This window comes from Platalea leucorodia (genome assembly GCF_965183815.1).
Source record: "Platalea leucorodia genome assembly, chromosome: 9".
Lineage (NCBI taxonomy): Eukaryota > Metazoa > Chordata > Aves > Pelecaniformes > Threskiornithidae > Platalea > Platalea leucorodia.
Window position 1 is genome coordinate 42,880,908 of NC_138831.1, and position 123,667 is coordinate 43,004,574.

The window sequence follows — 123,667 nt, forward strand, 5'->3', positions numbered from 1 at the left end:
TGTGCGGAGCCTGTGACTGGGAATGACAGGGGCAGATTAGGCAGCTCCTTGGGACACAAGCCTGGCAGCAAGAAACCCACAGCCCATGCAAAAAAAAGTGAGAAGGGGACAATTAGAGTCCTTGGGGAAGGGGCAGAGCCCAGGGGCCAGGAGAAAGATAAACGCGAGAGACCGGGCACCAAGCTGAGACCAGGCATCGTGTTGCTGCAGCAGCAGAAATTGGGTGGATCCGAAAGACCAGCCATTAGCAGGGCCTGGTGGAGAGCAAAATCATTTAGGGTTTAGACCGCAAGCTCTCTGGGGCAGGACCTGTCATCTCCTGCAGGCTCACACCACGGAGGCCCGTCCTGCTTGGTCTCTGGGCATCACCAGAGGATCCGCTTTAAATACTAATTGCTCCGTGACCAAGACCTGCGAGCTGCTGGGGGCCTCCCTACAGCATTACCTGTGGGAAGAGGGGACAGATCTCTGACCTCACGTCCCCAGGGTAATTTGACCCCGTGCACTGGTGCCACAAGCGACTATTGCTACCCGGTGATGAAGACGAGAAACTCCCGATCGACTTCATGGGCCCCATCCCCAAGCTTTCAGATCCTGCTACAGTATCGTGCTTATTCTTTGCTGGGAGGAACCACAAGAGAATGAGGGTGCAGGTGGCAATTACCCAGGGGAAAAGGGCACAAAAAGGGAATGAGGAGATGCAGAAAGCGATTGGTAGGGAAAAAATAAAGAGAGAAGCCTCTTCGCCATGGGATGTGCGCGGAGAACAAGGAACGTGCTGGAAACAAAGGGATGCAAGGAGAGAGGAGAGGCTGGGATGGGCATCTCGGCAGACATGTAGGTAAAAGTTGAAAAGGAAGCACTAATTAGCACCCAGACCATCACTTTCCATTAATAGCTTGTCACCGTTTCCTTGATGTTGCTGAGAGCAGGAAAGTTGGTATGTGTGATGCTTACCTGTCTCTATCTCATTAACAGAAGTCAGGGTGAGAACAGACGTTTATTGCCTGCATCCAGATAGACAGGCCCTTTGCTGAACTGAGATGCAGGAGAGAGGGGGAAAGTTATGAAAGAGATGCTCAGGAAACACAAGCCCATACCCACACGGTGGAAACCCAAACGCAGGACACTTAGATACCTGTGCCAATGCAGGAAGGGCCCCAGGCAGGTATCGGGCTCCAGGAGTCCACAAGGCAAAAACGCTAGGTCAAATAATCATAACCCAGGGCAAATACACTGCTGGCCGGGGGAAATGCTCCGCTATCAGCACAAGGTACGTGCAAGGGGCCATGACTGCATTACACCCGGGAAAGTAAAACAAAAGACTGCTTACTTCCCCAGACAAATTTGCTCAACCAGAGTCCACCCCGCTGAAAACAGACAGCCAAATGTCTTGTCGCAAGCCAGAATGGAGAAAGACCCCAGTAAACAAAGAAAAAAGAAAACGGAAAAAGCGCCATTTCAAGCAAAGATAAATCTGCATTGCATGTAATCACCTCCAAAGTAATTCTTCCAGCAGTTAAAAAAAGAGATTAGATCTCCTGTGTAATACACAAAGGCCTCTCCTTTCCCTCCAACATGTGCAACGGCTCCCGTTAGCGACACTGGAAAGAGGGAGTGTGCAACGCAAGGCAAGGCAAGGCCGCCAAGCAGCAAGCATCTGCGAGCTGGTAGCACACGTCTGCTGGTGCGACGATGGGAGCGTGCGCGCGTGTGCGCGCTCCTAGGGACACCCTCGCTTTCACAAGCACACAAATTTCACTACACAAGCCGAAGGTTCCTCAAGAGCAGGAGCCCAAACCTCCCTAGGAGTGAACGAGGCAAAACCAAAGGCAAAGAAAACATCAAGCCTGGGGCTGGAGGAACAAAGGCTTCCCCCTCTCAGCTTGGAGGCATCTTCTTGGCCATTTAGCTCAGATCAAGTGTAGGATCTGTTGACTCCCCCATCTATTCAAACAAGCACTTTCAATAGTCTGCTAGGTCTTTTCTGCTCTACGGCTTCTCTACCCCTGTATTTGCCGTCCCCGACCGATGCAGTTAATGCCACATGCAGAAATACTGCCCTGAAGAGCCCTCGTTTAGATTGCGTGGTCAAGCACTTCAAAGTTAGGAAGTGTCCAATTTATGGCTGTCCGTGCAATCTTAATTCCACCTCGCTGTGCAGCCACCCTGGCCAGGGAAAGAGGGAGCGAGCTAAAAATAGGCTGTGACCGTGTCATTACAGCCGCGTAAGGGCACGGGCAGGGAGAGGCTGAATTAACGTCTCATGGTCAAACCGAAATCGGGTACCCCCCGACTTGCCAGTGCTTGCTTTGGTGCCTTCAACCATGTACATTTTTAATATACAGAAATCACATGCATTCTAAACATACAGAAAAATGCATTATTTATAGCTAATAAATAATAGATTGTTTATATAAGCAAAAAGAAAAACAATTGTAGGCAAGTGTAACGAATTCCCCTCCTTCCACCCCTCACCCATCCCTGCCTTCGTCCTGCACGGGCAGAGCGATTTCGAGCCCCGAGCCTCAGCACGGATTTCTGCCACTATGAAACACAGGACTAATGTTATCTGGCAGCGGCAGAAGGCTGCTCTCCCGGGGCCGGCGGGGAAGGGGGACCGCTGGGGCTGGCAGTGCCCAGGCCAAGGCACCCACGCCCCACTACACTTTTTCCTCCTGGAGCCAGGACCCGGAGGAGTTTTCTCCCAGGAGATGGAGCCGTGCTGGAAGAATATGAGCTAGAGGTAGAAGGGGCTCGTGGAGTTGGCCGCAACTGTCCTCCCACCTTCCCCAGCTGGTCCAGAGCTCTGCAATACAGTGGTGGGAGTCCAGGGCTTCACCCTGCTCGTGGTCTGTTATTATTATTCCAGGGAAACAATAAATTTTAATTTTTTTTTCCCCCCAAGAGGCAACCGAAGGGAAATGGTGATTCCGAACAATTCATAATTCAGCTAAACCTGAAAGGAATTTAAGGGACAAAGAATAGGCATTTCTCAAGCCGAAGAGCTTCCCCCGGCCGAATTTCAAGGGCCCGCAGCGAACAATGGGAGTGTCAGAGGTGCTCAAAAAGAAAAAAAAGTTCAAGAATCTTTACAATAAAAAGTGTTAGGCAACACAGAGGTCAGAGCCAGCTCCTCCTATAATAAATAGCACGACTATCCTACATTAACTATAGGAGACATTTTAATGCAGTGCCTCAGCTTCGTGCTAATTATACTTTTTCACCATATTTTGAACCTAAGAAAAAATGTCATCAGTTAATTATAACAGATGAGGGAGTGTGAAGACTTCCTCAATAAATAATGCCTTGATATCTCATATCCAACAAGCTGCACGCACTGCTCTGAAGGTGCCCAGAAATATGTCCTGTCAGGAAATATATCAAGAAATGATGGTCCCATAAGCTGGCTTTGTTTCCAAGCCTTGATTTTCGGCCCAATAATTAAGTGATTTTTATGGATCAGGGAGAGTAAAGGTCGTGGGACTGCTGGAACTGTGCCAGAGAGAGTCAATGTTTAAAAATAAATAAATTCCCAAATCAAAATGAGATACAAAAGACCTCAGCAAATTCCCCCCACAGCCGCACACGCAAACACAGAGAAGCGATTTGGTTTCTGGACCCAGGTCCCATCCTTCCTTCGCTCCCGGCATTTCCACGAGAGTCTGGTGTGTAGAGAAAAAGCCTGGTTTTAATGAAACCAGGCCACCGCCGCCAGCGTGCCACCGGGAGCCAGCCACCGCCATCCACCTGCCCCGAGGAGGAGGGACCCCGTCCCGGCCGCCGTGCCACCCTGGGCGCAGCCTCCCGCTGCACCCAGCCCCGCCGAGGCCGGTGGGCGTCCGGGTCGTTACGAAGGTTCCTCAACTAAACCATCTTTCTTTCAGCTCCCTTCCCCACCCGGCACCCCTCACTTCCCCATCTGAAGAGCCGGGATTTGGCGTGGGAAAGATGTCTTTGGGCTTTTCACAAATCCAGTATCCCCTTGAACCAAAACCAATTAGCCTGGCCCAAGGTCCTGCCATTGAAGGACTGTCCCTTCTTTTCAAACCCCCGCGGGCTCAATTGCTCTAAGGAGCCTGGATGTGAATGAGCAAAGCCCACTTAAAGTGGTACTTAAGGCCAGACCAGGGTGAAGGAAAAGAGAAAGCCTCTATAGGAACAGCAAGCCGAGTTTCCAAGAGACAGCTAACTGCCGGAGATTGTGTTCTTTTGCTCCCCCCCATTTGCTTTTTTGTACCCCTACTCCTGAGCTTTCAAGGCAAACGCTCCTAACCAAACCTGAGCCCCTGAATAAATATTAGACGGCACCTGAAAACGCGAAAGCCAGAGCCCCGTCCCGACTCTTTGAGGATGCCGGGAGCCTGGCCGCGGGCAGCGTGACGGCTCAGCCTTGTACCAGCAAGAGCTCTGGTCCCAAACACGTGTGCCCGGAGGGATGGAGGATGAGCAGCCCGAGACGATGCTTTTGCAGCTGGGCTCTTGGTAAACACCTTCCCCAGGTGACCGGATTCGTGGGCACGAAACGCCGAAATCCCCGACCTGGAAAAGGCGACTCCCGGCATCACGTGGTGGGGAGCCAGCGCGGGCAGCCACGCAGCCATCTTACGCTCGCTGCCCCTGAGGACTTCTGGAGGCTCAGGACGACTGAGGGGCCGCGACGCAGTACTCACGCCACGAACGGTGCTCGCAGCTGGGAGAAACTCCCATCACCTGCACAGATGCCACATTAGCACCTTCCCTCCACCGAGACATGAGAAAGCATGTTTCTGGCGCGCAGCCGCGATCCCTCCCCAGTGCACGAGCAGCACCCATCCACAGCCACAGGCGGGATGGACCCTCCAAGCCCCTGAGCTCTGCCCCTTCTCCGGTGGCACAAAGCCAGGGCAGAGCAGCAGGTAAAAGGAGGCACCATCCGCCTGCGTCAAGGGTACGGGGAGCGGGTGAGGGCTGAGACAAAAGAAATGGCCGAGCCCGGCCTCAAGCGTCGAACCCGCCATTGCCAGGCGATTCCGCAAAAATGTCCATTGATGGGATTTCATCCATAACCGAGCGGGAGGGCTCGCACGGCCCGGCTCCTGAGGTGGCTCCTTCGAACGGCAGGGACCAAACAGCCCCTTCTCCACCTACCCCTGAGCCCGGGCGGGTTTGGCTTCCCCAGGTATCTGGTACAAACCCCCTTCACCTCCTGCCTGGAGCCGAACCTGCTGCACGGCAGCCAAGTTTTAGGAAAAGATGGGAAATAATGAGTTGGAGCATGCGATGTCCTAGGGCATCGTTTCCCCAGGGTGAAACCCATGAGCAGTATTTTCCATTTATCCCCCAACGGCACACGCCGATTCTTCCGTTCCTGGCTCCCTCTGCCCATCCCCAGCTCTGCCTGAAGAACAAAGACATCACGGCCCAGCTCCAGAAACCTCACCCACGCCTGGCCTATGCTGCATCCTATCGCTCTGCCGGGAGAGTCCTATCGAGAAGAGAAACCCACCGGCAAGGACCACAGACACCAGGACTTGGGCTCTTCTCCCTGCACAGCCGAAAAAGATGCCTTCCCTTCTGGGTTTGGGCTGTGCAGGGGAAAAGATCCAGCCGAAGTCAACAGCTACGCAAACAGGGGAAAGGGCTAAGCCACAAAGGGACCCGTGTGTAGCCAAAATCCACCCCTGGCCCAAAGATGGACCTTGAGGACCCTCCTTCCACCGCAGCACTTAAAAAAAAAAAACCAGACAGAAAGCAGAGACCCGACAGTGGGCTGCCAGGGACTCTCTAAATGCAGCGGGTATTTCACAAGCAGGGATTTACCGGGGGGCTTTATCCGCCCCCTCGCCCCCCACCCACGCGCGCACGAGCTGGGGACGCTCGTTCCACTGTCCCCCGTCACTCGCTGCCGCCTCCCTCCTTCATGGGGGGGCTGCCTCCGCGCCTCCCCCAAACACCCACGGGCGCACGCCGACAACGGGGGCGAAAATGAAGAATTTAAGCGCCAGTAAAAATTCAACCGCGGTTTCTCTCTCCCGGAAACTAAAGGCCAAATTGCTCAGTCCCTGTCTCAGTCCCCTTCGGGGGGAACCGCTCTGGGATAAGCGAACCAAGCCCACAGCCTGAAAAATTTACCTGAAAAATCAGCTCAGAACAGGCGATTTTGGGGAGAAAAAAAATTGAGGAGTCAAGGGTGGTTTCTGACCAGCTGATCGAATAGCAAGGTGAAAAAGCTTGCATCGATCCTTTGTAAGAGTTCACATGTAGACACGGATTTCCACACTTCCATTTTATTTCATAAAATTATCTATTTATGTATTTATACACACACACACAAAGACATTTATTATATGTGTGTGTATATATTTTTTTTCCCTCAGTTCCTCTTTTTATATTTTCACCTTTTGCAATTACAAAAGCCAGGGACAGAAATACCTCCTGGCTTCTGCCAGTGCAGAAACACTCCCACCAAACAGATTTCCTCTAACACGCTGGTCGAACGATTCCTCCTGAATTATATTCATTAGGAATTTGAATGTTTCTTTCCTCCATCCCCCATCAAATCAGTACTCCGGAATAAATGCATTCATCAACCACCTTGCTCAGTTCCCTCCTGCTTTGTTCAGTCTAGTTTTAAAGCATCTCCACTGAAATCGTTTGCACCTGACTCGATGCTAGCGTACGGAAGGGGGAAAAAAAAAAATAAATAGGAGAAGAATTGAGTGCCACTCACAATATTGTGGAAATAATTGGAAAATTATTTCTTAAAAATAGCCAACATAATAAAGGAGGGAAAGGACTACATTCCCTCCTCCCCACCTCCGATCTCTTCCGCAATTTCTGGGATTGCATCGAGCATACATATTCCAGATGGGCTGGAGAGAAGGAGGTTGGATCTTAATGACACGTCTTTCGCTGCCTTTGGAATGAATGATTCATTCGGATCTCGCCGAGACTCGGTGCCACAGTTGAGTTACATTTCTAGAAAATCCGTATCTTTAATTCTGGCGCTGCGTGTGGGACCCAGCAAATCATGGAATTACTGCTGTAACTTCAGATTAGTAACGCTTTCTAAATGATAGTCTAATTCCAGGCCTTCATGCTTTTCAGCGTTCACACTCACACAGCCTTTTCCCTGGGAGGCTTCCTGCGGAATTAGTGCTGGCGTCTTCGTCTTTCTCTGCCCTTTTTAATTTCTCCAATGACTTCTCATTAGAATATATAATAACAACAGCTCCTCAGAACTTTTCTTTCTCCCGGTATAGCCAAATTCAGGCTGAGATCCTTTTTCCTTACTGTGGTTATGGCGGTGCTTTGCTGGCCCTGGAAGGGTGCACAGGCATATTTAGCTTTGCGGGCCTACGTGGCGTCTGACGCCATTACCCCGTGCAAGGGAAGGTGGAAAACCTGCCTCCGAGGTGCGCGGGGCTCCCGCCTCTTGCCGTCCCCGCACGCCGGTGGGCGCGGGCGGCTCGGCCCTGCGGTGCTACCCTCTCCCCTCGGCCGGGGATGCCCAGCCGCAGAGAAAAGGATGGAGCCGGGTACCACCTCTCCGAGCAGTGGGAGCGCGGCAGCATCTTTCCCCCCCTCTCCCCATCTCCCCCAGCATCTCCCGGGGGGACGGAGAGCCAGCAAACAGCCCACTCGCAACCCCAGCCACGGGAAGCTTTTTCTCTGCAGCCTCCCCGGAGCTGTCACGGCCCGCGTGGGATCGCGGCAGCGTGGGGATCATCCCTGCGGGATGCGAACGGCCAGCGCCGGGCGAGGGGCCGGCTGGCGGCGATGCCCCGCGCCCTGTCCCGGGGTGCCGGGGGGCCCGGGGGACCCCGGCCCCGGGCACTCGCCCCACGCCAGCTGGGAAAACGTGCCGGGGAGGCTCGGCGGAGAGCGCGGTGCTTTGCGTCGCCATGGGAACGGAATGCAGATTTGCCAATTGCTTTTTTTTTTCTTTCTTTCTTTCTTTCTTTCCTTTTTTTTTTTTTTATTATTTGCCAGACATTGTAATACATATTATGGTTCAACTTCTGGGGCTTGCAGCGGAGGTGAGGGAGGGTTTGTGCTTCCAAAGAAGCCCCAGGGCCGGCGGCTGCACGCCGGAGGGGTGCACCCAGCAGCAGGACCCCTTCCCCGGGCATCCCCCTCCCCGGAGACCCCCCCCAGCTACGGACAAAAGCAACAGCCACCGCACAAGAAAAGTGATCGCATTATCACCAACTTGACCTTCCAAAGGGAGGCCGGGATCAAACCCAAAGCCGAAAAAAATAGAGAGAGAGGAAGAGAGGAGAAAAAGGAAAACATCCAAAAGCCGGGGTTTTTCGAGGTCTGACCCGCAGGCTGGGGCGGGGGAGGATTTCTTCGGGGAGGGCGCTCGCCCCCTCCGTCCTCCCAGAGCCGCGACACCCCGCAGCCTGGGGGTGAATTTCCAGGTGCCTTTAAACCGAGTGTTAAACCCCGGGTTTCTTTGGCAATGAAAGCACCCGCGCCGGGCTCGCCTCCCCTTCCCCGGCCCTCCCGCCTGCTGCCGCGGAGCCCCGGCGCTGCCGCCGCCCGGCGCGGCCCGACGGGGAGGGCGCGGAGCCGCAGCCCTTACCTGGAGCCCCGAGGGCGGCGGGTCCGGTCGCCTCTGCGCCGCCGGTCCGGCTGCGGCCGCTTCCCCCGGGCGAGCAGGTCTGGAAGTCATTTCTACTTTCGGTTATCTAGCTTTATGATGGCTCCACAACACTCATACAGCTAGATAACCAAAGACAGAAACATCCCTCCGTCGGGGATGCCGGCCATCCGTCCGTCCGTCCGTCCGCTCCAGGTGCGGGCACGGCCGGGGCAGGGCGGCCGGGAGCTGCCACCGGGAACCACACACACACACACATAAAAAAAAAAAAAAGAAAAAAAAAAAAGGGAAATAGAGAAAAAGATAAATACGAGGCGGAGAGGACGAGCCGGGGCTGAGCCCTCCGGGCGGCACCGCCGGCTGCGGGGCTGGCGCGGGGGCTCGGGGCGGGCTGCGGGGAGCCGGGCCGGGCCGGGGCGAGCGGGGCTGCGCCCACCCGCGCCCACCCGCGCCCACCCGCCGCGGCTCCGGCCCGGGCGCGCGGCGCCGCCGCTCCCGCCCCGCTGCCCAACTTCTACTCCCCTCGCCCGGTGATCGCCCCCTTTGGGAAGTGACGTCACGCCGCGCACAGCCAATCCCCGGCCCCGCATTTAAATCAGCGCCCCTTTTCCCGCGCTTTCCAACCCCGGCCCGAGCGGGAGAGGAGCGAGCGGCGGGACGGGGCGGGCGGGACGGGGCGGGCACGGCACGGCGGGGCACGGCACCGGGCGGGACCGGCCCCCCCGCACCCGCCTCCCTCCGCCCGCCGCGCCTCGCCTCCCGGCCGGGGCTGGAGGGGCTGCGCCGCCGGTCGCTCGCCTCCTCCCGCCCCGCCGGGCCCCCGCGGCAGCGCCTCCGCTGGGCCGGCAGCCCGCACCCCTGCGCGGCACGGCAGCTAACTGCCCTCTCCCTGCCCTCCGCACCGCCTGCTCTCCCCTTCCCCTCTCCCTTTCGATTCACCCCTTCCCCGGCCTTTCCTTTTCCCCCTCCTTTTCCCTTTCCCTCCATTTTCCTTCCCTTTTCCCGACCCCTTTCCTTCTGCCTTTCCCCGGTCCGCACCACGCCATGGCCCCCTCCTCCCACCTTCTCCCCCCCTCCCCAGCAGCGCCCGCCCCGTCCGGGCTTCTGCAGCCGGGGCCGCCCGAAGGGCCCCGTCCCCGCAGCCCGGCGCGGGGCCCGCCCGTCCCGGCACCCAGCCGGGGCTGGGGACGCACCCGCCGTCCCGCACCGATCCCCTCTGCTCCCCTTTCCCCCTTATTTTAATTATTTCCCCTCCAGGTTTTGCTATTTCCCGCACAGGTTCTTAACGCCATATGCCTGTAGCGACGAATCCGGCACGTACAAATAATAATATCAACAAGAATAATAATAATAAAATGCCAGGAGGAAAATATGATTATCTGGGGTGCTTATCTGACCTACTCCGCATAAAAAAAAAAAAAAAAAAAGAAATAAAAATTGTATTTCCTCGCCGCTTCTAAACATCGCCTTCCTTTAAATCCGAGGCGAGGATAAGATGTGACCTGCTGCAAAACGAGGGATCCGCGGAACGAAGCGATCGCGGCGGGAGCAGCCGCGGCTGAGCGCTGCCTGCCGGTCCTGCCGGCCCCGGCTCCCGGCCAGCTCCGCTCGGGTTATTTATTCCTTCCTCTCCTCGCCTCCCCCCTCCCCTTAAAAAAAAAAAAAATAAATAAAAATGAAATAAATAATATCTACGAGCTCAATTAGGCTAAAAGCTAAAGGATCGGCGCTGCCAGCCCCACTGCGAGCCGGCGCTGCTCCCGGCGCGCCCGGCCGCCCTGCCCGGCTCCCGGTGACCGCCGGTTCCCTTCTGCCTCCCGCCTAACGAGGAAGGAGCCCGGGGGGGCCCCGGCCGCCCCGACGGGGCTGCGGAGGGTGGGGAGGAATCTTTGCTCCCTCCCCAGCCCCTCGGTGCCTTCCCCGCGGCCCGGAGCCGCTCGGGAGGGGGCTTGGCCGGGGTTTATTTTAATCTGCCCCGGAGAGAGAAGGGGGGAAAAAATTGCGACGAACCGCATCTCCTTAATTTTCCGGCCCTGAATTTTCTCTTAATTTATCGCTGCCGCTGTTAGGGCGATCGCTGCCGGTGCGCTCCCCGGCTGGGGCGGGGGAAGGCTCCCGCCCGCCCCGCCGCCTCCCCGGGGCAGCCCGGGGCCGCGGGGCCGAGCGGACACGGGGGGCTCGCCTGGGCCGCGGCCCGGCCTCAGTTTCCCCCCCACGGGAGGAGGCCCCGTTACTCACCCGGCGGCGGGGCTCCGCCGGCAGCCTCCCCCCGCTCCCGGGGCCGGTCCGGCGGCGATGCGGCCCCGCTCCGGCCCCGCCGCAGCGGCGAAGGGGCCCGGGCGGGCAGAGCCAGCCCCGCCAAGCCGCAGCCCTGCCCGGCCGCCGCCGTGCGAGGTCTCCCGCCCGCCCTGCCGAGCCCCCGGGCCGCCGTGCCGAGCCCCCGGGCCGCCGTGCCGCTCGGGCGAGGGTGCTGCGGGCGAGGCACCGCACCCCGCCGGGCTGCTCGGGGCTGGGGACGGCGTCCCCCCTCTCCGCCGGGCAAAGGAGGCGATTTTCTTAGCAGAAATTTATATAATATTATTTTTTTTGTGCCCTGCTGCTTTTCGGCAATGCCTTGCTCTGCTCGGAGCCCTCGCCTCGATCCGCTCCGTGCAGGCAGAGCCCCAGCACCGGGGAGAAAATTGCGCCTTGCGCTTGGGGCATTTTGGTTTGTTTTTTGTTTGGTTTTTTTTTTTTTTTAGGCTTTGGGGTTTTTTTTTGTTATTTTGGTTTTTTGGGGGGTTAGGGTTGGGGGTTTTTTGGTGCAATTTTAGCAAGATTCGTACAAAATGGCTCCTTGGCACAGCGCGAAGGACCAGCGAGCAGCCTGGGAGGGATCGGCGGGGGCTGCCCGGGCTCCGGGGCTCCGGCGGCAGCTCCCGGAGGCAGCCCCCGTCCTGCCACGGGGGACCGTGGGCCCGTCCTTCCCCTGCAGGCACCCACGGGAGAAAACACCCGGCGGCTGCGGGCGGCCCGACGGGACGGGGAGGGGCGGCGGGGCCGGCGCGGCTCTGGCCATGGTGCTGCACCGCCCGCCGGCCCCGCCGCGCCCGCGGACCTTCCGCGCCCACCCGCGGGCGGCAGCGCCGCGCCGCCCGCTCCCCCTCGGGCGACCCCGGCCCCGGGCAGGGCGGGAGAGCCCCGCTGCCCGCCGCCCGCCCGGTACCGGGCCGCCCCTCAATTATTTAACGTGATCGCCCTGTAACGAGTCCGCTGCCTTCCCCTCTTCTACGTCCTGCACGTCTGACGTCACTTTTCTTTAATTAGGAGAAGTTATTTTTAGCCAACCTGGAGTAACCCCCCGCGCCTCTCCGCCTTGAGCTGCATCTTCTCTTAATTGTTTTTTTAAATTTGCTTTTTTGCCCCCCCCCCTTTTTTTTTTTTTTTTTTTGCTTTTCCTCCCACAATCGGGGCTTCGCCGGTTTCGCCCAGAAGCGGCAGCTCCCGACGGGCGTGAAGGAAGCGCGTTGCTTTGTTTAGCAATTAAAAGCCGCCTCTGAGCAAACCCCGGCGCTGAAAAGGCAAAAAGCGGCGGCGTCCCAGCCCCCGGCTGCTCTTTTTTTCTCTCCGGCCGTCGGGGGCCGGGACCCAGGCGGGGACGGTCCGGGACCCTCCTCGCTCGGCGGGGCGAGGTGCTGCCCGGCCGCGGCCGGGGGTGGAGGCACGTCGAGGGGATCCGGCCAGGTGCGGGCTCTCAGGCCACCTGCACTGCTATGATTCGGGTTTCCTTAAGGCTGAGGCCTAAAATGCGTTTCACTTCCAGGGAGATACGAGAAAAAAAAAGAAAACAAAACAAAAACCAAAGCCCAAGGAAATCAGCGTTCGCGGGAAGGGAAGGAGCAAGAGGGAAGAATGAATGGGAGAAAAAAATGGAAAAAGCAAAAAATAAAAGAAAACAAAAAAAAGAAAGAAAGAAAAATAGAAAAAATGGATGAAATAAAATAAAATATTATTTTTTAAAAGGAAAGCAAAGAAATAGAGCAAATGAAAAATAAAATAAATCCTCCAGCACCAGAAGCTGGTGGCGGATCGGGGCAGGGGCAGCGGCGGCCCCGCTGCTGCTCTCGGCGGTAAATCCGAGCAGGGGAGGGGGCTCCCCGCTGCCCCCCCCCCCCCCGCGCCGGGCGAGGCCCCGCAGCAGCCCCCACTGCACCGGGAGGAAGAACTTCCCCGGGAGCCCGGCATTTCTCCCGCGGCCTAAAGCCTGGGTGCCCCCGGGAGGCTCGGCCTCGTCCAGGCATTTTGCCCGGTGCCGCCTCTCCGGCCGGCGAGCGGGGGACGTTTAGGGGCAACCCGGCAGCCCCCCCCGGCAGCGCTCGGCCCCGGCTCCCCGCCGCCCCGTCGGGGCTCAGCCCGCCCCCGGTCCCGCTGCCGAGCGGCCACGTCCCGGGCAGCCGGGGAGCGGCTGCCGGAGCAAACGCGGCCCCGGCAGCAAAAGGTCCCCCGTGTCTCCCGCTCGTCCCCCGCCACGGGAAGGCCGGGGCCGGGGAGCGGCGTGGGGCGGTCCCGGTCCCCGTCCCGCGCGGTGCCGGCACCTGGAGGCGCCCAACTTCCCGGCGGGGACCGGCCCAACTTCGTCCCCCCTTTCCTCCCCTCCCTGCCTCCCTCCTCCCCCCCACAGCCCATCTGTGTGTCCCCCCCAAGGGCAAAGTCCCCCCGCGCCCTCCCGCCTCCCCGGGGCCGCCCCGCCGAGGCGGCGATGCCCGGCCGCGACACTCACTCTTGCAGCCGTGCCGAGGGCAGGACGGCGGTCCCCGGGAGAAGCGGGCGGCGGGGGGCTGACCCCCCCCGGCCCCGGCAGGCGGGCAGAGGGGCGGGCAGGGCTGCCCCCGGCCCAGCAGCGGCCCCCGCGGCCCCCAGCCCCGGGTGCGGGCCGGCGGGGGCGGCGGGGGCGGCTCTGCCCGGGCTCCTTGCGTCTTCCCGGCTGCTGCCGGTGCCGGCTCTGGTCGCTGGCCAGGAGCTGCCGCCGCCGGCAGGCTCTGCCCGCACTGACGTCAGCCCGGCAGCTCCTATTCACTCCAACCATGGCGGAGAGGAGGAGGAGAAGGGAGAGGGGGAGGGGAGGAGGCGGGGGGAGGGAGGGGGAGAGGAGGAGGACGGGAGGAAGGCGGCGGTGGCGGCGGGGGTTGGTGGCTGGCAGGCTCCGCCGAGCAGAAAGCGCAGCCCCTCCGCCTCACCCCTTAATTACCCCCCGGGGACGGGGCTGCGCGGGGGAGGGGGGCCGTGTCCCGTGTCCGTGTGTCCCCCCCCACGGCGGGACCCTCTCCCGCCCGCTCCCGCGGGGCCGCCGCCGCTCACCCGGGCGCCCCGTCGCATGGCCGGGCACCCCGCTCTGCCTGCCGGCCCCGGGGAGCGCTTCTCGGGCGGGGGGGAGAGCCGGGGCCGGCCCCCCCCGCAGCCCGGGGACCCCCTCGGCGGGGTCCCCGTTCCCTCGGGGAAACCCCCCACCCCGAAAGGGCTGCAGCCCTCCCCTGCCCTCAGCTGCCCCGGGCAGCTCCTTGCCACCGCCCCCCGGCCACCGCCCCCGGCTCCCCCGCCCCGGCCCGGCACGGCCCGGCCCGGCCCCGCACCACTGTCCAAATGCTGAACGGCCCCGCGGCTCCCGGGCCCGGCACGGCACGGCCCGGCCCGGCCCGGCTCGGCCCCGCACCACTGCCCAAATGCTGAACGGCCCCGCGGCTCCCGGGCCCGGCACGGCACGGCCCGGCCTGGCCCGGCTCGGCCCCGCACCACTGCCCAAATGCTGAACGGCCCCGCGGCTCCCGGGCCCGGCCCGGCACGGCCCGGCCCGGCCCGGCCCGGCCCCGCACCACTGCCCAAATGCTGAACGGCCCCGCGGCTCCCGGGCCCGGCACGGCCCGGCCCGGCCCCACACCACTGCCCAAATGCTGAACGTCCACGAGGCTCCTGGGCCCGGCCCGGCCCGGCCCGGCCCGGCCCGGCCCGGCCCGGCACGGCTCGGCCCGGCACGGCTCGGCCCGGCACGGCACGGCACGGCACGGCACGGCACGGCACGGCTCGGCACGGCACGGCTCGGCTCGGCACGGCTCGGCACGGCACGGCACGGCACGGCTCGGCTCGGCACGGCTCGGCACGGCACGGCACGGCACGGCTCGGCACGGCACGGCTCGGCACGGCACGGCTCGGCTCGGCACGGCTCGGCACGGCACGGCTCGGCACGGCACGGCTCGGCACGGCTCGGCACGGCACGGCTCGGCACGGCACGGCACGGCTCGGCACGGCTCGGCACGGCTCGGCACGGCACGGCTCGGCACGGCACGGCACGGCTCGGCACGGCTCGGCACGGCTCGGCACGGCACGGCTCGGCACGGCACGGCTCGGCACGGCACGGCTCGGCTCGGCACGGCACGGCACGGCACGGCTCGGCACGGCACGGCTCGGCACGGCTCGGCACGGCTCGGCACGGCACGGCTCGGCACGGCACGGCACGGCTCGGCACGGCTCGGCACGGCACGGCACGGCACGGCACGGCACGGCCCGGCTCGGCCCGGCTCGGCCCGGCCCGGCCCGGCCCGCCTCGGCCCGGCCCGGCCCGGCCGCAGCCGTCGAGCAGAGCCGGGCCAGCGGCTGCCCCCGAGCTGCGGCCCCGGCCCCGGCGGTGGGGGTCCCTCCTGGGGCCGGGCCGGGCCGGGCCGGGCCGGGCCACCCCCGCCCCGACGGCCGGGCCGAGCCCCGGAGCCCGCTGCGCCCCGGCGGCCGCAGCCCCGCTCCCGCGGCCGTGCCGGGCTGGAAGCGGGGCGCGGGCACGGCAGGTACCGCCGGCGCTCCCCTCCTCCGCTCCCCTCCATTTCTCTCTTCCTTATCCTCTTCCAGAATCACAGACGCGTTGCACCGCCCGCAGCCTTTGCAGCAAGGCACAAAAAAGCGCCCCCAAACCCCCCAGCACCAAGCCCCTCCCGGCACACCTTCGCTCCGCTCCCCACCTCTCCTCCTCTTCCTTCCTGCGTGTAACCTGGCTCCTATTTTTTTATCTCCGATTCACTCCACCGATGCCCCGGAGCGGCTCTGGGGAACCTCTCGCCGCCCCGATGAATACACAGGGATCCCCAGACAGGTTTTCTATGTAGGAAAAAATAAACCGATCGAGCCCGAGAGGTCTGCAACAGCCGAACACGCCGCCTCGCCTTTACATTCGGGTTTTTAAATTCCCCCGTTATTTTCCTTTTTGCATCTGCGAGTTGCCACGAAAGGAAATATAACCCCAAATGCCACCGCCAGCAGAAACCGGAGCTCGTTGCCAAATTCCGTAGTGTTTTATTTTAAAAGCAATTAAGTAACACCATTAAAAAAAAAAAAAAAAAAAGCGTCTTCTCCTCTTCCCGGGGAGTGTAAGAAATCCTTTTGCTCACCCAGAGTCGAAAACCTAATGGCATTGTCGTTAAACACGAAAAGGAGAATATTAAGAAATTGCAACACTCCCTCCCGAGCGCTCCCCCCCCAGTTTATTTGCCCTAATAATTAATTCACAAGAGCTTAACTTCGGTGTAACCCTGGCGGTCTTTTCATTAAAAAATCCCCGCGTTTCCTATTGAATTAGCTCTGCTCCATTGTCGCTGAAATGAAGACGCCAAACCAACTTTTACCCTGAGCATTTTCTCACCAGCCCAAAGAAAAGTCTCTCTCCTTTTTCTTTTCTCCGATTTTTTCTTTTTCTTTTTTTTTTTCCTTTTTTTTTTTTTTTTTTAATTCAAGCACCCAGGCGATGGACGTGTCCTGCAATTTAACTACTTTCAAATTCTTTGTTCGGGTCCCACCGGGGCTCTATTGTCACCCTATTGAGAGAGCTTATTGCCAAGTCAAGCCTGAGCGAATTGAGACACACACGGGAGGAGCCCCGGGGGCTGGGAGAGGGCTCCGCGGGCTGCTCCGCCCGGGGGGACCCCGGCCCAGCCCCGAGGGAGCGGGCAGGGGCCGCCTGCAGCCCCCGGGCCGGGAGAACCGGCACCGATTTCCCCGGGAGCCGCAGCCGCCGAAGCGGCCCCGGCCCCGCAGCGCCCGGGGATGGAGATGGGGCAGCCGCGGGCCTGGGTCCCCCCCAGGATCGGGCTCCTTTGCACCCCCAAAGCATTCCCCCCCCCCCCCCCCAGCAACACCGGCAGCTCCCGGGCTCCGGTCCCGGGGCTGCGGGCAGGAGGGGGACTTACCTCGGATGCCCGCCGTGCCGCCAGCCTCCCTCCCTCGCCGGTTCTCCCTTAATCCCGAAAAGGAGGGTCCTTCCCCCCTCCACCCCCCCAATCCATCCCACCCCCGACCCCTCCACCTCGGAGCCGGCTCCCGCCCGCCTCCCCTCGCCCTCTCCATCGCTCACTTTCGGAGCTCCGGGGCTCGTCTCCCGAGCAGCAAAATAGCGGGATGTGGGGGGATGCTTTCCCCCCCCGGCCTTTTCCTCCCCCCCCGCCCCCTCCCCAGCTTGGAAAAGAGGGTGCGAGCTGGAAAAGGGGGGTACGAGCTGCAGGGAAGGGTTATTTCAGGAGGGGAAAAAAAGAAAAAAGCTGAAAGAGCGGTGCTGGGCACGGATTCCCACGTCACCCCGTACCTATAAAAATTGCCCATTTCTCCCGTTTCTTGGCTCCCGGGGTGGGGTCGGCTGAGATACCTCTGCCTGCGGAGCGGGGGGGTAAAACCCCGTTAAAACCAGCACCCCGTTAAGAGAGGCTTCCTCCAGCCGGGAGGGGAAGGCAGAGCCGGAGGGATGCTGGAGGGTAGGGGCGGTTTCTCTGCATCCCCCCCCGGGGTGCTGTTTGGCTGCTCCTTGCTCCCCCAAAACACCCACCCGGAGCCATCCCCAGCCTCTCGATGCCGGGGGGCGATGGGGGTTTACGGGGGTCCCACGCCGGTGGCAACGGGAGGAACGCGGCGGGGCGGGGGGGGGCGGCGGCCGCCGCCCCCCCCCGCCCCGCCGCGTTCCTCCCGTTGCCACCGGCGGCCTCTCCGTCGTGCCCCGGGGGAAGAGGAAGCCCTTGACCCCTGGCCCCGGGGGCAACGGGGTTAAACAAAGTCCCACCGCCCCATTATCCCACCGACAGCATCGAGCCCCGGCAGGGAGTGGGGTCTCCAAGGAGGCTGGGGGGGGGGGGGGAGAAAGTCGCCGGGCCCCGACGGGGCGCACCGGGATGGGGATGCTTCCCCGACAGACAGACAGACAGACAAAGAGCCTAGGGTAAAAAAAAAACCAAACAACAAACTACACACCCCATCCCGATTTATGCATACCAGCCCTGCTGAAACAGCGGATTTGGGGGTTTATTTCGTGTTTGTTTGTTTGTTTTTTTATGGTGGTGATTTTTTTTTGGCCGCGCCTTGCCGAACCTCCCTGCCCGCACCCGCTGAGGTGCAGGCAGCCCCGGCCCGGTCCTGCCTGCGGGCAGAGCAGCGGGGCTTGTGGCGTCCACCCTCCCCATCGCGCTGCCGCCCGCGAGGGCTTCAGAAAAAATAAAATATATATAAAAAAAAATAAAGCGGGGAGAATAATTTCAGGGAAAATTTATTTTTTTCCGCTTGCGGGAGGAGGGAATTTTTTGGTGGGGCGGGTTTGGATTTTTTTTAAATTTATTTTTTTTGCGACCACGATAAAAATAGGTATATCAAAGACCCCAAATAAGAGGAGATCGGCGTTAACATAATGCAGCGGAGCGGAGAATAGGTCCCCTGCACCCGGCTCCTTCCCCAGAGCCACCCCGCAGCCGGGGGGTCCCCAAACACTTCCCTGCTTCGCCCCAGCGCAGCTCACGGCTCTTCCCTCCCGCCCAGAGCACCCGCAGCCCCGGAGCATCCCTCCCCGCCGGCCACGCACCCCCAGATCCCCGCCGGGCCCGCGGAGGGACCGCGAAACCTCAAGCCCCCGGTATGGGGGGGCTGAGCACAGGCATCCCCCGCGGGGCCGGTGCAGGGCTGGGGGGGTTGCACCCCGGTTTTGGAGCTCCGCCGGGGCCGGGAGAGGCGGCGGGGGGGTCACAGTGCCCGGTGCCCCCCGCCCGGTGCCCCCGCGGGGGCGCAGAGCGGGACGGGCCCGCAGCGGCCCCCGCGCCCCGACGGCCCCGGCCCCGTGGGAACCGGCCCGGCGCCACCGGCAGCGGCGGGGCCGCAGCGCCACCTGGCGGCTCGGTGGGGCACGGCACGGCTGGGCCCGGCCGCGCTCCGCGCCCTGCGGCGCCAAGGTCAGGTTGCCCGCGGCCAGGAGCCACCTTCCTGGCCAGAAGAGCCCTTACGGGGGGCGGGGAGCCTGCACCCCCCTGCCCTGAGCCCGGCACCTCCTGATCCCCGCACCCTGCACCCTGCAGCCCCTTCCCTGCACCCTACGGCCTGTCACCCTGCACCCTGCGGCTTGTTACCCTGCACCCTACAGCCTGTCACCCTGCACCCTACAGCCTGTCACCCTGCACCCTATGGCCTGTCACCCTGCACCCTGCGGCTTGTCACCCTGCACCCTACAGCCTGTCACCCTGCACCCTATGGCCTGTCACCCTGCACCCTGCGGCTTGTTACCCTGCACCCTACAGCCTGTCACCCTGCACCCTATGGCCTGTCACCCTGCACCCTATGGCCTGTCACCCTGTACCCTACAGCCTGTCACCCTGCACCCTACAGCCTGTCACCCTGTACCCTACGGCCTGTCACCCTGCACCCTACAGCCTGTCACCCTGTACCCTACAGCCTGTCACCCTGCACCCTATGGCCTGTCACCCTGCACCCTACGGCCTGTCACCCTGCACCCTATGCTCGTCTGTGGCTCTCTGGCCACTGCTCTGTCCCCGCTTGCCAGGCTGTCCCCACCCGTGCCACACACCCCAGCAGTGGGGGCTCCCGGTGGCCCCCACAGGCGTCCCATGCCCAACCCGTGCGCCCCACACGCCACCCACCCCGGCCGGGCGAGGGGACCCCGCACCCCGCTGGCTCCAAACCATCCCTCGGAGCTGGGAGGCGCGGGGCCGTGGGGGGCTCTGTGTGGAGCCCCGTAACGGCCTGACGTGAACCGAGGGGTGGCTGTGGGGAGCGGGATGGTGGCTACCGGCCCTGCCACCCCCCAGCTGGCAGCCCGGGAGCAGGATGCAGCGTGGGTCCCCGCAGGGCCAGGGTGACACCATGCCGGCCCCCGCGCTGCTGCGGGGCCGCTCCCCCCTACCGCACGCGTGTTTACAAACGTCGACCGGGCTCCGGCTCTGGTTAAAAACACGAGTAAAACGCGGGTGACCGTGGTCGACGGCAGCACCCACGGGCCGCCGCCGGTTCCCGGTGTGGGAGCAAAAAATAAACACGGCCACCAGCGGCCCCCACATCGACCGCGGCAGGACTCGAACCTGCAATCTTCTGATCCGAAGTCAGACGCCTTATCCATTAGGCCACGCGGCCGCCGTTACTGCCGCCCTCCCGCGCGCCCTACTGAACCCGCCACGGCGGACCGTACCACGTCCGCGGCGGGGGTGGCGCTGGGGGGGAGAGGCACGGGACGGGACGTCAGCGCGGCCGGAAGCTCCCCCGGGCGCCCCGGTTTGGATCCGCCCTCCGGCCCAGGCCCGGGCGGCGCGCGGCAGCGGCAGGGAGGTGCGGCGGTGCACGGCCGCGGGGGTGCACGGCCGCGGGGGTGCACGGCCGCAGAGGGGCTTCCCCGGCCGTGCGGTGCCCTGGGCAGCCCCGGCTGTGCGAGCCCGTGGCGGCGGTCAGGGCTGAGCGGGCGGTGCCGAGCTCCCCCCTTCGCCGTCGCCCTCTCCCCGCAGCTCCGGCCGCCCGTGGGGAGCCGCCCGTGCTGGAGGTGCATCCCCAGAGCGGGGGGAGATGAGGCCTTTGCTCTGGAGGAGGACGGTGAGGGGCTGCTGCGCTGCAGGCCGGGGTGCCGAGCCCCGGCGATGCACCTCCAGCTCCTCCACCAGCCACCCGCTGCCGGAGGACCCGGGCCAGGAGCCCGCCGAGGGCCAGCGGCGCATGAACCCCCTCAACATCCAGATGCTGTCCAGGACCCTCCACGAGCAGATCTTCCGGGGGGCCCAGGTACGCTACTCGGCGACGGAGATCCAGAGGAGCGTGCAGCACCTGCAACGCCACGACCTGTGGGGCAAGGAGACCTCCACGCTGCCCGACGTGGACCTGCAGCTGCCCCGCATGTACGGGGACAACATCGACGAGCATTTTCGCCTCCTGGCCCAGAAGCAGAGCTTGCCCTACCTGGAGGCGGCCAACGAGCTGCTGCGGTGCGAGCTGCCCCCCGTGCCCGCGCAGTGGGCATGGCAGCTCGGCTGGACCCGCTACGGCCCTGAGGGGCAAGTGGAAGCCGTTGACTTCCCCGAGGAGCGGGCGGTGGTGTTGGACGTGGAGGTGTGCGTGGCTGACGGCCACTGCCCAACGCTGGCCGTGGCGGTCTCACCGCACGCCTGGTGAGATGCGGTGCCGGTGGTGATGCTTGGGGTGGCGGTGGCGGGGCTACAGCTTTGGGAAGGATGGGGATGCTCCCGAGTGGAGCCTCTTCCTGCAAACCACCGCCGGCTTGCAGGGAAAACACAGCGAAACCGTGGAGCACAGCTCTGGGATGTGGGATGCTCCCCAGGGTCAGTCACCTCCCTCCCACGGGTGGGATCCTGCTCAGCACCCCACAGCACAGCAGGTCCTTTCGGTCCTGGGAGCCCCTACTTTATTTTTTACGGCTTTTATGGGGTGCTGTGTGTCACCCACAGGTACTCGTGGTGCAGTAAGCGGCTGCTGGAGCAGCGGTACTCCTGGTCCAGCCACCTCACCCTGGCCGACCTCATTCCCCTGGAGAGCCCGGCGGGCGCCGGCTGTGCTGGCAAGCAGGACTGGCCAGAGAGAGTGGTGGTGGGGCACAACGTGGCCTTCGACCGGGCATTCATCAAGGAGCAGTACCTCATCCAGGTAATCCGCAGTGCCGTCACTTCATGCTGGCAGCTGCAGTTTGTTACCCGGGCAGTCGTTGGCACTGGCTTTTCAGGGTTATTTTGGCAGATGCCATTCTGCACAGATACCCCAGGGTTGTGCTTGCTTTGTCCTGCAGAACGGGTCGAGGTTGGATCCCTTTAGAGGGAGACATTCTTGCACCCTATAAGGTTGCTGGAGGCAGCAGGGTTGCAGCTGGGGAGGTGGCAGGAGCCTTTGAGCAGCCGGCAGCCTGTGCTGGGGTTGTTCTCGGCTCTCGGAAGAGGGGTGCTGGGAAGCAAAGCTTTGCCTTGACAAAAGCAGCCCGAGCAGAGGCCTTGCAGCTCTGTAACGCAGAGCGATGCTTGCTGGCAGCTACAGGACACTTGGCAGCACATTTCTCCTCTAGCACATCCCAAACCACCTCTTTCCCGGTGTGTCCCAGGGCTCCCGGGTGCGTTTCCTGGACACCATGAGCATGCACATGGCCATCTCGGGGCTGACGGGCTTCCAGCGCAGCCTCTGGATGGCCGCCAAGCACGGCAAGAGGAAGGGACTGCAGCAGGTCAAGCAGCACATAAAGAAAACGCGCAGCAAAACGGAGGGGCCAGCGGTGAGTAAGGGCGCTGAGCCGCTGGCAGTGGCGTGGGTGGCGGGGGACCGTTTGATTCTGTAATGGGACTGTTTGCTCCCATAGCGGGACAATCTGCTCCTGCACTGGCAGAGCAGGAGCTGTTGGAGCAGCTCGGCTGGGTGAAGCTCTCCCAGTGCCTTGCAGAAGAGGTGGCCTTGGTTCAAAACGGAGCAGCGACATCCTTCACCCCTCCTGATCCTGGCCGTGGCCGGTCCTTGCCCTGCACCGTCTGACCCCGCCGTTGTTCGCAGGTGACTTCGTGGGACTGGGTGCACGTCAGCAGCATCAACAACCTGGCGGACGTGCATGCGCTGTACGTCGGGGGGGAGCCGCTGGAGAAGGAGGCGCGGGAGCTCTTTGTGAAGGGGACCATGGCTGACATCAGGAATCACTTCCAGGTGCGGGCGGCGATCCCAACATCCCGACGGGCAGCGGGAGCTGAAGATGGGAGCGGGGTGGGAGCAGCTGCTGGGGTAGTTTCCATTTTGCTGCGCTTTCTTGGGAGGGCTTTGGGTGTGCGTGGGGCTGCGATGTCCCCCATCCTCCTGCAGCCCCAGTGCCTTGCCCCGTGCTGGCAGAGGGGTGGCTGCTTTGCCTGCTCTCACCTGGCTCTGCCCCCAGGACCTGATGTCGTACTGTGCCCGCGACGTCCAGGCCACCCACGAGGTGTTTCAGGAGCAGCTGCCGCTCCTCATGGAGAGGTGAGAGCCGCCGAGCTCTGGCCAGCGGTGGCCGAGGGCCTGTGATCTTGGCTGGTGGTGGGGAGGATTGCAGTCCCTCTGGGGAGGTGGCTTCTCTTCTCCTTGGGGTGGCAGCAGGAGGTTGGGGGGACCTGAACCCCATTTCAGGAGGGACCTCAGACCGCTCCTCTGTACGCAAGAAGGAATAAACGGCAGCACAGTGTGGCTGGTGGAGGCAAGCAGACTTAATGAGGCAGATCGGAGTGATACAGTTTTGGGGTTAGTGCACAGGATTGCTTTTAGAGCAGTGATTTATGTGCAGGGTAGGCAGAAGATATAGGAGTCCTTATAGGTTGAGAGAAGGAGCATCGAGTGCTGTGCGAGCCTGGGAAACTCTAGGTGAAGACACGATACTCAAGGCATGTTCGTGTCTGGCATAGTCTGGTGCTTCCAGGGCAAATCCCCTCCAGCAGACATCTAATTCCTTGCTGCTTCGGGCTCTAGGTGCCCCCACCCCGTGACGTTTGCAGGGATGCTGGAGATGGGGGTGTCCTACCTGCCGGTCAACGGGAACTGGAAGAGGTACCTGGATGATGCTCAGGGCATCTATGAGGAGCTGCAGAAGGAGATGAAGAAGTCCCTGATGAACCTGGCCAACGATGCCTGCCAGCTGCTGCACGAGGACAGGTACCTGTGGGCTGGGGGTGCAGGGTCCTGCAGGACTGTCCTGGTTTCAGCTGGGATAGAGTTGATTTTTCCTTCATAGTAGCTGCTATGGTGCTGTGTTTTGGATTTAGTGTGAGAATAATGTTGATAACACATTGATGTTTTAGTTGTTGCTAAGCAGCGCTTGCACCAGTCAAGGACTTTTCAGCTTCCCGTGCTCTGCCCGGTGCACAAGGAGCTGGGAGGGGGCACAGCCAGGACGGCTGGCCCAGACTGGCCACAGGGCTATGCCATACCGTATGGCATCATGCTCAGTATATAAACTGGGGGGAGCTGGCTGGGGGGCAGCGATCACTGCTCGGGGACAGGCTGGGCATCGATTGGCGGGTGGTGAGCAATTGTGTCGTGTACCACTTACTTTGTATATTATTATTGTATTATTTTTATTTTTATTACTGCTACTACTACTACTACTATTCTATTTCATTTTACTTCAATTATTAAACTGTTCTTATCTCAACCCACAAGTTTTCTGAGTTTCACCCTTGCAATTCTCTCCCCCATCCCACTGGGGTGGGGGGAGTGAGCGAGCGCTTGGGTGGTGCTTAGTTGCCAGCTGGGGTTAAACCACGGCCAGATACCGGGTGGTCTGTGGGGGGCTGCGGGCAGGAGCTGGGGATGGGAGCAAGGCTGCGGTGTGACAGTGGTGTGTCGGCAGGTACAAGGATGACCCCTGGCTCTGGGATCTCGAGTGGGACACGCAGGAGTTTAAACAGAAGAAGAATCCGGGGAAGAAGAAGAAGGATCAGAACGGGAACAGCAGAGCCCCTGCGGAGGTGGTGGGCTCCGACGGCTCCGCGCGGGAGTGGCAGGAAGGTGAGTGCGGGTGGTCCCTGGGGACGAGGGGTGCTCGAGGGACGCCTTCCCATGGGTGCCTGGACGAAGGGACGCGGTTCGTTGGCGCCGGCAGGGTGAAACATTGCTGGCCTGCGTCCCTGTGCTGGGGCACCTGGTGGGAGGCTGGCTCGAGGTTCGAGGTCCTCGTATGGTGGCACAGAGGGCTCTTGGCCAGCCAGTCCTCCTTGCCCCACCAGACCCCGGCCCCCCCAGTGAGGACGAGGAGCTGAAGGCCCCCGCGAGCCGAGTCCGCCTGGAGCATCTGAAGGAGACGGTTGCACTGCAACCCAAGAGACTCCAGCACCTGCCAGGCCACCCGGGGTGAGCTGGGGACCCTGGGTGTCCCCACGGGTTGCCCTGCACTCTCTGACCCGTCCCCGCTGCTCCCCAGCTGGTACCGCAAGCTGTGCCCACGCCTGGAGGAGGCGGGGTGGGTGCCAGGACCCAGCCTCATCAGCCTGCAGATGAGGGTGACCCCGAAGCTGATGCGCCTGGCCTGGGACGGCTTCCCCCTCCATTACTCGGAGAAGCACGGCTGGGGCTACCTGGTGCCGGGGCGGCAGGACAATTTGCCAGCAGCCCCCTTGGAGGCGGAGGGCCCTCCCTGCCCGCACAGGTGAGGGGGACGCAGCGGGGTGCCGAGCTGGGGGCTGCCCGAAGGAGGGATTCGGGAGCTCCCCGGGACCCTGCCCAGGGGCTGCCCTGGAGCCTCGGTCCCCATCATGCATGCGTGAACCCTGCTCTCTGCCCTGCCAGGGTGATCGAGTACCTGTACAGGCAGCACTGCCTGGAGAAAGGTAAGGAGCAGCCGCCGGGGCCGGAGGCCGCTGTGGAGGACGAGCTGCTGGTGATGGATGGCAGCACGATGTGGCAGAAGGTGAAGGAAGGGATGGAGGTGCCCTCGGTGGGAGGGAGATGTGGGGCTGGACTTACTCCTGTGTGCATGTGAAACCAGCCCCGTGTGCAGCTCTAGGGGCTGGAAGTAAGAATTTTCCTCTAATAAGTGCTAAAACACTGGAGAAGTGCTGTTTGACCTGGCTCCTTCCGTGGTCCCTCTGTGCCGCAGGTGGAGGAGCTGAGCCAGCTGGAGGGGGACGTGGAGGAGAAAATGGGCAGAGCAGACGAGAGTCTGATGCAGGTAAAGGGGGTTTCCCGCAGGTTGGGGTGGCGGATTGGTCCCTCTTTCCTCTATTTCCCCCTCCTGCCATGCCCAGGAGTGTTCCCAGCATCACCTCACATCGCTGGTCACAGGAGGAGATGGATGAGCTGTGTGACCCGGCGGAGGCGAGGAGCCAGCCCGCGTACCACCACGGCAATGGTCCCTACAATGATGTCAACATCCCCGGGTGCTGGTTCTTCAAGCTGCCTCACAAGGCAAGTTGGGTGCTCCTGGGGCTCTTTCCCGGGGCTGTGTCACCCTGCCTGGCCACCCCGTGTCCCAGCTCCCCTGGTCCTGTGTCTCCTTCCCCATCACCCCTGTGCTGCACCAATCCTGGGACCCCCGTGATCTTGTCCCATGGGATGGGGGTGGGAATGCACCTCTCTGGCTGGGGCAGGAGGGTGGGCAGAGCTTTACTGATATCGAGCAGTGGCACGCTGAGCCCTGGCACCTCTTTTGCTGCTAAAGGACGGGAACGATAACAACGTGGGAAGCCCTTTTGCCAAGGATTTCCTGCCCCGGATGGAGGATGGCACCCTGCGGGCCGCCGTGGGCCGCACCCATGGGACCAGAGCCCTCGAGATTAACAAAATGATCTCGTTTTGGAGGAACGCTCACAAGCGGATCAGGTGAGCAGCTGCCTTCAGCTGAATCGCGACATCTCTGCGGAGGGGCGGGGGCTGTGTCGCAGCCGGGGGAGGTCGTGTGGATGCGGGGGGCTCAGCATTTCCCCTGCCGCGTGTCCCCCCAGTTCCCAGATGGTGGTGTGGCTGAAGAAAGGGGAGCTGCCTCGCGTGGTCACCAGGTACGGGAGGAATGGCCCCAGGTGGGACCACGATCCCATGAGCCTCTCTGGGAGGGCTCTCGCAGGATGATGCTCACCCTCACCTTTGTCCCAGGCACCCCGACTATAACGAGGAGGATGATTACGGAGCCATCCTGCCGCAGGTGGTGACCGCGGGCACCATCACCCGCCGGGCAGTGGAGCCCACGTGGCTGACGGCCAGCAATGCCCGGGTATGGCTGCGCTCGGGTCCTCACGGGGGTGTTTTGGGGCACCCTCTGCGTGTTTTGGACTGGTGGGAGCAGCCTGGGTTGGAAACAGGAGTTGGGGCTGGATGCTGGGGTTTGGGGTGGCAGGGCTGGTGCTGGGGCCCTTCCCTTGCTGATGTGCTTTGACTCTGGGAGAAGGGAAGGAGTCATCAGAGGCTCCTGAGCTTCAAAATTTGGTGAAAGGAGAAGAAAACGTTGAATCACTCGTTTCTTTCCTTCCCCAAGCTCCTCTTCTTCCATGCTGGAAGAGCCTGGGGGGAGTAACCAAATGAACAATGCCCCACATGTGTGTTAAACCTGGTTTTGACTTTCAGAGCAAAATTTAGGGGTATGGGGAGCGGCGTGCTGCAGCTGCGGGAGGAAGGCTGCTCCTGTGCTGCTGAGGTTGCAGGAGGTGCAGGGCTTGCACTGAGCTGGCCATCGTGTCCCACAGGCCGACCGAGTGGGCAGCGAGCTGAAAGCCATGGTCCAGGTGCCGCCCGGCTACTCCCTGGTGGGCGCGGACGTGGATTCCCAGGAGCTCTGGATAGCCGCTGTCCTCGGCGAGGCGCACTTCGCCGGCATGCACGGTGAGCCGGGGCTGCGCCGCGGGGGCTGGATTTGCTGGGTAGCGGGGTGACCCCCTGAGCCCGGTCCCGTTTGGTGTCCAACCCCTGCTCCCCACCCGGCAGGCTGCACGGCCTTTGGCTGGATGACTCTGCAGGGGAAGAAGAGCAACGCGACAGACCTGCACAGCAAGACAGCCGCCACGGTGGGCATCAGCCGGGAGCACGCCAAAGTCTTCAACTACGGGCGCATCTACGGGGCCGGGCAGCCCTTCGCCGAGCGGCTGCTGATGCAGTTCAACCATCGGCTGACGCAGCAGCAGGCGCGCGAGAAGGCTCAGCAGATGTACGCCGTCACCAAGGGCGTCCGCAGGTGGGTGCTGCCTGGGGAGGCAGGGGGTGAGCAGGGATGGGGATGGCGGCTGTGTCCCACGGGACCCGGGCGTGGATCACTCTCCCCTCCAGGTTTCATCTCACTGAGGAGGGCGAGTGGCTGGTGAGGGAGCTGGACCTGGCTGTGGACAGGGCAGAGGACGGATCGGTGTCAGCCCAGGACGTCCAGCGGCTCCAGAGAGAAGCCATGAAAAGGTGAGATGCTCCGACCCTGCATGGCTCTGGTGGCATCGGGGTGTGAGGTGGAAGGAGCCGCAGCCCTGTGGGCAGGTAAGAGAGATGGGGCTGGATGGTCCTGATCCTCCCTCCCTGCTCCCCCAGGGCTGAGTCCATTTGATCTGGGGGCTCCCAGTCTCTCCCAGTGAGCAGTTAGCAGTAGGAGGCTGCAGGGGCTCGTCCACCTGCCCCAAACCATTTGAGGCTCTCAAACGGGACTCGCAGCCTTGTCCCATGCTTCCAGCAAACCTGCCCTCTGCCCTGCCAGGTCCCGGAGAAAGAAGAAGTGGGATGTGGTGGAGAACCGAGTGTGGGCTGGAGGCACTGAGTCCGAAATGTTCAACAAGCTGGAGAGCATCGCCTTATCCCCGTCCCCGCAGACCCCGGTGCTGGGCTGTCACATCAGCAGGGCCCTGGAGCCCGCCGTGGCCAAGGGGGAGGTAAGGACGGGGCTCTGTGCTGCTGGGCTCTCGGCTTTGCTTGTGTTCTCTGAAATGGCAACCCCAAGTTCAGCCCTTCTTAGATGGTGGAGACCCAGCTGGAGCCATGAAGAAACCCTTTGCCCCTGTTCCTTATCTGCATGCTGTCAAGAAAACCCAACAACCCTGAATTGCACGGGCTTCTCCCAGGAGCTGTCCTGTATCGGGACCAGGCCCGGGACCCCAGTGCTCCCCTAGCATCCGTCTGTGTTTCCTTCCACCAGTTTCTGACCAGCAGAGTGAACTGGGTGGTGCAGAGCTCTGCCGTCGACTACCTGCACCTCATGCTGGTTGCCATGAAGTGGCTCTTTGAGGAGTTCGACATCAACGGGCGCTTCTGCATCAGCATCCATGACGAGGTGCGCTACCTGGTCCAGGAGCAGGATCGCTACCGGGCAGCCCTGGCCCTGCAGATCACCAACCTCCTCACGCGGTGAGATGTGATGGCTGTGGTGCCTCCTGCGAACGAGCTTCAGCGTCTCTGGGGTGGGATGGGGCAAGCCCAAGGGGCTGGGGTCATCGCAAAGGGGTTAGCTTTGCCCGCAGCAGGCTGGCGCAGAGCAGTTTTCCTCTGCTCAAGGGCAGCGCTGGGGGGTTGTACTTCTTCACGCGTGGCTCAGGTGGCTATGAACGGAGCTGGGCTTCAATTTCCAGGGATAATCTGCTGGCGGGAGGGGGATATCGTCAGCTTTGGCTCCTGCAGAGACGGGGCCAATTGTTCTGCTCTGCTGGGATGCGAGCGCATTGCCTCCTGCTCCCTTCAGGTCTGTGGCTGTCGTGTGGCAGCAGCCCTTGGGCTTGATTGAGCAGCCGGGAGCGTGAAGCTGTCCCCGTCCCTCGTCCCCGTCCCTCGTCCCCCGCTGCCTTCAGAGGACAGCAAGGGGCAGGGCTTCTTGTCTCTGCTGCGAGCAGCAGCGCTGTCTCCCCTTCCGCAGCGTGGGGCGTTCCTGCTGCCCCCCTGCCCCATGCAAGGTTAAGCTCAGCTTGGAAAACTCCTGGACACCTCAAAGGGCTCTCTTCAGTCCGGCTCCGGCACAGCCAGCTTTGCCAAATCCCCTTCCTAGCGCTGTGGGGTACTTAGTGATGCAGGAGCCGGCCAAATCCGAGCTGTTTTCTCCTGCGCTGAGGTAGGGATACAGCCAACAGCCTCTCCGTGCCGGTGCGGCAGGCGCAGCGGGGGAGACGCCCTGATGGTTGTGCCTTTGTGCCGGCTCCTGCGAGCGCGGAGCTTCCTGCTGGGAAAATCCAGCATCTGCGCTGCCTGGGAGGATTAGCCAGCAGCGAAGGGCTGGGTTCCTCCTTTCTCCCGAGGAGGCTCAATGTACCGTTCCTCCGTTCCTCCCACGTCCACTTGAGCGATACTTGACCCTCCTGCTACCCAGTACTTAAAAAGCACCTTGTACTTCTAGCCGCTGAGTGACGTGGGTGCAAAGTAACCCGTTGGCAGCGGCCGGCCAATGTTTTGTGATGCTGCCGCTGGTGGAAGCCAGCTGTGACGAGGCTAAGGGGGATGCGTAGCAGCGCCTGACCCGGTTTGTTCTTCCAGGTGCATGTTTGCCTACAAACTGGGCCTCCAGGATCTGCCGCAGTCAGTGGCTTTCTTCAGCGCAGTGGACGTTGACCAGTGCTTAAGGAAAGAGGTGACCATGAACTGCGCGACGCCATCAAATCCAACCGGGATGGAGAAGAAATACGGCATCCCTCAAGGTGAGCGGCGTCGGTGCAAGCTGACCCCCCTGTAACTCCCTCCGCACAAGGCTCCCCAGCTTGGGCAGAGCACTCGGCCCAAGCAGCCGTTCCCCGAGGGCTCCTCGGTACAGCAGCGGCACCTCAGCCCCATCGGCTGCCCCACAGGGCACCGGTCACCCCGGCGCCAGCCCCTCTCTCCTGTCTCAATCCCCAAGTCGTTTGTGCTGCTGCTTCCAAATATTTCTGATAGCGATGAGCTGGGCTTGGCTCTGTTATCCCACACCCACATTTGCTCTGTGCCCCTCAGAGAGGAGCCCTCCTGTGCACATTTAACGCAGCCCAGGATTGAATTGATGGAACCTTGGACATTTTGCCTTCCAGACCCAAACTTTTCAGCCTTTGGTGCTTTCTCTCCTTCCCTACTCCGCCTTAGCCCAGCACAGCTCTGTTCAGAGAACAGCCTTGGCATTGCTGTGTTCTTCCCCAGCAATCCCAAGGCCTGCGGTCATCCCTGGCTGCGCTCAGCGTAACCCTGTTACTGCTGCAAGCAAACATTTAACTCTTGGGTTGGAGCTGCTTTAAACAGCTCCTCCTCCATGTGCAGCAGCATTTTCCCAGATAAGGAGAAGAACCTGCCCTCAGATTTGTTCTCTCGGTTGTTGAATACGCCAGACGCATCACCCGTAGGTAGCCTTTATTAGGAGTCTTACAGGCAAAGGGTGCTTTTAGGAACAGGATTTGCGGTCTGTGGGCAAAAAGGGCACTTCTGTTCTTACCACGAACAAGGCAAATTAAACAAGTGGATCGCATCAGGGTCAGCACAAACATAACAGCAAAACCAGCCTCGCCAGCAGAAGCCGCCACCTCTCTGCTGCTCAGGAGCTGCACACAGCAGCAAGCTTCAACTCCGAGGCAGAAGAGCTCGTGATTCCAGCTCCCTGCTGGTGCTGGTTCCTGCATTCACACCACCACACGAAACAGAAGTTTGAATAAATTGAGGGCTTTTTGTGCTACACGTGCTGAACTAAAGCAAATCATGACCGTCACTCTCTTATGTTACACAGTCACGAGCGTACTGCAGGGAACTGATTGTCCCACTCTCTTCCAGGAGAAGCACTGGATATCTATCAGCTAATTGAAATAACCAAAGGTTCGCTGGAGAAGAAATGATGACGCTAGAGTGCCTGACTGACAACTGTCCAGAGAGTGTGCCAGAGCCTGGCTGTCCTTTCGGAAGGCGATCTTTTGGCAGGGACTGATCCTGGTCGCTCTGTTTCCTTTTTGCTGGAAGAAGGGATGTTCCTGGGGAAGAAGATTTTGATAGCAGCACATTCAAATAGCAGAGGTGCTTCCAAGGGCAGCAGCCAGCTGTAAACCCTGAGACAGTGGCTTGAGTTGCTGCTTGCACGCCCATGGGCACGAAGGAAGAAGTCAGAAGTATTTGGCAAGAGAAACAACACACCATCGTTGCCATACACGCAGTTCTCCAAGACCAAGGCGAGTCTGCCACAGAACAGGCACTGTGGGAGGAGGCAGCAGCGGCAACCCCAGCTTTATTTTTTTCGCTGTCTCTTCTTTTTGGGTTCCTGGTTCTCATCTGTCTGCTCTGCTGTGCTGCTCTGGAGAGGGGAGGGAGACAGTAGCAGTACAGGGTGTGATTGTTTTTGTGTGCTTAGTCTAAAGAATGTTTACCTAAAGCAAGAAACCAGATGTGCAGAACAGGATTTAGCTCTTTTTCCTCCCTAACAAAGTGACCTGAATATGGGACTCCTCTCCCGCACTGAGCCTTTCCCTGTGGACCCCCCCAGTTCATGCTGGAACTTAGGCTGCAGGTTCTCAATGGCACAGGACAGGGACTGTTTGTGCTGGGTTTTGGCTTGTTGAAACACTCAGGAAAATATGGACAGAAGCACCAATAAAAACCTGGACAATCAGCAAAGTAAGTTGTTTATTTTTTTTATCCAGCACAGGTTGCACTACCTTCACCAGCACTATCTAGTAGAGGAGCTGGGTCTGAGGAGAATGATGCCTTGCAGAGTTTGCCCTGCCAGCTGTTTATCTACAAAAGTTAATCTGGATGCAAAACCACTTTGCATCCTGTTGCAAAGGTCTGATCCTGGCCAGCCAGGAGGTCCTGGGAGGTAACGCTGATAGACCGCGCTGCTTGCTGAGGCAAACAAGGCCTTAAGAGCAGCCTCACTTCCCTAAGACCGGAGAGAGAGAATTGGTGCAAGGACATAAAGGTCACTCACTCAAGGCAGAGGGCTGGAGTGTAGGGGATGTTAGCCAGACTAACTGCTCACTCCTTCGTATCAGCTTAGTATTAAAGCGAGAGCTAACCCAGAGAAGACAAACTGTCCTAATTTCACATATACCTGCACAGCTCACAATACAGTTGGCCTCAAAAGAGGGGGAAGCCTGTTGGCAAAAGCAGATGAATGAGTTCTGACCTGGTCGTTGTCTGGCTCATTTTCAGCGTTCTCTGTGTTATGATCCTGCAACGCGCTGTCTAGCATGGACGCGTTGATGCGGAAGTCTCGGGAGGTGCTTAGCTTCATATATTGCATCAAGTTCACCTGCAGCAACCAAGGTGAAACCAGGGGGAGAGGACATTATGCATTAGCATCTTAGTTTAGTTTTTTACCCTGCCTCGTCCTTTGCACAGCACTGGGACTGAGTCCATCACAGTAATGCAGGACTGAAGCAAAAGGTAGGTGAAAAAGCATCTGCCCCATGCAATCCAGTGTTTTCCTAAAAGCCAAGCGATTACCAGTTACTCGCACTCTCATGTAGTACCTCATCATGGTACATTTCTCTCCTGGTTATGAAACGGACTGGGGGAGAAGGGTGAGGGAAGCTGGCATTAGGTGTGTAGGTTTCTGCTCAACCAGAAACCATGGGACGTTAGGTGACAGGCAGTGCTGCCGTTGACAGCTGCTGTATCAGTGTGACAGCAAGTCAGTAGCATTGGGCCAGGAGCTTGGGCAAACGCTGAAAGAGGTGCAAGGTCCTTCCACCTCCCTAATTTGAGCATTAATAGAGACTTCCAGAGGCGGACCAGCAATAGCCCTCCACCCTGCCATTGACCCCAGTGTTCCAGCGCAGGTCACAGAAGAGCTCTGCTTTACATTACCTTTGATTTCTTGGAGAGGTGGATAAGGAACTTCTCATATTGCTCTATTGCAAAAATCAGGTTTGGGATTGGCTTGGTCTCCCGAAGCACCTTAGCCTGAAATGCAGAAAGGAGCGCGATCGTTCAGATTTGGAAGCGAACAATGATGCTGTAGCACGACATGAAGACCGCAACACTCCCAGTTCAGAAAAGTGTCTCCAGTAGCCTTGCTCCATACCAGTCCTGCCCCAGCAAGCCTTGCCAGGTTTGTTAACGGGTTTTAAATTGACTCCCATGACGGTTCTGCAGTGAGGCTCTCCCGTGTGTTGTTTAGTACTCCACCTGCAGTCCACAGCCCTGATATGCCTGACAGCCATCAGAGCAAAACTTCCTCCGCTCCCGCTCTGCAAAGGCATCACAAGCATACGCCTTTGTTGTGGTTTGACCCCAGTTGGGAACTAAGCACCACACAGCCGCTTGCTCACCCTCCCCTCCGCAGTGGGATGGGGGAGAGAATTGGGGAAAAAAAAAAAAAGTAAAACCCATGGGCTGAGATAAAGACAGTTTAATAGGACAGCAGAGGAAGAGGAAATAATAATAATAATGATGATGATAAAAGAATATACAAAACAAGTGATGTACAGTGCAATTGCTCACCACCCACTGACTGATGCCCAGCCCTTCCCCGAGCAGCGATCGCTGCCCCACAGCCAGCTCCCCCAGTTTATATACTGAGCATGATGCCATACGGTATGGCACAGCCCCGTGGCCAGTCTGGGCCAGCCGTCCTGGCTGTGCCCGCTCCTTGTGCACCGGGCAGAGCACGGGAAGCTGAAAAGTCCTTGACTGGTGTAAGCACTACTTGGCAACAACTAAAACATCAGTGTGTTATCAACATTATTCTCACACTAAATCCAAAACACAGCACTATGCCAGCTACTAGGAAGAAAATTAACTCTATCCCAGCCGAAACCAGGACAGCCTTCCAGGCAATGAGCACATTGCTGTTTCACCACATTTTTGCCCTGTTTATTTACCACCACTGATATTTGTTCCCCGTGGTGACAAAGTGCTAAAAGGACACGGAGCATTTCAGCCCATTTCCATACACTCAGGGAACAGCTAGGAAGATCATGCTTGTGGCTTTTAAACCCTTAACATCACAGGAGTTTCTGGGACAACTGACCAGACAGAGGAAACGGTGGTTTGGAGCACAAACAAAGGACATAAAAGGCCAGGAACCTACCTTCCCCCCAACCAAATCATCCAGTCATTCTCAACTGCCTTACTTTAGTGGAATCCACTACTTTATCTTTAAATGTACTGACAAAATTAAGAAACACTTAAACAGAATTCAGTATTGGTTCCAATAAATTACCCTATTTCTGTAATTTAATAGCTCACCCCAAATGATAAAATATCAGACAAGACAGATTATCCAGACTTAACCTTTGTTTCATGTCTGTGAGCTTTTAGACTGCATTTTGTGAAGGTGGCTTTTTTGTTGTTGTTTTATGGCTGTTTTTTATTTGTTTGTTTGGGTTTTTTTAGACTTTTCTCTGGAGTTAGGGTAGACTAAATTTGATTTTTACTTAAAGGCCCAAATAACAATTTGTCATTGGTGATCTATAAGAAGCCACCAGGTAACACAAGCCTTGAGGCGTGATCCCAAGTTCAAATACAGCCCATGTCCTAATAGACAGTGAGTCAACCTTACCATGACTGTGGAGATTGCAGCAGCGTCATCCTCTTTCTTCTTCTTTTTCTTCTCTTCTGCAAAGCTTAAGCTCTCATTGTGGATATTCTGAAGGAGGATGGCAAAAGATGTGGCATTATAGGGTAAGCAGGGAAGAAAGGCCAGCCAAGTAGGGCCAGAGCAGTCTTTGCTCTGGCCAGCTAACACACTACCAGCTAGATGACAGAAAGGTAGTGATACAGGAGGGATGGAATTGGGGTAATCTCAAAAAAAGAAGGAAAGAAAAATTAATTTCATAATTTATACATTCAGAAATACATATGCATGAGAAGTCCCCAGGAGTGATAGCTTTGCATACCGCTACACCTTCCCCAACATGCCACGTCTGTTGTACAGTTCCCGTGGTCCTCACTCCAGCACCCAATTCCTCTCCAAGCAGCTAAATCCCATCTTCGGCACTGCAGTCTTTGGCACGCACATTACTTTACACTGTGATGACTGCAGTGTTGTTGACCTTTATTTGCCATTGTGGTTAACAGCAGTATTAATCTCATCCAAAAAACCCCACATGAACAGAGGGAAAAAAAAAAAACCACAACTGAAAACCAGCTCCCCAAACACTCTTCCTTCCCTGCTCAAGCAGAAATCAGCGTGCTCGGTCCCAATGGTGCTGAAATGTCTTATACTATTATTTGACATAGTAAAGCTTGAACTATGAGAAACTCAAGTCATTAAGAAGATTAATAATCCCCAAAGGTGTCCATGTACTGCAGCTGATACACCACTCAGCATCAGAGAGATTGACTGTGATTTTGGCAGTTAATTTAGGCCTTACCTGTACATAAGTAATGAATGAGTAACACTGTGGGGTCAAATGGGAACCTGAGAGCTTCACCTGCAAAGAAGCAAAGAGGTCGGTGTTACTCCTAACTCAAGGCAATGAGCCATTTCCTCCAGCAATTCGCTCACACTCACCAGCTTTTCCAGCCTTCCTGGAATCGTATTTGAGGTGCTGCGGCAAGCTTGGATATACTGCAAGGAAAACGAGAGAGAGTTTCTTCTAGGTACGCTGTTCCCATCCTGCAACCTGTACTTCCAGGCAGGGCTCAAAGCAGCTCATCCAATGGCACGGTGGGGAGGGCAGGATTTGCAAGAACTACCCTCCCCAGTGGCTTGCTATATCCCAAACGCCACGTCTGCATTCCAGACCTGTGAGAGAGCTCAGGGGTATTCATCACCTTGTCTCAAACTAGCTCCCCAGGCCTGTTTTCATGGCCCAGTTCCCCCAGCTCTGATGCTTCAAGCCTTAGATGGGAATGAGTGGCAAGGGCAGGATTGCCGAGCACTGCGAGAACACTGCTGATGCCGTTCCTTGTGGCACACAGCTGCGTACAGAGGAACCTACAAGATACGCTGGAAAAAGCCACTCCAAGCCACGCACAGGCAAATTCAGCTGGAGAGAGGCTTTCCTTTACCTCCACTGGTACAACTATCACTGCTCAGAAAGGTCAAGAAATTGAGGGCATGAAAGCCAACAGAATAAGGACTCAGCTCCTGCAAGAGATCAACAGCCCAGTCCTGAGGGTAGCTGCTGTCAGGGGTCACTGTGAGCTTGCTGTAGCAGATGGGGAAAAAGTTTTCAGATCCTAGCCAGCCCACTGTCAGCAGAGCAGCACTCACATGTTTGATGAGGGAGGTGAGAATTGCGTATGTCTTGCTGAGGCTTCTCAGCAGCGTGTCCACACAGCTCCCTGCAGGGAGTGCTGTCTGTACCAGCTCATGATAAACTGTCAGCAGAGTTCCCAGCTGCAGAATTACACCTTTCTCCAGAGCCTGGGTTTGGTTTGATGCCTGAGAGGAGTCTTCTAGAATAAAGAGATGAATGTGTGTCTAATGAATCCAATTATGCAGGTGGGAGGCACAAAAGACCACCTTTGTGTCTGGTGCACAAGGCACCTGCGTGGCACAGGGAAAACAATCACTGGAGGGATTTTGTGACAACACTCTCTATCTTACATTGTTCATGTGGAACCAGCTCGAGGGAGAGTTTAACCTGCCCTCAGATGATGCTACCTCAAAATCCCAAAGTATCTTTTTGCTCTCTATCTTCACCTGTTTTTGGCAAAGGTGTAACAGTAAGAAGTGGACCACTTTTATTACCTGATGTGTCCGATCCCAGACTGGTGAGTTTCTTGATAAGCCAATCCACCTCTTCAAGGACCTTATCCGCCTGACCCAGAACCAGCAGCTAAGACAGAAACACCAATAACAAACCATGTTTTTGGAGGAGTTTGAGACACCAGGAATCTACAAGCCACTTGTAGCAGAGTAGCCCTGGACACTACAGGTTGTTCCATACACGCTATTTGGACTCACACAGACAGTAGGGGCTGCAGTCTTGGCATTCACTATGGCGAAATGGGACCGACTCTCCACTTCTACGTCCTGGTTGGAGGACAGAAAACAAATTCTAGTGAGTAAAACTTTAGCTGCTGTCACATGAGTGCATCTCTGGTGCAAACTAATTCTGCACTGACAGCACTAAGTGATGAAGAGTTAGGCTGCTTCTGCATCATACCTGATCTATGTCTCCCAGGCAAGCGTGGATGTCTTGTGCGAGTTCACGCAGCAGACTGACAGGGCTCTTGTACAGAACATGGAGACTGAAGAGCAGAGACAGCAAACCCTTGCAGCAAGCGATATCCTCTGTGGGGAAGGGAAAAGAAAACAACACATTACCAGGTGCAGAGCTCCCCTAGCTCTTTAGGCATATCAGACATCCAGTGAGGGAAAGTCTCAGATTCAGTATGGATTTAACAGTCTGCATTCCCAGAAACGATACACAGTAGGTGAAAATCCTATCAAAACACCGCAGTTACAAAAGCGGAGTTTACAACATTAGGCATCACATATAATACTGCAAGAAGCAGTATGGCACACTGGAGCCATCAGCTCATAGAAAAATGATGACCAGAAGCACTGAGGAAGTGCAATACAAACTCTGGCAAGAGTAATACCTTTCCAGAGTATAAATCCAGATTTGAGCAACAGATGTGCTAAATAACAAGGAAGAAAAGTCAAGTAAGTGGCTTATCTTTCTTCGGCAATGCTAATATTTAGAGATGGAGTTTCTTCCCTAATTACCACAATGTCATGGCAATCTGCCACAGAATGGGACCTGAATATAATCTGTAACAAAGAGGTAAAAACAGGACAGACAACAGCAGAGCATCTAAGGGTCTAATATCAGACGAGACACATCGCATCTAAACATGCTCCCCAAAGCTTACTTACCGAGAGCATTTTCTTTGCAAATTTTGACTGTCCAAGTCAGGAATTGAAGGAACTGCATAAAGAGAGAAAAGATATTATGGCTTTGAAACAGAATTCAAAGCACAAAACTAATAATAAAAAAAAAGCCAACCCAAAAAAAACAGCAAAGGGAGACCAGCAGAGTCCCCTTCTGGCAGAAAGGCACCTAGCCATGCTGTGTGAAGTTCCACAAGAGACACATAACCTACTAAGAAGTGAAAAGCTGAGATCCAGAATGAGGGAATGGCTATACATTCTCTTGGACAGAGTAACAGCTCCATTTAATTTAAGGTAAATGATGACTCCAGACTTCTGGCACACTTCGAGTGCAGTCCCTAGCTTGTAAAAATGGGACACCTCTAGTCCACTTTAGAAAATGCCCCTGCACGGAAGGAATTAGGCACTCAGCCAGTTTGGACTGGTCATAAGTCTGCTGGCCTTTTTTGGCTCTGTTCCCATGTGGAAGCCATACCACTTCTAGGCTCCGTTAGGAGTCCCTGTTCAGGCGAACAAGTCATTCAGACTCCAGCTGCCCAAAGGCAGGATCAGAATGTGCAGAAGCGGGGTGGGAAGATAACTTGTTCTTAACTGTCCTTGCAGGCGTTTGACAGGAGCGTGCTTGATAACGTAACAAAACTGTCACTTTGACATGGTGTGGTCTGCAGGAGAAGGCAGAACACGCACACATCTCAAAGCCCTCAGATGTCAACCCAGCCTGATAATCTTCTTCCCACACCTACGGCTACTACACACACCCCTGCCACCCGGTGAAGGTTGTGAAGTACCTGCTGAGAGGCTGGATCCAGGAGTTTGGACAAAGTGGAGAGAACTGTGATGAGTGACTGCGTTTCCTTGGAGTTGAAGTCATCTTCAGCACTGCTGAACTGGTTCACCAGGGACCTCTGATCATGGGAAGGAAAGAGGGTGCATGCTTGTTGCAGGGCCATTTTAAGAAGCAAATAAGCAGAAGCTGCAGCAGATAAAGGAATCAGCAACAAGGAGAATCACAAAGAATATAGAGAGAGGGCTCTTCTAAAGAGCAAGTGCTGTTTTTTTTTATGAGTGCTTACATAGAGGCCCACATATGATTCAGTGTGATTTTTATGATACTCAGGTAAGTTCATGCTGCACTGAAGGACCTTATAGCTCTGTAAATACACGTACACTCCAATCCAGCTCTGCACAGCGCCCTGAAGAAGCTTTCCTTAGGGATCAGTAACTTTTCTGAACTGCCAGTGAATCAGTGTCACAGTGGCTATGACATACTCAATCCTGTGGTCAAGTAACAGAGAGCTAGCAGTGTTTTCTGCCAGAATTACCAGTGCTTTGGAACACTTGCAGCACACAGTGGTACTTACCTGAAACTGTCGGATCTGGAAGGCAGCTTTCTCCGTGACATTAATATCCGTTTCTTCTGCGTCACCATCAGTAATATCTGGCAGAGACAGAGAGGTGCAGAAAAAAGCTAAATGCCAAGAGCAGAATACAGGATTTATTTCCAAAAGTGGGAAAGACTGCAACTGCTCACAGCTAGAAGAGGAATACAGACTGCAAAACCATGGTGAGCACAAAAACGTGTTGAAGGCAAACTTCAAATAGACGAATGCTATATCAGACCTCAGCTATCCTCTGCTGACAGACTAAGAGCTCTATAAAAGCAGGTAAAGATATATCTGGAACTTGCCTCTGGCATGAAAATCAATGCTACTAAGCCCACCTTGTTACTGAGAGACAAGGACCAGACCCCTCTCTCTACTTATGGATAAAGGGCACTGGGCCCCTAACTGCCCACACATGGGCTGGAACACAAAGCCTGGAAACCAGAGCAGAATTGTACCATGTGCCTACCCAGGGCTTGTAGAAACTGGGGTATCCTGGCAGTGTACAGCTGCTGCACCGTGTTGAAGATCCGCAACAAACCTTCCAAGCACAGGAGTGAAATGCTTTTGCCCTTCTTCTTCCCTGACTCCTCAACGACAGTGGGAATTGAAGTGTACCTCCAAAGCAGAACCCTAGGGGACGGGAGACGAGTTAACATCACATGCTCCAGTAAAGCTGGTTGCACAGTGCAAGAACTAGAACAGGGCTAATCACAGATTCTGCTCTTAGGATCATATTTTTAATATAATTAAATCAGAAGGTCTTTTTCCTATAGGAAAGTGGAGAGAGAAGAGATCCATTTTTAAGAAGATCTTGTTTCAATGTCAGCAAAACAGCTACTGCATTCTTCCTGCACAGCTAAATAATTTAATTCTTTCCAGGTGCCAAGGGACCTTCCAATCCCATTTCAAGTCCATCTTTATAGACTCATTTCTTCCACCTGGCTTTCCTTCTGTCTCAGACTACCCAATCACTGACCACTGGTGTCAAATCTGTCAGTGACAAAAAGATCTTTTCTCTTGGCAGTTTGAATCTGTGAAATGTCAGATATCTCTACAGGGCTCTATATAAATAAAATCAGGAAGGTAAAGGCAGGCAAAGCAAAGTGAAAAGCTTTGAAGAAAGCAAAATTGTTTGGCCCAAAGGAGACTGTTCTATTTGTAGGCAAACATCTTTTTCCTGCTCCCCTAAGCCCACTTCTTCCCTTTTTTGTTCCCTCTCCTTTCTTCTCATTAGTTCTGTTGCCTGCACAGATGATCTTATTCTATTTCAATGTCCAATCACGCAAAACATGTAGCTCACATGTAGTCCTAATGACTGCAACAAAAATAGCCTCTATTATTTGGGGCAAGACACAAAACGGGCATTATTCATGGCAGGGGTAATTTGCATTTTGTGCTCTTTGCTGACTGGGATCTGAAAAGACCCCATGCAGATATGACCTAGATCCCAAAAGACATTTAGATGCTTAACATTCTTGGATTTCCAAAGGATTAGATGCATGAATGTCTTCAAGCATCTTGCAAAAGTCCTAAACAAATGTTTTCTAAAGCTTGTGTCCCTCTTACATCTCTTTTATACTGTAGCTAGAAGTGAATTTTAACTTCATTGCATCCCAGAGGCCTCAAGAATCCAGCCTGTAACCATCCTACCTCCTCTGTGACAATGAGTGATGAGCCAAAAGTCAGAAAGAGGCTGAAAATGAGAGTTTGATGGTGTTTGGTTCTTCCAGGCCAAGTACCATTATTAGAGCTGTATCACTTACTCTGGCACAGAAACTGTAGTGCCTCCACTTGATTTCTCAGGAGCAAAGAAAGGCAATGATCTCAACCCAGTAATAATAACTGTTTGAAACAGTTATAGTCTGCATTCTTCTTTCGAAACGCTACCTGAGAATCAAAAATCCCCAAAATGCATTGCTGCTTTTTAGGGCTGATGTCTTCATGTGTCACAGTGACTCACCGCGTGATTTTGCAGAGGTTCTGAAACATCTTCTCAGGATTTTGTCCGTCTGGTCCATCAGTTTGTCCTGTCTCCTCCAGCTGCTGCACCTTCTGCAGAGCTACACTGACAGCATAGCGCAGGAACTCTGTGCTGGAGCGCAGAACTGCTAGGCTCTCCTCATGGGTTTGGGCATTGTCCCTAAAGAATCAAGAGCACTGTCAGAGAATTGAGGATGCACTGAAAAAGCACAGAAGTGGCCTATGAGATTTAAAATCTAAATATGCATTTACAAATACAATCACCAGCTGAATTCAGGGTGGAAAAGACCCTTTCTTTTGGTAGCCTGTAGTGAACACTGGGAGGATACAGTTCCACCAGCCTTTCCAAATACACTAACAGCCATGGTTTGAATTGATGTCTGGCTCTGTTCCATAGAGGACTGGAGCTCAAACACTGGTGTTTGTTGCCTGAGGGATGGCCCAGGACTGGAAGAGCAGAGACTCTCCGAGGTCTTACAAGTCATAAGCGAGGTCCAGGAAACCTGGTTTGGCAATACCAGAAGTTGCACAGCTATGGTTCCTGCCTGGACTATGATGCTCTCCAGACAACAAGTGCTGTTACCATGAATGCTTTGTACAGAAATGAAAATGCCTGTACTGTGTAAGCAGTGCACAAGACAGCCAGCATGCAGACACCACAAAAACAGCTTGTGAATAGGCCTTAAAGCTTCTCCAGATATGACAGCTTCTTACCTGAACAGAGCTGTAAGCAGAGTAGATACAAAACCCATGGACAGGAAGCTCCGTGCAGTTTTGTTGCCCAAGGTAGATTTATTCTTTCCAGCTTTCTCCTTCAGGATTTCAGAAAGTTTGTTGTAACATGTAAACAAGCCTAGGACATCCTCAAACTTGTTCTTACTGCAATAAAGTAGTAGAAAGCATTAATGCAGAAAATCCAGTCTTATGGTTTCCCATTTGAAGCTTCAGCTGCTAAATTACACAATGACACTTTCTAAATGATAAAACCATGACATACAACATCTCCACACCTCCCTAACTGTGTATTTCTCATCCATTCCTCCTTGACTTGCTCTTCCACAAAATGTCACATCCCATCTCCCACAACACACGACATTCGAAAGGAAGACACTCCCCAAGGTTCTGTGAATGTCTGTGCCACGAGGCGCACACACTCAGAAAGCATCATTCTGATTCTGTGTTGGCACTATTATCCTGTGCTTGCAATGAGTCTGTGTCCTGTACTCCGAAGAGCTAGGCACAGCATAGCACAGCTAGCGCTGGAGGGTAAGATTTGATGTTTTACCTGAAATTCCCTGTGTTGAAATTGTACTCAATCAGGACCTCACAAATTCCCATCACCTGGATGGCATAGATGTTATTCTTTACACCGACACCAGAAGACAGAGAAAAATCTGCTGATTTATCCTAAGAGGTAAAGGAAACAAGTGAAAAATCTTTTCAAAACCTGACAAGAACTCAGTGTCTTCTTCCACTGAGTCAAACTGAGAATCTGATTTACCAGTTCAAAGTCTTCCAACTCGCTCTTGATCATGCGTCGTGTGACAGATTCTAGCATATCTTCGAAGTTTTCCTGAAATCCCACATCCTCCTCCTCATCGTCATCTTCAGCTCCTTGGCATAGCTGCACAGTGCTCTTGTACCAGGCGAGACAGTGTTGGATACAGCAGAGCAGATGGGCCTGAAAGGAAGAGCCACACAGTCACACTCAGCCTTCTAGTTGGAGGTCACCGGTGGAAGTGGACACAGGCCAGGCTATTTATAGTTGGATGCAAAGAGCCATAGCTGCCCTTGGAGGTTCATGTGAGTCTCAAGAATATGTCTCATTCCCAGAATGAGGGGATCTGTAATCCTACACACAGCTATCCAGTTCTAGCTTCAGACAATGTTGTCTACCTGAGCTTGCCTAAATGGGATGTAAAGACTTAACTCCCACTGCTCCCTCAACCCAGCCACCTCAACTGCTGAAGGAGATAGAAAGGGAATTTCCAAAAGGGCTCTCACTCTAGCCGAAGTGTCTGCTCCCTTCCTGGGTGTGCTACTACAGCACAGCATGGAAACTTCCTTAGGGGAAAACAAAGTGATTAATTTGAATTTGTTCCCTTGGAAATCCAATGAATTGTTGAGGTCTCACCTCCAACAATTTCAAAGGAGCGAAAGCGAAAGGCAGATTCTTCCCCCTGCTACACACACACCGCAAGACTATTTTATGTGGAATTAAGTTGAAGGAAGGAAAAAAAACCCATGGTGAGCTCAACAGAGAATAACAGAACTATGCTGTTCCTAGAGCATTTTTCACACAGGTCCCCAGGACATTTGCTTGGAAGCTTTAATAGATAGCCTGAGGCAGGGGTGAGATGGCCAGCTCTATTGCCTTTAAAAGAATTGTTCCAGGCTAGAAGAGGTTGAAGAAACACAAGGTATTCAGCTCATGTAGCAGCACAACTAAAATGCTATGGAACAGACAGGCTTGCAGCTGTGGCCAGCCAGTATAGCTCTTACCAGTGGTTCCTGCAGAAAGATTTGATCTCCTTGAGCCATAATACATCCCTCAAGTTTCAGTGGAGGCAGGAGGTCTTGCTGGGGCAAGTAATATTGCTTTATCTGTCATAGAAAACAAGAAATAAAAATAACCAGTTACTTGGTAACTGAGCCTCTTAGGTTGTTTGAAAACAGAATACGATAATCTTTGTACTCCACTCTACAGAGCGAAAACTAGCACTATGATGATGGGACTGCATGTGTACGTGAAGCACATCACCTGCTCTATTAGTAATTAAAATCCCCTCTTGACTTGCTCATGTACCTCTCAGCCAGGACACGTCACTGCCCTAAAACAAGTTTATCTGACCAGTTGCTGTTGTGTTGCCTCCACGTGCAACATCATTTGCACTTCACCTGCAGTGCTACTCATCCTTTAAACAGTGAGGAAAAGTAACTGCTCCTGCTGCCCGGCACCCGTACGGAATGCTATGGCACCCAGCTTCCTGGCCTAAGGGTGCAGACAGTTATGGAGGCTACACTTGGCACTAAAATAAATCCACGAGAGACCATGCTTGCACCAATTCCTGGCTGTTTGGCACACCACAGGAAGGAGATATGCTCTGAGTACTGATATAGGATCAGAACCAAATATGGAAAGTTATATATAAAATGATGCTATAAAATTTTATATATTTACACCAAGTTCCCATTAAGTGCCCTCTGCTACCCAAAAGCTGCCTTGGCTCTGTTCATGTTCCCTTCTCAGACCCTATACTGTCATGGGAAAGCTGGAATTAGTCAGCATGAACTCTATGGATGATTAAAGGGAAGAAAATTACTTGTCTCAAAGAAAGCACAGCCTGTCCAATGGATTGAGGAAATGTGATTGTCTTGTTGCCATGAGCAACACTGTTGGGGGATGAGTTAATCCTCCTAGATCCTACACGGACTTGGGTACTCTCCCGATGGGAAGACAGCAATAATAATTACTGTGTCAGCGCACATCCTTGGGGAAGTATGGGAGGGTAACCGCTGTGCACTAAGGAACAGAGAGTGCACAAAGCACCTCTCTGGGCATCAGACTTCTCACGGCGTTTCAGAACAGAAGGGTTGGAAAGAGCTCCAAGAGATCCTTTCTCTTCCACCCTGTGATGGGATATGAACCAGTCTCCAGACATTTACATAGTCTGCTCTCTCAATATAGCAGGGATTTGAACACCTCCTCAGAGAAGTGCCGCAGCACTTAAACATGTTTCCAGTGTAAGGGAGAAGTATTTTCCCAATATTTAACCTGAATTGCTTGCTATGCTGGTTGCAGTGCAGAATTCTTAGGGTCACTGCAGCCACGCCGCAGAGCAGTACTTTACCTGGGACAAGAGCGTTTCCATTATAGAGCTGGCCAGCTGGGAGTTCCTGCGAAGGACATCATAAAAACCCTGAAGACAGGAAGGAAGGACAAGTTGGCTTACACAACAAAGAAAATGAACTATATCCATAATAAGTTGATGTCATATGACAACAATGGCCCTTTGGCACCACAAGGAACCATGAGGAAGTAACAATGTGCTCAGTGTAAAACCCCATACCTGGCAAAGCAAAGGCACCACAGAAAGAAGGTATGAATCAGAAAGAGTATGAGTTTCCTCACAGGGGCCCTCTCACAAGCTGTATCTCCCTAGCAGTGGTGGCATCAAGCCCAGAGTGACTTTCACTGCTATTTAACACTAGCACTAGATCCAACTTCAAACTGTGAAATCCTGCTTCAAAGGCAAAACAAGCCAGTGGGGAATCTGTAGGAGGCAAAAAATCCTTCAGAGAAAACTCAGTGGATGGATAAAGCAAGCACATGTCTTATAGCAATATTGATGAACACACACAAAACTTGCAGCTCACCAAAGGTCAGTCCAACCAAGTCAAGAAGGAAACAAAATCTCAGACCTGAAGAGTTTTCCTTTTCTCAAGCTGGTACGTCAGGAGCTAAGATACGCACCCAAAAATGGCTCTCTATATTAGGCCATTTGCCAAAAGAAATCTAAGGGGCAGACAAGCCTTTATAGAAAGTTGCAAAAGGAAGAGAAGACAAGACAGATCTCTGATGCAGTCTCTAAGGAAGTTTCCCCATGCTCCCGAGTCAGGGTTTTCTCTGGAGCCCATGATTAACTCCCAGCAACACTGCTTCTACCCAGTGCCTGTCATAACACTGCTCCCCACTGGGCATCAAATGTGCTTCCCATTTCCTAGGTCACACCACAGGAAGAGAGACACAGACGTATTTTTGCTCTTAAGCAATGTATGAGATGAGGAAGATACATCAATGTATCTTTGGGCTTATAATGGTCCAAAATAAAAAGAAGCAGAAGGATTGAAAAAAAAATATAATCCTTGGTACATGTGTCCCATGAAGAACATAACTGAGATGATGGGTTGTTTTCCACAATAATGTGATCATTATTTACCTGGAGCTACAGCAGAACCAGACTACAGAAGAGCTAGTGGCTGTTTAAAAGGAGACTGAAGAAACCGTGTTTACCTCGTATAACATGAGTCGAACATCCGCTTGCTGGCTCAAACATCGCCTCAGGCTGCCCAGGATTTCAAGGCAGAAGGCCTCATTAGCTGCAGAATTATAGCAGGCATGAACATCTGCCTGGACCTGAGAGGGAATATTAGTCACGTTATACTGGTTACAATTCTCAAATATCACAACACAGAAGCAAGGTGATAAGGGGCCTGGCCCCTAAACAATCACCGAAATAGTCCTTAGTGTGCTGCCAGACTCTTTATCATCATCATGGAGCAGTGTAAATGCTCCCCAGAATATTGGTGCTGTAAGAGAGAATGACTCTGGAGAGCAACATCCCTAAGCCAGCTTCTCTTTGCACATTGCATTTCCCAAAGCTTTCCTTCCAGGACTAATCCTTCCTGAAGTTATATTTCCATTTTGGGGAAACACTCCACCCTTGAGTTGTTTCAAACAGTGCATATTAGACATGAGACTGTCTCATATGTCTACACCAGGGACTGCGGAACAGCACTTACCTGAGTGGCACCAATGGCCTGGCTGCACTGGGAAGAGGACAAGCTGCCCAGAACCTTAAAATTTCTTAACAGAAGCAAAAAGCCAGCAACCGCAGCTTTACGAGCATCAAGCTGCCTGTGAGTCAGGGGGAGAAAAGAGAAGCATAAGGAAAAATGGAAGCAAGAAGCTCAGAAATAAATACAAGATCAACTCAGCAATGAAAAAAGGGTCCAGAAATACAGTGACTGGACCCAGCGGAACTGTATTCCCCAAGAGGGCAGCACAGTCCCAAGCAGTTAAGAACTTGGCAGTTTGCTGGGAGCTCCCTTACTCTACACTCTCACAACATTCAATTTCCTTTCTCTCCTTGCAATGCTCACACTGAGGGAGAGCCCCAGGCCAAGACCCAAGCATTAAATGTCCCCTGAAAACTGGAATGGGAGAGTCTCACAGAGCTCAGAGTTGGAAAATTCCTCACAAAAAGCTGGTGTTTTGCTTTGCTCACCGAAACCCTGGGTCTTTCCCAAAACCCAGTCCCTTGCCTTGAATAATAATCCTAAATTATGAATTCTGTATTCATAACCAGGCAGCCACTGCCCAAGAAAATCCAGTCTACAATCACAGCATTATGAAGACACCAGGATGGTTTGCTCAAAGCATTACCAAGACAACAAGCCTGCTTCTCTACCACCTTGTAAGGATCAGAGGTCAGGTGGCAGCTCAGCATTCTGATCAGGGGTTCCTTCCAGACTCTCCCTAGCATCTGGATGTACTCAGCTGTGTAGACACATGTTGGAATTGGTTTTAATTTTGCCTACTTATTTGGAGTTCCCAACAGCTTTCTGAATTTCCAAAGCCCATTCAGCTGGGGGTTGGGACTTGTGTCTCGGTTCAGTAGAGCTGTGACTGTATTACAGTCCTAGGCTAAAGGGGTAGGGGTAGCAGATGTCACAATCTAGTTATGGGAAGAACATAGTAAGAAGACAGCAAAAACAAACAAAAAATACTTCTGCTCCAAAAACATAAATGAGTTGCAGAAATCTTTTCAAAGAATTCCCTTCCCAGCTTACCTGGAAAAGATAGCTTTTTGGAGAACAAGTATCAGGGAGTCCCTCACTGACATGCTGACTTTGAGCAGAGGCTGGAAAGGAAGATATACTTTGGAGAGAAAAGCACTAAGGCATGCCAAGCCCTTGGGGCATATGAGCTCATCTTCCTCAGGCCCATCTGGCCCTGCATTTCCAATGCTGTCATTAGTACAGTAGGAGAACCAAAACATTTTAAAACAATATCAAATTAAACCCAAAAAGCTGTAGCAGTGAGACACCTTAGCAGGTTAGTGAGGACACAGTGCAAAGGTTTGGGAAAAGAACTGTTATCCCCAGACTGGATGAAGCAGGTAAAAATTTAATCCAGGGCAATATCTCAGCCCAGGCAAAGAGAAATACTGACATGGAGCTTGGAAGGAGAAAAATTAAGGTGACAGCTACAGCTGTTCAGCTAAACACTGTATGCTTAGTTTTCTACAGTGTGCAGCATCTGGGCATCTTCCAGATGAAAGGTCAGCACAGAACAGCTTCGGTCCCGTGCCAGACTTCACCATATGGTTTTTGCTAGAGGGCACATGCAAATCCATGCTTGAAGAACAGTTCCGTGCTACACCGAACAACCTACAGCAGAGTATGAAGGTTTATTTTACGAGGAGGGTTATTAGATCATGCATGTAATTGTGGCCTAGAGCTGTCACTGGAACTAAACTAGCAAGAATATTTATGGAGAAATGCAAAGCTTTACCTGTACTGCCCGGAGGAGCCCTTGCACTGTGTCGATGGGCAGAAAGGACAAATTGTCAAAGGTCTCTGTGACTTTGGAGGATGAAGTCTGAAGCACAAGAGGAGCAGACATGACAATATTGGACAGCAAGTCTGAAAAATAAAAGGACAAAAGGAGCAGCTGCTGCCAAGGGGCCAGGAAATTCTGAGCAAAAGATGTCTATAGAGCTAACAATTACAGAATAATCAAAGCCCTTCCATTACACAGAGGGGTTGCAATAGGATGAACATCGAAAATCTGAGCTCTGCTGCCGGCACAAAGTCGCGGCTGCAGGGCCTCACCCCACCAGAGGGCACTGAGGTATAAGAGAAGAGGCTGCAGCACAGGCATCTCAGCAGCCCCGGTGACTCCCAAGCACCTGCCCAAGGACAAGGAGGAAGGCAAGGCTAGGAAAGTGTAACAAGTTACTGACTGATGGATACCACCTTTCTGTGCATCAGCTGTTCCATGGCAACTGCCTGCAAACATGTTTTCACCTGTGATAAATACAAGGTAATCTGATGCAGCTGACACCTCAGTAAGAGGGGAAGGAACAACTGATTTTCTTGGCTTCAGGTCACTTCAGCAGGAACTTGTTCTGAGAAGCTATGTTCTGAGTGTCCACAGAGCAGGACACATTGTTCTCTCTCTCTTTTCTTTTACCTATGAAGTGGCTGACAGGAGATGCTGCTTTTGTGAGGACTCTGTTCAGGACCTGCTCAAGAATATCACTTCTGATGGGCTCATGAACCTGAGGTGAGAAAGAACAATAAATAAAAATCAAAACCTACATAAATTTAAGGTATTCCTGTACATCAGAGCACAGGCATTGTGTAGTACAAAGCAAATCCAGAGCTGAACGGTAAGCTGGGACTGGTTGCCAGAAGTCCCCTTTCAGCTAAATTCACACAGACCGATTGAGATTTCATTCCAGTCCGATCAGAACCAGCACATCAGAGACACACACAGTACACTCGGAACATCATGGGTCAAATGGTCTGTGGGATGCAAATTCACCACTTCAGAGACAATGCTGATTTCAATCCCACCTCTGTCAGATTTTCTTTGTACCTCTGAATTTCTCTACCTTCTCTGCAGTTTCTTGGAAACTGTAACAGGGATTACACAGGAATTGTGGTAGTTGGAACAGATTAGGATTGGGATTTTGTGAAGATGACCTCTTTCAGCTAGACAGGGGCAAATAGGAAACTAAATCTAGTATTGTTTGTAAAACACTCATGAGGGATACAGCAGGCAAAGTTTTGACACCATTTACGATGAAAGAATAAGAACAGAGTTCCCTTCCTTCCCCAAAAAAACCCTCTCCAAACCATACGCTACCTTAAATGTTTCCAGCAGGATACTTGCTCCCAATTTGCAAGCCTGCTGGGCTGGCATTTTTGAAAGGCCATAACTGGTATCAGCAGCTTTTCCTCCAAAGGGCTTTTTTGGTTCATACGATTCCATTAGGCTGAAGCCAAGATCCACCAGGCCCTGAGTGACGTGGTCCCAGCCAAACGCACTGAAGAAAACATTAAACAGACCAGGAAGGAAACAACTTAGTCACAGGAAAGGTTTAGATTAGAGCAGTCTAAAGTAAAATCTTCCACAGCCATTCCAGGGTCCAAAGCAGCAGTGAGAGATGCCTGATGACGCCTGGAAAGATGCATCCCTCAGAAGCCCATAACTGTCTTTAGGCTGAGGGGTAGGTGCTCAGCACAACACGCATTGCAGTTCTGGTTCTCCAACCATCAGACTTCCTTTCCAGTCCAGAGGTTTCCTCACTACATGGAATGATGTGCACTCAGGTCTGATCTCAATGTGACAGTAGGCTACACTTGGGATGCACAAATATCCTACTCATCCTAAGATCTTCAAGTCAGAGAGAAAGACAGAAGAGGAATGCCGCGCATCAAACTAAAGCACAACTGGTGACAGATCACAGACCTATCCCACAGGATGATTAAAGGACTAACCATGTAGGGGAAGAAAACAGTGAACCTATCACTCATCCCTTGATCAGAACACAAACTACAGCCGGCAGCATGACTCATACCATCAACTGCTTTACCAGTAACAAACAGATAGGGTCCTGATCAGTTTAGTCCTTTGTACCACCAGAGGCCGAGATTTGAGGTAGAGGGGGCAGATTTATACAGCTGCATTTTATTGCCTTTTTTTTTTTTTTCAATTCACCAATATAAAACTGGGATAAAAACTTTGGATTTTGACACTGTTCCCTGCCAGCACCTGGCCAGCAGTATTCAGCACCCCAGAGCATTCTAGCAAGGCTGAAACTCTCCCCCTCCTGAAGCCCATTGAGCATTCTGCAGCATGTGGCAACAACTCACCTATTTTTCACCACTTCTAGAATTACAGCAGTTACATCATATTGTTGAGGAAACAAATCCTGCAGAAACTTGGAGGCCTGAAGGAACTGCAGGTCCTTGCAGCTTCTTGTGATTGATGTTTTCAAGAAATCAAATATCTGGAACATAAAATCATTGAATGTGAGGAAATAATCTTTGAAATGGGACCTCTATAGTCTTGGGTGTGTTCCAGCAAGAGCACCAGCCAGAGCACAAGTTCCAGTACAGCCTGCCAAAAATCTTAACTCGCTTCTTTCTCAGGACAAATACACAAACCTCATTAAGTGCTTCAAGGAGGGTAACTTGCTGCCAGATGCTCTTCAGGTGGCTACCACAGAGCCAAAACATTAAAAAAAGAAGACATTGCTTTTCTTCTCATCCTACAATACCAACCGACAGGAATCACAACTCTGGAAAACTCTGATATTGCTCTGGGGTCTTTTATAGTGTTCACTAAACTACAGCGTACCAATGATCTAACTGCCTCCCCACGAGCATCCTGAAACCATTTCAAGCCTAATTCTGATGGGACTATGACCTAACCACGCTTCCTTTCCTTTACAAGGAGTGCAGTGTACATCCCCATGGAAGTTCTCTGTAAGCTTATCGCCCACGTACCTGCTCTTGCAGTCTGTGTTTTACTGCAACCGATAGCAAAAGAGCCACGCTGAAGGGACACAGGGCTTTACCAGGGTCCTTCTGTTGCTCAGTCTAGAAAATAGCAAGCAACAGTCAGAAAGCTTGTTGTCTTCAACTGCAGCGTCCCGCAAGTTCAGGGAAGCTATCAGGCCCCTATCACACTCCTGTCGTGGCGTAGAAAGGGACATGTCTCTTCAAACATATCATAGCACTTGTTAAAGTGAACATGACAGCCATCATAAAAATTATTAAATCCCTTCTACAGATAACCAATTAAGTTTTAAAAACCCTGCTTCAACATCTTCAAGAACAATGCCTGCTCCATCTTTGTCGTACCTTTAGATGTCTGATTAGTTCCTCGCCTACGTCCTGATCCAGGTTGATAACAGAAACAATATGGAGAATAACAGTGCCTTCCACGTGGCGGAGCTGGTCTAGGGGCATCGTGGCTACCTCAAGGTCCACTGATCTGTAAGTTTTATCAGAAAAAAGCAAGCCATCCAAAGCCATAAATCATTTCTTATCTATCAAGGAGGATGTACTCGTACAAGGTTTAACAATTCAAACTCAAGGACCCCTGAGCAGGACCAGGTTAACTACAAATACCCAGGTAGTAAAGAAAGGGGATGACACAGAGAACTTACTGTGGAACCCTCTGTTCTTCCTTTTGTCTCTTATCCAACTGATTGAAAAAACTGATGATTCCTTCTAAAACAGTCTTCTTACTGCCCTGCAAGGCAGGACATCACATTAAGCCACTGCAGGGTTTGCAGTATCCCAGAGAACTACACTCGTATTCCCACACCAATTACAAATGTCATGGTATCCTTCATTTCCCTTCATAAATCAGAGGTGGGGGAGGGCTCCTGTGTGGCTCATTTCCAGATGAAGTGACTCTGGTTTAGTTTGCGTTTTTCTTTTGACTGCCCTTATTGAAGAGCTGGAAAAAGCTGAAGCTCTCAGCTGTTTTTTTTTTAAAGTTATTAATAATTAGAAGGGGTCCTTTATGTTATAATCAATTAGGGAGGCTTTCAAACTCCTAACCTTACATCTAACATTACATTTTGGCCAGTGGACCCAGACAACCTCTTGTAACACACATGTAATTTGTCTTTGACTGGATCATTTTGGCATTGACTTGGTCACAAACGAAGCAAGCAAAAGAGCCAGATCACCCTGTCAAAGGGCAGAGATGTCACTGGCAGCCTCTGCTTGCAGGAAGAGCACAAAGAAACATTTCCAGTACAAGTCAGACTACAACCCAGAAGACCATACTGCATGAGCTATTATTATAGCGTTTGGACCACAGAGAGTGAGCAAAACCACACTTAAGAACAGTGCAAAAGACCAATCCTCTCTGCTGTCTGCTAGGTCTGTGCTCATTCCTTATTTCCCAAAGGTTTCCTTCTTTTCCCACAAGGAAGATCAAGATTGTATCTTTCTCTGAGCAGTCGGCTTCTTCAGGATAGAGGGAGTTACAGGGAAAAAAACCTACTGATGTCCTGCTGTGTCCTGCTCCCCACAGCACAGTTTGGGAACAATCACAATCCCCAACAAAATCCCGCCTATAGCTCAGTCTGTACATATTTTTGTCTCATGTTATATGCTTAGGGGGAGGCCAGCTCCTGTGAGTTTTTACCTTTGCAGAAAGCAGCAGCAGCTGATAGACCAGAGGGGGAATTTCCTGCAGGTCTAATTTGGAGAACATCCTAAGGACCTTTTCCACCACAAACTGCAGCTCCTCTCCCGACAGTGGAATATCCCTGTTGAATCAAAGATGCAGCCTAATCATTTTCACTAATTTCCTTCAGAATCCCACAGCGTAGTCAACCCATAACCAGACAAAGGGTCCTAATGTACAGACAGGCAGCGAATGCTCCCAAAGTCCTCACCAGAAGCAGTTGCCACAGATCCCTCAATACCCTACCACTGTCCCAGGATACTCTTCAACCTTCAGTGCTTAGATCTCCTTCACAGTGTGCTTGTTCATTAATGCATTGTTAAGTTGCCAAGGCTCACTCACACACGGAATAAAAACCACAATGCCATGCCCAGTCTCTGAGGCACGCCTGCCCAGCTGTTTTTTTTTTATCCAAATGGATCTGATGTGGATGTTCATCGACTCAACCATCCATGGGGCTGTGCCTGGTATGGTCAGAACTACTTTTCGTACTTGCCCCAAACTACACGTGAAATAGGACGTGGGCATGACTGCAGCACAAGTGCTGATGTTGAAGGTAAAAGGAATTACCTGAACATGTTGGCAAGATGTATTACACTCCGAGGATCCCACCTGGTAAAACAAAAATATGTTGGAAAATTGAGAGCAAGCAGGATTATCGTTTATCCCTTCACTCCTCATACACAATTATTCAATGTCACCATTTCCCTGTCATGTTCTGATATTGAGAATAAAAGCCAAATTTCCACCAGAAGTCACCACCACCACCCTAACCACCCAGACCTAGAATGCTCCAAACTGCCCCTGTCCCCACAATAACAAATAACCAAGAAAGGAATAAAACCAAGTGCTTCCTGAGACCAATTCACGCAACACTATTACAAGATCTGGGAACAGGGTGTTCCCTTGCCTTCCCAGCCAGAGAAGACACAGTCACGGAGGGCACAGATTCAGAGATGATAGAACAGGACACAGATGGTGACATCCAGCTCATCATGATGTCTTTTTCAAAGCAGAATACGAAACACACTGTTTTGCCATGTAACTAAGAGGATGCTGGGGCTACAGACACGATTAGCAACTGCAGATTTAGCTCCCACTGTACCTGTAGGGTATCACAGGGAATTTTGTAAAACAGCCCAAATAAGACTAAGCACTGACTGATCTTTAAACAGACTAAAGCACGGTGGAGCTGGCAGAGATGTACGTACTTGCTGGAGCAGAGGGTATTTATCAGCTGTTTCTTAAACTCTTCCCCATTCAGTTCACCTGAAAAAGCAGAAGTCTGTTAGGAGCTGATTCCAGAGGATGGGAGGACAGGCTTGGGAGAAGGAACTGAGAAGGGTTACCTTTCCCATAAGCCAGGCTCTCCTTTGAACTGGCCAATGCAGTGAGAACAGTGGAAAACAACTCCAAGGATTTCCCGTTAGACAGGCTGCCGCCTTTAATAACATCAACAAACAGGGCGGCAAGCTCAGCCAGCGCGTGGCCTGGCAGCTGGCGAGCCTGGGAGAAGATACAACAACATGAAAGAGCCCGAGGCAGCACACAGGAGAATTCCACATACACGTCCAAACCGTCACCAGAAACCAGCAAAGGACAACATTTGACATTGAAATGTTCCCCTAAAAGGGGAATTCACCCCCAAGACTGTCATACTGTCATTTACAGAACAGAGCAGTACATCAAGTTGATGTAATTATAGGTTTGGAGTTTCAAGTCTAAGTATAATTATCCAAAGATAACCACATTTACACACACAGCAAATTCCAATGCCAGCTAACTTAGTCCAGGGCAGATCCACGGGAAGGATACAACTCATTTTCCTCAGTGGCCTAGTGAAATATCTCAATCTACATATGAAATGATACCCAGCAGACCCCAGGAAAGCCAGCCCGAAGGAGCTTCTACCTCCAGCATCAGCAGTCCTATGATTTCAGACACCTTGCCCAAGTGCAGGTCCCCTGACTCCACTAGTGGGACACAGTGCTTGTAAACTTGAAGCCTCCTGAGAACACCGCTTTGCTGGGAACAAGGGGAGCCTTATAATGAGAAAATAAAGAAAACAAAGAATGGAAAAAAAGTTATGCAAGTAACAACATGTTGCTAAACAAGTGGAAATTAGCAGGGCTAAACTGTCACCTGACTGCAACTCTCCATTTTATTTAATTGATAAAACAGTTGAAAACCAGACCACAGGAAACGAGGATCTCTTCGATAAAATAGCTGAAGTACTCAACTCCGTTATCACACCCTGCGGTTCACTCAACCTGCTGCCCAAGATCAGGAAGTGTCAAAATCTTGAGAAGAATCAGCTTGGCAATTAAGCTCCAGCTGGCCAGCTCAGTTTTACTCCACAGTACCCAAGGGCTCCCAAAAGTAAAGCCCACTTACAACAGGTTCCTTACAAATATATTAGTCTGGTTTCCCACATCCCGTATCTATTTTTGGATGTCCAGTCCCCTGTGATGACTCTGACTGGCTGCTTCTTACCCAAAGTGACACTTCCTTGTGCTGCTGACCACTTACCTCACCCAGCCAGCCCCTGAGCCACCCATCGGCACCAGCAGGGCTGGGGCCACAGTCCCCCTCTCCACCCACTCCAAAGCGCAGCTCGGAGATCGCCCACCTCTGAAGATCGCTTTCAGCAAAGCTGCCGTCTCCCTCCCCTTCAGGGCCTGCCTCGTCACCATATCGCCCAGCTGCAAAGAGAAAGGGACGCTGTGAGCTGCCCTTCACCCAAGGCCTCCCGAGGAGAAGCCGCCTCCGCCGGCCTGACAGGGCCCGGCAGCGGCAGCGGCAGCCGCACCCCCACTTCCCCGCACACAGGGCCCAGCCCGCGGGGCGCACCTCGCCCTCCCCCAGGCTCTGCAGGGCCTCCTGGAGCCGCTCGGGGGCCTCCTCGGCCGCCAGCGCCAGGATGCGCTGGGCCATGGGGCCGCGGAGCCGCCCGGCCCGGCCGGGGTCGCGCTGCCGGCGGCCGCCGCCCCCCGGGCCTCAGCTCCGCCACCCCGAAATTCCCGCCCGGAAGTGCCCGCCCGTCACCCGGGCAACAGTGCCCGCCCCCGAGCGCTCACTTCCCTTCCCCGCCACCGGCCACTCCCGCCCCCGGCGGCCCGGGAGGCCACGGGTTCGAGTCCCGCGGCGTGCAGGCAGCGTGGGGTGCAGGCAGCGTGGGGTGCGGAGTGGTGTGGGGTGCAGGGCAGTATGCAGTGCGTGGCAGCATAGGGTGCAGGGTAACGTAGGGTGCAGGCACGTGGGGTGTAGTATGGCGTGGGGTGCAGGCAGTGTGGGGTGCAGGCAGCGTGGGGCAGGCAGCCGGGGGGACTGGGGTTCTCGGCACAAAGTGCCCATTCAGGGCCACCCCGCAGCAGCGGCACCCGGCCCCTGCGAGTGCCACCCACGTGGAGCACGAATCCCTTCGAGTAAACCCCTTAACTCCGGGGGGCACGAGGGGCGGCCTTGGCGCACGAGGAGGTTTAGCCCGCCTTTAAGCAGCGGGATTTAGCCGGAGGATCCGGTGCCAGCACATCGTGGGAGCTTTCGCAAGTCCCGTGCTCACGGCGAGCGGGAGCTGACGCTGCCGAGCGAGGGGGAGCGGGTTCGCCCGGGGCCAGGGGCCATGGGGAGGGGGATAACCGGACCTGGACAAGAGATCCCCAAAGGGATCCAGCCTCAACACCTTGGGGTGGGTCCTCCTTGGGATGAGTCCCTCTTCATTCTGCCACCCCTTCCAAAGACCCCTTTTCCCAGGACAAAGCACCCGCTCGGTTATGCCAGGGCTTGCGCATCAGTCTGCAAAACTATTTCGTCTGCAATGAGCGTGATGGCCAGGATGCCCAGGTGGCCAGGGGAGCGCAGGTCCCCTCTGCCACCCCTGTGCAGGGCTGTTGGGTCTGTTTGGGAGCCCCCAGGCTGACAATATCCCCCGTCACACACCATCTTGCTCGCTGGGCTGCAGACAAACGTCCAGCAAGCTCCAGGAGGGAGCTGAGCCTTGCGGCAGGGCTGGCGTGGGAAGGGGATGGGGAGGTCGGGAGGTCTCCAGTGGAGAGCTGCGCGCGGCACCCCTGGCCTTGGCAGCATCGCTCGGGGCCTTGGCACAGGTCCGGGTTTTTCCTCCCCGCTCCCTCCTGCCCTTCATCTGGAGTCTCGTGCCTTCCTCCTCCTCCCTCCCTCGCAGCGGGGTCTCGGCTCTGTTTGCAGGGCAGCCCTGTGGAAACCAAATCCGTAAATCCCGGTGGCATTACAAAACATGCCTTGTGTAAGCCCCTTCAGTCCTGCTCCGGTGTTCAGCCCAGCCCCGCCACCTCCCCCAAATCCCCATTGTGCTAAAAGCCCCGCTGAACTCCTCTCCTGGGCTTGGGGAAAGAGCCGTGCACAGCCCCATCCTCACCGCCTCCTCACCCAACTCGCACAACCCTGGGCCCAAAAAGAGTTAAGGCTGAAAGGGCTTCCCGGCCCCATGTGGCTTCAGCATGCTGGGATGTCCCAAAATAACTCGTTTTGCCGTCCCGCTGCACCCATGCGTGGGCTCAGCATGGTCCCTGCTGCATCCCGGGGCTCCCTTCCCGCACGGGTCTGCAGCATCACCTCAGGGATGGACTGGGTTCCAGTTCCCAAAGCTCCAAGCAGGCAACCATCGCTTGGGAGCATTGTAAAAAAAATATCTGCCCATATTTTTTTATTTTAAAAGCTGAAAGTAGTCCCGTATGGATGCTTGTTTGGGTGGCCTTGTCGGGGAGGAGTTGGAGAGCCCCAGGAGGGACCAGCTCTGGGAGCATCCTCTGCCGTGGACCCGTCCCCACACCTGGACCCTGCCCACACAGCCAAATTCACAGCAGGACCTTGCCAGGCTTTTCGGGGCAGAAGCTGGGTAAGAGACTTGGCCCGCTCACCCCGGGGGATTGCGCTGGGGTGGCAGGCTGCCCATCGCCTCCTCTGCCCCTGCCCCGCGCTAATGAGTGAGTTACACAACGAGAAGCTTTTATACTTCGTTAATCTGGTCCGGCATCCCATCCCGCCCCTCCACGCACGCTCCAGCCGAACAGCGGAGCCCTGGCTCCCTCCTTCCCTCTCCTCAGCTGCCTTTTTGTAATGTTTTAATGGGGTTTCTTGCCTGGGTTGTGCTGATTTAATTACAAAGCTGCAGTGAGTTGATGCCTTGTGACGGTCTAATCCCAACCCGGTGACTCTACAAAGCTTTCACCCGGCTTTCTTCCTGCTCCACTCCAGCCTCGCCATCCGTGCTTCCGTCTCTGCCCTGTGCACTGACCCTCTGCGGACGGTTCAGCTTTTCCTTTCCCTGGTGAGTACCTGGGACTTTTACCACCCAAAATAATTTCGCACTGGAGACTGTAATCCCATAACCTGGCACCTCCAAGGCTGGGATTGCTTTTAGTGCCTGGAAAAAGGGGATGCCTGTCCCTTCCCTGGGAGCTGGCGGGGAAGATGATGCCCTTGGGAAGTGGATGAACTGGAGCCAAGCATCCCTCGCACAGCCTGGGCTCGGAGCCGGTCCTACAGCCTGGCAGGGGCAGGGTCAGGCGCTGGAGGGAGGATGAAGGCAGGTTTCCTCCTCCTCGTGCATGGGAACAAGGTATTTTACCCAGATGGCGTCAGAAAGATGCTGAGAGGCTCACGGTCCAACCTTGCAGCTGGCGATGAGCTCTGGGCTGGAGCAGCAAGGGCTCGAGGGTTTGGGAAACACCTTGGGGATAATGGGACAGTAGAAATAAAAAGCAGTAAAAGCATGAGCTGACTGCCCACCGGGCCAAAGCTGGGCACTCGCCTCTGCCCGTATGAGGATGGTCTGAGATGAAATGGCACTGAGTGAGCTCATGGGGTTGGGGGTCCCCAACCTCCAGTGGAAAGGCAGAGCCAGAAAAAAAGAATGAAGGTGTCAGACAATCAATACCCACATTTTTAAGCTGCTTGTGCAAACATCCCTGGTGTTTCTCAAAGCTGCCCAGCCCCTGGCAGGCAGGCAGAGATGCAGGCAGTATGTGATGGAGCTGAAGATGGATAGGGTGTCCCCACCTGAGCAAGAGGGGCAGGGGATGGGGCACAGGGGGGCTGCAGAGGCTCCCGGGATCCCCACTGCTGCTGATTCCTCCTCCCCTCTCCCAGTGTCCTGTGGCTGACGGAGGACAGAGGACGACATGTCTGCGGTTGTGAGTACTGCCCCTGCGTCTCCCCATTCCCCGGGCTCTGAGCATCCCCTCCCCGCAGCCCATGGTGGGGAGCCAGGGTGGCACGCAGCCCGTTCCCATCCCATTGCATCCCCTCGGGTGCAGGCATGGAGGCTCTGCCCTTCCTCATAGCCCCCCATCCCAGGAGACCCACGGTGGGGCAGGGAGTTGGGGGGCTGGCTGGGGAGACCCCACATCCTCTCCTCGCCCCCAGACGGGCACCTTCCGCATTGTCTCGGAGGAGGAGCAGGCCCTGCGCACCAAGCTGGAGCGCCTCACCACCAAGGACCACGGCCCCGTCTTCGGGAGGTGCGAGAAGATTCCCCCGCACACCCTGCAGAAGGTGAGGGCGGGTGCGAGGAGCGGGGGGCAGGCACAGCCTGGGGCACCCACTCCTTGGAGGCCACAGGAGACCCTCAAGGGGCTCTTGCCTTGGGGGGTGGGATGTGCTTACACTGAAGGGTCTCAGAGCGGGGGACCTGGGTGACCCTGCCCTCCCTGTGCTGGGATGCTGCAAGGAGCATTACTGCATCCCTCCAGCTTTTGGGTGCCTAAATGACCCCCGGGATGTTTTGGGGTGCACGGGGGGCATTGCTGAGCTGGGCCCTGTCCCTGTTCCCCCCAGGCGAAGGATGAGCTGAATGAGACAGAGGAGCAGAGGGAGGTGGCAGTGAAGGCACTGCGGGAGCTGGTGCAGGAGCGGGCGGGCGGCGAGGAGGTGTGCAAGGCGGTGGCCGAGAAGGTGCAGGGGCAGGACGACTCCTTCTTCCTCCGCTTCATCCGTGCCCGCAAGTTCGACGTCCACAGGGCCTACGACCTGCTGAAAGGTGGGGAGGGGTCCCGGGCTGTGATGCTGCGCCAGGACAGGGATACACATCCACTGGCAGCTCCCAGTCCTGCACTGGTTCCTCCCTGGTCTGGGCTGTGCCGGCAGAGCAGGACCCTGGTATGGGAAGGGGATGAGGAGAGAGGATAAATAGAAAAAGGCAGGGCTGGGGGGCTCGGGATGCAGGGGAAAGAGTTGGAATGGGGAAGGAAATAAATGAGGGTGGTACCAGGCATCCCGCAATGCCAGGACAGTCCCATTCCTTGCTAATGTACTGGACAAAATGGAAAAACAAACGCTTTAGGCGGTGGCAGGCTGTTCATTTGTGCAGCAAATCCAGCTGGTTTGGGTTACATCCCCTCAAGACCCCTACGCCCTATGCATGCCATATATACGCCCTATAGATGCCCTATACGTACCTCTACCTACCCCTGTAAGGAGCACCCACCCTGATACTTTTGTGCACGGTGCCTCGTGGGCTCAGCACCCCTGGGAGCCCTCGAGGGCTGGGGGCAGGTTGGGGGGGCTTGTGGGACCCCCTCCCCACATCAGTGGTGACCCCTAGGGATGGAGGGGGAGAGAAAGAGCAGCCTGGGGAGGGGGTGGCCACCGGCTGGAACCTGCCTGGCTCCAGCTCCGCTCTTCTTTGTGTCAGCTTGGGGGATAATGAGTTGTAATTATCAGCGCTGGCTCCCAGACGAGCTGTTTTGTTTGCCTGCATTTTCCCAGGAGAGTCCTTATTTCATGCCCTCAGGGTGCCAGGAGAGGGGAGCTGGGGGATGTCACCCAAACGGGGAGGAAGGGGAGAAGGGAAATGAGGGGAAAACCGACTTTATCTGCTCAGGGTGCTGGAGAGAAGGCAGGCGTGGGAAGCTGCTGGCATGGGGAGAATAACACCGAGCACACTGGGGACGGGGCTGAGCTCCTCTCACCCCATTTGCCGGGGAAGGCCTGACCCATGCGGACCCTGGGCACAGCCGGTCGGCAGCTCTCGGGCTCAGGACCGGCGTCTCGCTGTCGCCAGCCTGCCCTGTCTCTGGTGGCTTCCCCAGCGCTGCCCTGGCTTCCTAAGTCCGGGCGAGCAGCCGTTGTCCTCCCTGATTTCTGCCTCTCTCCAGGCTACGTGAACTTCCGCCAGCAGTACCCCGAGCTCTTCGACAACCTGACCCCCGAGGCCGTGCGCAGCACCATCGAAGCCGGCTACCCCGGCATCCTGGCCAGCAGAGACAAGCACGGGCGGGTGGTGATGCTCTTCAACATCGAGAACTGGGATTACGAGGAGATCACCTTTGATGAGGTCAGCCCAGCCCAGCCGTCGCTCCCGGAGCGGAGCGGTCCCGCTCCCAGGCTTGTCCCGCTCGGCACATCTGGGCGCAGCATCCCTTACACACATGTATACATATGTCCACACACAGCCTCCAGCCATCCAGGTTGAAGCAAATCTGTAGCCCTTTGAATTTATCCTTCCAGGGAGGGTGGGAGAGCATGGTCCATCACAAAGGGTTCCCCTTCCTTCCCCCTGATGCAGTGCAAGGTGCAGGCCAAATTCAGGGTGTGTATCCCCCAGCCCAGGTAACGCGGGGTGAAGAAAAGCACCAGGCCATTAAATCAAGGTGCTTTAGAAAGGAGGGTCCCGCAGGGCAGAGGAGGAAACTGAGGCACGAGGCATGGAAAGGGCTTCTTGGCAAAGAGGTCTCCAGGCACGTAACTCACTTCTCCCAGCTCTGTTTTCTGCTCAGCTCTGAATTTGGTCGCAACATATCATTGATTCAGGTCTGAGACGCCCCCGACTTGAAAGGGGAATATGGTGGTTGTCAAGCATCCCTCAAAATGCCCTCCCTGCTCTGAAGTCCTGGGGCTGGCTGTCACAAGCAGGCTGGAGTCAAGCAGACCCTGGCTAATGCTCTATGGGACTCTTCCTGGGAACCTCCTGGGGTCTGCGGGAGGTGAGACCTAGTACCAGACCTGCTGTCTCTCCTCTCCATCAGATCCTTCGTGCCTATTGCGTTATCTTGGAGAAGCTGCTGGAAAATGAAGAGACCCAGATCAATGGGTTCTGCATCATTGAGAACTTCAAGGGCTTCACCATGCAGCAGGCATCAGGGATCAAACCCTCCGAGCTCAAGAAGATGGTGGACATGCTGCAGGTGAGGTGGCAAAGTCTGTACCCAGCAGTGGCAGAGTGGGTCCTGGGGGAGCAGGGAGCAGGCAGGGCTAGCGGGGTTTGTGATTTCACCACACTGACACCAGAAGAAAGCATCGTCAGAGAGGCTGTTCCCCATCACACGCTCCTTCCCTTGCCAGCTAATTGGCTTAATCCTGCCAGATGGATCCTATTTTTCTGGCCCCAGGTCCCTGTCCTCTCAAAAGCCCAACCAGAAGCAGTTCCACCACTCCTTGCAGCATCCTACGGCATGGCCTGGAGGCCTTTCCTCACCCTCCTCTCAGCTCAGCCTGGTCCAGGCTGGAGGGAGACTCACAGGCACTCCAGGATTTCTACCCTTGGACCAGAGGCCAAAGACACTTGGCTCTCTCCAGGGAAGGACAGCAGAGATGCAGTCCTTCTTGTGGAGTGGGAGCAATGAACCATCTGGGAGGCTCTTCAGCTTCCCTGGTACTCCTGGGGCTGGGACAGCCGATCCTCTGGGTCAGAACAAAAAAGGGGCCATCAAAGAGAGAAGGGGAGATTGGGCAAGGGGAGCCGTGGCAGTGCCGGGGTATCCATTGCTGCCCACCTCGCTCCGTGTGGCCAGCACCCTCTGTAACCATTCGTGTCTGGGTTTGGGATCCTAGGACTCCTTCCCAGCACGGTTCAAGGCTGTCCACTTCATCCACCAGCCGTGGTACTTCACCACCACCTACAATGTGGTCAAACCGTTCCTGAAGAGCAAACTGCTGGAGAGGGTGAGTGTGGGAAAGGGACCCAGAGGCAGAGGCACGTCCCTGGGTGAAACCGAGCAGCCGGGAAGAGTCACCCTTGTCGTCTGCTGAGGGTTGCTCCCATCTCCCTCTAGGTCTTTGTGCATGGGGAGGAGCTGGAGTCCTTTTACCAGGAGATCGACGCTGACATCTTGCCAGCAGACTTTGGTGGCAACCTGCCCAAGTACGACGGCAAAGCAACTGCAGAGAAGCTCTTTGGGCCCCGCATCGAGGCTGAAGACACGGCTCTCTAAACGGGGGTCCACTCCTCCTCCCCTGTACAACAGGATCAGAGGTGGCCCACTATCCCCAACCACCTCCTTACCGTAGCTTTGGTTAAATGACTGCTCGTGATGAGGCACTCTGGGCGCGTTGCTCCATGCCTGTCCCTCCCCTCCCCAAACCTGGCAGCGGGCTGCCTGGCAGCTCTGTTCCTCCCAGGAAGAGCATCCTTTCCTTGGGAGCCAGCAGAGGAAGGAGGTCAGCAGCCCTCTGCTGCAGCATGCCCTGGAGCTGCGGTGGGAGGACAGGACAGCATCTGCTCTGGGAAGGGAGGGCTACAGCGAGGGAGAAATAAAGTGTTTTAACAGCAGAGCTCTGGGGTCCCTTGTGGCATGTGGCAAGGAACAGGGGTGCAGCTTTTTGGGCACAGGCGCTGGCTGTGCTGCTGGTTCAAAGGAGGCCAGGAGTGTCAGCACTTGGTAGGAGACCCCTGTCCCCCCATCATTGACTGCCCTTTGGCAAAGGGGCCAAGGAACTGGCCATCTCCATCCTCCATGCATCCCAGAACAAGCTCCACTCCTGCCCGAGCAAGGACCCCCAATTGTCAGTCATCTGCTCTAACCAGGAAAGAGAAAACAGCCCAAAAGGTGCAAACAAGACCCAAACAGGGGCCCGAACGGAGCTGCCTCTGTCTCATTCCTGCTTAGCCAGGCAGGCAGGGAGGATGAACAGAGGCTGCAGCAGCCACTATGAGTAGGGGATGGATTTTAACCACAGGACAGTGAAAGACAAGCAGAATGTACCTTCCTAAATACTTCAAAAGCCTCAGCACAGCTGTTTCTCCTAGCACTGCACTGTGAGAGGGAGCTCCGTCAGGGAAGCCCCACCAAAAGCCACCATGGAGGGCAGAGGAGGGTCCTCACCTGGCAAACGAGCTGTGCCTGATGCTAATGCTAATTAGCCCTTGCTAATGTGGAGTCAACAAGACCAGGGTGGGGAGGAGGGAGGCAGAAGTAGCTGTGTCCCAAGGAGTCAGTCTGTTCTGGTTCATCAACCAGGCATCTCCTCCGAGGAGCTGATTGGATCCCTGTTTCCAGACCGTCTCCTCCTCCCTTGGTAAGCAGTAGGGCTTGGAGAGGAGCAAGGCGCTGGTCTCTGCCCAGGTTACCTTCTTCTCCCTCAAGCCAGTCCCGCAGCGTGCCCCATCTCCCCGCCCTCCCACCTCTGCAGCTACACACGGGCGCCTTTCATCAGCCAAGCCGAGGACCGGACCCCCACGCGAAGCTGGCCGAGGCGGAGGACGCTGACAAGAGCCGCATTCATCAGGGCACTGGCTCAGGCTCAAACCAAACAGGACGTTGGCTCCGAAGCTGCGGGGAGGATGGGGCCCGTCTGGGCAGAGGCGACTGGGGTTAAATCTGTTTTCTCCAGCCTCAGCAGCACGGCAGCTGGTCCACGCATGGCGAGTCCCAGCCCGAGGCTGCGCCAACCTTGTGCGAGACGAGAGCGAAAGGCACCTCTCTGCTGCCTTTAGCTCCTTACTGTGCAGTGCTGTTCACGGGGCGGGAAGCATCTGGAGCTGTCCCAAGGAAACCATGCGTGACAACCCTACAACCATCAGGCCAGTGCAAACACAACAGCACAGCTTGCTTGGGAGACAGAGCAATTGCAGCTCACTTGTAAAAACAGAAAAAGACAAAAAAAACCCCATACGCACAGACGGGAGCACCACGCTGCTGCCTCTGGGATTGGGACTGGGACAGCCATAGCTCTTGGGAGGTCCCTGTGGCTGCTCACCACTGCTGGGACACATTGTCAGCCAGCAGCTTGCTTTGATGGCGAGACAGAGAACAGCACAGCAAACAGAGCAGGGAGCATGATCCATGATCCATGCTGGCATCAGCTTCCCTGCAGAGTGACTCTGACCGAGCCAGGAAGGAGTTCTGAAGTAGATCTTTTAAAATAGATCTAACAGCTAAATCACAATGGCCAATAAATTAGAGATGGAGCCCGAAACACTGCCTCCCACAGAGCAATTCTCATTACAGGGGAACAGCAGCGATGGTCCTGGCCCAGCCCAGCTGCCCCAGCAGCCCTCTGGTCCCAGTTACCCTCCACATCTGTCTCACTTGGTCTGTAGGTAAAAAACCACACACTAGTGAGCTCTTAGCGTCAGTCAAGTACTGCTTTTGGCAGGGCTCTTCTATGCCCTAGGCTCAAACAAGCTGTTGACTCCTCAGATGTTGGTGTCCCAGCCAGAGTTGCTGTTGTGGGTTTTTTTTCTGCCAGCTGCTGAAAGATTAGGAACTCTCCTCAGTCTGATCATTTCTCCAGAGACTCGTGACCAAAAGCTTTACCGCACACTGCAGGAAAGCTGTTGTCCCAAAGGAGAGTCCTACCACGCGCTGCAGGAAGGGCCAGAGCTAAGCCCTGTGCCCTGCTTCAGGTCTTAGTCCTGGCACAGCAATAGGTCTGGCTCTGGAGGAGCCCCCCAGCCAGCGACCTAGTGATCCTGGGAGAACCTGGGGGCTGACACAGGGCTGTCACAATCCACTCTTCTCCACCAGCAAAAATACACCTTCTTCAGCATTTTCAGGACAGGCATTCCCTTTTTTAAGCTGATGCTATCTCCATTCTCCACTACAGAGGCATCAAGGACCTCTCTTAGCCATAAGACAAAAAACAACTAAGAAAGGCTTGAGCATCACTAGGGCTTGTGTCACATACTGCAAGGGAGAAAGGGGGGAAGAAGATCAAGTCCACACCCAGCTAGCTCCCCAAGCTGAGCCTTAGGGAAGGCCAAGCAAGCCACATGCTCCTTAGCTCAAGAGCCTGCTACACCCCCCGTGCTCAGCCACCAAGCCCAGCCTCAACAGACGTAAGAGCCAGGGCAATTGTTAGATGCTCCTATATATAGCAGGAATTGTTAAGACTGACATCTCTCTGGAGGCTTTCTGTAGCAGCTCTGTCCTTGTTCTACTCTCTGGAACACAACAGAGGCAGAGGAAGGCTCCAGCTGGAGATGGCAGTGGTGGCAGGGGCTGGCACACCGTCCATGCGTTGTTACATACAGCCCCTGTGCAGTCTTGTCATTTATCTACTTGATGCTCACTTCAGCAGGCAGCAGAGCCAGGTCTTTGAGAGGTGGGCACAGAAGCTGCAACTGCTGAAAGGAGTGAAAGGTGGAGAAGACACCCCCTACACTGTCACCCCTCTTGTTCTCCCCACCCCAGAAGTACGGAAGGAGTGCAAGCTTGAGGTTTCTCCCTCAAAGGAGGGGGTCATTCATATTTCCTAGAACTAGAGCCCTTGCATTTACCACTAGAATAGCCAACTAGCGGGTCAAAACATAGAGGCAACACCAGAGTTCATGAAACAGGAGTTACTGACAAAGGTTGTCCTGTCTGGAAGTGAGGGAGCAGCCAGCCAGCTCCTGCCTTGGTGTGTACCACGGGGATGTAAGGACAGCCTTTCCCCAAGGCAGGCTTCGTTTAGACAGCACTAGTGAACAGAAACTAACATCTAATACTAATTCACATGTAAGGACTGGGGCTAAAGGATTCCTCTTTTTCCTCCTTTAGCTAATCCAAATCTCATAACCGAGGGAACATGTTCAGATACCCACAGCTGCTTTTTAATCAGTATTGGGAGACCTTATTGCAGCCTTTCAATAGTTAAAGGGGGCCTACAAGAAAGATGGGTATAGTCTCTTTAGCAAGGTCTGCTGCAACAGGACAAGGTGTAATGGTTTTAAACTAAAGGAGGGTAGATTTAGACTAAACACAAGGAAAAAAATTTTCCAAATGAGGGTGGTGAAACACTGGAATGGGTTGCCCAGAAAGGTGGCAGACGCCCCATCCTTGGAAACATTCAAGGCCAGGCTGGATGGGGCTCTGAGCAACCTGATCTGGTTGTGGATGTCCCTGCCCATTGCAGGGGGGATGGACTAGGTGGCCTTTAAAGGTCCCTTCCATCCCAAAGCGTTCTATGATTCTGTGATTCCCTTGTCGGCCCAATATATTCCCACATCAGATGATCCTCTCCCCACTGCAGAGGAAGGGAGCAGGAAAGCATGGCTGCTGTGCCTGCCAGGAGTGACAGCTGGACTTCATCACCCAATAACATTGCACACAGTCACTACATGTAGCACTGACTTCAATAAGTCCTTTATTTTTAAATAAAGAAATCCCACTGAATCAAAGATAACAAAATTACATTTTGTTTTGCAATGACCTCCATTTTACAGCACACAGAAGAACAAAAATTAAAGAAAAAATCAGACACTGTTTTATATATATTTATATATATAATTTTAAAGGTAAACATCAGCAGATATAGAAAAATTGCATTGCTAATTGCAAATCATCTCCCCTGCAGCTGTCAGCTCCAGAGAATCTGACTCAGAACATGGCAGCGTGGAGGGTGTCTCAGTACACAAGCTTTGTCAGGGCAGCATTTAGAGATGGTTCCAGAGTGTAATTTTGCCAATTTGAAAATATTTTCATAGTAAACTGCTCACCAAGAACATTAGAAGTCACTCAGCCTGTTCTAACACACTTGCATGGGCAACACAAGAAGGACACAGGTCTGTCCTTCCTGAGCTCTCCACACACCTCTTCGGCTTGGGATTTTCAGAGAAAGAGGTTATGCTTTCTCAAGAAGAATGTCTAGTGATCTGTCACTGGGAATTACGGTCAAGCTGTCAAGTAACACAATGAGAAAACATGCTCCTTTGGAAAGCTGCTGACTTGGGCTAAGCAGTAGGGTTTGGTTATATCAAATACAAGTGGGTTTTGTTTGGCTTTTTTTTTTTTTTTTCTTTTAAGACTTCCCAGTTGGCAGGAGCCATGAGAAGGGTCAACATCCCAGCAGAGCTATAGTAGAGATCCTAGAAGAAAGTATCTAATCAATATCTAATTGATACTGAAGAAAGTATCTAATCTCTTGCACGACCAGAGATAGACAATGCAAGCTTGTCATTCAGACAAAAGCAAAAAGGCTTTGTGTAGAGCCACCTTGTGGGACTGGGCTCCTTACTGCATTAAAACTACCTGGGTTAGGCAAGGCCATTGAGTGAGAAGGAAAGGAAAGCCTTTATCCACAAGTGATGCGGGGTTGGAGCTTTTGGAGAGTGTTATCAGATAGACTTGAAAAAGGCTGTTCAATACAGCAGAGCCAACCTGATAAATGCTGCCCTGGATTGCAGTGTGTGTCCATTGATTAACCCGCAAAACCAAGTATACAGATGTTCAGAATGCAACGGTTCAGGATAACCCTAGAAACCCTTCCACCACAGCACAAAAAGCTGGCAACTGCTTTGACTCATTGATGGCACTTATGCCTAAGCTCCCCCAACAGCTGAGAAAGTCCAGGCCAGTGTAACAGACACTCCCAGTGATAAAAGCGGTACAGTCACAAGACACCCCTTCCTTGGGGTGGTGTTGCTCTGAGAAAACTCAGAGAGTCCTCACATGAAGGAGAGCTGCTTGCTTTTCACCTAGAAGCCATGAAGGAGACACTGCTTCGAGTCACTGTGGCTCCAGGACCTACCCAACCAACAGACCCACCAAAGGATAAGGACACATGGAGCAAGACTCAAGCCAGAAACAAGATGCTCTTCACAACAAAGGACTGATACATACAGCACAAGGCTAGGGCCTTTTCTGATCTTCTTGAAAAAGGCTGTGAAGAATTTCAATAAGCTCCCAACAGGCATAATATTTCTAGAAAAACCTGGAAGCAATTCAGGTGACTAAGCTGTTTGGCAATTAAATCCTGAAGTTGCTACTCTCTGCTTTTTCTTTTGAGATGTAGTCACTTAGGCAATCTACCTCCAGCTACGCTGCTGGAGACTTAATAGACATAAGAACTTTGGGATTGTAAGGTAACAAGTCACATATTAAGCAAAGCAAACTCTCCTTCTATGACTCAATCCCTACTGCTAGAGGAGCTGAGAGCTGAAAATGATCCACTGCTTATACATATTATTTTAAGCCTTAAAATTAATTTATTTTTAAGACTTCCCAGTTGGCAGGAGCCATGAGAAGGGTCAACATCCCAGTAGAGCTATAGTGGAGATCCTAGAAGAAAGTATCTAATCAATAGACTGTAGCTAGTTGTAGGCTGCCCACAAAGGTCTTGCAAGTCAGCACACCTGCACAGTGTACATTATCAGAGTTGTCTCACTACCTAGTGTCTGAAAAATCATTTACTAAAGAGCAGAGCCCCAAAAGCTCTGCCAGAGCTGTTACTGAAGTCTCTAGATATGCTGATGTCAAGGGAGGAGGAGAAAAAGGGCAAGGCACCACGTGTCAAAGGGCTGTGGTCTAGGAACTTGTGGCAGACCCAGGACAGATGACACACAGGTAGCTTGGCTGAATTCAGTACTGGAGCTAACAGTTCCCAACATCTTTGCTTAATGCCCTATCTTTGTAACCTGTATCTTCATAAACAGGAACTGCAGAAAAACACTCAGAAAAAGACTGCAAGGAAGTTCAAGTGTCTGTCTTTACAGTGCAACTACAACACTGTCAGATCCACCTGAAAACACCTTCAATTTAGAAGCAAACCAACGTTAAAAATGCTGGCAGATCTGATGTAGTAGAAACTGCAAGTTCCTTGTGTTCAGTAAGAGCGAGTCCCAGCTGCTCGCCTACAAGCTTCAGATCTCTCCAGACACTGACAAAGGTGATGGTTGGACCAGCCTAACCAAACAGTAATAGTTCTGCAACTTGCTAGCTGACTGAGAAAGTCCTTAGGGTTTATGTTCAAGTGCTACTTATATCCAGTGATGGGAGAGAGGTGTGTATACCACGAGACTACCTGTGGAAGAGCTCTGCTAGTGCTTTTTCTAATCCCAGTTTGAAACTAAACAGAGCACATGACAGATTCATCATGCTGTAATCTTGAATTGCGCTATCAGACTACCCTGTAATGATATACATTCAACAACCTCACGTGTCCTGACAACAGATGAAAAAAGATTGACTTTGTCTCTAAGACTTAAAAATTCAGATTGCATTTAAGGTTGAGTTCACTGGGCAAATGAAGACCATCTGCCCACATCACAAGACTAGTATTTCGGGAGAGAAGAGTATTTCAGATTAGGATTGGACAAAGCCCCATGCATCTTGGGGCACCGGCTCTAGGTATCAGTTGCCAGTCACTGTCAGCAGCAAGATCCAATAGAGGATTCCCTTTAGGCAACATGTACTGCAGCTTAACTTTCTCCTCTCCCACTTCCCGAAGATCTCTAAGTTACTACTGCAAGTCTGACACCATGAGTCTTGCTTTGAGAGCAGCAAATTGTGTGGGATGGGGAGAATAGATTTTTCACTGCTTCCACCTACAAGCAGCTTAGTAAGCTGAACCTCAGGCTTCAGAAGCCTTGCACAAACAAGCCGTGACAAAAGCTCTTCTTCCCCAAACCGGCTAGAATTAGCTGGTCAAGTCACAAGTGGTTTGAACAGCTGTAGATGCAAGTACAAAGTGCAAAAACAGGTCAAAGGAGCAAGACCTGTAATATGGAGACCCATATTACTTCTGCAGTTGAAAGTTTCAGAAAGTCCACAGCATCGGCACTTCTGAAGTACGAAGGCTTGGGTTGCAGGGCAGGAAGGAGTATTCCTTGAAAAGACCCTCTAACTTTAAAGCAAGATCTCTATTTGATTAGACAAAGCTACAGCTCCTGCTGCTTTGAGAATTGCCTAGTTGCTCACCTCATTTTAGGAGACTTGCTTAAAAATGGGTCATTGATTGACTGTCCATCTGCTGTAGTGAAATCAGTTTGAAGTGAAGGTACATTTGACAAGAAGGTAGCTTCCTCATACCTCAGAAACAGAAAAACCTGTTTGAAAGCCTGGTCCATCAAGAATGATCTTCTTTACAAAACAGAAGGAAGAATATTTTTTCCAAGAAAAAGCTTCCCAGGACAAAGCTCCACTTCCAGAGAGACTGGCATGACTTGGCCAAAAAGCAGGGGCAAAACACTTGCTTTGCCTCAGCATTAACCTTCCCAGACAGTACCAAGCCAGTTCTCACCCTCCTGACTTTCACATTCTGGACCAGTCAACCAGTGAACTTTTCTGCCAGTCTGGGTTCCTGGGAAGGAAAGCAAAGCTTCAGTTGCTTGGGGAGCTGGGTTGAGAGCCCCTGCTTTTGATAAGGCTCTCAGGTTGAGGAAGGCAGATATTTTGCTCTCAAAGGAGGTCAGACACACACTGACCTTTCTTTCATAGGTATCCACATGTTGGGTCTTATGATGGGCTCTTCACTTCAACAGCAGTATTGGTACCAAGGACAACTTCTGTTCCTCTAGAGCTGTCTGAAGTTGATACCCATCTCAGCAGAGTAAAGCTGGATTGAGGAAGGACACATGAAGCACAGGAAGGGCAGTTTTGTTTCCTCAAGGCGGAGAGCCATGACCTGTGTAAGCTACCGCTGTAGTATACTATGAAAGCTGAAACACTTCTAAAGTTGTAACCCACTGGAGATAAAAACCATATCCCCCTACACACCTAAATTTATACTGTATCTATTTGATGTGTACAAATGTTGTTTGCACTCCACTTCTGTTGAAGTGAGAAGATATTTAAGTCATATCCAATGAATATTACATGAACAGCTACTTAAGCAAAAATCTGAAATGTCTTATGACAGATTTTAGTGATATACAGATGCAGTATGAATAAGAGGATAACAACATAGAGACAAGATATCCATCAGCTAAGAATATCCTTGCTAACTGATGCCCTAAAATAGTTCTTAAGGAACAGCCACAAGCATGGCCAAGTCTTTCTATAGCTTTACTTGGTCACATCTTTTCTTTGATGAAAAAAGGAAACCTGGATTCACTAAGGAGGAGAATGTGCAGATATCCACAGTTCATTGTAACAGGCCAAGGTGTCTGGCCTAAGGCAAATGAAAGGAATTTCCTGATATGATAATGCACCTTTGCTACAATAGTTAATTATTGCTTTATTAAAACAAAATCCCACCTCTCCAACCTACTGAAGTTCAGGGACAGGGCAGTCCAGAAGGCTTGTTGCCCCATATTACCAGACAAGTCTTGCAGCTTGTTTTGCCCTTAAGCTATAAACTAAAGTGCCTGGAACCAAGGCTGAAGCAATAAAGTGCTGATTGATGTGGGAAGTGTGACAGGAAAAGAACTTCACTGACACTGTGATAAAGAAGTCCTAAGGATGGATTGATGAGACTACAATATTGACAGAACAAACAGTTAAAAAAAAAAAGAAAAAAAGATTTTGACCACAAAGTTTCAGTCTCTGGATTGTCATGGGACAACTTTCCTTCCAGGGGATAGACTAGAGTCTTTAATAACAATCTTGGCACAAACCATAACAGCCACTTGAGGGAAAAGCACAAGTGAGTAGGCATCTTTCCTGCAAACAGCTTTCACACTTCACTTCGCACATTAAAACTAGAAGAGGATGTCTGGGCATGGAAAAGGAATTCAAGTGAGGAAGAGCCCAGTGTCTTACTGGAGCCAGTAATCCTACGACATTTACATAGATATGGAAGTAGTTAGCCATGCAAAAATATAATTTTAATTGCACAGGGCTAGAGACATCCAGTTCCCCATCAACTGTAAGGCAAGTCATGTGTCTGAAAACCATTTGATGCTTTGAAAGCTAAGGGAAAGAATTTTGGTATGATTTACCCTGACATAAGGGGAGTAAATCTAAACAGATACCTTCCTGCCCAACAAATTAATCCCTAACAGAGTACATAATTCTCTATGAAATATTCTTAAAAACAGATTGAGCTCACAGAAAGATCCTACAGATTCACTGGTTTCCATTTGGAAGCCAGAGCCAGCTTTAAAAAGCCCTGGGTCAAAGCAAAAAAACCCAGTACTAAAAAGATGACTACATTTAAAAAGTGGCAAAGATGACAAGAAGGTGACTGATCTGGTGCAAGAACATGTTTACATAGAAACATTAACTGGTATTACCAGCCTGCAGCTGTTCTCTACCTGGAGTCCCAGCATAAAGACACTGTAATCCACAGATAGCTGAAGCATGGAAAAGTTAAGTATCTTTAAACTGATGCACTTGTGTAAGTGCATTCCTAGGAACTAAAAGGCTTTCCTTGAGATGGTGCAAGGCTGGAACTACCCTTGCAGTCAAGCATCTGTTGTTTCCAAGCCACATTTTAGTTGCTTACAGACTGAACCACTCACCGGCTTGTGGCTTGGTGTAGGGTTTTTCCAGCACCGGGACAGAGGAGAACAGTCTCATACTTATCCTGTCATCTACACCTAAACAACTGCTGCAGATCAAGTTTTTGACCAGCAGGTGAAGAGATTTTGACACTTGAAACTTCTGCTATATTAAAGCAAGCAGTCTTTAGCTCAATAACCCTGTAACAAGTCACAGTCAGCAACCTAATTCTTCAAGCAGAGCAGTAAATTACAAACCCAAGTGACTATATATGCAAAGATGCTCTGATCAGATATTAACCTCTGCTTTAACTCCACTTTGGAAGAAAACATTGTGATCAAACCCCAGCCATAAGATATCAAGGAGAATGGAAACCTGAAGCAGCAGGTGAGGGAACAAGATGTTCCCAAAGGGGGAGATTTACTGAAGCGATCCAGAGTCTTTGGGTCAATTACTCCTGGCCAGATACAGCCTGCTCTGTGTCCGAGCAGTGAGACTTTGTCTTCTCCCACTGACAGATGGCATTGGCATACTGTACCACAAGCTTATCCATCCAGGTAAGAGGTTCTGGGAATAGTACAGACCCCTCAAAAAATCCCAGGTGGCCTCCATGAAGGGGCAGCACATGCATGACATTTTCACGTTTCTCTGTAAAACAAAAGGAGGCACAAAATTCCAGAAAGTTAACATCTTGGAGCTGAGAATGAAACTATCCCAAGTCATGATAATCAACTCTACCCTTCGCATAGCATCTGAACTAAAGGAGTAATCATGTGTAGGAAGCAGAAATGCACTGACAAAGGCCATAGCTACTTTGAAGTCCAAAGCACAGAACCTTACTGCTTCACAGAACAGGACAGTCTGCAGGAACCAACCCCAGCCAGTACAAGAGGGTTGCCCAAGAAAGGCAACACCTGCATTGCTGTAAGAATGGTCATTCTTTAATGAACGAACATCTTTAACTCACATACACTGGAGCTAGGACTGTTAGCATCATGTTGAGCTGCACCAAAGCTCTGACAGTACATCAGCCACCTTGTTCCACATACAGTGAGAAAACCCCTGTGCTTGCTTCTGTCTGGAAGCAGCTGTGGATACATTCTCTGCTCACAGCCTTCAAGCAGGAAAAGAATGAACCCTGCTTCCCTCCCTATGCACCCGCTATTTGTGTGAGGAAGCAGCAGCCAGCTCCCTCTTCTGAGCTTCTAAAGGTAATTTGCCCATTTTTTTCTTGGCTGAAGATAGACAGCTCACAGAACTCCTGTCCAGGGAGAGATCCTAGTTCAGTACCAAACAACACAGCTATGCATGTGCCCCGCCCAGCTCTTCATCAGCAAAGGGGGCTGCTCATCTGTACTTAATCAAGACTATCACAATAACAACCCACCTTTCTACTAAATCCCAGTGAGGAATAATTTTTCCATTCAAGAATGTAACCTGAATGTAACCTGCTGGCTATCAACACAAACCAAAACAGCAGAAGGTGTCTGAAAGGACTCAAGTTTTTTCTGCTCAAGGTTAGCCTTGTTAGTTCTAGCTTAGTACACCTCCCAGAGGATTACAGATATAAGGAGGCTAGTCAAGCTGCTTTGAAATCATGGATCATGATGTGATAAGGAAGCTGCAGGCACACAAATACGCACAGCTGGAGCAGACTGCTTCAACATACCTGAAAGAGCTCTTGGAATTGATAGAAGACTCTCATGCACAAGAGGGTCATCAGCAGCATTAACCAACAGAAGAGGAACATAGATCTGCATCAAGAAACATGGCACGAAAGGAAAAGAAAACAAAGAACAAGTAAGAGGTTGGTATTTAAATTTCAATCTACCAATTCTAAAAGCATCTTAGGTTAACTCAAGACATCTTATTTCAGAATTGCCCTGTACCTGGAGAAGCATCAGAAAAGCAGAAAGAGTCGAAATTTAAGACTGGTGGCTTTTCACCAATGGAGTACTTTGGAGCACTTGATTTTATTTTTTAACTCAGTTGTATGAAAGGGGCAGGGGTGCATCAGAATATATACAGATTGAGTCACAGATCTTCCCCGTTCTCAGAATTCAAATAGCTACACCCTTTTTTGCTCTGTATTGCTTTGTGCATCAGGCAGCTAGTGCCAGCTCTGTTATGGACACCTTGGTTAAAGTCCAGGAAACTCCCTTGGAACATCTCCATCCTCCGGCTCAGTACATCAAGGAGGAATTAATCTTCCAGCTCCACTTCTGCAAAACTTTGGTCTGCTAAGTATCTGCCTGCTAGATAGTGTCCTGAGTCTCTTCCACAGTATAAGTCTTTCTTCTTTGAAACTGCAGGCTCTATGCCACCACCCATTTCCCACCTTATCCTCATGCACTCAGAGCAGTTCAGCTGAATGCATGGCTTTATATAGATCACTTGGGTGCTACTACTTGTCAGTTATAAGCTCTTAAGAGCCCAGAGCATTTCGCCCCAGTATTAGAGGCAGCAAGAACTGAAATCCCACTCCAAAACACCGTGTCTGATTATTTCTGAAAATCCCAGCTAAGACAGCTGTGTATAGGTATCAACAACAGAAACCACGGTGCATTTTATCTCCAGCAGGAAAATGAAGGTACAAGAGCAGTCTCTATTGCAAGAGCTTACCCTGTGCAAGTAATGCAGGCAGCTTTCTTCTTCATAGTATTCCTTCAGGGAACTGTAGCCATGGAACTTCCTGAAATAGAGAAGACTGTCATTGCAATCATCTGCTTCTAATACCCATGTGACTCTTACTTTCAAGTGAGGACATATATGCAGAGATAGGAATGATGCTTCAATTTTCATGGACAATGCTTTTTTTCCACCCATTGCCTCTGCAAAAATCTCACCTTTGGCAGCACATGCCTTTACGCTTTCTGTGCTTACTCAAACATTGTGATAGCACAGGCAAGTTAAACATGCAAGTTGAAGTCTAGCAGCCTTCAGCACATTTCTTTTGAAGTATCCCATTTCACTTAAGTAATTGTACATATGGAAGAAAGAAAAAGTTATGATCTGGTTCACCTTTACCTGAAAGCCTTTTCAAATACAAAACCACCACAGTTTATGAACCTCAAACATATTGGACAAAAGGGCCTGCTTACAAGCCACCCAGAATTCACTGTGGTTCCAGTTCTTTGCCAAATCCTTAGCTCTCCATCCCAAACCAAGAATTCAGTAAACCTACACTCAAGTGCTTTTTTTTTTTTTTTTTTTAACGTGAGAGACAACATAGCTGTTGGCCCAAACTAGAAAGGCCTCAAGGATGAGGGACAAGTAGGGAGATTTCCTTAGGAATGGCTTTTAAAAAGCAGCCAGCAATACTCCCAGTCTGCCAAAAGTGTTATAGCTGTATAGCCAACAGTTTATACCTTCATTTTGGAAAGGTGTCAATGCCCGATACGGAACATGCCATGGTACAACCACTGCCACTGAAGAAAGTATGTTTTCAAGGACACAGACAGTAACATGCTACTGCTTAATAAAGCAGAGAGCTTAATTTAAGTGTTGGAATGACAAGTAAAAAAAGGTTGTATCATCTCAGCCAACCCTAATGTTTATTGAGAAGGCAGGAGTAGATTTTTGGGGGAAGATTTGTTTCAAAATTCAAGCAGGGCTAAGGACATTCATGAACAATTCTGAGCCACTTTCCACATTCTGCACTGTTTTTTCCTAGAGCTTGCAGCAGAGCTGGCATCTTCCTACATTACTGAAGGCTGCAGGTTCAGACTTACTGATAAATAAATGCCTCCTGGATGATTTTACAGAAGCTGTAACTGTCAATAGTAAGTTTTTTTTTTTTTCTCCTGTTAAGTTTTATTCAATGTGAAGGCAAGGAAGAATTTCTGAGGTTGTCAGCACTGTATTTCAGCAGATTCCTACAGGCACAGCAAGGGGCATGCAAGAGCAACACTTGAAAGAGAAGGTACTTTCAGAGATCTACACAGGATCAGAGAATCACCCTTCATACCTCATAACGTTATCATCAATCTGCATAAGGGATGTTGCTGTATAGAGTTTGCTCAGATCAGCATCTGACAGGCTTTGTGGCTTCTTCATGTTGTTATCTCCAAAAAGAACTTGCCTGAAAGAGTAACATCAAAAAAACCATCCAAATAACATAACAAGGGCAGCAAAGCCATGACCTGTTCAAGGACAGCTAAGTTTATCAAGTCTGACAAGATAAGAAGTGGGCTACATGTACAACATGAGGCTTTCTTGGGAACAAGCGCAGCTTATTTGTCCACCTCCCTTTGCAGCAAGGCATAACAGAGATCCTAGCAGCCTCTTTATAGAAAAAAAATGTTTTCCTGTTATACTGAAAAACTGCATGAGGGGCCTCTAAAAAGAGTCTTCCCAGTACAGACAGCGCTAAGGATATTTGGAACAGAGGCTGGGTTAGAGGGAGGGTCCTTTGGCATCAGACCAAACCCGTGGGTGGCTCGGTGAGAGCACTAGCAGTCCTGGGCATAGCATCTCCTTCACCATCTGGTCCTAAAGTCTCCCCAGCACAGATATTAGGTTAGCTCACACAGCAGAAATTACTTGGGGCATTACCTTAGTAGAAAGATATTTACTATGGACACTTGTCATAATTAGTTATTGCCCTCAGGAGAGGATGTGTTTCTTTACCAGAACAAACTGCTCCGCTGACAGATAGAACAAAAACCACAAGCTGGAAAGGGGTTTTTATTCCCTTTCAGAGGCAGCTGCAGGGCAGAGTAGGAGGGAGGCTAGGTTTGATTTGGGGGAGCTGCCTTAGAGCACAAGTGATTATGGAAAAAAGTTTACTTAACAGACTTGCCTTTGAGCCAGCACTGGCTTTTTCTGGGTTATGAATTTAAGTACCTTTTAATGGGGGCTTACCTAACTTCACATGTTAGATTTGGTCAAGTTGTCTAAATATTTGTCAATCTGGAATGAATTACGTGGATCGTCCTACATGTCAGCTGCCCTAATTCCTTCTACAAGTGTTTCATACCGCACAGGAGTGTAAACAATGAACCAAAAGTTTGCAAGTGACACATGCTCTTAATTGGAATGGGTCTTAGATATTCCCCTCCTTTTCCCTCGAGTCAGGCAAGTTCAAATATACATAGATGAGGTACTTACACATTTATTGCCTTAGAAAGAAGTACTCAGAAAACTTCTGATGGAGGAAAGAACAACATTGAGCATGTCACTTGTTTAACAAACACATTCCTTTGATATGCGAGAGCCACAGATCACAACAGCAGCACAGGATCCTACAAGTACACTTGCACTCCAGGAACAGCAACACTAAGTATTTTGCTGGCTACATGCTCTTTCTATAGGAACAGCTAGAATCCACAGCTACAGTTTGACTATTTGCTTATTTGATAAGCAGCAGCCCCATACAGCAGCTCTTGAAGATTAATCCTACCTCAGGTAGGTGGCAGAACAAGAGGCTCCTTGAATAGGGAACTCTGGCTAGAAGTGAAACAGATGCAGAATACTCCACTTTGAAGTGTAATTGCAATGTTTTCCTGTGCGCACCTTGTTTATTCATTAAGCAAGTCTCCTTGGAAGGCAAAAAGACAAAGCCTGCTTTCTTCTAACACGATCACCAAAGCTTATTTGTATATTTTACGGTATATGAATGAGATTGACATGGGCTCCCCTTCTCTGTTGGTTCAGGTAAACACCACCAAGCAAGGAACTGGTGCATAATCTTTCAGAAGTCCTATTTTCAAGGACAGAGAAGAGAAATCCAATACAGGAGTTTACCCAATCAATGCTATCAGTGTAAGTGATGCACTGCAGTACCTGTGAGAAAGGATGATCTTCTTCATGTTGTCTGCCATGAGGAAGTTATAAAATCTTCTACATTGATCCCATTGCATGAAGGTTTCCTGTGCCCTAGAAAAAACACAGTGCAGAACAATCAAAGCCATTAATGGAGATCTTGAAAGATCAGATTAATACACCGTAACATCTTATGGCAGCCTAGAGGCTATGTAAACAAATCTCCAGGCCTTCCCTGCCACGGTTTAACCTTTTCCAGGAAATGACTTCCACTTTGATGAAGTTTGGTACTATCAGAAAACAGATCTGCAGTCTCATTTTGCACAAGGCAATTAACTGTTTTGATCAGAGCATTTAAGAGCCATCAATCAAGATCTGCAACACTGACAAGAGGATTTTAGTATCGCTTTGCGTAAGTTGAATGTAATTTACCTAATGGGACTACCAAGGAAAGGACTAAAACCTGTTGCTGAACGGTGTTGTCTATTGCGTATATTAGCTCTGCAGAGCAAAAATTTGTGCAGATGTTTCCAATATGTACAGGCACTGTTATTGTTTTAGCTTCATTGGCAGGAGCTGTAGGAATAAATACTAGTTGCAGCTGCAAGTGACATCTGAGTTGAAGTCTTTACCTATTCTCAAAGCAGAATAGCACTTCACAGCTTATCTGTTGTTAAAACAGAATTAAAGTTACCCAGACCCCTGTGAGCTCTGCCAGATACCAGCACTCCTTTGCTATGCAGGGTCATGGGCAGGTTATAGCTTTACTCTTAGCAGGGTTTGCTGTTACTGAGGAAACACACTATCATTTACTGAGCAATCTAAGAATGCTGGGAGCAATTTCAGCTACTGAAGTACTCCTGCCATTTAAACATTAACGTACCATGAGAACCGCAGCAGATTTAGCGTGACCTCCCAAGCCACAACCTGCAAGTCCCCTAGCAGACCAAAAGCAAGCTATGTTTTCTCGTAGTAAGCCATGCTGGAGTAAGGAATTTAAAAAAAAAAAAAAAAAAAAAAATCTTCCTTATCTTTTTGTCTAGCCAGACTATACCTACCATGTTTATGCCAGGGCAGGGGAATGAAGGAAGACAGGAAGATGCACATTTCTTTCTTTACAAAAGATTTCCCAAGCAAACCTTTTAAGTTATTACAAGACATCTGAAGTTAAAGCTACTACATTTCCCTGCAGTTCCTGTGGTGTACAGTAGTACTCCTAATAGGAAGAGCTGCAGGCACTGAAAAAAAGTCAGCTTCCGGTATTTTGAGGACTGCACAGATTTCAAAGCCGAGGACTCTCCCCACAGCCTGTAGCTATGGTGGAGATGCATTCCACAAGATCAAGAAGCAGAATCAAGCCTGTGCAGGCAGAGATTAAGGAAGAAGGAGACACGTCCCTGTTTAGCCTCAGGGAACAAATTCCCCAGACTCTGTGTTAATTCATTAAACTAAGAGCCTCATATTCTTCTGGCAGGTCCTAGTATTGCTGCTACTTTATTATGCCCATCTATGGGACTGATGATTAATGCTCTGGAAAGGCTTTCATATTTCAGATCCCTGGTTCTCCTTGCTCAGCACCACTTTTTTCCTTCACTTCCTAAAGTTATTTGGGGGACAAAGGCTGTACAAGCTAATAAGAAAAGAAAATGGAAGTGTAAACTAAGTGGTCACGTCTACCCAGGTAATCCACTTTCACATAGCCCAGAGGGATGAGGCCAGTTATTTTAACCTACCAGACCAAGCCCAGGAAGGCTAAGGCTTAACCCTTCCACCTGGAGGTGCTTCGTACCTCCCTCCCTCCCACTTCTACAACCAGGGGTGCAAGGCCCTCCCTATCCTGTCTTTTGCTTAGTAGGTATTTACTGATGTTGCTTTCCCCTAGCTCTTCAGCTAACTAGCATTTAAAGCAGAAGTAGCTACTAGGTAGGGAGACAAGTGAGAAGCCTTCCTGCTGATTGCCCAGTAAGACATAGCAGATGCTGTGCGACTGGAGATTTGCTAGTAGATGTTTACCCAGCAGGTGGAGTCAAGAGCTCAATAATCCACACAACCCACTGAAGACTTGCATTAAAGTCAGACAAGCAGCTGTTATTTTTCCACATGAATATCCAAGTGCAGTACTGTTAAACAGGTTGTCCCTGCCCTGCTATTCTACCAGCACATCATGACATATTACTACAGAAATCGGCTTAGGAACAGCATTACTTGCAACATCGTTTTGGAGATGAGAAATACAATATTGCACAATTGCAGAAGACGAACCAAGTGGACCGCAGCCAGATGTGATCCTTGCAAACCCTGTCTGATGGCTGCAATTGAGGAGCTGGCTTCAGAAAGATGCTCTGTGCTCCATGACAGAACCCCAAGACAACTAAGAACATTTAACTTGAAACAAAGCAGAAAAACTGTTTCTGAAAGCATCTGTTCAGATTTTAAGGGTGGGAACTCACAGGGACCTAGCAGTAGATTATACACTCTTTTAGCAGTAGTCACATCTGATCTCAAAAGGGATTAGGTATGCTGAAATATTACTGAAGTGCATATCAAGGCTTTAGTCACATCTTAATGCTTCCAGAAAAGCTTCTTACTTTCACCTGTAAGAGCTTAACTCGTAAAAGGTGTCTTCAGACTGCTGACTATCAAACCAGTCCCTGTACAGGCAGAGCATCAGCAGCATCAAGAGAGTTCCAGCTACCTTGGCCAGGCTGGGAGGCCAAATTCCATAGTGAGCCCCTCAAAGGGCCGCCACAGTTTCACCATTTTTAAGTGCCCAAAGGCCCTTGACCCAAATACTCTAGTCTCAACAGCCCCTTTTGCCTTTCAAATAGTCTCAGGGCTCAAAAGCGCAGTTAAATTACTGTAAAGTCAGCTACACCTTAGTAGTTGTCCGTATGTATAGACAGTAAAAACTGAAAGCAGTAGCTTAGCCAATTACACTGTTTTAATCTTCATTAACTGTGCATACATGGAAAATTACTGCACATTAGTTGAGCCACCAGTTTTCAAGCAGCAGTGCTGTACCCAGATCCTCCATCAGTAAACACAAGTGTTAGCACTAGGTGGAGCCGTTACAGCTCTTGAAGTGCTGCAGCCTTGGCTTCCAGGTGGGGAACCACAGGTTAACATCGCAGGCAGACTTCAGGGCTATAAGCCTTCTCCTCCCCACCTTCCAAAGTGTATAACATATTTGCAAGTGCCTCTCCATCTCCTCGTCAGCCCACAGCACTGTCTCAGTGACACATGCTAAGAGGGGAGCATGGACTGACAGTGCATGAGCTGTGTGTCTCTGTTCCAGTCTCCCCAAGTAAGAGCTGCCAGGTGAAACTGCACACTGAAGCCAGAAAAGCTATTACGAACCAACGAATCCTTCTCAGAGAGCGATGAGAAAGTGTAAACTATTGCTTGCAAACCTGGCATCACCTCAGCAGTTTGTCACGCTGCCCAGCGTGCCTGAGTAATTACACCAGGACTGCACAGGGAATGCCTCCTCTTGGGACGCGGTAGCAATTCTGCCATGACACCGAGTTAGGCCAGCTCACACACACAGACCAGAAGTTGCTAGCATGTACCTGGCCAGACACAGAAAATTTATTTACATTGTTGACAGAAAGCTTATTTGTGCTGCCAAATCAACAAAGCTTTGGTTGCTCCTTCAGGTGGGTGGCATCCCACACACCACAATCTGTCAGACCAGTTCAATGCAAGAGAAGGAGCACGCTCTTCCCCTCGCAAGATCTGCTCCCTCCTGCTCCCCCAGAAGAGACCGGCATGGAGAAGTCTCCAGACGTACCTGAGCGCACTGTACCCCTGGCACACGCTGACACAGCACAGGACTCGCTCCTGGTTGGCCTGGCTCTCTCCCAGGTATTTGCACACAATGTTTCCGCCCAGGCTGAAGCCCACGACAACCAGCTGGGTCTGAGGGTAGGTCTTCTTGATGTAATTAACCATGGCACTGAATTCCCAGGTGCAACCTAAAAATAAGGACAAAGTCAAGATTCATCTTCTAACATACCTAGATTCCCTCTTCAAGCTTCAGTTGTGTGCTTTAAGTTCAGCTTCTTACCCTTTCTGACTTTTCAATAACCTGAAGGTTTTAAGAGCTCTTAAGAGCTCTGATTCACCCATGTGTTTATGTATCTGTTTTATGAGTCCTGTGGACCTTAGCTCATGCCTAGTTCTGACAGAGTGCCAAAGTAAGATGAAATTAACTTGCTTAGAAATCATGGCAACAGCTAATCTGACAGTCCAAACTCTTCTTTCTAAAGCAGCTTAAAAAGCAGATTCCAACAACTCTGGCCTTGACATTACTATCTAAGAACAGCACACATCATTACCTTCCTGAGGCAGTTTGCCACTTCTGAACTTAAGTCGGGTGTCTGGAAAGCAGCTTGCTCCTTTGCTTTTAGCAAGACTGCCATGGATCCTTAAATCCATGCTGATGCAGGGAGGTGATGGAAATGCAGAGCTGGCTTGTCAGGACAGAGCTCGCAGTGGACTGTTGCAAAGCCTGACTAAGCAGGTGCTCTCTGGAATCACAGGGAAGGGTTTAAGCAGAGGCAGCTAGCCCTTTTTAACCACTGAAGGGGTAAAAGGTACTGCAGCTTCCTAGAAGATGCATGGGTATCCCCTCTTCAAGAGAGGCGGTAAGTGCCTCTATACAGATCTGTTCTGCTCTCAGCTAACACCCACTTGCATCCCACAGGCTGCAAGCACCGAGGGATCCAGCTTCTGGCAGTACTGGGGTCCTCAGATTGTTTGACAGACTTGAAGGCCTCCACACATGCAACATCTGAGTACCCACAGCTACTTCTCCTGCCTTTGAGTTTGGGAAAAGGAAACATGAAGAGAAGCAGCTGCAAAACTGATGGCATTAGTACACTAGTATCAACTGTCTATGCACTTTGTTAACCTTCCCGTTGGATTTAAGACTGCAAACTGCACGGGAGGCACCACTTGAACAACAGAAATAAAACACCAGCTGTTTATTCCTGTCTAGAGTCAGAATCTCAGCTCTGTCCTGTGGAACTTGTCCAGGGAGATAAAGGCAAAGAGCTGGGATTCTACCCTGTGCCAACCAACAGTGGTCCACTGTGTCCTCACCCCGACTGTAGCATCCTTGCTAGACGTCAGACTCAGGCTTTGGCTGGCTCTGGAGGAGACCGAGCACCAGGTTTGGGTTTACTTCAGTGAAACAGCAGGCTTCTGGCTGCGTGTTTCAGCAGGGCTTGGGCACTTCCTTGTGAACATTCTTAATGAGCAATTTTCCTCAAGATGACAAATGCTGCATTGCTCTAGTTTCCTCTGGAAGAAGCCAGCAGTCAAAATACTTTAGTGTTTGTCGTTCGTGATTTAAGGGCAGCTGGCAACTATTCCAGAAATCCAAAACTAGAATAGCCATAGATCAAACTTGATGTAAAGGCCGGAGGATTCAGAGAATCCCAAGTTTAGGCTACTTGCTCCTCAACAAATAAGTCAGGAATCCAGCAAAAGCTGGAAGGACACTGGGATATTTGGGTTGGAGGCAGAGTAAAGTCTGCTCATGGTCTTGCTGGCACTCCACTTAAAAAGCAACTCTGCGAAGTGATTTGCTGTCTTACTCAAAGGAAATGCTAGGCATTTCTTGCCCTTTCCAAGGCTATAAAAGACTCAGAAAGGTATGTCTTGAGAGGTCCGCTACAGAATAACTCCCTAAGGTCTAAAGCAAAACTCCATGGAGAAAGCTCTCAACTTTTATCAAAAAAGCAAATGCTTTAAGGAGGCCAAGCTTAGCTCCCAAGACAGGGTAGGCTTGAAGCCATTAACAGCCTAGGGCCTCAATACAAAGCGATGTACTTGGTATTCCTGAAATGTTTTCCATGGAGGAGTAGATTTAATAACTCTAAAACAAGCAACAAAGCATTACGGTCTATTTGCCTGCCAGACCCAAAATCTCAAAGCACAATATTTCTATTTTGGCAATTAACTGTTCAAGATAAACACTCAAACTGTTAATCCAAACTCTTAGCAGTAAGTATCTTAGTTATCTTTAAAGAAGAAAAAGAAACTTAACAGCAGTCTGCTAAACCCACAATTGATTCCTGACATAATGTACCTATAGATGTTTGCAGTAAAGAAGGACATGAGGGCCCAAAAGAACTCAGGAACAAGCAGATCAGGTCGCAGGCAAGAAGGCCACATTCTACAAAGATCATGTTACTCACTAGCAGGGCAGTTAAGAATAGCTGGGGTCACCCTTAACACAATTCCAAATCCTCTATTCCTTTGAATTTCTAGGTCAAGAAAGATTTCCTTATGCTCAATGTGAAAGCCCAAAATCATGGCAGTTAAGCACTACCACTTCTGTAGCTTTACTATCATATTGCAGAATTGTTGCTGTTCCTTGACATTTGTGTTACATCCAGGGACCAATCCTCACGTGTCCCTCCTACGACAGAAATGTACTTTCTCGATAGGCTGGTACAAACTCCTCTCATATTACATTTTACAAAGCCTCAGAAGTAGTGTTTATCCTTCAGAGCCAGGTTTGTTTCACATTCCACTAAACTGACATTTCAGCATCTCCAAAATCATGCGAGCAGGCTCTCAATATTTTTCCAGAGGTTTTCTTGCCAAAAAACTGCCTCCTTGATTAGAATACACGTGCAAGAGCTGGGAGAAGAAACAAGGAAAAGTGAATCCCAGTATTAGGCTTCCCTCTTCCTCACATGTAAGTTCAGTTGAGTTCCTAAGAAACAGCACAAAATTATTATCCTCATTCAGATATGGAAGTTGTGTTATGCTGAAGGAGGCTGATGAAGCCCTAGAAATTCCACAAGCTTGAAAATAAGTCCCCAGTTGCCATAAAATACCTACCGTATGTGAACATTCGTGGAGAAGTGAGCTCAATATTTGGTAAGGCTCCCAAGTGATTCAGGACAGCACATCTGTACCCATTTTTTTGCGCATAGTCAACAAAAGTGCGGATATACTGCTTTTCACTATGGTTAGCAATCCCAGGGCAGATTACCATCGTGACATCCTCTGTGCACAGAAAGAGAGAGAAGTTAAGTAAATGTCACTCCATGCAAATTAAGAGATTCAGAAGGTTTCCATTTCAGATCCGTGGGAAACCATGTACCAGAGGCAAGCTAAAAACCCTACTAGTCTGCCAAAAATCCAGTATGGGACAGGAGACTAGCAGCTCTAGTGCTACAGATGTGAAAAAGTAATTCATGTTACAGGAGATGAACAGTTTTCTAACTTCAGGGAAAGCTGCCCAAACAGTTCTACAGGCACTGCCTAGAGACCAAGAGTAAATTCTTCCCTTTGAAGGATGTTTCTGACATTACACATGTTCTGCCTTCTGACAGCCTGTTGTGACTGCTAAGTGTGTGGAAGCTCTGGGGCCCACTGCTCGTTCATGCACCAAGTACACCGGCTACACTATTGGTCCCTCGTTTCCCTTCCAGAGTTGGGCGTAACAGATCTTCAAAATGAAGCTTTGCTAAGCACAGACATTCTGATTAGCTGACATTACTCATCATCTGCTTTGTGGCTAATCTAATGATAGTTGATCTACTGACACTGTTCACTAGTTTAACAAGATATCATTTCATCAACTAAGAAAGTAATTGTTGTAATTCAAGTAAGCACAGTAAATTACATTCAGGATTAGCATATACACTTCAAATTAGCTATCAGGCTCTTATGTGCAAGCTCCAATGCTTAGCAGCTCTAGCCACTGAATTTTTGCCTCGTTAGGAAAGCACTGCTCAGATTCTTTTCAGTGATAAAGATAACAGTAACCGTTCTACAGCAGCTATGAAGAACCGCATGCAGCTAGCTTCTGTTCTGTGATCCCACAGCCTTAACAGGCAAAGGGCACTCCAAACAAGGCTTACCACCAGATTCGCTTGCCAGCCTCTCACTTGAGGCACAGGTTATGGTACATTTCTTCTGTTCCTTAACTCCACGCAAACAGTTGCCACAAACAGTTAATTAGTCTAGTAGGGTCTCTCCTGCTGTCTGAGATACAGGTATACAGCAAGATGGCCTCATAGCCTCCACACATTGCTTAGTATTGCTCAGCAGCCCCCTTCCATCACCAGAATTAACATCTATCCTTTCTGCTAAATCAAGTAGCAGTGTCCTCATCCGCCCCCCAGAGCATAGAATCAAGGTTAAACCATGGCACATGGTTAGCAGCAATATGCAGCCAGCAGCTGTTTGACTGACCTCCAGTGCAGTGCTCAGACTGCGGCTCAAAGAGATCGAAGGTGGCTGTTGCTCCATCTGGCATTGTGAGGTACTTGCGAAGCCCGTATGGATGTGGTGATCTCACTCTCCCCATTTTTCCGTAAAGGGCAGTCTGGATATGTCCACTCTTTCCCCAGATCAGGGGTGGAATGTACCTGAAAGAGGCAGTAATTGAATTGCTTATCCCTGCTGTGTTAACGAGCCTTTGAGAACAGATAAGCACTCCCTTAACAAATCTCCCTCTCAATACCAAATATAGTAACAAATATGAAATTGTTTTTGCTATGACTGAACTGGCAGCACTGATCTTTGCAGCCTTACACAAGAAGAGAGACTGATATGCTCTCAAAGCTGACAAATCAGCACTGATAGCAGCAGCAGAAGCCAAAATCCAGACATTCCTCTATATTGAAACGTTACATGCACAAATGCTTCCCACCAAATAGCAGAGGCCTTGTGCCTCCGTGAGATCGGGACAGCATGTTGCTAGCCAACCAAACTGACCTCCAAAACCTGGAAAACGTTGTAAATCTTTTTTAATTGAAACACTGAAGCCTGCTGGGTTGAGCCACATGAACTTGCGTAAGCACTTAACTGTACAAGCCAGTGGCAGAAACGACAGGACTGATAGCAAATTCTAGAAGACCGAAAGCCCCAAGACTTGATGGTTGGGATGATTTTACACAGAACTGCTTTTCTCAGTTAAGTGAACAGTACAGGGAGATTTTGCCCCTCAAACACAGTTAGGTAAAGCTGGGACAGTTTTAAAAGGACCTGTCAGAACTGGCCATCCAAGCTCCACTGAACAGTAAATCCCTTCCAACATGAGGGGGGACTCTACCAAATTACCTTTTTTTATCAAGGGCATACTAAAGCTAGATGATGAAGCAGGTTGTCTTTCTTTTCCTGGCTTACTGGCCCTCAAAAAAGACATGGGGGAAACACAGCTATTAGCTGGAAAGGGTTAAAGGCTTAGTTATCAGTTTTGTTAGTACAAGCAGAGCTGCAAGTGGTTTAACTGGCGACACACTGTTGCCTACGTGGTGGTGGTGGTGGTGGGGCAGTCACCTGGCCACTCTGCAAAGGACAGACTAAGCCAATGCCTTGAAAAAGATAGTTACATCAGTTGTCAATAGGAAATCATGAATGATTTATTGTTTGGGAGAACAGCAGTCCCAGGGGACATGCTTCCAATTAAGGAGCTCTGCTACACAGAGCAGGGTATCCAGAAAAAGCTTGAGAGCTGCTGACATCACCTTGGATCCTGAGAGATTAGCAACTCCCTCCCCATTATTTTTTTTTTTTCGGCTTCCTGCAATTATTCCCTTTACTGCTTGAGACCACATGAAGCAGAGCGCCTGTTCTTTCATGTTTTCCCCTGTTCACATAAAACTAGGCAGCTCGGGTCTCGGATTTACTACTTAAACCCATAATCCACTAGAATGTGACAGAAACCTTGCCTCCTTTGCACTCTGACACTGCCTACTCACACAGCTGGACCTTATTCCCCATGCCAGCTCTTATGTGTTGTATCCACAGCTCCCTGTTCCCCCTACACACTCCTCAAAAAAAGAAAATAAAAAAAGACTTCCTATAAAAATAGAAACTTGCTTATTTAGCAAGACAAGAGTAGCAGTACACTCTTTCTCCCTGTTCTCTTCCCTCATCCATGAGGGAGACTTCTTACAGTCAATACAACACAGTATTTCACTGCACAGTTTCACTCAGTTGTCACAAGTGCACTTCCCAAACAGACCCAAAATAGATTCCCATAGAAGTATATACCACTTCAATAAAAGCTACAAAAGCTGCCAACTGATGGTTGTAACCTTGTAAATTTGCCCTCAGTGCATCTTGAATTTGATCACTCAACTATAAAGCTTTTAAAAGAATCTGCATGAGGCTAGCAGCACTATCTATCTTTTACCAGCGCAGCATCTCTGTACTGGGAGATACGCACTGCAGGTGAGTCTTGCCAGGCGCAATATGCGGCATGCCAGCCGCGCACAGATTCCCAGCAATGATGGGGGACTGTACAAGCTCATCCTCTGCAATTGCTGGTAGAGATGGAAAGCAGTCAGTGGGTACGTTCTCACGATTCAAAGTACATATCCAGTGGGATAGTGCAGTCAGTGTAAACAAGGCTGCACAAGAACTACAGGTGGTTCTGCTCAAGTCACATACAGCTCACTGCAGAGGGTTTTGAACAGCAACTATGATGCCAGATGGAAGAGACACTGCTCTTCTAGCGTAAGAAAAAGCAGCTAGCTTCACCCCAGTCATTCACTTTACAACCAGTTCAGGTCAGTAGCCATACCCCACACTAGACAGTGTTTGACAGGCTTTTTTGTCTTCTTTCACAGAAGTGCTTTGCAGATGGGGTTTGCTAGCAGCCTTTTTTGAGAAGAGCTGTCAAATACAACGTATAATAAGAATTTGCAGCTCTTTTAGAAGAGACTCAGATGTCAACATCGTTGCATGGTTTCTAATCTTAGGTTAAGCACGTGCATCAGAAAGTTTTGGTGATTCTGCTTCTATACAGCACTTTTCAAATCAAAGATTATCCCAGGCAAAACCCAGTCTTACCCCACAGGGCTAACAGGAAAGCAATTTCTCCAGCTACAACAGCCAAGTTATACAGCTGTGACTGATTACTACTACCACCTTGATTAAAAAAAAAAAAAAAAAAATCAAGGATCTCTGCAAGCAGCAATCCTTTCCTCATGTTTACCTACAGTTCAGCTTCCAGCTGTAAGTTACAGTCATCCAGTGGAACAGCTGCAGCAGCGCATACCGCAGGATGTTGGCAGAGAGGAAATTAGAAGAGTCTTCAAAGCCTCACCACTACTGCTGGAGTTTAAATGAAGACAAATGGCTTCAAGCATACTGCTTACCAAGACTGTACTACTTACCACAGCCTGCCTCCCCAGGTCACAGCCGGTTTCTTTGGGGAAAAAATCCCCAGACCTGCCTTCAAATAACCCACCTGAAAGTTACCTGAAGTACCGATCTTCAGTAAGTCAAACCTTTACACTGCTTTTACCTAGGCAAACAGCACATGCAGTTTCATTGAGATGTTCTTCATTGAAGGAAAGACTAAAGCCAAGGCAGTAATCCCTATGACTCCATCCATAATGACGGACAAATGCTACCTATGGGTTCCACATTTCCATCTGAAGGCTAAAACTGTGTGAAGTCCTATGGACAAGGGTGCATTCCCTGCTCACTGCCTTCAGAGTGCACAAGCTAGTGTTTCAGAGCATCCTACGGACCAAGCAAGTAAAATGCTCAGCTTATCTTTTATGTTAACTCCAGTCAGTTGTTTAAGCATCATGCTGCCTGCAAGCAAACATGTGCTAGTGTTAGTCACGCTGCATGTAACTACACTCTTCTAGATAAATGTTCAAAGGTCAAGTTCCAGCATGAGTAATGTGCATAGGACAGTACTCTGATGCAGAGATTTGTTACTCCCACTTAGTCATACTTATGCATGTTAAGTATATTTCTGCAGTTTGTACTTAAAAATAAAGCAGTTAAAAAAGTTAAAAAAGCTCTGAAATACATGCAAGTGTTAAAGCAGCAGCTTGTTATCTCAACTATCTTTTTTTTTTTTTTTTTACTACTGCCCATCAGCCTTTAAGCAATAGGCTTATGGTGAGATAGATACCATAAAATCCCTTAAGTATCCATGCTCCAGGAGACTGAATATCACAAGACTTCAACAGGAAGGGGGAAAGAAGTTGCCCAGATTGTACAGATCTTGCATAATCAGTGAAAAACTAAGGCAGATTAAAACTCACCTTACCAGACTAATGCAAAAGTAGGCAGCTATTAAAAATTAGACTTTAATTTACCAAGACAAGTTGCCAATCTAACCTACTACAAAGCCCTATAAAGCCTTGACAGTAACAAAGTGATGCCCTTGTATGACTGCATTCCAGTAAAAGCCGTCCTCAGCTGATGGACAAGTTTAACTTTGCAAAGCATCCTTATAATCTATAGCAGAATCAGGCATATGATCTGTCCGTCAGACTATTTCTGTTGACCTTCCATTTTGGCAATGGATAAATCTGTTTTTGAAAGTCTTCCTATGAGTGACTTCTATCTACGTTTTTGAGACAAAGTCTACAAGAACTTCCAAGACCAAGTACTGAGCATAATAGTGCGCGACTGTACAGGATTGAAGGACAAGGCATCTTTTTATCCAGGGTTTGTGTGGACTTTCAGCTTGCTTTTACTAAAACCATACAAAAAGGAGGGCATAGAAAGAACTCTTCAGCCATGAAGGTGCACGATACCACACTGGTGAGGCAAAAAAAATAGCCAGGAATTATGCAAGAGTCCTCACCCTCTGAAATTGCAGATCAGATAAGCTAAATTTTATTTAAGCCATATTATGTGTAAAACAATTCCAGAGACATTTTCATACTCAATCCAGCTGAAAAACTTAACTACACAGTGCTGGTAGCAATAGCTAGCACAGATTGTTTTGCAATGAAACCAACATTCCTCATGGGAAACAGCTGAAAAGAGATGCTCCTCCAAAACAATCATTCTGTAAGCAGAAGATGATGTACTCAGGCTATTTTTCTTATGGCTCACCTTAACAAAACAAGCTCAGCAGGGTGTGACACATGGAAACATGAGTTAGATATGCAGACTGAGCAACTAAGTAGTATCCACAGTTTAAGGAGCATTCAAGCATTACCCTTTAGACATTATACTAAAACTACCACTACTGCTAAATTTAACCATGTCTTTCAAACAAGGGCTCTTCACTCATAAAAGCAGATGGCTTCTCTCTGTCATTGATATTAAGTAGAAACAGGGAAAGTGTTCAAGGACATAACAGACTTCAACTTCTCTGTAATGCCTGCTATAAAACCAAGTGGTTTCGAAAAGCAGCGTACTGTAGAGATTACCCCAGTACAGCAAGTTTCACTGTATGGAGATGAGTCACTATGCATTCCTTGGTGTGCCCTGTTCCAGCAAGGCTGCTCACAGATGTACGAGAGCCCAGGCACAGATACCATGTCTACAAGCAGCATTTCCAATGTTCTGCAATAGTGGTTTAGAGATGACAGGAGCTGAGCAGCCAGCTGGGTGGTGAATAGCAGTCAGAAAGACTTCTTGACAAAGAGGTACATGCATGCCCACATAGGGACGAGGACGACGTACCATAGCACAGACAAGCAAGTACTGATAACATAGGAGATCCAAAGGCAAAGTTGTGTTGTACTGGAAACAAAATATCTCAGTTTCTGTGAAACAAAAGTGGCTTCCCAGTTTGCTTCAGACCCAGAGGCTTTCAACTGACTCATTTCCCTGTTTAGATTTGGTCAGCTGCAATAAATATCAGGCACTCTGAGTAAAGACAAATATTTGAGGCAGTTAGTTATGGCTTCTAGTAGCCAGTCCTATAACATCCAATAACAGGATTCTGCAACAGAAGGCAGACAGGAGAACAGGTCTGGGGATGCCAGTTACTTATTATGGAAGCTGACTTGTACGGCACAACAAGTACAGAGTTCATCAGTCTTCACTGGCTAAGTGAATTCACAGCCAGCTACATAAAACAGCTCACAACTGCTAACGTTTTAGCTCCAAATGCTGTGTTTCAGCTGTGCAGCACAGCTCCACATCTTGATAGGTGGCTGTCCACAACAGTGCCCGAGAGCAAGAGAATTCCTAAGTGTTTCACAAACATTCTCCTAGAATTTTAATGTTAAAAACAATTCCAGCATGTGATTGTATATTAAGTTTTAGTGGCTCTCAGGCAGCAGATTATGATTTTAAAGCACGTACATTGCCAGTATGCAGGAATTTAGGAAAGCAGCAGCTGTATAAGCGGCTCACACAAAGCACATAAAAACTGTGCTATTTTTATTAGCAAGCATCAGCATTCAGGTCCTCAAAGATCTGAAGTGGAACTTCAGCAACAGGCTTATTTCTGGAGCATTACTTCATTTCATGTGAGGAGATTAACACTTTAAACATTAACTCTTACATCAGCTTTGATGTGCTGTAGTACATTGGATACTGATGGCAAGAAAGCAGAGCCCACAATTTGTCATGTCAGGAGACACCCTGAGAACTGCCACCTGCATTACAACAGGTTACTTTTGTCCCCTTTATAAAGCATTTTGGAGGTATTTAAAGGATGCTTTACAAATCAAACCTTGTTTGAATCTTGTCCCTTATTTGATGCTAGGGAATGCAATTTGAATTCCAATCAAGAAAGCTCATCTAAAAGTTCAACCCCATCCCCGCCCCAATATGTAGAAAGCAGCTTTGTCTGCATCAGCTCAGCTAGACTGTTCAATGTGATGAAGACACAGCAAATAGTAACAGCAAAATTTTAAAGCAGCTTACAGAGCTTCCATGTCCCCTGAGCCTCTGAAAAAGAGACTAACATAAGTGGAGAAGTGTTTGCTGCCCACAGAAACTGCATGAAGTCAGAACTATTTAAAAGTACAGACTGGACTCCTTGGTTAAACCACCTCCTTCCCAATTTAGGCAGCTTTTATTTAGTAAAGGGCCCATCACACCCCTCCTCAATCTTCAGTGACTACAAGAAGTCTTCTAGTCAAAACAGGGCATGAGTATGCATTGGGTTTGTGTGGCAAGGTTTTGGTAGCTGGAGGGCTACAGGGGTGGCTTCTGTGAGAAGCTGCCAGAAGCCTCCCCTATGTCTGACAGAGCCAATGCCAGCTGGCTACAAGAGGGACCTGCCAGCAGCCAAGGCCAAGCACATCAGCGACTGTGATAGCGCCTCTGGGATAACACATTTAAGTGGGGGGGGGAATCAAAAAACTGTGCAACAGCAGCCAGAGAGAGGAGTGAGAATATGTGAGAGGAACAACACTGCAGACACCAAGGTCAGAGAATAAGGAGGGGGAGGAGGTCCTCCAGGCACTGGAGCAGAGATTCCCCTGCAGCCCATGGAAAAGACCACAGCAAGGCAGGCTGTCCCCCTGCAGCCCGTGGAGGTCAACGCTGGAGCAGAGATCCGCCTGGAGCCTGTGGATGACCCCACACTGCAGCAGGGGGATGCCCGAAGGGGGCTGTGACACCATGGGCAGCCTGCACTGGAGCAGGCTCCTGGCAGGACCTGTGGATCCATGAAGACAGGAGCCCAGGCTGGAGCAGGTTTGCTGGCAGGACCTGTGACCCTGTGGGGGACCCACACTGGAACAGTCTGTTCCTGAAGGACTGCACCCTGTGGGAGAGACCCATGCTGGAGCAGTTTGTGAAGAACTGCAGCCAATGGGAAGGACTCAGGATGGAGAAGTTCATGGAGGACTGTCTCCCATGCGAGGGACCCCAGGCTGGAGCAGGGGCAGAGCATGAGGAGTCCTCCCCTGAGGAGGAAGGAGCAGCAGAGACAACTTGTGATGAACTGACCGCAACCCCCATCCTCTGTCCCCCTGCGCCACTCACAGGCAACAGATAGAGAAATTGGGAGTAAAGTTAAGCCCAGGAAGAAAGGAGGGGTGAGGGGAAGGTGTTTTAAGATTTAGTTTTTATTTTCTCAACACCTCACTCTGATTGGATGGGTAATAAATTAAACTCATTTCCCCAAGTGGAGTCTGTTTTGCCCGTGACTGTAATTGGTGAATGATGTCTCCCTGTCCTTATCACGAGCCTTTCATTATATTTTCTCTCCCCTGTCCAGCTGAGGAGGGGAGGGATAGAGCAGCTTTGGTGGGCACCTGGCATCCAGCCAGGGTCAACCCACCACACAGTTTTACAGCACATCTTCCTTGCTGATGAGAGCTGGAGAATGCAAGGCTGCCGCCAATGCCACAGCAGAGCACCTAGCAAGGACTCAGACCCCCCAAGGCTGCTTTTCTCCCTAAGGTCAATGCTTCAGCTTACCAATAGGGAGCTGCCATTCTTCTCTACCTCTCAACACACTCACCTGCCAAAGCTTCAGGAGTAACACTGTTCTTCTAGTTTATTATTCTCCTAGAAGCATTCCTCTCAGGGTAAAACACTAAGGAGCTGACAGGAATCAAACACTGTTTGCTATTAGATGGAGGAAAAGAACATTGAAAAGCTTGAAGCCAGGTTTTCTGACTACTTGTCTCCTTGCATCTAGGAGAAAAGCAATGACAGTGCAAAAGAGTCTTCTGGTACCAGGCAGTCTGCTTATCCAGTACAGGTTACTGTGCAAACAAAGGATAAGAAGGATCTAGGCTGGATCTTTGACAGTGTTTACTAACAGGCTTGACAGTCATTTGCCTCAATCTTTGAGGAGCTTGCCTTTATTAATGATAAAAGTGTGCAGACAGTAAGGATAATTATTTTCGATAAGGATGACACTTGTGCCATACCCCTACAGGAATAAAGATACACACACGCACTTGATGGTAGAAGAAATTGGGAACAGCCAAAAAATCTCTAGCTCAGTACAGCAAGCACTGGCCAAATTTGTCCTCATGAATCAAAGAGCCACTACTGCATTTCTAGAGGAATAAGAGAGCAGATGGCAGGCTTTCTGTACCAATTTGAAAAACAGGAAAAGGAGACAGCTGCAGCCAGGGGTTAGGCCCGAGCGCTCGAGGGCACCAATAGCTGTGCTGATTTGCAAGAGCTTCCATGCAAGAAGCAGTTCTTTGAATGAAAAAGGGTCTGATTATGCTACCCCACTTGGTAAGCCAAAGTACAAAGCTGGACAGGGGTAGAGGGAGGGGAAATGAAGAGGTAAGAAAACATGAGCTCTAGGAAGAGTCTATTGCTTACCAGGGTTTGATCGATATGTATAAAGCTTCTAGCAGTTTAGAGAATTGTAAAAAGCAGTACTAACATCTGCAAGTACAAGGTACCTGGCACACAGCCATCTCAGGCAGTTTTACTATCCAAAGCTCTTAAATTATTCATCCACCACCGCTTGGCTTACTGACTGATGCTACGGTTACAATGTATTGAATAAGTCCATAGGCAACGATGGTGCCATGAAGGGGAAATAAAATCCAAAAGTATTTTTTCCAAGTATTTCTGAATAGCCACACAGATAGAGTAACTTTGCTCATTTCTGCTTTCTCTCTGCCACCCTGTTTTTTCCAGCAATACCCTCACCCCTTCCTCCCTTAAGCATAAGGCAGCTGAACAAACTGGGTCTGAAAGCCAGTTCACAGCTATACAGAAGAACTGGTCTTACAACAGACCTTACAGCAAACCCACTACTGATATAACAGAAGGGATTGCTGGGCTACTTATTTTGCTTTCATGGTAGAATTTGAAAAGAGCTGCTTAATCAGCTTTCCTAACACTCTGAATAATTAGCAAGTAATCAAAGCCTTACAAGATTTTTTCAGTGGAGTATGGCACAAGCTGTTTTCACATAGCTTTTTGCTAATCAGTGCTACAAACTATTTCATGCATAATTGCAGGAATTTAAATATATTTGTTCCCCTTTAGTCTCCAGGTGACTTTCATGCCTGAAGACAAGATTTCTTTGATTTTTTTTTTAATTTCTGTATTAAAAAAGTCTGTGATAACATCAATAGAATAGCAAAAAAAAAAAATCACATATACATCATCTCAGAGTTCTCTCCTGTAAGCCCTTTCAATCCCCAAGAGCAATTATATTCCTGTCTCTCCTAACATAGGTATACAGGTAACAAGACTGAACAACTACTTATTGACACATTTTGTTCTAGTTTGTTTCAGCTGAGTTTGTTTCCTGGGGTCATGCAAGCCTTCGAGGCAATGTTCTGCCCAAGAATAACGTGTTAGAAATCACTGCTACAGCCTTCAGAGAAGTTGGCAAGCCTGAGCTCTGAGCTGATCCAGAGAAAGCGAACCACCCAAGATTGCACACTATTAACACAACACTAGGGTTCTGCAAGCAGCTCTTCACTCCTGCAATTAATGCAGAACAGGTGTACTGCCATTTTTAGATGTGTTCTGCATTTGCACTCCTTTGGGAATACTTTATTCTCCAACTGAGTGAAAGTCCAAAACATGCCTCTAATATAGTAGTGCTAGGAGCTTGTGCCATGAGAACAGAGCTGGAATAGTAAAATGGAATCTGAATTAGCTTACAATCTGTTTCCAAAGATTAGTCTGATACTAATATGCCTTCAAAACTGGTAAATAGCACAGCCTCATGCTTGCTCTTTCAGTGATGAGGGACATGTCAATCTGGAGTGCCAACACTGAGATGACAAGTGTCTAAGATACACTAAGGAGGTTCTGGTTACCTAGTATTTTTTTAGGGAAGCAACTGCCTTGCACTTAAGGCACTAGCGATAATCAAGAATCCAATTTCAATGCTCAGCTTCAACACACACTTGTGTTACTACCAAACTCTGAGTGCATCAGGGAACCCTCTTTGGGCTCTAATTTAAAATGGATAATACTTTGTTTCCTCTAAGAGTTTACAGATCCTATGGCCCAAGATCTTACACCTTATGTAATCAAGGCACCTAACACAGCACTGCTAAAAGCCTCTCATCTCCCCTAGGATGACTATCATTAAGTCAGCTTGACTTTTGAGATCCAAAAGGAAGGTTCATGCAGCTGCGCTCAGTGCTTACTAGATAATTGATATATTTAGGGCTTCTAAATAGGACTTGCAAGTTTTCAAAGTGATTGCAGAAGAGAAATACTGTAATCAAAGTCCTTGTACCTCCAAAGCCCCATGAAATTGTAGTAAATGCTTCATATTACTGGTGAAGGTAAGGGCAGCTGCACTGATTCTGGAGGTCCTAGAATGGAAGGTCAAGGATCAGCCTGCTCAGATACAGAGTTGACTTAAGGTGAATTTGAAAGTGGATTCAATAGGCTCAGAGCTGGCTGGTATGTCATTACTTTATTAAACTAGTTATGATGATGTGCTCTACCCAGTAATAAATTTCATTAATCTTCAATCAACTTAAGGCACTTCAAAATAAGAGTAGGCACTAATAGGCATCCCTGTGTTCATTATAAGTGCATGGACACACCATGAAAACATGTCCTTCTGTGAGCCCCGACAGATTTCTCCCTTAATAGAAAGGAGAGCATATGAACAGGAGCAAGTGCTGATTGCATCCATCCCTCCCCCATTTCCACAGACAGTGGGCTATATAGTGCTGGTATAGTACAATGTCAGCATACGGCTACTATGCAGAGAAATAGAGATGACTTTTTCCATACATCCATGGAGGGCCCTGCACAATAGGGCTTGGTCCTAAACCCAGGTACGTGGGACACTAACAATAATTAAATGCTTGACTTGGAACAGGTTTATTTCATCAAGAGAATACCCTTACATCCAGGTTTAAGAAACACACTAGGCAGAAAAATGCTTCAGTGCAGCTCTTCTCCCTGTAACGCAGGTCAACATGGAAAAAATATACTACTTACTCTTTGGTCAAAAGTGGGCAGGATTTGAGTAGAAAGCGGGCCAAAGCAGAGTCCTGGTAAATGAGTTCAGGAGGGGCAGTTGGGCTTTTTAAATTCAAGCAGCGAACAATAACATACAGAACAGCAGCAACTGCAGCTAGCTTCACCCCATCAAACACCGCCGGCAGCTCACTGGTTTCCAACATTGCACTCATTTTGAGCCTGGAGATAAAAAACAATATTAAAGCTTTTTGCAATATACTGTTGGATATGAATATCAATTGCCATGTTAAATATAAGACTGTGCTAACTAACTAAATTTGTCAGTTAACACTGCTACAAAAATCCTCACATATGAACTCAGACTAGCAACTTATAAGATGAAAGGAAGTTTATTTTGTACTGCTCTAAACACCCTGACCACCAGAGGAAATAGAAACCGGATGATCAGCTGGGAAAGATATTTATTCCTAATCAGTGCTACACTAGAATTGCAACAGCATCTCAGGTGTCTACAGTCTGCAGACAGTCAATACTTTCAGGATCTTGGCCAAGACTATCCGGCTCAAATAGAAGCTGAGTGAAAAGCCAGGCTATAAAGGCGCATCGGCAGCTTTGGATGTGTGTTTCCTTCCAGATGTACAAGCCAGGCTCAAAAAAGAGAACTTGAAAGAACTACTGTGTTAGCTCCTCAGCCTGAATTTTGCAACTCTGAGAATACTAACTCCTGCATGTATTCACAGTGGTCACTTTTTGTACCAGTGAGTTCAGCATTTCTTTTAATTCACTGTAGTTCTGCACCTGAAGGAGGACTAGATTAGCATTAGTCATTCAAGGGCTTCAGAGTAAAGGAAGTGAGGTAGGGGAGAGAATTAAGAAACCCACAACATAAGAATATCCTTCCAGCTTGAAATCAAGTTCTTAAACTGATCCAGCTTCTTTTGAACATATGGTTCAAATAGCTGGCTGCAGTTATTACAGGGACATTTCATCCATGTCAAAGGGGCAGGTTTTTCCCTGGGTCTTTCCTCAGACACATGGGTAACCCAAATAAGAGAGCAACTGACAAGTCAAGCCTTACCAACGTCACTTTTTCTTCAAACTAGAAATAATTGCCAGTCCTCAGCAGAATTGTCACCATTCATCCACGTACTACCTGAGTTACCCTGTGAGGAGAGGAAAAGCAAATTGATTATTACTGATAAGGCTGCATGTCTCAGCTGGAAGGGAAGAACACAAATTTATACAGGGGTCTCATCGCAGACATTGCAATTGATTTGCGTATTCAGTCATAATCACTTCAACTCTGATCCATCTGTGTCAAACCTCTTGCCTATGGACAGATTCCAGACCAGATCAGTTGCCTACAGCATATCAATTCATCTGCAGTATGCAAATACAGCTTCATGCGCAGAGACAGACAGAAAGCAATAATGAAAACCAGTGCCACTTCAGAGGAAAGCCAAGCTATCAACTTCCAGAAGACCACACAGTCACCATCTTCGCAAGACAGTGACATTGTCCACAGTTACAAAAGCTACCCAAATCCCTTCCTATTTAAAAGAGTAGAAGTAACAGGCTACTATTCTTCTCAAGTTTGTGCAATATCTACACTGTCACTGACGTGTGAAGCCAGTCTGAAAGAAGTTTCTTGCTACTTTTACTGAGGCTTAGCAAGGCAGCTCACTCCTACAGATGGAAGCTGGTGAACAATCTCTGCTTGTTCCCACACTTGCTTTTTTGAGAAGTTACAACATATCACACTTTAACAAGATGGTGAGAGGCACCAGGAGGCTCAGATACAGCCACCTAATTAACACCAGTGCACACACACAAGAACTTGATGATGCCAATAAAAGAAAGCTAGCTTTCAGCCTGTAACCGTAAAAATGCAAGCGATATTTACAATTAGGACTGGATTCCCTACAGGCACAACAAACCGACAGGGAATTGGAGCTTCCAGGAAAAAGCTCCAGAACAGTCTGCTCTCTACCATGGCTGCTGCTTCCGACTCGGAACACACACCAACAGGACAGCCCATACCAAAGCCTTACCCTTCTCCCTAGCAGGAAGACAAAACCTCACAAGTACTTTCTGTACTCAATGCAGCTACACCAAAATCCCTTGGAAAAAAACAAGCCTGACATCAGCTATTGAACAGTGTGCTGGGAAGCTGCAAGTTTCTGCCACCATCACCATCTGCATTGCAGGAGAACAGAGGGTGAGGAAAGCAGAGACACTTAATATTGGACAACTCAAGCTTTTATTTTCCAATTCTGAGCTTCACAGTAGAAGGGAGAGAGGAGTGGGCTACAAAAACCCATTTATTCTTCTAATCAGAAGATTACATTGTCATCATGTGTCTCAATGAAGAGTTCGAGTACGATGTTCAGCTGTAGTATGTTAAGTAGACTTCCACCAATGCTACCACTAACTGTATAGGAGAGAACAGGCAAACTACAGCAATGGCTTCTCCAGGGAAGGTACAGTCAGCAGAAGAGTGGATTGAGTTCCTGAACAATCGCTGACTCAAGGACAACCAGGTGCTCAAGCAAGTCTTCCCCAGCTAAAACTCCCAGAAGTTCTGTTGACAGCTTCCCTTCATTGTTTTATTTAGAAAATTAATAGAGACACTGATACAGAAGTTACCTAAAACCTTCCTGCCACCTGGATTTTAAGCTAGTTTGCTGTTTACAGCTTTCATAGCATTAGTGAATTTGTTAAAAATAAAACTGGACGCAATTAGTCATCAGCATTTTGTACTAGTGACTCAGTGTAACTGATCCAAGCTGTGTCTCCCTGAGAGTCTTCTCTCCCACATAATCTTCAGATTACAAACATACCACATCTTTTTGATACTTCTATATCCAGTTTTTGCCTGTCACTATCTTAAAAAAGCATACTAGAGCTTGGAGTTACTTTCAGAAAAATCAGCCGTTGGGAGGTAGGATTATGCTTTGACACTTATGAACTAGTATTTTTCCCCTTTTAGACAGTCTAAATACACATTCACTGAACAGATGAACCTCAAACATGTGCTAGAGGTTCATGTATTTGTCAGGATCTTTACCTAAAAGCTCAGATCAGTCTGTGTACAGCTAACAAAGTTGGCACTGCTGTTGCAGTTGCACAGCTACCTGCAGTCATTAACTAAGCAATGGATCTAGTCCAAGACGACTAGATTGGTAAACTCCATGCCCTATGGATCCCGCTGTGGCACCTGAGGTGCTTCCTTGAGATTCCAGTATTTCTGAAGACCTAAACCGACCTGTCTTAGCCAGGGCAGGTTTGCAGGGGCTGAGCCAGAGCACTCTGCTCTAAAATTTTAAAGGTTTAGCTTACTGAAATGGATTTGAGAGCTCTGCCTCTAATCACATAGGACAAATGCCTTGCTGTTTATGAGCAGGGATGAGGTCACCTTGCTTCTGTTTTGTTAAACCCTTTTTGCATTGACCCAATAAACTTGTCTGTTTACGAAAAAGGACAGATAACCACAGTGTTGAGCCAGTCAAATTTTAATCTAGAATCTCCTCTAAATGGGTCAGCATTAATATAAACAGACAAACATTTGGCCTCTTCTGTATACAGAAGACTAGATGCACTTTTAACAGGCTAGACAAAATTAGCAAGAGGCAGTAAGTATATCACTAGAAGCCATCAAGCCTGCCTTTTCATCCATCACAAGGTTTGAGATCCACATTGAGGAACACAAAGAAGTTGAAGCTCTTGGGGCCAAGGATGATATTTTGAAGCACCTTAAGTGTACAATTCCTTTTTTTAAAAAAATCACTTAAAGGCATGACAGCCCCAAAGACTGTCAGTCTTTTCAAGTAATATTCTTAAGTCCCATTTGTGACTGAGGACTAACTTTAAAAATGAATCACTGGAAAGCAAGTGCTGGATTTGTGGAGTCTTTTCATTTGCCCTTTCATCACAGAATAAAAAGCTGAAAATCATGTTACAGGAAACACTTCAGCACTCCTGTTAACAGAGTGCACCTCACCTGTACAGGTATAATGAGAAAAACCCCATGTCTCCCCTTTTCAGCCAGAAGCAAGTACCACAAAAGCCAGTAGAGCTACAGCAATTTCCTCACGTATCCTTTCGGAGACACCGGGTTTCGGGAAAGCCACTGCCAAGATATTTACTTGTACAGCAAGTGAAGTAATGACTAACAAATCTGAGACTTGCACACATTTCTGTTCCAGATTTCCTGGGGAGAGGACACTCTTCCAGGGACAGAAGTCACTTCAGCCTGTGACTCAACGGGGCATGTACAGGATTTGGTAGCTAACAAGCATTACAGCTCCTCCACCCATGCCAAAGCTAAGCCTGACTCTACATACTGGAAAGCCAACATTAAAAAAAGCAAAGGCATTAAAAGGAAGCCACTCCCATAGGGTCCTTCCCTCAGGCTTTTTAATGAGCAACTGAAAGCCTGACAGACTCATTTCACTGAAGCATTAGAAATGCTTTGGACTAAAGCGAAGATGCAGCTGTATGGAACTGCCCATAGATAAGAGTAAAGGCAGCCTCTTTAAAAGCGGGCTCCACTAGCAAGATATCTTATGCTCCATTACATTCACTGAAGAATCTTGAAGGAATCCCATTTCTAGGAATGGCAGTTTGATATAAAAGCCTCCTAGACGCCCCTCCCACCAGTCAGCATTGCGGCTCACTACTGCTTTTGGAGTTCAGCTGGACACCAAGACACTGGCCAACACTGAAAGCATTTAAAAATTCCCTTTCCTATCCTCTTACAGCTTCTACCAAGTAGCATAATATCCTCTCTTCCCCACAAAGATTCAGAAGAGCCAAAGAAGCTGTTTCTAGACAGATTAAGCAGACAGACTTCGTTAACTAACTTATCAGACATTTCTTGGACTGGTTTCATTTATTTGTAGTGCCTGCTTGCAGAATAAAACTCTGAAAGCAAGTCTGCTAGACAAGAGGAAAACAGAACACCCTTCTTTAAAGAGTTGTGCCTAGACAGATTCAGATCAGAAATAAGTTTTTTTTTTCCCTTCTTTGAAGGGGGAAGAAGGAAGTTAGCTCACTTTCACTGAAGTTAGTTCTTTAGAGAATGTTTCCAGGAAATTAATCATCTTCAATATCAGCCAAAGCTAAGGTCTCTTCTGAAACACATCACAAAACCAGAAGTTACAGGCTTGTCAGTATCAGGTAAGATATTTAGAACCACATTATGGAGAAAGGAACTTTATTAAGGAAAGGGTAGGAAGTCAGAGCACTACAAAGGTTTTTTAAAAAAAGCCAAGTTTTATGTCAGTGTATGATTCGAATCTCACTCCAGTAAGTGTACAGAAGTATGTCACACTGCTGAGCTTTCCGTGGTTTAAATGCAGAAGATGATGTTTAGGAGACCATCCCAATGAAAATGTACGCAGGGAATGTATACACCTGGGAAAGACTCTGAAGCAGTGTGTTGTGATGGGAAGGGCTGCCAGACTAAGTTTTTGTAAAGCCCTGGAGGACAGTCTGAGGTCACACAAGCTACATGAGCACAGGAACCTGTGCAAGAGCAATCACGAAAAACCTCAAGCTTTATTGCGCAGTCCCATATCCTGCCTTTCATATTTATGGAAAAAAGTGTTAAGCCTAAACTGCTACTTTAAGGTCTCCAAACAATTACACAGATACAAGTATTTTAGGGCCACACCACTACTATGCCTCACTGGTTTAGGCACACAAAGCAAGGCATCACACTACTTATTTCGAGACTGGCATCTAACCAGCCCAAGCTTACCCATGCAGAACCTCCCATTATCTTCAGTGGTAGCTCAGAAGAGAACACGTCAGAAGCAAACGCTGAGATCATCTTGATGTACCACTCAGTACTTCTGGCCATTAAAAACGACCAACTAAGTCTCAGACCTCAAAGCACAGAGTGTATAATTGAGAATTAGCTGAGCACTTCAAGCACTTAAGCTTAGGTTTTCAGGAGATGTGGCCATAAGAGAGAAAGTGCAGTCCTTGCCAGAGTCATCAGGAGTCTGGCAAAGCCCACCACAGTTTTATTGTCAAACATCTGAGAGATTTTATCTCCAAATAAAGAGGGCACACTGACATGTCCCATCACAAGGATGCTTAAAAGAACATTACTTGGACAGCACATGGAAGTCCTTGGTGCAAATCCCTCTGCCTTGTGCCAGAGCCAGCACCGAGGCCAGGATTTGGCTGGCTGGTGAGTATACAAAGCACCAGGTACTGTTTACGCCATGTTCCAACAAGAATTTATTGGCTGGTTCCTTCACTGGAATTTGACCTTTTCATCAGATACAATACTTGGCTCATATAGTAAATTTAGAGGCACTGTGAGGTTACAGGGACAAAGTTCATAGCACGAGGCACCATCAGCACAGCCAGAAAGACAGGTGCCTTTAACTGGAGCTTCTTTTTTTTTTTTCCCCCTCCTTTTTTGACTTTGAGAAGTCCTACACCTTCAGAGCAGAAGCCAAGCACCTAAGAGGGCTGGGTGTACATGTCAGGGAAGCTTGCCTAAGAAAGCACCTGAGAATAATTCTATAGCCAACAGGGACAAAGACTCTTTAGGTCTTTCACTTCCCCAAGAAGGTTAATTTACAGTCAAATGAGCCTTGGATTTCACTTCCTTCCAACTACAGGAACTGCTTTTGTTTCTTCACAATATAATTTTAACTGATCCAAATGGTTCTACCACATGACAGGCAGCTTTTGTATATCATCTAAGAAGGTTGCTATGTAGACTCCCTGTATGTCACCTTATCTGGTTCCTACTTGTCACAGATGGATTGAAAAACACTGCATTAGCTTTTATTGCACACACCCGATGTACAAGATTAAACTAAGACAAGACAAGGCTCTGATGACTCCACAGAAGTCAACTGCATCTTATCTTAAAGGAAAGGCTCATGTTATTTAAGCAAACATAATAATTTGATTACTGCAGGGACTTAGGACTTTGTCACACCCTAACTACTGCCTTATGGAACTACAGGGCAGAGCTTCAGCTCCTTGTAGAAGAGGTCAAGCTTAGTTTTAGGAACTGATGGAGAAGAAATATTGGTTAACACCTTGCCACACTCTTGCAGCGTTAGCAGGTGTCACCTACCACATAACCCTGTGTCAGCAGGCAGCATTAAGCTCAAGGGAGGAAGGAGAATAAACACTTTGCAGAGAACACGACAATCCATGCTCAGTAGTTGAGGGAACACTACTAGCATCAAGCCACGGATAGCTAAGTGAGCTAATACAAACTGCATTACAGACTAAACCCACCCCAAAAGAGCCTGCTGTGTTCCTTCACTATATTTTGAAATGCAGCATCATACTGTTAAAGCCTTATTTACCCTCAGACTCCAGACTGTCACAGAGCTCAGGTAAGTACCTATCAGAGGAGCAGCCCAAAGTCCAAGCACATCACAGCTGTTTGCTCAGCTACAGGGTGCACAGCTGAGGAAGCGGGGAGCATGCTCCACACCAGACTAGCTGCACAGCAGGGAAAGACCATCATCTTGTACCAAAGTACAAGTTAAGACAGCTAAGACAACTTTACTCAAGACTGGTCCAGTTCAAGCAGTCAGAAAACACCTATATCCGAACATGATCAAAAGCTGAGATGCCACTTCACTCTCAGGTCTTCAAAACACCCTGCTTATTTTTTTTTTCTCCTGATGATCAGCTCTGCTCCACAGCAGTACAGAAGATTTGCAGAGTCATTCTCCCAGAGTCTGTCCATGACAGATAGAAGGCTCATGCTAGAGAAGTTTAATTCACAACATTACACTAAAAATGAAGCAACAGCACTTCAGGACAAAAGAACCAAATACAAAGAGACAGGACCTGACCAACACACAGTTACCACTACTGCAGAATGCTCAGGTTTTGTCAGAATGATGATTGAAACAAACAGAGGTTTTGGAGCACTACAGCAGTTGCCAGCAACTCAAAGTTTGAAGAGCTACCTTGGCCCACTCTCCTGTGGAATCTGAGTGGGAGGTTAGCGATATTGCAGGCACACATCTTAGGACGTTTTCTCCTTACCTCTTACAAGGACGTTCACTGTAAATGACTGTGCATCTGCTTATTTCACTTCGTACAATCTTTCATATTCGCATATGCCCAACCAACACTTCACAGAACAGGATGTTCCAGTTAAGGGACAGCCAGGCTTGAACACCCTCAGCATAATCCTTCTGGAACCTGCATCTCTATGCAAAAGCATCTCAGAAGATATAAATAAGTTCAGAAACAGGACAAGCTGTTGAACAGTGAACCCCTCACTAGGAGCCAGTCACTTGTCCTAGCTGACCCTTTACATGAGAAGCCCTTATTACACTGTTTGAGTACTCAATGCCCTCAATAGGGCTGTAGCTCAATTATTAGCGACCAGTATATCAGAAGCTTCAGAAGCGTTTGGTGTTTGCAGGAGCTCAGCCCATATTAGCATAGGAAGTTGTCATTGCCATTTATTTTAGTCAGACTGAACCCATGATATGGGAAACACAAGTATTTCTCAACAGTAGAGTAAGCGCTAGGCAACTGCACTTCTTGGTCAATCTCTAGAAGATAGAGATAAAAATCTTCTGTACATTGCCAAGTACGACACTTCCTTCCACTGCCGTTACCTCTAACGGAGCACAGGCACAAAGATGTTTCAAGCACCTGGTTTGTACAGAACCGCTTTGCAAAGCATTTTGAATTACTGCTGCCTGATGCTGGCAGTTAGAGACACTATTATCAAGTCAACTGATGTAGCTGGAGAAAAGACAAGCCCTTGGGCGTACAAGCCTTCCTAGAGCTAAAAGAGGCTAAGATAGCTGCCTGACTAGGTTAGCATCATTGCCACCCACATACGTTGGGCAAGTGGGACTTTGCTTCTCCCCATGAAGGACAGATTGTCCTTGCACATTGAAATTAAATCAATTGTTTGGTACTGAACTCTGAGTTTGATCAGATTTTTTTAACTGCATATAAGCTTAATCTTCACAAGCTATTTAGGCTTAAGGGCAAATATTTGCCCAGAAGTTCAGTTGTTCTATAGTACACGTTAAGAATAGCAACTCAGAGGTATAACACATCATGAAATACTATCCTCCAGAGAAACTGAAAAGCGTAGAAGGCTCCGATATACTAGCAGAACTATGACGATTTATGCTTTTTCTGAAAAGTCCGAAACACCAGTTTCAGGCTGCACCTTTCAACAGGTATTACAAGCACCAAAGACGCCAGCACGTACACCTTTACTAGAGGCTTTGCTAAATCCTGTTCTTTGTTAGTTTAATCCAAGTTCAGGCAGTGCCAGAACTGGCAGCATGAAAGTAAGGATGAAGAGGCCAGAGATACAGAGCAAGAAAGGGGAGTAACAGGGCAATATGAATCCAGCAGCATCCAGGACATTTCCATTATTGGGTGAGGTTAAACTACAACTACAGAAGGTTTGTATCAGTGCTCCAAAGCCACCATTTTCTATTGTACATCAAGTTACATCCAAAAGTACAGTTGGAACTTAGTAGATTTGGATAACCTCTCCATATGCCTGTGTCAAGGACAAATGATGTTATTCTGCCATCTTTCCTTCCCAATACCACATCCCAGAACAGTGACTATTTTCAGCGTGTTAATCTCTGGGTTTTCAGATTACAAGTTTAATAACGCAGCTTTATGAAACACTAAGAGCCTAAGCTGCTATTCACTCCCTGAACAGAAAAATATAGCTTTTACAAAAATAGTAGAACAAATTAATTTTTAAGTTTAACTTCTTCTGAAACAGTTTTGCAAAATGGAAGGTTTTATCCCCAACCACCATGTCTTTTCCACCCCTAGAACACACAGTCTGGCACAATCTTAGGTCAGCCTCATCCTCTCTCCAGCTAATTCACTCAATAACACAGAGGACCTCCCATGCAAAAAGCTGAAATACAACTATCTTTAAAAATAAGGCAGGAGACTAGAAGAACCCAAACGTTAGCTCTTAATTCTTTTTTAATATCCTTCCTGTTCTTACTCTTGACTTTGAGACTGAAGTAAACGATAGCTAGAATAATAAGAAAGGCTGCACGTCCACTGTTCCCAGAAGGGACAAGAGAATTTATACAAACTTCTCTTGTGATACAAGAGCTAAGCATCTGGGAAAGAAGGTGAAGTAGACAAGCCAAGAAAAGATAGCAACAGAGCAACCAAAGATTAGCTGTCAATAACAAAACTCCCTGTGCAGGAAATAAACATTATCGAAGAAGGTCTGAAAATGAGACATCACAAATGCAAACGGGTGAACTGTGCATTCTATGAACGCTGTATCAGCGAGGACTAGAACACGTCAACCTAAGTAATATTATGAACATGGCTGAGCATGATAATCATTGATAAACAAGGCATGCAAGATGAACACACTGTACCAGTTAGCTAATTAATAAGCCACAAACATTTGTTACAGAAGGAGACAGCAGTGATGCGGAAGCCAAACAGCAATCCGCAAGAGGCAGACAGGAATCTTTAGTACTTACCACACCAGTGGCAACTGTGCATCGACAATAAGAGGAAGCTGTTACAAATTCTGTGAAGAGACCTGCATGAGAATGCAGCTACAGCATGCCACCCCTCCAGCCATAACTGTGGTGATAAAGCTGTTGCTAACATAGCTCCTTAAAAAAGTTAGTGTCAGGCGAGGGATTTCACCAGCTGTCACACATTAACTGCGATAGATTGATCTACTCATCCTGTGCTGGAGTAAATCACAGTCACACATGAAGCTGCAGAATGGAGCAGACAGAATCCTGCCACACAGACTAGCAAGCAGGTGTATATAGTGTGCATCAACAAAAGGAAGCCTAAAGTTGTTGCAAAACACTAGTAGCCACACCAGGACCTAGGATTGGGAGCAAGAGAGGAGAAGAGCCTCATTTGGGGGAGCAGCGCGACCTGGCTGACATCAGGCGGGACTCACCCGGCTCTAACTCACACAAGCCCCATCCCCTCAGGACCCCGCTCTGCCCTCAGCTCCCGAGCGCCTTACGGCTGCTTCCCGCCTCGGCCTTCGCTCCCTGCGAGCGCAGGCTGCTCACACCACCGCTCTCCCTGCCCTGCAGGACCTCACACCTCCACGAGGCGACGGGGAAGGCCGCCACCGCACCACCGGCTGCGCGGACCTGCCGGCCCCGGCGAGAGCCAGAAGGGGAGGTACCGGGAGGGGACCGGACCGCGGATCACCACAGCCAGGCCAGGCCGAGCCCCGCTACAGGGCTACCCCCACCTCCCCCCCAGGAAACAAACACGCAAGGTAAGCCTGCTGCAGAAAATAAATAGAAAGAAGGCGGCTGGGCGGGCAGGGGGAGCCTGAGGCCGGAGCGAGAGGAGCACCGCTGACCGCCCGGCGCCTGACAGACCCGGCCGCGGGGCAGCGGCCAGCAGAGCCCCCCCCGCGTCCCCTCAGGCCCCGCACCACTGAGGGGCAGGCGGGGAGCCGGGCCCGGCCCGCCGCCCCCTCAGCCCTGCGGGGAAGGGGCTCCCGGAGCGGCGGCGCCGCCTCACCTGCAGGCCCTGCCGGCAGCTCCCACCCGTCTGCACCGACCCCGCTACGCGCGGCCCCTTAGCAACCGCCCTCGCCCTCCCATTGGCCGCGCCGCCGTGCCGCTCCCGCCCGAGTCCGCGCGCGGATTGGTCGGGAGGCGAGCTGAGGGTGGGAGACCGCTCCAGCCAGGCTGCACGGGCGCCATTGGCTGGCGGAGACGCGGCGGGGCGGGGCGCTGCGGTTCCGTTGGCTTGGGCGCCTTTCATTCAGGCGGAGGGGCGGTGATTGGCGTCCGCGGGCGGGGCGGGGCGGGGCTGCCGGCGCCTGCGGGGAACGGCGGCTGCTGCCGCCATGACAGAGCGGGGCCGCGGCGGGGCGGCGGGGAGCGGTGACAGGAGCGGTGACGCGGGAGTGAAGCACCAGCCTTGCCGCTGGCCGCTTCCTGCTGCCAGAGGCAGCACCTCTGCGGCGGGGGGGAGGCAGCCTGGGGACCGCTCCAACTGAGGTGCGTGTTCGCCCCTCAGTGACAGGGGCTTGGTGGTCCTGAGGGCCGGATGGGCCAAAACTTCTCCAGCGTGGCACAAGCCTCTGCTAGTCCATCTAAGTGTGCCCAGGTGCTGAATACTGGTCACATAACGCTATGTTGCAATCAAAAGTCATTTAGGAATGATATCTTGGGGCCTTAAAAATGGTGGCTAGGCCTTAAGACGCTGGGTTTGTTTCCCATGGGCCCCCAGGCCATCTCTGTGTGGCAAACCTGGCCCTGGGGTGCAAGCTGGGATCGCCTCTTGGGCCTCGCCAGCAGGAGTGAAGGGGTCTTTCCGAGGCACTGGAGTGCCCACCCGGTTCCCTCCCACTGAGTGGGATGCATGACAGGGACAGCAACATTGCCCAGAGGTGAATGGAGCCTGCCACATCTGGAAAGCACTGGAGGAAAACAAATAATAAAAAATGTCACAGCGCAATGTTTATAAACTTGCTTTTCTGGTAGCTTCCCAAAAGAGCCACATGTTACGTTGCTACTAACATCAACTGTTCCTAGCTATGTTAATGGTTGCTTTATATAACTGGATGGAAAAATCCTTTCCCTGATTTCAGACATTGTGTTTCCTCTGTTTACTGGGAGTTGGAGCTTCCTACGTAGAGAAAGCTCTCAAGGAGCAAGTCACATTTTCCAGAGAGTTATGTATCTGGAGAGATGACTAACTGCTGTAGGCTGAGTCATGGTGAAGAAGGGAGCTCTGAGGAAGGGCAGCGAGGGGACTGCTGAAATGATGGTGGTGGAACAGAAACAGCAGCAACCCCACAGCGAGCGCTCCTCCTCGCTTGCTACAGATGTGATCCTGTACCACTCAGTCAAATGAGAGCCGGATTCCTTATCTTCAGCTTTTAATTAACCTTGTGAAAATACCCAGGGTTTATGGTGGTTGCTAAATTTGTCGGCGACTCAGCTGGGCTGAGGTTTGGTATGTCTGAAGGCAGCTGAGTTATGCTTGTGATCAAACTACGAGATAGGCTTAGTAGATAAACTTCCGGTATCAGCCTCTTAACTAAGTATTTGAAGAATGTGTTTGAATTTGATTACAGAAAATTGCAGTCCAATTGATTCCAGGTGTACCTTGGCTACTCACTGTTGATCCAGGCAGGAAAACACTGATCCAAGGAGGAAAACACACCATGAACCGGAGCTGAGCCTCCAGGCAAGGCTTTTATTTTAAATCCTTGAGGCTGTTGGAGATTTCTCTGACCTCAGAGAAGCTCCGCTATTAGAAGAGAGCTTTCTTAAGCACACCCTCACAAAGCAAAGCAAGCCAAACTCTTAGCTGCCCACATCTTGCTGAGAAGTGAAACATAGGGTGGTCTTTTATACCAGGGGTGCTCGGATATGTCAGTGAGGAACAGGAGCTGAGAGCCGGAGGGGACTAACGCTGAAAAGGTGGCAGCACGAACTCACAGGTGGCTGTGGCAGCGGGAGCCGAACTCCTGAGCTGTGCTTATTGCAAGAAGAAGGGCTGTGGTGGAAAAGGCGCTGCGTCTCCAGAAAGGGAAAGAGGAACCGGTGCAAGTCAGTTGGCGTTTTGCTCTGCACAACATCATGGGGGTTCCAGCTGCACCTTCTAGTGCATGAGCAGAGATGGCTGGGAGGGAGCAAGGCGTGTTTTGTGAATGTAAACCCAGCTTTGGGCTATTAAAACAGCCTGCGAGCTGTGGCTTGTAAAGGAAGCCCTCCTCTGAGTGTGCGGGGAGCCGACCTTGCTACGGCCGAGCCGGTGTGATGACGAGGACTGCAGGGCTGGCTGGCGCTGGGAGCAGCGGTGTGCGCGGTAGGTGGAGTGCGCTGGCCCGGAGCCAGGAGCGAGGCTGTACCACTCTGTACCGCTGGCAGCGAACAGCTCACGCTCAGGAAATGCCACCTGAGCAGTAGCCCAAACCATCCTGTAAACGAAGGGTGCTGGGAAGAGCCGAGCTTCATTCCCGGCCTCGTAGGGAGGGATTTGGCAGCTCCAGCCCAGCAGATGCTGCTGTCTGATGTTGCTGCAGAGAAGTGGGATGGGGGTGTCCAGGAACACCCTCATGCTTCGCAGACGGGAGGATTCCTCTTTGAGTAGTGTGGCTACTGCACAAGAGGTCAAATGTACATGCTGGGAACTGTAGGCGCAGGTAGAACAGACAGCTTTGCCTTGTGCTTTGGGCGGGCAATTACCTCTGTATAATGAGGCCAAAAAAAGGCTGAGGATAATTTCATCTTTTTAAACCCAGCAATTGGAAAGGTACCAGGCAGAGAGAACTCGATGCGGTGCTGAGCCAGCCTGAGACACCCCCACACAACACCGTGGTGACAGTCACCTTTTGTTCTTCACATCCCACTCTCTCTTAGCTGTTGCTGCCACAAGGAGCTTGGACTCTTTTTCCACTTCATTTCCCCTGGCCCAGCTTTCCTCCTGCTCAGCAAACTCTCCGTGCGCTGAAGGACTCCCAGGGACTTTGCACCTCTGAGGAAACCTTTTTGCTGGAGGAAATATCGGGGTGGTGATCTCTGCCAGTGTAGCAGGAGCTAAAAGGAAAACATCTCTTATGACAGGGTTTGATTGCCAGCTGAAATAAGCAAAGTGCCTGTCAGTGACATGTGAGCACAAAAAAGCTTTGCAGATGGAAATAAAGGCAATGCTTTTTCCTCTTCTCCTGCTCTGCCTTCCCTGCAGTGCCAGCGAGGCACTGGCTTGCAGGCTGCGGAGCCGTGCTGGTTGAGAGGCTGTTGGATCTGGATGCAGAGAGCTCTTTGGACTCTTACGTATTTTCTGAAAATGGTGTCTAAAAGCGTAATGGGCACTTTGCAGATCTCTAAATAGACCAGCCTCTGTCCCGAGGAGCTGACAACATAAGGAGACAAGTGCCAGGGATGGGAGAACGGCTGCATCATGCAAACGGGAGCCGGGGAGGTGGCACGTGGCCCACCTGCTCAGTATTTTTCCATCATATTCTCATTCAGCTGTGCCTTGCCAACTTCCAGCTCTGTCACCCTCCTCAAAAGCTTCTGCTCAGGGTTTATTTAGCATGCTATTTATTTCCTAATTATAGCACTTACTGACTAACCTCAGCCCTACAGGGCTACGGCTGTCCACCTTTTTGTGCCCCGTAGACCAGAGGCTCTGGTCTCGTCTTATGGCTGAAGGCATTTCTTCTGCTGCCCTGTTGCTAGAGTCTTTCTGACTCTTTTTTTCCTGTTTTTCTACCAAACCAAGAGGGCTCTGACTGCTGATACAGGGAGCTTCACCGATCATTTCAGGGCAGATAAGCTATTGCGTTCCCAAATTCTTTAGGCCAAAAGAGAAATGCCACTGAGCTGAGCACTTCACCAGGCTGTGCTCCGCCGCTTCTGTCCACGAATTCCCGACAGCCAGCTCACTCCTTTTACCCCACGCCCAGCCACAGCTGCTGGCTGGAGGAAGAGGTTTTAAAACCCACTCCCTGGCACCAGCAGCACCCGTGGGTCCTGCTTCGGGATGCTCCGTGGCACTTGAACACTGCCTGGCTCCACAAGCAGCCTCAGTGCTCTGGGAGAAGGGTCCGTCCGTATCTCCCGGAGATGAATCCATGCCACAACACTGCTGAATTTTCCAGGGAGTCTGGTTAAGTGAAATTCCTACCTCCTGCACCAAGAGCTGCCAAGCTGAGCAGACCTGTTGCCTGCAGCCACCTCCAATACCACCTCTTGTTTGCTCGCAGCCTTTTCTGCTCCTTTATCACACATTTTGGTAAATCAAGACACAGCTGCAGGAGCCAAGCGGTGCTTTGCTGTGGCACCTTTCCCTAAAGCCATCTGCACGAGCAGGGGCGTTGTGTGCAGGGGAGGCTGCGTGAGAGCAGCGGGTATCTGGCAGGCAGTGAGAGCAGGGAGAGGAGGTGTAGCTCTGGTGGAAAGCAGGATGGACTGGAACAAATGAATGTAGTAAAGCCAGAAGGATGTATGAGCTTCTCCTGGAGTGTTTCCAAGATGTCATACTGCATAAAGGAAACTATTTGTCTTCTGTTTAATTCTGAGTGGTCTGTCTGACATTTGCCATTATGCTGTGTTCCTGAGGTTGGAGTTTGGAAAGGCTATGATTATCCAGCCTCAGAAAGGCAGAGAGGGAGACTGCTAAAGCCACATTTTTTTCAGTGGCTGCTTGTGAAATACTTCTCTGGAAAAGTTGCCATAGAAGTAGAGGTGCATGAGGAGAATGAAGGGTTGCAGTACTGCAAACTGAAATGCTTAGTAAACCAAACAGTGCGATTATTGGCCCCCTGTAAAAATCCAAATTTTCGTATGGCCTAAGGAATGGGGAAGAGCCTCTTCCTAGAGAGCAGTATTTACGGAAAATAAAGTGAGCGGAGGCGGAAGCCACTGCCTCGTGCCAAAACAGTGGGAATCGGGATGGGTCTGGGAGGTAGGGAGCACACAACTGTGGCTGGATGAGGGCGAGTGTGAAGGAAACGTTTACGGATGTGGTTTGGGGGAAAGGGTGCTGGTGTCAGGGTGCAGAGAGCCAGAGCTCTGTTTCCTGGAGGTGTAGAAGGAAAGGAAGGGTGAAAGGAACCAGGCTTGATGGTGGTGTGGGGGTGTGGGTTGTGCGTGAGGCTGGTGGGGAACACGGGATATGGTTTGGGGGGTAGGCAGATGGGGAGGAGGCAGCAAGGAGCAGCGGGGAGGCCGGGATGAAGGGATAATCCAGAACATCCCCATCTGCTGGATGCTTTCCTGGAGATGCACTGGCAATCCAGCCAAGCGGGGAAAGTCTGCTGCCATGTCTGAGCTGGGGGTGACCACCCTCTTCCGTGCACAAGGACCTGGCAGGCTGCAGATCAGCCTCCCAAGAAAACAACAACTGCAGAGCTGTAGCTGTCTCCGACCCCATGCCACTCCTCCAGCTGACCTCACCTGGCTTCGTGGGAGCAGCACTATCCTTTTGGAAACCCTGCCTATACCACCACCGAGCTGAATTACTGCACGGGCTGAAGGAAATAAACAGCGCTGCTGACGCTGTGTAATGATCACTTCCCCGGGCTGACACCACCTTGGCTCACTGTGGGCTCCACCTTGCAAAGCTGGTGTCTCAGCCTTTTGGAAATGACGTCTGATTTACCACGCATCTGCTGGGAACAGACCAGTTTTGAGATCCTGATCCACAAAGGTCCCAGGAAATCCATCCTTGGATTTGGCAGTAATGCCACAGGATTTTGTTGGAGTTACGCAGGGGTGGACATATGGGGAATGTTGCAGGACTGGGGGGACGCATGGCTGAATGATGGTGGTGGAGGTCCTCCTTCCAGATCAGCAAAGAGCTGCTGCCCGGTGGAGGCTAGAGGGTGCTGTGCTGCAGGGAATGGGTGTCCTCCTCCCTCCCCGCTCAGCATCCCTTCAACGGCAGGTAAAAATTTGCAGGAAACGCTGCCTTTGAGGTGAGATGAAGACCAAGGTGCTGGCTGTAGTTACTAACAACCTCCAAGGCTTTTAAAGACTAAAATATCAGCCCCGTCTAGCTCATTAGTTAGCAGCCAGAAGGTGACATACAGAAAGGGTGGCTTCCCTCAGATGGGTGAAAAAGCAAAAAGGAGGGGACAGAGACAGGAGTGGGGAAAAGGAGTGAGAAAACGAGGAACAGATCAGAAGGTAAGGAAGCTGAGCAGAGCAAAGCCAGAGAATAGAAGAATAAAGAAAGGAAACAGAAGATGAAACCAATGCAGAGGATCACATCAGCCGCTGTGTCCAATTAAGGGCTGCAGACCTGCTCAACGATGAAAAGGGAGATTTGCTTGGGAGAAAAATCAAGGAGCACTTCTTGCTCGCGGCGGCTGAGGCTGAAAAGCCCTTGGCTGATGGGGCAGGATCAGCTCCTGTTTACCCAGCTGAGGTGTGGCTAATCCTGTGCCCAGCAAAGAGCAGAGCTGAGTAGAGACAGAACAGGCAAGAGGGGGCATGGGAGACAGGGCTGTGTTTGTACAGCGGCTGACAGGCAGCTGCAAGACCAGGCAAAAACACGACATGCTCCCAAACAAGCAGCTCTCTGAGCAGATCACGGCTCCCTGGAAAGCCTGCCAACTAACCACAGGCAGCCAGAGCGAACGTGCCTCCTGTGTGGGACTGCACGTGCTCTGCAAAACACAGCCCTGCCACCCCAAAGCTGCTGTTGTGGGGTCACTGTCCTCACTGCTGGCACATCTGCTCTCTCTGGCTGCCTGCAGCAGGTGAGGCAAATGCGCAGGCGTAGCTAGAAAAGGAGGAAGCACAGGTAGATGTTTTCTTACATTCCTATGTCTTGCAGAAGAAGACAACCTACCAAAAGTGAGAAGGTGCAGATGTGACAAAGGAGGAGGAAGACTGCAAAGGAGCCCCATTTCACGGCTACCCTAAAGGGACTGCACCTACCTCTGGGTCATGGGGAGGTTCTGGTGTTCTTTTAGGTGAGCAGCATCCGTACAGCGTGGTGTGCCTGTGAAGCCAGCCCTGCTCACAGAAATCAGCCACATCAGGTCTTGATGTAGGCGATCTCCCTCCTGTTTTCCACCTGGAGCCTGAGGTGGGATATCAAGGACTGGAAGGGAGCATCCTAAACTGGACAGAGATTACCACACAAGCCCCTAATAACTACTCTGGCCCCACCACGTGTACCGAACGGGGTGCTGGGGCTGCGTCCGTAGGTCCCTGGGGAACATCTCCAGGAGGCACAAACGAACGTGGCCCAGAACATGGACCAAAGGGAATGCTCCGGGGGGATGCGAAGCCCTGCTGGGAGCTAAGAGGGGCTGTAAAATCTGCACATTTTCACTCACTGTGTCTACTCTGGATGTCTCCAGCGAGAGCCACTGGTTTTACTGCTGGGGATGTCAGAGCAGCAGCCCATTGCCAGCTAGGCACAAGTGGGGACTCAGCACTGGAGCCGGGGCTGTTTAACTCCTCCAAGAGGCAATGGGAAGATGCAGAATAGGTGGGATTTGCATCCAGTATCAACTGGGCCATGGGGCAGGACAAAGAGGCAAGAAGGAACAGTAGTGTGAAAATGCCTGGAGGGGATTTGATGGCAGAGGGCACATCGGTTCATGCCGTAATAAAAGCTCTGGCAGAAGCTGGATGAGGTAATTGGTGTGGTGGGAGATCCCTCTGAGAAGGGGGGGTGATTGCAGAGGACATATGTATGGGGTATGACTAACAGAATGGGTGTCTTAAAAACGTATTAGTATAAACTTCCTGGCAGGGAGGGAGAAACGCTTGGGAGACTTTACAAGGGTCTGATACAATACTAAGCTCTAGGAAATCTCCTTTGGAGGAAATTTGTGAAGCAGGCAAGGGATGGGTGGATACCGCTGCCCCTCAGGACACTCTTGTTCCTGCTAAGGCGGTCTTCACGGCTCCAAACTATGTGTATGGAAACTGTGTGGAGACGTCTGTGGATGTGCAGAGCTATCGGCTGGCTTCTTGCCCAGGAGCTGTTGTCACTGCTGAGACAGGAGGTAGCACGGCCCCAGGCAGAGCGCTCGGGGAGGACACAGCTGCCCCAGCAGTCCCGCAGCATCCCCTGCTCCGGCCTCGTGTCCCCTTGGGTGCGTGCTGGCCCCGGGGCTGGCTACGTGCGCTCCTCCATAGCGGGTCTGGGTGCCCTGACCAGGCGACAGCCCCGGTCAGGCCGTGGCTCTCACAGATGGGTTTCATTGAGGACACATGTCTGGCTTGGAGCTTGTTTTCATTTCCTTTTGAGGAAAGGAGGAGTCATGGGAGAGGAGTAACTGAGTGGCTGAGCTGGCTCTCCTGGACACGGCCCACGGTGCCAAGCGAGCTCCTGCTGCGGTTTCCGCTGCGGCTCTGGAGGCTGCAGCCCAAGGGGCAGGAATCGGCAGAGAAGGAGCTGCAGCTGGTGTGCCAGTGGTGCGGGATCTGTGCAGGACCAGAGAGCAGCTTGTAATCACGGGAGGAGGCTCTGACGGGTCTCGGGGCAGGGGGGCTGTATGGATCTTTGCCAGCACGGGAGCTCCTGCAGCAGCTCCAGCTGAAGGTGCCAGGAGCTTGCTTTGAGAACAGAGGTCCTACAGGAGCCAATGTCTGGCATCAACAGTCACCATCCACCCCACACAGGGGGACAACTGGCTCCAGGTGACCTCCGAGAGCCACTTTGGGCTGCAGGAACCAAGGGAATAAGGAGCCGTGTTTGAGGTGCCATCACCCCAGATGCCCCCACGGGGTTGGGCATCTGTGCAAGAGAGAGGGAGGTGTGCAGGGAGCTGTGCTTTCCCGCTACAACCAGCCATAGATGTGGCTACTGAAATGTATCTTAAAAGGCCCCAAATATGCCTTTCTTCAGGAAGAAATGAATCCCAGAGCTGTGGTAGATCTCCCCTTCCCTCCCAGGCTCTGGGGGAGCAGAGCAAGTGGGAGGCACGGAGCAGAGCAAGTGGGAGGGGGACAGGCAGAGTTCAAACCTACTCATTATGCTCCCAGATACAGAGATCAAAAGGCAACTTCACAAATTAATGAGGCCCCGGCCTGGGCAGAGCCTCTCCCCATCATGGATGGGCGGGAGGGGAGGGTGCTGTAATGAGCAAACTGCCTCTGCTTCACCAGCCGGTAAGACAGGTTCTGGGCTCCCTGCAAAACCCGTGGCCCAGCTCATTAGAGTTCATGAATGTTGTTACATATTCATATAGCATTAGTGCCGTCAGGCCCGTGATGTTTAATCAGGCTGCAAGCTTGCCTTGAGCCCTACAAGCCTTGGAGGACCTTCCATTAAGCGTATGCCAGAAGCAAACGCACAAAGTTGGTGGCTTGAGGAAGGAGGGGTCTTGTGAACGTGATAACAGCACGAGGATCCGTCCTTTGCCACAGAAACCTGGGTTATCAGAAGAACCTTGATGACAAAGTTATCAAGTACACAGTTTAGTGCTTTGTGTCAAGGCAGGAGCTTGCCAAGAGCTTCCTGAAAAAGAACAAAAGAGCCATGGCTTATCTGCCTGCAGCATCTGCTCGGTGCTTGGGCAATGTCAGGCCACTCGGGCTGCTAATCCATAAGCGGTTTCGATCGTGCCTCGTGGTGTACCGCGGAGGGTCAGTTCATGTTACTGGGTGGGTGCTTTCAACCAACGGGCTAGAGAGGGGCAAGGCGAGTCTGGGATGTGGGCTCTGCCCCATCCGTCCTGGGCAGTCCCCTGAGACGGGCACCACCAGGAACAGCCACCACCATGCAGGGGTTTAGTCCTGGCCGGTGGTCGATGCTGATCCATCGTCAATGGGGAGATAGCTTTTTCCCAGCGTGATTCCTCCTGTAGCAGAGGAGGTGTGTGCAAGAGGCTGGGCTGCATGCCTACCTTTTAGATGGACAAAGTAAAGGGAGACATGTCCTTCCCTGGAGCCCCTCCAGCCATCGGTTTCCCATCTGTCAAATGAAGATGAAGGCAACACCTTTTCTGTTAAGAGATATGCATGGAAAAATCCTTAAAGACTGCAAAGCACGCCAATTCAGAGAAGGGGGTTATATAAAGGTGCTTATATTAAGCACCTTACACAGACACACCAGCTCTAAGCTGGATATAATCTTGTTTATTGAGGTTAGAGCAAAGGACTTGAAGTTGAACTGGCTGGGATCTCATCTGAGCTCTGACACAATCAGCAGCGGGAATGGAGCAAAACTGGGGGACAGTTCTGCCTTTTGCCTTCTTCCTTTTAAATTGCGAGGTTTTACGTACCCTGAAGGGCACTTGGTAGCTGTACAGAGCTTTCCATGCCCTGAGGATATTCGGTATCTAGGTTTCTTCAGATAGTCCTGAAATTCCTGGTACCTAAACATTAGCATCCCTAAATGCAAAGCCTGAGCTTAAAGAAACTGTCACCCTTTTGGTGGAAAGGGCAGAGTGTGTGGAAAGTTTTTTTTTTCTCTGGAAAACAAACAGAGAAGTCCAGCCACATGCAAGGATTGTCCTGGCCAGTGGATGTATTCTGCAGCCATCCGAAACCACGCGCTGGCATGCCAGCGAGTGCTGACGCCGGCCAGGGCTGCAGGAGGTTAGAGATGCCGGCACCGAGTGCTTGGTTATCCTGTTAGAGGGATTAGGAGCAGACTGGGGCTTAATCCTCTGCGACGGTGCTGTGGATCACTTCTCCTTCCCGCTTGGAGTGACAGCCACGTGTAAGCAGGACGAGGGGGGATTTGATCCCACAGAAACCTTCCCAGGACCTGTGCTGTGGCCTGAACCACAACTTCGGGCTCTAGGAGAGAGCCGTGCCCACAAGGGCCGGGGCTGGCTACCTCTGCCAAGAGCTTTTTTTGAGCAGAGAGCCCTCAGTGCTGGGGCAAGGGAGGAAAACTATGCTGCAGGGAGGGCTGTGGGAGTGTTTCGGGTGGGGAATCCCTGGAGGGGATTGTAACGTCTACGTTTCTTTTGCAATAAACCTAAGCCAGTGAACTTCTTTATAGAACAGATAGCTGAAACAATAGGGACTGCCACCCAAAAAAAGATCCATGCAAGGGCCGAATGGGACTTTGCTGGGAGTGGAGGGGTGTTGTTGCTATCTGATAGCGGGGGGAGAGGTCCCGTGGGTCAGAGATGAGTGTCTGAGAGGGAGTGGAGAGGAGGAACACGAAACCAGGGCGATACCAGAGACATCACTGCAAATGCATCGGCCGTGAGACGCACCTTGTCTGGTTTTATGGCAGATGGGGGCTTTATGCTTGAGCAAGGGGCAGGCTGTGCATTGTTCGCCTCCGTTGTTCACAAGAAAACACCTTTGTATAAGCTTGGAAATAAAGAGGATTGCATCAGAGAAACATGCAACCCCATCACCTATTTTCCTCTTTATCACCCCAGCTACGGGAATCAAGGTATTGGCTATCTGCATGGCTCAGAAAGGGTTACGGCACAGCAAAGCCTGGCAGATCTCCATGCAGAAGAAACCAAACCCAGTGGTAAATCCTGCTATAACAAGGCCTAAGTAGTCCCTGCAGAAGGGAGTGAAATTATGCCTGACCTTCGACCTACCCAACTCTTTCAAGTAGAGCCATCCCTTGTGAAAACTTGGCGGCTATATGAACCTGGGGTGTGGTGTTCGCCTGTGGGGGCTGTCTCCATTCCTCGCTGCTTCCCTGTCCTTGACAGGTTGTTTCTCTTTCTTCTCTGTCTCCCATAGCCAGAGCTTCCCTCTTCCAGCTGGAACAGTTCTTCCCAACCCCGATTTCCCATTGGGATCCCCCGCTCCGTTGCAGGTCTCCATTCAAAGAGCCACCGGTGCCTCCAGGAAGCGCCGTCCCTATGGAGAGCAGAGCTCCGCCTGGCTTCCACCACTCGCTTTTTAATATCCTTTCCCATGCACGTTCCTCGCGACATCGGCATTCGTGCCCCCAGGGACAGAAGGAAAACATTTTGCTTTCTGTTTTTAGAGAGGCTGCTGATTTTTCTGCAGCTCCCTCTGGGTCTTGCATCCTCGCTGAGACCAGTCCAGGCAGCAGCCCCTCAAGAGGCCAAACAAACACCCTTGTCCTAGTTGCTTGTGCACAGGCCTGGGAATCTTGCCCTGCACTCTCCTCCTCCTGACCTTGTTTTCCTCTGAACACCACAACGGTAATTACCCTGAGGTTGAAGGGTTATTCGAAAGCAAGTACTGTGTCTTGTCCGCTCCCTCCTTTCCATCCGCTGTTTCTCCTTACGCGGGAGTTAAACTCTGCCTGGAGTTTCCTCTGTGTCACTATTAACTGAAGGAAACACCACCACCGAGGGTGGTGGGTCTGGGTGGGAATCCGTGTCCAGCTCCCTGTGTTCCTCATGCCCTGCTGCTCCGGCAATGCCACCAACAGCCAAATCGCCGGCACACCGGGGCAGCTGGACCTGCCGGCGGGTCCGTCCCTGGGGTGTCGCTCCCAGTCTGGGTGCTCTCATGGGCACCGGTTGACCGCATCCAAGAAAAGCATTAGCTGGATGCTGGAGTGGAGATGGGAAAGGAGGTGGAAAGACTGGTCAAAGTGCACGGTGTGCGGCTGGGCTGCTGGGCTCGCTGCCGGCTGAGGCGGCCGTGTTGCCAAAGCCAGAAATGTAGCAACGCTCGGGCAGAGTCAACATGTAAATATGAGCAGCCTGTCTGAGGTGGGTTAGTTAATGCTGAAATGGAGGGTTTTGCAAGAAGAGATAAAATCAGCTTCATGTTTAGGAGGAGGGCTTGGAGTGGATTTCCAGCGCAGGGGCAAATGATCCAGCATTCCTGTACTGTGTGGTTGTCTTTTCCAAAGCATTTGCGACCGAGTATGAATTTAGCCTGAATGTGCTTTAGCCCAACAGTTTCTGCCTTCCAGGGCAGAGCTCCCCACATGGCACCGGCTCCTCTTGAGACCACGGCTGGGCTTTTCCAGCCCTCAGGGTCCGGGCACAGTTCAAAGAGGAGCTTGTTTGTGGTTGAACCAACAGACCTGTGGTGTGGTGCTTTGGGCAGAGAGCTGTTGTTACCCCCAAACCCTTTCCTGTGCACACCCGACCTGGCTGCAAGCTGTTTTCCTTGATGCTGGTTAGGAGGAGCTTGGGAAAACCCCGTGCCGCTGGCATGCTGGGTGCTGAGGGTGGCACGGGGTGCT

At 50.9% G+C, this 123,667-nt stretch overlaps 4 protein-coding genes across 7 annotated transcripts; 2 read left to right on the forward strand and 2 right to left on the reverse strand.

The window, feature by feature from the left end:
* Positions 1-20,212: 20,212 nt before the first annotated feature.
* POLG (DNA polymerase gamma, catalytic subunit) lies at positions 20,213-31,825 on the forward strand. Of its 3 annotated transcripts, XM_082321979.1 has the most exons (22): positions 20,213-21,015; positions 21,313-21,508; positions 21,954-22,121; positions 22,394-22,540; positions 22,764-22,843; positions 23,327-23,509; positions 24,207-24,364; positions 24,583-24,706; positions 24,777-25,001; positions 25,142-25,262; positions 25,452-25,523; positions 25,637-25,759; positions 26,013-26,173; positions 26,296-26,349; positions 26,444-26,561; positions 27,031-27,166; positions 27,269-27,515; positions 27,608-27,730; positions 28,020-28,191; positions 28,455-28,663; positions 29,777-29,937; positions 31,028-31,825. In XM_082321979.1, the coding sequence occupies exons 1-22, from the start codon at positions 20,420-20,422 to the stop codon at positions 31,087-31,089; spliced, it is 3,636 nt and encodes a 1,211-aa protein (XP_082178105.1). In that variant the 5' UTR covers positions 20,213-20,419; the 3' UTR covers positions 31,090-31,825. The 3 variants fall into 3 exon arrangements, with proteins under 3 accessions (XP_082178105.1, XP_082178106.1, XP_082178107.1); XM_082321980.1 differs by lacking the exon at positions 26,296-26,349; XM_082321981.1 differs by lacking the exons at positions 29,777-29,937; positions 31,028-31,825 and having other exon boundaries at positions 28,469-28,645.
* On the reverse strand, positions 31,402-56,339 carry FANCI (FA complementation group I; the record flags this gene model as incomplete). Its single annotated transcript, XM_082321977.1, has 37 exons — positions 31,402-31,538; positions 32,370-32,495; positions 33,053-33,148; positions 34,749-34,835; positions 35,563-35,622; positions 35,703-35,759; positions 36,408-36,592; positions 36,888-36,975; positions 37,104-37,172; positions 37,306-37,433; positions 38,022-38,073; positions 38,825-38,941; positions 39,398-39,474; positions 39,888-40,051; positions 41,382-41,561; positions 42,116-42,280; positions 42,687-42,808; positions 42,903-43,082; positions 43,904-44,005; positions 45,253-45,321; positions 46,416-46,538; positions 46,925-47,039; positions 47,975-48,045; positions 48,699-48,829; positions 49,380-49,467; positions 50,058-50,238; positions 51,068-51,204; positions 51,704-51,796; positions 52,061-52,193; positions 52,369-52,454; positions 53,364-53,487; positions 53,976-54,017; positions 54,617-54,674; positions 54,755-54,911; positions 55,317-55,447; positions 56,035-56,107; positions 56,256-56,339. 37 exons carry the CDS (start codon positions 56,337-56,339, stop codon positions 31,473-31,475), a joined length of 4,017 nt encoding a protein of 1,338 aa, XP_082178103.1. The 3' UTR covers positions 31,402-31,472.
* A 3,227-nt stretch (positions 56,340-59,566) lies between these two features.
* On the forward strand, positions 59,567-63,595 carry RLBP1 (retinaldehyde binding protein 1; the record flags this gene model as incomplete). Its single annotated transcript, XM_082322059.1, has 7 exons — positions 59,567-59,578; positions 59,811-59,939; positions 60,222-60,423; positions 61,541-61,719; positions 62,411-62,569; positions 63,216-63,326; positions 63,437-63,595. 7 exons carry the CDS (start codon positions 59,567-59,569, stop codon positions 63,593-63,595), a joined length of 951 nt encoding a protein of 316 aa, XP_082178185.1.
* Positions 63,596-67,707: 4,112 nt separating this feature from the next.
* Positions 67,708-110,653, reverse strand: ABHD2 (abhydrolase domain containing 2, acylglycerol lipase). Of its 2 annotated transcripts, XM_082322762.1 has the most exons (12): positions 110,606-110,624; positions 109,582-109,631; positions 100,161-100,245; positions 99,101-99,301; positions 87,725-87,900; positions 86,363-86,530; positions 83,298-83,481; positions 79,529-79,621; positions 77,712-77,825; positions 76,367-76,436; positions 75,414-75,498; positions 67,708-74,392 (listed from the first exon to the last, which is right to left on the reverse strand). In XM_082322762.1, the coding sequence occupies exons 4-12, from the start codon at positions 99,292-99,294 to the stop codon at positions 74,196-74,198; spliced, it is 1,281 nt and encodes a 426-aa protein (XP_082178888.1). In that variant the 5' UTR covers positions 99,295-99,301; positions 100,161-100,245; positions 109,582-109,631; positions 110,606-110,624; the 3' UTR covers positions 67,708-74,195. The 2 variants fall into 2 exon arrangements, with proteins under 2 accessions (XP_082178888.1, XP_082178887.1); XM_082322761.1 differs by lacking the exon at positions 109,582-109,631 and having other exon boundaries at positions 110,606-110,653.
* Between the last annotated feature and the right edge of the window lie 13,014 nt (positions 110,654-123,667).

Excerpts from the sequence above, each read along its gene's own strand:
- POLG (XM_082321979.1), top strand. The coding sequence starts at position 20,420 with ATGAGGCCTTTGCTCTGGAGGAGGACGGTGAGGGGCTGCTGCGCTGCA. Across the intron at positions 22,844-23,326 it reads CTGCCGCTCCTCATGGAGAG|GTGCCCCCACCCCGTGACGT; the intron begins GTGAGAGCCGCC and ends TTCGGGCTCTAG. Across the intron at positions 25,263-25,451 it reads GCAGCACGATGTGGCAGAAG|GTGGAGGAGCTGAGCCAGCT; the intron begins GTGAAGGAAGGG and ends TCTGTGCCGCAG.
- ABHD2 (XM_082322761.1), bottom strand. The coding sequence starts at position 99,294 with ATGAGTGCAATGTTGGAAACCAGTGAGCTGCCGGCGGTGTTTGATGGG. Across the intron at positions 87,901-99,100 it reads TGCCCACTTTTGACCAAAGA|GTACATTCCACCCCTGATCT; the intron begins GTAAGTAGTATA and ends TGCCTCTTTCAG. Across the intron at positions 74,393-75,413 it reads AATTCCAAGAGCTCTTTCAG|AGAAACGTGAAAATGTCATG; the intron begins GTATGTTGAAGC and ends TTTGTTTTACAG.